This window comes from Delphinus delphis, chromosome 4, assembly GCF_949987515.2.
Source record: "Delphinus delphis chromosome 4, mDelDel1.2, whole genome shotgun sequence".
In the NCBI taxonomy this organism is placed as follows: domain Eukaryota; kingdom Metazoa; phylum Chordata; class Mammalia; order Artiodactyla; family Delphinidae; genus Delphinus; species Delphinus delphis.
In genome coordinates, this window is record NC_082686.1 from 74,740,632 (window position 1) to 74,884,810 (window position 144,179).

The following is a 144,179-nucleotide window of genomic DNA, read 5'->3' on the forward strand; positions in this document are numbered from 1 at the left end:
GCGAAGAAGTTGAACTCCCAGCTCTGGCATGCTTTCTGTAAGCCATTTCCTCTCCCTGCCACCCTATCCCACCACTACCACTCCACACGCACACACAGAAAAAGGCTTCAGGAATGCAAAAAGGAGTGGGATATCTATCACTCAGCAGAGTGTAGTAAGAGGGAATTTTCCAGCATCCATCGCCTGGGACAGTTTTCAGATAGGAGAACGGACCAGATTCAGGACAGGAACGAATCAGGTGTATTCCAGTGGTGTGGAAAGAATCCTGAACTGACCTGTCTTCTGATGTTTCTGGATGGCGGCATGGAAGGTACAGTGAGGCATGATGGGCAGGGCAGCGCCTCCTTCTTAGAACATACTCCCAAGCCTGTGCATGGACATGGGCTTATAGTCCTCCTATGCACAGCCCATCTGGCCCCATAATGGAGCCCGGGACCACACACTGGCACTGGAAGGGCCCCACGAGACTCAGACCAACTCTGTCCTTTGGCAAGGCCAACCTGATACCAGAGCACTGAGGGGCTTGCCCAAGCAAGGGTGGAGGTGAGATCAGCGTGAGCGCTGCACTGTAACCAAGCCTTGCTGGACAAACACACAGTACCTTGGCTTCAAATGCCAAGGGAAAGTTTCAAATGCAAAAGGTTTAAAACAGGGGAAAGTAATTTACGTTAGAAGTCCGAATAGGAGAGTGGTCACTGTTGCAGGAGGTGATCCTGGGAGGGAGCACAGGTGGGCTGTGGGATGCCGGAAACGTTCAGGTTCTTGACCTGAGGGATACAAGGGTGTGGCAGTTTCCATCAAGCTGGACAGGTGACACATGTACGTTATATTTCAATAAGAAAGTATTTTTAACAAATGAATGAAAAGAGAGAGGAAAGGAAGCATGTGGCCCGGACACTGTGCTGGGCAGCCCCCAGTAGGTGAAGAGGGCAGTGTGTCCGGCACCCCAGCTGTGCCCCTGGGAGGGGCTGAGGGCCGGTCGCCTGCGCGTGTTGTCAGAGCTAACAGCCGGGCCTCCGAGTGCACTGTCTCCTCTGTGTACACAGGGTGTTAGGCCAGGCTCCACCGAGCTGCACTTCATGGTGACAAAGACAACAATGCCACCATCTCGTAACTGTCAACAGCATCGCTGTGCTCAGGGCTTTGTTCCAATATTTGCGGAGCCAGAAGGGCCGGGTCGCCTTTACGATATTGACTTAGATTCATCACTTACCAGAGAAAGCAGAGCGCCCAGGCCTGCTGGCTCGCTGCTGAGGCCTTTGGGACGTGCGTGACCTTGGGCAGAATGTGCGGGGTCTTAGAAAACCGACCCGCTTGGCTGTTGTCACTCTTATCTTCCCTGTGGACCTGGGGGTCAGGAGTCACAAATTTCCAGACTGCCGATCAAGATTCTCTCAAGTCCTCTATAATCCACCCTGCCAGATTTGCAGAGGGAGCTGGGGAAGCTGAAGCAGAAAGTTTACATCTTGAACTGAAGATTTCGGGAAATGGCATTAGAAAGCTTTTCATGAGAAAGTTTTCTTATTTTATAGGAAAAGGAACTTTTTTTTTTTTTCTTAACTGGATTAAACTCTATAAATGCCAAATATCTTAGCCTCTAGCTCGGGGTTTTATTGCTCCCAATTATTTCTGAGTGAGACGCTTCACCACTGACAAATACGAGAGACCACTTTCCAGAAACTCGTGTTGCCAGGGGAAGCTCCCCGCTCCCCTTTGTGAGTCGGGGCCTCAGCGTCCCGCCCTGACCTGTGACCTCCGGGCTCCCGGCCTCGCTGTCAGCGGGAGAAAGCGAGGGGCCAGCCTGCGTCAGCTGGACAAACGAGGGCCTGGCAACACGGCCTTGGGCTCTGCTCTCCACGAGGAGCTGACCCCTCGCAGCAGGTGCCCTGTCCCCAGGGCAGCCTTGCTGTCCGGTCAGGTGGCAAGAAGCTCAGGCATCTCTGCTGTCTGAGAGGGTTTCTCTTCTTCCCGTTTTATGAGAAGAGCTCTGCCGAGACTCCGTGCCCTGCCCTCTGTCTGTCTCCAGGGCCCACACATTCAGCGAGCCCCCCGGTAGCCATTCATTTAGCCAGTTTCCTGGGCCACAGCGTCCCCTGGGGACCCCACTTTGGTGGGCAGCAGCGGAACAAGACGCCCTGCTGTTTCCCTTCCCTTTTAATTACACGGGGACAAGCTTCCTTGGGCTGACTTTGGGAGGCAAGCCCCGGGCCAGCCTGGCTGCCCTCCACGAAACAATGCACACATGTTCCAGAGAATTCCCTTCTCGCCTAATCCGGGCTAGGAAGAAAAGGGCTTTTCTTCTTGTTGTCAAAGGGGGTCTTCGATGCTAAGATTCCATTTTGTGTCTCAAGTCATGTCACGGGACTTCTGCCTCGGCCTTACTGCCTGCTCTTTAGAAATGAAAGACACAGTCCGTGCTTCACCTCAGGACAAGTCCCCCTCCCCTTCCCTGAAAATACAGGGGCTGGGGGCCAAGAGAAGCAGGAAAATCTTCCAGCTCCCACTGTTCCTTTCTTACCCAGGCAACCTCAGCTTTTTGGACTATTTGCCCAAAGGATGAGTGGGGGAGGGCTGGGCCTCACCTGCTGATCTCAAGGGTCATGAATATTCTTATAATCCCCTGGAAAGAAGGGCCCTTTCATTAGAGAAGCAGATTCCTCTGCCTCTCCGCTCCACAGCCTCTGGGGCCCAGCTGGCTTCTCCAGATTTTCCTAAGGCCTGGCTATGCTGCTTTCCATCGCGAATCCACGCCCCTATTTTATAGATGAAATAAAGGAAATAACAGCAAAGAAGTTACAGACACGCAACCTGTGCTTAGAAGGGAGCTGGGTTCAGTACCCAGAGGAGAACAAACTTCCTGCATCACTGGTAGTTGCAGGCACTTATATGTTTACACTTTACCTTGTTTGGCAAAAGGATTGGAGGTAGCTTTTGGAAATACCCATGAAAATTCAGAGGAAGAAATCAAAGATAAGTGCAGGGGGAGTGGCAGAATGAAATCAAGGCAGAGTAAAATAGGTTTAGACGTGTAAATGTAAGTTTCCATTTGTGAGCCAGGCTCAGGCTAAGCTGAGAATGTAGCTTCCGGCTTCCTAGAAGCCAAAGAAAAGGGAGAAAAGTGGTGGATAGAAGGTCAGAGCATACCAGTCTCTCAAGGGAAGCACAGTTCTCCTTGAATCTGAGGCCTGAGACTCCCCGCCCAAGGCCCCCAGGAATGGTGAAATGGTGAGTCCTCAAATAAACAAAAACACTAGGTACTTCATTAAAAATATCATCTCTGATGTAACAGTTTCCTTAAGTTGTGCTTTAAAATGGTTGAACTTAAAACTCACACAGCAATGATAATTGACATTCACTAGACTCCCATCTAACCCTTGTATTTAAAATATATCCTGAATTCAGGCTAAGAAACTAAGAAATAATTCTCATGGGGATTGCATTGCGGCAGATATTTTAAACAAAGGCTCTGATCCTATCGCTAAGCCTCATAGTACAAAGCAATGATTTTCAAAGTTTTAATCTCTTAGAAAGTATCGTACACCCCAAAGTTTTTGTTGACATGGGTTTATGTCGATTGATATTTACTATTGGATATAATAGTTGATACTGATATATTCAAAACTGAAACTGAGAAATATTTAAAATACTCATTAATAATTTTTTTAAAATAAAATGATTCCATGTTAATATAAAATACATTTCTTATGAAAAACAAAAGAGTGTGGTAACACGAGTAGCTATTTTTTTTTAATTTATTTATTTTTGGCTGTGTTGGTTCTTCATTGCTGCATGTGGGCTTCTCATTGCGGTGGCTTCTCTTGTTGCGGAGCACGGGCTCTAGGCACGCGGGCTTCAGTAGTTTTGGCACGTGGGCTCAGCAGCTGTGGCACACGGGCTTAGTTGCTCCGTGGCATGTGAGATCCTCCCGGACCAGGGATCGAACCCGTGTCTGCTGCACTGGCAGGTGGACTCTCAACCACTGTGCCACCAGGGAAGTCCACGAGTGGCTTTAAAAAAAATTTTTTTTCTGCAATTCTCTTTAGTGTCTGGCTTGATAGAAGATAGATGGATTCTTCTATCTGCTTCTGCATCCAATCTGTTGCAATATGTTGTTTTGGTTAAGGAGGTGAAGAAAACCTGGTCTCACGCAGTAATGGGATGAGAAAAAACAAGAAGAATGGAATAGCCTTTCCAGGTAATTGTGCAGCTTCTTTGATGCTACACAAACACTTGACACGTCAGTAAACTTATCCTCTATGACATAAAATCCCTTGGTCTATCTCCTGCTTGGAGAGGGCCTTTCCTCATGCCTGATCTGGACCCATTATGCACTAGCCGTTCAGAAAATATTGGTTTCCTTGCTTATGCAGATCTTCCAACCGACACATTTCTTTTTACAATATGAACAAAATCACATTCATGAATACCATCTTCCATCTCATCAGAAAAATATTGAGAAGTTGTCAAGCTCATTTTGTTTTTCCAAATTCTCATTTTTGCTTAAATGTGTCAGTTTTACCATTGGCAACCAGTACAACAGAGGTGTTTTCCTTAAAGTGGCAGGTTCACTCTTAGTTTTGAGAAAATGTCTGCTTTATGAGTCAGTTTGAATTACCATAGTTGATTAGTCATTCTTTTAAGCAAAGTGGTGTTCCTTGAAAGAAATGACAGTTTAGGTCATATATCAAATAATTGCACGAGTACTTTTTATCAAGATGACTGTGATATTTTGGGTTACAAAGGGTTTTATGTGACACTCCTACTTTGTCAGACTATTAAAAAAGCATGTACTTAAGGGCTGAGGTTTAATAAAACTAAAAATCGATAAAATACATTAATATCATAGCAATACGAATTAATAAAATAAATGAATAATTTTTACTGTTTCATCAAGCCATTCTTTAAGTAAAACTAGTTTGTTTGTTTATTTTAAACTGTGAGCGCATGGTGGTAAAGATGACACAACGCTCATCAGCACAGGTTGTGCCACTGTCGTGATTCATGCTACGCAGTATTACCCATGGCTGTTTTTGCAGAGCCAGTGAATGTCAACATAGTGAAAATAAAATATCAGTGTTATTATAAAATCATTTTGACCTTGTTGAGTACCGACAGGGTCTTGAGTACCCCCGGGGTCCCACCCTTACCAACTAACTGCTGGTGTAGAGGAAGACTTGGCATCTAAGATGGCAGGTACTCTAGGAGAGACTCCAGATGCCAAAAAAGGAAAAGGCAAGGATTTCTTTCTGAAAATGTTCTATATTTTGAGTACAGCTCTGAGAGCTAAAGGAATCAGAAATGCATCCTGTGTTTATAATGTGATAAATATTTCAGAAGTTTAGTGCTATAATCAAGTTATTTCATTAAGGTTAGATAAATGCTTAATATAAGCCAATAACTGAATTCTGCTCATTTCATCACAGTATCTTATCTACCATACTGATATATTTTAAACATTAAATGAGATAATAGCTCTGAAAGCTGTATGCCAATTCAGGGCAGTTTTATTTAGAAAAGGCAGTTTTATATAAAAATAGAATCACTTACGGTTACCAAGGAGGGGGCAGGAGGGATAAATTGGGAGATTGGGATTGACATATACACAGTACTATATATAAAATAGGTAACTAATAAGGACCTACTGTATAGCACAGGGAACTCAATACTCTGTAATGATCTATATGGGAAAAGAATCTAAAAAAGAGTGGATATATGTATATGTATAACTGATTCACTTTGCTGTACAGCAGAAACTAACACAACATTGTAAATCAACTATACTCCAATAAAAATTAATTATAAAAAAATAGAATCAAAGTTTTTACAAATGTCAGCATTAGAAGGACCTTTAGTGAACAGCCAATCAAACCCTTTTATTTTATCAACAAGGAAATTAAGACTAAAGTTGCAAAGGACCTTCCAAATCACAGCAAATCCTGGGCCAATTTTTTGCCAGTTGAAGTGAAAAGTTAATTATTTATCCCAGATAGCAAATGAAAAAAGAGATGACACTCACACGCTCACAAACACATAAACCTGAATAAACATATAGCAGTGAGCATTACCTTATATGTAACTCAACGTCTATATACTGTATGTTTTACAGACGTGAACAGTTCACTCATTTGAACAGTTTTTCAATATTTGTTATGTGCCAGATGCTGTGCTAGATGTTAGGGATAAGATCTATGATACCCAGTGTCTGCCCTTAAAGACCTTTCACTCTTGTGAAGAAATGTATGTAAAGCGGCAGTCCCAGGACACGATGCTGTGTTAGGACAGGCAGATGCGTGGGGCGCTAATGGAAAAGCAGCCAGTCCAGGTGGGAGTCGGGAAGGAAGGGAGGGGTCACAAAAGTTACCCAGAGGAGGTGGTGCTGGATCAGGGTCCCCATGGATGGACGAAGGTTATCAGAGCAAGTGTGTGTGCAGGAAGGTCTGTGGCTCTTGATGTGGATGTGGGCTGAGGGGATGGTTGGAATTGCTATCAGAGAAATGGGCTATGTGCTAAAGAGTTTGAACTTCATTTGCAAGTTATCTGGAGACAGTTTTAATCAAAAACGGTCACATGCATTTTAGAGTCTTCTTTCTGGCAAGAGTGTAAGGGATGCTTAAGATAGAAATGAAAATGAAGGCATGTGGCAGGAAGAGAGGTGAGCCATGGGGCCATCTGAGGTGTGCAGAGACAGGAGGATGAGCACCGAAGATACTAAGATCAAAACTGTAGACATTGGTGACTGGGTTTGGTGCTTGTATCAGGGACAGGGAGACTCCTAGGTGTCTTTCTTGGTAGCTATTACAGTGCCTGTCACCAAAATAGTGAGATCTGGAGAAGGGAGAGGTTTAAAATGGAGAAAGGGGCGGCTGCACTTCGGACAGGTTGGGTGTAAGACACCTAGGGCACATGCAAGTAGGGAGCTGGAGCTGGGGTTTGGAGTGTGGGGACAGGAACAGGATGGAGCTGGAGAGTTGAGAGTCACAAGCAAATGTGGCTGGGGGTCAACCAGCCAGGAGGAAGAGGAGACAGAAAAGGAGAGTGCTGAGGGAGCGCTCCGGGAAAGGCCCGCACTAGGGAAGCTCTGTGGACAGTCCTGACGATCAGCAACCATTGTGTGATAAGAACGAAGACCAGGAGAAAGTGGGGTCACAAAATTACAGAAGTCAAAGAAGTACGAGTTGAGAGAGAGAGAGAACGCATGTCACAAAGTATTAAATGGCCTTCATGGACCAAGCAAAGTAAGTAGAGCAGCGTTTGGGGACATTAGCAGCACAGAAGTCACTGGGGGCCTCCGAGAGGGGCGGTTGGCCGAGGGGCAGTGGTGGGAGCAGCAAGGACGTGGGGAGGGAGGCCCAGCTGACAGAGGAAATGCCAGCTTGGAGCTTGGAGTGAGCTGTAGATCGAGTACAGGGTGATCTCTCTTCCAAGGCACTTGGCTGAGAATGAGAGTGCATGCTTTACAGATATACAGGGTTTACTGAAGATACCAATTTACTTCTAGATCCTGGGATTCAAGGACATTTTAAAAGTTCATTGGCTTTATTTCCAGATGACTCTCTCCAGAAGTACCCAGAAGACAGTAAAGTGGCGGTATAAAATGAAGACAAAGGAAAACCCATTCAAACTGAAAAATGTCAAAGTAGCTCACGTGAGCAACCATACGGAATAAGATGCCAACGATCCAACTTTACTCATACTCACGTGGTAAAGCATGGCCTGGCGGCAGGGCTAGCAGGACACAGCGAGCCAGTCCCTTTGCTGCCCACCATGAACATAAGGATTCACACAACTCTCCCTGTGCCCTCTCAGGCAGCCTATCCATAGCTATTTAAAAAAAATTTTTTTTCATTTATTTATTTATTTTTTGGCTGCATTGGGTCTTCGTTGCTGCGTGCAGGCTTTCTCTAGTTGTCACAAGCGGGGGCTACTCTTCATTGCCGTGCATGGGCTTCTCACTGTGGTGGCTTCTCTTGTTGGGAACACGGGCTCTAGGCGCACGGGCTCAGCAGTTGTAGCACGCGGGCTCAGCAGTTGTGGCACGTGGGCTCAGTTGCTCCGTGGCATGTGGGATCTTCCCGGATCAGGGCTCAAACCTGTGTCCCCTGCATCGGCAGGTGGATTCTTAACGCGGCGCCACCAGGAAAGTTCCTCCATAGTCTTTTTAAAAACCTACTTTGTGTCAGGTCTTTGTCCTCCCCTGTTCCAGCGCATATTAAGCCCCTGCCCTTCCCTCTGGCAGGGAGGGGCTGCTGGGTGTGAGGTGTTTCCTTGGAAGTCAGGAGCAACCCAAGACTGGGCTGCCTGGTTCCCAGGGATTTGCGTGTGGTGAGGTGTGGCACTGAGCCCGAGAAACAGAAAAATATTCTATCTGCAAACATCCCCGAGGGGGCTGGAACTCTCTTATCTACAGCTCCCAGATGCCAGCCTTCTGAAGTCACAACCTCTCAAACTTCTCTGACGTCCTTTGCCGACAGCAAATTCTTCCTCAGGCTTCCTACTAATAAGCAATGCAGGCTATTTCCAGTAGAGAAACAGTTTACAGCACCGTGCAGTGGTTAAGTGCACCGACGAGGGGACAGATTGCCAGGGTGGAAATCCCAGCTTTGCCACTTGCAAGCTAAGTAGACTGACAGCTTGAACAACTCAGAGATGTCATTTTTTCCCCCCATCTGTAAAAGGGGAAAATACCGGTACCTACCTCTCAGGGTTGTGGAAACCAACACACAGGTTAAGTGCTTACAACAGTGCCTGACACATAATAAGCACTCAATAAATGTTGGTATCATTATTTAGAAGGATTTAGGAGAGAAACACCTTGTACCCGGTTTGGAGGCAAATATGATGCCTTTCACTTAAAAGAGAATGTAATCTGGAAAGTGTCCTGCTTGACTTACTTGGACCAGGAGACACTTTTCCTCGGTGTTGGGAGAACATCTTTAGATGCCAAGTTTAATCAGTGGTAGGAACTTTGGGACCATCCTGGAAGAGGAAGGGGCTCTGATAAGGTCACTCATCACATGAACGCAGAGCATGATTAGAAGCATGGCCCTTTGGCTTCATGGCCTGTGCTCTGCCTTTGCTCTCCTGTAGATAAACACATAGGTTTCAAACCCTGTATGTGTGTGCTTGTCAGGGCCTTGCCCTTCTCAGCAGTGGCCTTCCTCCTGGTAGAGTTTCTCCAACTAGATTTCTTTTTCTGGAAACAGCGATGAATTCTTGGTTACAAATCCAGGATAAACACACACACACACTACACAATAGACTCTCCTTTTTGAAAAAAGCACCCTTTAGTTAGTGAGCTTATTTTATTCAAGCTGCACCACAAATACAAAATAATTACCAAAATTCTGGGCTACCTCCTCCTCAATAAACCTTAAAAATAAATGTGCTCTGGGGGCTTCCCTGGTGGCGCAGTGGTTGAGGGTCCGCCTGCCGATGCAGGGGACGTGGGTTCGTGCCCCGGTCCGGGAGGATCCCACATGCCGCGGAGCGGCTGGGCCCGTGAGTCATGGCCGCTGAGCCTGCGCGTCTGGAGCCTGTGCTCCGCGGCGGGAGAGGCCACGGCAGTGAGAGGCCTGCGTACCGCAAAAAAAATAAATTTTAAAAAAATAAATAAATGTGCTCTGAATACTCAGAATTCACTTAAACTATGAAAAACTAGCATGACAAGTGCCATCTTCCCCGGCTGAGGTTCACCAGGGTGACCTTCAGAACTTGAAAAACTTTGATGTTTAGAGCAAAAGACTTATGTAAGTACGTGCATCTCATTCAATTGGGGTTTTCCCTTAGCGAGGACTTGCCCGATGTGCCGGAAGTAGGACATCCAGTTCTCCCTTTATGAACATACCCCCAGTTTTGCCAAGCAGCTCACAACATGCAAAGGAACCACCAAGGCAGGAGAGTTGAGGAGGTGAGGGAAAAGGCTGTTAGCACACGGCCAGCCCATCCAATACCTGCCCTTTGTTCCAGGCTCTGCACTCAAACCTTCCTGGAATCCCAGAAAGACTTGGCCAACAAGCCAGCCTCGGAACTTCAGGCAGCCTCTCTGAGCCAGAGTTTACGTACGGTAAAATTTTCCCTTCAGTCCAGCCTCATCATTAGTGAAGCTAGAGCTCTAGGTATATAAATGAAGCTAAAAAGCTATGCATCTCTAAGAATGAGCAGAAATCATATTATTTGCAGAAGCCCTAGTAATACTGTCACTCAAATCCATGGAGGCCAGAGGTGAGCAGAAAGTTACCGTTTAAATCAGGTTTCAAACGGTGACCCATGGGTGGGCAGCGTGTTACAGATGTTTCTGTCCGACTCACACACTGTTTAAAAGATTCTTAAAATCAGCTGCTAATATTTAAAAGGCAGGAGGTTTCATATGATTATCCGGATCCCCAACTTCTTTTACAAATGACTGAGGCATGGGCTTCCCTGGTGGCGCAGTGGTTGAGAATCCGCCTGCCGATGCAGGGGACACGGGTTCGTGCCCCAGTCTGGGAAGATCCCACATGCCGCGGAGGGGCTGGGCCCGTGAGCCATGGCCGCTGAGCCTGCGCGTCCGGAGCCTGTGCTCCGCAACGGGAGAGGCCACAACAGTGAGAGGCCCGCGTACCGCAAAAAAAAACAAAACAAAACAGAAAAAACACAAATGACTGAGGCATTACATTTGTGGCCCCTGATTTAAATCTTCATGGAACAGAAGCAATACTTCCCTTGGGAGTCAGGAGGCAAGGGTTCTAGCTCGACCACTAATTGAACAAATTGCTTCTTCTCTCTGGGTCTCTTTTCTTCTTCTTTCTTTCTTTCTTTCTTTTTTTTTTATAACAAAACAAGAGCTATCATTGTTCTAAAACTATAATTCACTTTCTAGATAAGCAAACAAGTCCAAGGGTAAAAAAATGATATAACTCCTCTAGAAATCACACCATACTCTTTACAGTTAGCTAGGTGGTAGAAGGTTTTAAAAAGGTTTCAGTGTGTGTGTATATATATACATATATATATATATATATATATATATAAAACTGGTAACACAAAAGATTATCCAAACTATAGGCATCTGTATAAAAGCCATGGTAACTCAGAAAGAGGAAGCTATTTTTAAAGGAAGAAGTGCTCTGTCTCATACGGGAAGATGGAAGCTGCCCACCACCAGATGCTGAACATGCAGACGTGCCGTGTATCCATCTGCCATGGAAATTTCCTTATTTCCACATTCTCATCTTGTAGCTTTGAGGGTGAGCATGCCACGCCTCGGCCGTGGAGGCTTTCTGCTCCAGTGGCTTCAGACAAAGTTACCATTAACTCCGCAACCTGCAAAAAAATTATTTGACACAAAGGATTCCAAAATGTCCTCCTCTCCCCCTACAAGCCCACAAACAAATGGTACAGGAATGAGGTCAGAAAGGAATCCCCCGCCTACCAGGCCCCTGAATTCATTTACCTACCTCAGAGCCCATTCAGGGGAAGGGGTGGGACCGGGAACAAGAGACCCTCGGAGGCCAAGTGGAGTTTGGGGGTCGAGCGCTACATTACAAGATCTGACAGGCCTTTGCCAGCCTTCAGCTTCTTTGTGTCTCTCACATAATAGAGAAACACAAACTGAGCAGCACACGATCTGTGGTTACACCCTTGGACAGAGCGCACTCTTTGCAAATGCTAATAGTATTGTAGCATCCTGTCACCCGGGAACACAAAAAAAGGATGTTGATTTTCACATGAACCAGAACAGGCCCATTGTACACAAGTTGGTGACCAACTTGTAGTATCTGCACATCAAAAGCCCAGCCAATCATAGGGTACACAGCTGGCGAACCACACCAACCCGGGCGCCTGTCCCAGAGAACGAGATCCTAATGCCCTGTCCACCGCTACGGTGACAAAACATAGTGCTTTTGACGTGAATGGGCCCACAGTCTCAGGATCCTGATTTAGCAATTAGTATAATTAGTAAGAATGTAAGTGTCTCAGATATTTAAAAAGAGAAATCTGAATGTATGAAAATGGGCGTGGCTTCGTGCTCTTGCTGAGAGCCTTCGGTATGGCAGAAGCAGCAGAGGGCAGGGATATTCAACTAGGCACTCATACTAGGGGGGATCTGATACTGGACTAGAAGAACTCACGAGAATGTTGGCAGGGAAGTATTTATTACCTATTCCTATCTTAAGGGTCCTGGGAAACTAGAAACTCTCAGGGCAAGAAAATTAAATAAAAGAATATAAATGATATTCCTGAAAATAAACTTAGAGATTGTAAAGGCTTCTGTTAATAGCTTTCCTTTCAAGTGCTAAATTTATTAGAAATCAAAAGGCAGTCAAAATTGGGGAAAATAAAATATTCAATCAAGGTTTTGAAAACTGGGGTAAAAATAATTCTGCATCTTAACAGTTGGGCTAACTCAAAAAGGATCAGAGAATCTGTAGAGGTAAAATGGGAAAATTAACATGATTAACATGTTAAGGGAAAATTGCAGAGTATTCATTTTCACTCCTAAGGTCTGGGGTAGACCTGAGATTAGAAACTCCTTAATCTCAGTATCACCTTGTCCCCCAGGGCCCGGTAGGAAACCATCTCTGCAGGGGTTTCTATTCTTGTGGTGCAACAGAAGTCTCATATAATTAGGGAAAACCATCCTAGGGCATTTCTGTAAAGTTAGCTCAACTTGCACTTTCTAGGTATATCAGTGTCCTAATATACTCATAATTTTATAAATAAATTCATTTTCCTAAAAGTATATTTGAGAAAGAGCACGTTTTAGAAAGTGCGTAGGCTTGTAACCAGATTTGTTTTCCAATTTAGACTCTGCTAGTCACTGGAATGACCTTGGTTATTTAACTTTTCTGAGCTTATTTTCTCATCTATAAAAATGGAAATAATACTGCCCATGATAATGGATGCATAACATAAGACGTACTGGCTCCTTTGCTCTAGATTTCAGTTCTTTTCTTCAAAATTTAAAAGGAAAGTCAAAAACGTTTCACAGGATTAATCCCTGGCAAGATAGGATACTGACCATTAAAAAGGTTTCAGGGGGGTCTCTAGATAGATCCCCAAAGGCTCATGGCCAGCGAGAGTACACTGTGTGCTGAGTCCCACTAAGACCTTTATACAGGCTCTTACTCAGGGTGTGCTGCCACCCCTGCAATGGCTGTGCACCTTTTCTCCCAAAACACATCAAACACCGCCCCCTCGCATTAGCGCTGCTCATGGCAGTGGGGAGGCGGGTTCACCATCATCACTGGGAGTGTGCTGTGCTGTGCTGTGTTAAGGTATAGGTGACTCCTGGTTTTCACTACATATACGTTGATGGTAGACAAAAATGATATACATTCGGCACCCAGAGGGATTGGCTGTGAGCCAGGTGTGGTGGCACGTGCCGGTAGTCCCAGCTACTTGGGAGGCTGAGGGCAGGAGGATCGCTTGATCCCATGAGCTCCGCGCTGTAGTGTGCTGTGCCAATCGGGTGTCTGCACTAAGTTCGGCATCTGTATGGTGACCTCCCGGGAGTGGGGGACCACCAGGTTGCCTAAGGAGGGGTGAAGCGGCTCAGGTCGGAAACGGAGCAGGTCAAAACTCCTGTGATCAGAGGAATTGGTTGTGTACCACTTGGAGCATCATTGGCTGCAAGTGTGAGGACTTTTGACTTAAGCCCTCTAGACAAATACGACTTCTGTGTTAAGATGTATGGAAAAGAGAGATAAAAACAAAAATGGAACACAAACTAAGGGAGCAGAGAAATGGATAGGTTCATCCCTTAAGAGGTATATTAATTTCAGTATTTCCTGGTAGCTGAAGCAAAGAAACAGGTGAAGTCTTGAGTTCTCTTTGACAGAAGGGAAGCACCATATGCGTTTGTCTGTAGTGGGAAACTTTGCTGGCATTGACTTATCTAGTACCCCTTACTTTAAAGAACTTAAGTGATAACAGAGACATGTCATTAGATTTTACTACTGCAAAAGCTACTGTGTATTTGTCAAATAGGTGCATCATACAGTATTTGTCTGCGAAAGCCAAGGGCATAATACTAGATAAATTAAGAAGTCGGTAAAGGTAAGTAGTCCATGTAGTACTGCTTTCTGATGATTTGGCCTAATTCTCAGATAAACTTTATCAAAGCAAGAAGATGGAGTTAACCTATTCCCTACATACTTTCTCACAAATGTTAGAGGTCTCACAAGCTTCTGGCAAGTGTTAGATCACGTACACCATGAACATATTTTTTGACAAGTGGATAAAATTCTAATTTCCATGTTGTTGCTATGATTTAGTTACTTCAAGAGTAAGTAGCAGAATGGACATTCTGCTTTGAACTCTAAGCAGTGAAACTTGTATTCTTAACACAACCATAAGATATGCCTCTGTGGAGGCTGCTGACAGTTTCACTGGATCTTCAGTGAGGTCTATGGCCTATATATATATATATATATATATATATATATATATATATATATATATATATATATTTAAAGACTTTTTGCATTTTCTCAAATACTTGGATAGGAACCAGGCTACACCTGGGTTAATCAGTTAAAAACAAAACAAATAATAAGAATCCTTTACCACAAAGAATAAGGAACTGATTAAAAACATTTAAAAGCTATAGTTACCCCCTATCAGTGACCTGACCCCAAATGAACCTTAACACTGATCCTATAGAATGCGAACAAAACACACAAGAAGGTTTTCAGAGGGCGATCATATACACTCTCTCATTGTCAAGCTGGTAACAACTCTCATTTCAAGATACATATTTAACCCAATGCCTTATGATGTATGTTTTTCTTACCCTTATTTTATAAAACTGTCTTCTTCGGGCTAAAGATCACTCACATTTAAACAGTCCTGGCACTGTTCTGCTTTGCAACCTTTGACAACTTTTGGAGTACCTGTCTTAACTCTTTGAAGTTTTCTACATCTATCAGCTTAGTCTAATATGTGCAGAAATTATGACTTAGTTATCACAAATTGGGTATTTTATTGTTTAAATTTTATTGAAACAATAATTATTATTTTAAAACACATTTTATAATATAATTAAATAATGCATCTGTATTATTTACAAGCACATGGTAGCTACTTCACTTGGACAAAGATATTAATTCTTCAGCTCAAAGTATTAGAAGAAAACACATAAATTACCCTATTAAATCTTCAGGAAGTAAATTCTTCAAACTTTCTTGACCCATGAAGATTTTGAACTTGAAGTGCACAAAGGATGAAAACAATTTAAAATGCAACCAGTTTGGGGGCCTCAAACTAGGATTGGTCTGTTAACGCTGACAAGTGAAATAACTGCTCATATAACTGAAATATGTTCTTCTGTATAAACCTTCTAAAGGAAGTCAAAGATTGTCTTGACACCTATTCACCAGAGATATACCACACTCCAGCTATTGTCTACCACTTATGGAAGCAATCATGAGTTTACAATCTTTTCCTGGTTTTGATTTTAGCCAACCACATGAATCCTGGAGAAGACACACCCATGCTCTGCCTTATTTTACACATCTAATGATCACCAAATCTTTAATAAGCATCATTTATGAGCAAAGTTCTGGGAAGAATTATAAAATAAAAAATGGGAGCTCATAATCAGGTGGTAGATGGAATTAAGTGATCTTTAAGGTTCCTTCCAGTTCTAAGACTTAACGATGACTTGTTAGTAATCCTCATATATGACTGAACATGTTAGCATCATTAATGAAAATGGTGGCCATGGACTTCCCTGGGGGTGCAGTGGTTAAGAATCTGCAGAAGACGGGTTCGATCCCTGGTCTGGGAAGATCCCACATGCTGCGGAGCAACGAAGCCTGTGCGCCACAACTACTGAGCCTGCGCTCTAGAGCCCACGAGCCACAACTACTGAAGCCCTTGCGCCTAGAGCCTGTGCTCCACAACAACAGAAGCCACCACAATGGGAAGACCGCGCACCGCGATGAAAAGCAGCCCCTGCTCGCCACAACTAGAGAAAGCCCACGCGCAGCAACGAAGACACAATGTAGCCAAAAATAAATAAATGTAAAAAAAGAAAGAAAGAATATGGTGGCCATGGCAGCAAAATGCAATTAAAAACATTTAAAAAATATATTTTACCAAAGAAAATACCAAAACGTATTGCAAAGTATCAAGACATGAAAAAGAGCATTGTTGGACCGTAAATTACAACTGTGCAATGGGAGGCATGTGAAATTCAAGCATTCAAAAAAGAGCTACATTTAAGAGGCTTGTGAGACCATGCATTTGGTTATACTGTGACGTCAAGTTATTTCCCTAGGTGCACAGGTTTCTCTCTCTCTCCCTCGTTAAAACAGAGACAACTTAAAAACTGTTCTCCAGTAAGAGAATTATAACATGATTTCAGTATCTTTAATTACTCATCTACACAAATGACCTTAGATCAAGCACAGGCAAAATATAAATTGCAGTAATATCTACACATAGTGTGAAGGTTTTTAAAAATAATACGAGTTCATTCATAGTGCGCAAGTAAAAACAAGGTTAAGTTTTAAATATTCAAACACAAAGCCATGATTATTCAAAAGGTAAGCATATTTATGAGCACATTTCTATACTGCTAAAGTTCCTGAAACTATAGCATATACCAGCTTAGAGAACTGAAATTTAAAAAACAATTACTTTGATCCCCTTTATTGGTAAACTAAAACACCATTATAATTTTTTAGCAGATAAATACCTCCAAAATAAATAAAAAATAAAATTATTAACTAGTTAAGGGATTTACCTTTTAAACCTACACTCTGAATCTTATCCATGTGTAAAATTCCCAAATTATAAGGTCAGGAAACACCACTCTCTGCAATGTTCCCTACTTATTTTTACACTATTCATTTGCATCTGGAGGCTAAATAATTTGTGGGAAGGAGTCTGCTGGAGTAAAGCCTGGAAAGAGGGGATAATACAAAGAAAAGAGAATATAATTAAGCCGCTAAGAAAGGCTGATTGCTCCGCCTATAACTAAAGTTCAGCTGAACTATAATTCAACCGTGAAGCTGCAAGAACTGCTTGTTTCCTGTCATGATTTGCCTACACAGTTTGATTTTTTAAATTGATACCCGGATGAGTAAATTTTAGATATAATCTATTTACAGTTGTTCAGTCTTCCATGCAGAGCTTTGTTCATTCTATTCTTTGCAAATTCTGACATGAAAAACAAATGATTCCTGGTCTGGTTAGAATTTAACTTCTGTATATTGAACTTGTTTTTATTTGTTAAATTTGTATACTTCTGTATAGTGATTTGTTGGTATCTGAATCATTTGTAAGTTCTGAACTACAGACACAATACACAGGGTTTACTGTTGAGAATCTGAATTTTATTTTTTTCTATTAATAACATCTGCATTTAATAAATACCTGGCTTTTGGGTGGGGAGGGAAGCATGCTTAGTGTGAGACTAGCCATAAAGGAAAAAAATGTATAATCCATGAAAGAAGTTGTATTACTGAGGAGGACGGGGAATATCTGGACTCTAATGTGGGATTTTAAATAATATTTTTATTATCTATTTATATATTTAAATTACAAATACTGATCTCAAAGAAATGGAGACATCCATCCTCCCTCCCCCACACCTTTCTTAAATTTATACAAAGAGATGCAATAGTAGTACTGACTTAACATCAGCCTTTTTGCTTGGGGGCAATCTGTAGAAATACAGCTGAGGGCATTCTTCCCTATCCATAGCTCACAGAAATAAACATGGTCCTATTTCTTTTTTTCTTTAGAAATAGATTTGTAGTTATAAAGTGGTTCTGTTTTACAACTGCAAAAATATTAATTAATCATTGCATGATGTTTGCTTCCATAGGGTGTTTACCCACTGGCCAACACTGGTTAGAGGTAGTTAACCGGTAAGGTCATTTCCTAACCTTTGCACAGAACACGGGGGAGCTCTACTCCCTTTCCATTCACCCACTATCCCTAGGTCTGAAGGATACAGAAATGTCCTTGACTACTCAGCTCCCAAATAAAGTATACTGCTACTAGCTGCTTAAAACTGGATCTACTTTTCTTACCAACCAGTTTAAAACAAATATTTCCTGAATTCTCAATTTTGGAAATATTTTGTGGTATACTTTAACCTTCCATATTAAGTGTCAGATCTTGATAGAGATCACAATAAAGAATGTAGATGTTAAATTTAAAAAAAAAATGTGGGGTGGCAAGGGAACTGTTACCAAAACATAATTTCAAGAAAACTGTAAAATTAAGTAAATTGTAAAATAAAAACTGTCACACAATGGGCATTTTTATTAGAATAAAGGCTTAATGAAATGGCAGTAAAGAGCAGAGTTAAATGAGATAGACATTTAAAGTAAAAAATGGCCTATTTCTTTGCTTTAAAGTCCTTTAGCCAATAAAAAAAATTATATAAAAAATGAAAAGGATGTGAGGATATTATTGTAATTGAACTGCAATGAATTAAACTTTATATTTTTCTTTAAACATTCCGTGAAGAGGTGGATGGTCAACACTATTCTAATTGTTGAAATAATTTCTATTTAAAATACAGTCTTATGAAAGAAGGCTTTTTTCCTGAGGCCTAGCTAAAATGTTTGACAATAGTTGAAATTAGTCTAAATGAAATTAGTCAATTGATTATTCTTAATCTTTCCTATCCTATGTCACAAACCAACAGCTCTGTCAAATAGTAAAAAAAAAAAACACTGTTAACAAGATAGCCTAGCTCAAGTATACAACATCCAAAATGAGTGAATTTCAAATGGGTAGAGAGAGTACAAAAACATCAACTGAAGCAAATAGGTAAGCCGCTACTCACTTAGCTTCTACGGCAACTTCTAAGCTGTCAATGAAGGGTTGAAATCTTTCACTGAATGTACACGGAATTGTAATACAAATTAACCTATTTGAGGGGTTTTTCTGTTAACTCGCTTTCTTTCATGAGATGAATATAAACTGAATTATCATGGTCAAATAGTTTCTGGATATAGAACATTACAGATACAGACAACAACTCAGCAGGTTACCATCAATTTATATACAATTGATAGCCTTTAGAAAATTGCCATCAGTTTTATTTCAAAACACCTAGCATTCTTTTCCTGGAAAAGAAACTGACATGGAGTAACATCAGCTAATGAGTTAGTTGAACTAGTGCCACTACAAATCAGACAACAAGCAGGAGAGCGAGCTTCTTATCTTCAAGGACTGAGCCTACTGGCCACACCAAGTTAAATTATCCCAGTTTGTCACTTTAATACAAAAAAATACAATGTTAATGCCATTTCCACTGCTTTCCCATTGAAAAGGCAGCTGATGGTTAAAGTGCCTCTAACACACATAAATTATTTTTATTCCATGACTTTATTTTATGTTTAGAAAGGTGGAATAGCAGAAGGAAAAAAAGGCAGGACAAAAGGCTCTGGAGTTTTCTTTCTTCAGATGTGTGCAGAGGTGATTATATTATGAGTAGGAGGTCTGTAAAAATAAACAGAATTTTCATTGATAAATTTAGGTCTAGGGAGACAAATGTAAAATTTCTAAGTAAATTTTACTACTGCATGATCATAAAAATGTTGAAGCTTAACTGCCTAAGTTTGCTAGTTTTATTAAATTTAAAATATCCACCACCAGAATATAAAATATTTTTTATCAAACATGATGTATGAATCAAATATTGGACTTCATCTTCAGCAAGTATCAGAATTGGTTACTGAAAATGATCAGGCTGAGTAACTCCATGCATCTTAAAACTGTCATTGCGGAATTATTCTTTAAGATGCTTGGTAACTTTTATTAAATGGTCAGAATGAAGCAAGGCTACAATTTTACCAGATTTATTCTTTTAAATGCATTTACAGGATACAAAATAGATCATCTGTCCAATTCACAGATATATGTAACAGTTCGTGGCATAGAGAGTAGAGACAAGTAGGGAACAAAGAAAGTTGGGACAATTTTCCTGTACACAGCTGGCCTCATAGGACTGCCCTGGCCTGCAACTGAGGCAGACACTCTGGCAGGAAAAGGCATGTTCCCAGCAGCAAGAGTAACTCCAGATGTCACACTGATCAGCTTAGGGAAGTGACAATGACTGTTCCGTAAAACACTGGTTGGCTGTGGGCTACCTTATTTCATTGAAAAGACAGAAACATACCTTATATTTTTAATGGGGTTTCTGTGAATTTTTCCCCAAAAAAACCATATATGTAAACAAAGACATCAAGTAAACTGGTGTTTATGAAGAGAATCTCCAAATCCAGAAGACTCTCAAAATGTTCCTAACGTTAACTACTGATAGTAATTATGATGATGAGGAAGACATCGTAACACTTTATGGTTTTAAAAGAAAATTTTCATACATTGAAGTTGTATAAAACATTTACAAACACAGACACTTAAAAACACTGAATTATGTTTGGTCTGAGTTAAAGATGATTGATATTTAGTTTCTAGATATATTTTTGTATACACCCATACACCAGTCTTAACTTATGCAAGAGACAAACAAAGTAACAAAGCATTATTCTAAAGCTTTTAACTCCTTCCTCTCTCATTCATTGCTGGTATACTGTTCTGAATGATGTTGGTCTGAGCTGTGCTTCCCTTTCTAGCTTGCTTTCTCAAATATATCGCCCCTACACTACAAGAAAGTAGGTAGTCTGATTTAAGGGCCTTTTCTGAACAGAATGCATCTAGGGAGAGAATGAATTTTTCACATTTCTACTTTCACTTCTGACTGTGTTGCAGGCTGCCTATAGTGTAAGGCTCACAGATAATGTGCGTAATTAAATATTTCAAATTAATGATAAGGTCTTAATTATAGCATTTTCCCTTTCTCAACTTCTTCTATAAAAGACTTACTAATTATAATTCTTCAGCAATAATTAACAATTAACTCTGCTATTAAGAGAAGTCTTCCAATATACAATACTTTATTGGGAACTGCTTATAATGCCAGACTACAGAATTAAACAAGAGCCCATATATTCAGAAGAGTCCTAAATTCTACAGCTATCTAAGTTACTTTAAATTGAAAAATGGTTTATTTAAACGTTGAGAATAAGATTAAGAACAATTGTTAAAATTTTTAGTCAAGACAAATAAAAAGCTTTGCAAGTGAACATATACACAATTATCCATTGAATATGAACAATGAGAAATAAAACAATGAGAGCTAAAGCTCAATTCTTCACATACAGAAACTCTATGAGCCACCTGCACACTATGAAATATCTTAGCTTTATTGACCTTTCTTCTGTTCAAAGAGTTCTAGAGGATATTTTTAGTCTAGTCACAAGGCAATCAAGTTATTCAAAGGAACATCATACATACAAAATTTAGAATCTAGTTTCAGAAATTCCTCCTTTTTAAATTATTTAATTATATTAAGATTATTATTAAGGAACAAGTTGGATATAGTTAAATAGAATGATTATTAAAATAAGTCTAAAATATAAATTTTGTGTTTAGTCATTACCAATGCAGTAAGAGGTTTTTTACTCACTTATTACAATTTATTTCTCCTGATGAAGAGCTTCAATAAAAGCATCAAGTTTTTCTTGAATTTCTCTAACTTTCTCTGTGGAGATAAAAAGAGATAATAAATTAGTTAAAAACAAATTTATTTTTCAAAGGCATCACAAATCATAGAAGATAAATGGTTTGGGATACTTTAACGACTTGGGAAAAGGGGGGAAAATTACCTTAGCACCACACTCCATCTTATAGCCAAATAAAGTTCGAACAGATTATGTAATAGCAAGAGCTTCTAAATTTTTGGAAGGGGAGGAGCATGGGTGGGGGTTTGTGACAGATACCTTTGAGGATTTAATACAAGCTGTGGATCCTTACACAGAAAAATGCAAGTATAGATAAATATACCATTATGTATAGAATTTTAAGGAGTTGTCAGATTCTCTGGAGTCTAACCAAGGACTCACAGTTAGCATTATCTGGAACAGAGGAAAATATACAATAATGAAACCATTTTTTAAAATTAGAAGAGAATACAGGTGAGTATATAACTGGCCTTCAACTGGGAAATGACTTTCTAAGTATGAAGTAATGGGAAGAGTTACAAAGATCAACCAATATGACATTAAAATGTACCCTTTATATGTCAAAATGTCCTAAAATTGAACGGCAAAAGAAATTGTACAAAATATTTTCAACAAACGTGAAAAAGGAAATAACACTTTAAAAAATAAAAACGTACTTTGCTTGCTGTGAATGAGGAAAGGAAAGTTTAAAAACACCAGAACCACTGATGACAGATTTATTTTATTTGATTTTAGGTTTTCATGTTTATAGATGTTCAAATAAAATCTACAATTTCTCTCTGAAATATAAAAATTTCCTTCAAAATGTAAACTACTCACAGGACACACGCCTATCTCTTAATATTAAAAACAGAAGTCATGATTTATTCTACTTCACTAACCTAATCATGCAGCTCCCATTTTAAAATACAGGTTATAGTAAGCATGGTAACAAATATTTTTGTCCTGTTAACACAATTTAACATGTTGGTGAGAATTATCAATTAAAGTGAAATGACTGGTTCAAAGCTGGTGATCTAGAGGCAAAACTTCAAAGCATTCTACTTAGAGAAAAAAACATGTAAGAGGTATTAATAGTCAACATTTATATTTCCCCCCGCCCAGAACTTCACGCATACTTTATTTGTTGGCAGTCACTGAATGGCTGCATAGTGCAAAGCCTGAATAAGACAATATTCTCACTCTCATAATGTTTATATTCTTTTTCAGATTTTTTTAAAAATTGAAGTATAGTTGATTTACAACATTTCTATCTTTTAAAAGATACAAATTGTATCATTTAAAAATAAATAATCTGCAATTGAAGATATAAGTATCCCTTTTTAACAGTGAGACAGCATTTGTGATGAGTAGCCAATAAAAAGAACTATCCTTTTTGTAAATTCTTATTAGCATTGCAGGAACTCAACACAGCCTACCAGGGTTGCATATAAAGAATGTAATGTCTTCATCTTCTTTTTCCAGTAATTCAGCACTTCTAATTCTTGATATTAGACTGAGACTAACACACACCAAAAAAAGCCAGGGGAGGGGGATCCCCTATTGTTTTAATCAAATTATTTACTGAGAAAATATGATTTTAGTTATCACAAAGGCAGGAGTAACTCCTTATATATAAAAAATTAAACTCTTGGAAGTTTAGTTTGTACTTTTTGGTAGTATGTTTTGTGTTTTTTTGTTTTTAAACTAGCAGTCAAACCAGTAAACATACTTCCTTTCTCAAAATAAGGCCACATTTCTTATTTTAAAAATTATTTCATGTAGTTGCTTAGAAAGAGTTCACCTATTTTCTTCATTGAACATTTAGAGAATTCCAGATACTATAGGTCATCAGTTGAAGAATTTTTAAAGGGGGATGGGAAACAGGCGGAAAAAAGTTTTCTAAACTGTCTCAAAATTTTGGAAATGGATGGGGTCTTTAAAAAAACATCTAGCTTAAATAGCACAAAACATGGAAATCTAAACCAAGTGTTCAGAGCCTTAGCAGCTCTCTAACATTAGACTGAGAACTATTTCTACTTGGGAAAACTGTACTGTATGAAGAAAGGAAATCATTCTATCTGCTCCATGATCAGAGTACAATCAGGCAGCTGAACGGCCAGCTCTACCCATCCTTTTGCCCTGTCAATGACCTCTATGTTCAGCTGGACAGACTATCTGTGAGTGAGTGATACAGTAGCATCCCTCACAAGACACTGTTCAGAGCAAGATCTATTTGTATTGAAAGAAGCCAAGAGCCACTCTGATGCATGTGCCTAATTGTGGAATCTGAATCAAATTCAAATTCTTCTAAAATTAGAGATAAGTGATGTTTTATGTAAATGAAAGTTTAAAAAAAACTAATTAATTTAAATATGAAAACCACAGAATAAAAAATTACCAAATTTCCCTTTAAGAAGCTTTTATACAAAATATTTTATAATCGGAATATCAGGACACTGTACTGAAACCTCAAGAATGACACAAAACATTAGTAAGTTACTAGGAAGTAATGCGGGGAGAGGAGAGAAGAGGATGGAAGTAAATGTTAAAAGAAAAAAGAATAGTTGTGATAAATGTATCCTTTTAATACTAAATTGAAAAACACATTTCTTCATTCATTCCTTCACTTACACAATGTACTTAATGGAGTGACATGGGGACACACATTATACCCTGCCTTTGAGAAAAATTCCTTGCTTACTTTCTACCTCTCTCTAAGTCTGTAAGTGTCTACTATGTTTTGCGTGATGTCAGATCCCACATTTCATTTGGTCCTCATACAACCCAGCAGGTTTCACTGCCAAAGATGAGGACATTAAGCCTGGAGAGTTAGCCTTGTCCACACTCCTCCAGTTAAGAAACACATACTAGATCTGCTACCATATGCAGACTCTAAATGGTAACAAAACAAATGCTATTATTTCAAATGTATTTGGTGAAAGTTTTACCTTTTATGTAAGATAAGACATTTTGATAAAAATTAGGGAGTGAGATAGTTACTGAGCACCTCCTAAGTAGTTCTGTGCCTAGAAATGTCTAAAAAATGTATACTATGCTACCATACTCGGATGAATATTATTACCTCTTGAGGGGACTAGATCTATACACACTTGGAGAGACCCTTGGAGAACAATATAAGAGTAGGAAACTGGCCCAAAAACGTTTAGCATCTTCAGTGTCTACAACAATGTCTGACTCGCTATATATGCTCAATATTTGATAAATGAAGTTCCCAAAAGTATGGCATGGAAAATGAGGGCTATCGGTTATCAAGAAGGGAAAAAAAGCACTTAACGTGCTTCCTGGATGTTATGCCAGGATCACAAGAGCTAGAGCAAGTCTGAGAACAGGAGGCAGGGTATACACTGACAATGAAGCTCAAGGAAAGCTGGTGGGTCACCTGAACCACATAAAGCACCAAGGAACAGAGAATACTCAGGTCTTAGAACACAATAGCATTTTGTGGGGGCGGGGGGGGAATAGGGGGTGGGGTGAGGGACAACTTAATTATTGCACCTTAAGAAGGCTAAAATATGCTGACTACACAAGCACACACAAGCATGATTTCATGCTTTGCAAGGAAGCTATATTACAAATAATATAGCAGCATTATTTTCCATATTTGAATTCATTCATTTTAAATTCTGATGTAAGGTTCCAGCACTGTCTTGTATACCAACTATGCCTCCTGGCTGCACAGAAAACTGAGTTATGTGTAAAAATCAAATTGGAATGTTAGCAACTAACACTTAACACTTTCTGATCCTTCCAAATTAATGTTTCACTATTACAGTGTTTTCAAATCCCCAAATATTACAGTATTTAATTTTTTCACCATTAGAACTTACTTTCCCACAGAAAAATGTGTATATATTAGCATGGCTAATTATAGAGCAAACTCCTTTTTCTATTAAATATTTGCAATAAATATTTATATAGTTAAAGAATTCTTATAAATTTGTGATTTACTTGATAAACTAAACCAACTCAGGAAGGGATTAACAAACTGCTATTTTTGTTACACTGAAATAGCCAATTCCACATGTAGTGAATACTGAGTCTACTTTCCATTTGTCCAATGTTTACTTAAAAGATGAACAATTTCAAACATCAATTCATTGTGCTTCTTGATTGAGTCATGAATATTCCCATAATCCCCAACTCATAAACCGTCAGTCTCAGTGAATGAAGTTCCTTCTCTTTTTTCTTTTCTTCGGATGACTTGACACTCATTCATGTTTTGGGTCTCTTTATCTCCACATGAAATGATACTGCTACTCTCATTTTTTTTTTTGAGACTTCTGATACTTGCTCTAAAAGTCTCAAATATAGACTAATCTGTAATTAGGATTTGAATACACTGTGAATACCAAAAGGCCAAACCCGGGAGAAGGTTCACTTCAGTGGTTAATAACAGTTTAGAACAGGAACAAAGAATCACACACAAAACACTACCACATGAACTGAAATAAACCTTTTACAGCTTTTGATCTTTTTAGAGAAAGCATAAAGAAACGAGCTGCAAACTTACTAATGCAGTGTATTTTAAACAAACCACACATCCAAAGATCCAAATGTACCTTAACAGAACTGCTTCATAACATACTGCATACACATTTTGTACCAAGCTTGAGGACACCTTGTAGGTGAGATTTTGCTATAAAAAGCTGTTCACTAAAAGAAGGAACACTTCTTATTATGTTATATATGTTGCTCCTAAACAGGCTTGCTTTTCATTAGACAATTACACTGTAAGTGCTCTTTAGAAATTCAGTATCTAAAGGAATCATCTAGGGAAACAAGCAAAGAAAAACAACAACAAAAAAAAGTGAATAATAGACCAGATTCAAGAGTCTCAAAACTACAGTCGAAATCTTAGACTTGGCACAAGAAAAGATGTACACCTCTTACAGTTGAAAGGAAGAGCCAAAGAGATACAGAGTCAAAGATGTATAGCTAAATCTAACACTTATCTTCTGAATCTTGGCCCTGTAGTGTTTTTTCCCTACAAATAGGTATGATTATTTTTAAACAGACTCATTAATGAAGACAAACAGTATACTTTTGCTTGTTAGAGAAGAAGGAGGCATCGTTTCCTATGTCCTGGAAAGCTGTTTGAGACTTGGACAGTAATTGTAAAGCTGGGTGGGGTCCCAGACTTCCAGGAGTCTGTGAGGTGGAAATAGAGTTCTCTGGGTTATTTCCATTGTTTCAAAAGTTCAAATGGATATCTTTGTTTGGGCCAGAATTACATCAACTCTTGTAACAATTAGTTATTTAGGCTGATTAAAGATATAATTGCAATTTTATGTTTCAAACTAAAACTATGTGCATTGTAGACAAATCCTATAAAACATGGACTTCACAAGAGTATACAATAATGAAAGGAGTGTTTGATGAAAAAAAAAATGTTAGGAATCCCTGGTCTAATGCCCCTAACAATCAATGGAGTAGTTATTTCATATGACTTTTTATCAAGATGAGAACATAATGTATTAACAGGTATACGATAACGTGATCAGGGGAACTAAGTTTCTAGTCCTGGTTTTGCCTTTAATCTTACAACTGCAGACAAATCACGGTGCTAGTTTCTTTATCTCTAAAATGAGGGAATCAGTCTAAAAAAAGACCATATTACTTTAAAATTTAGGACTGAAATGTACTATTCTAACTGATCATGTTTTAATTGTACCTTTTAAAACTTGTAAATGGTCTTTTCTTTGTTCTTTAGTATCTTTTTATTTGATGTTAAGCTCCTAGTAAAAAATGCAACCACAAGTGATAATATTATTCTCATAGGGTTACAGAATTCATTTTAGAAAGATCAGTTTTATACTGTTTTTCTTCCCCCAGGAATCAACGTGTGACTGTTTGTATGAATTACCTACTTACAAAAAAGCCTGTCATTTAAAATCACTCAGCAAGTGCTCCAGCACTTGCTATGTAATAGATGCCCATGAATATTCATTCATTGCTCATTCATTTATTTATTGGTGAGTGATCTGACTTAACCAATACTTAATCCAAACATTAAAGATGATTATTTTAAAAATTTGCTATTTCAGACCCCAAAACAATATGATTTAGAAAGAAAGCTGCCATAATAAAGTCTGTGAAGTAAATTATAATTTATGTCTGCTGAATGTATAAACAACTCAAAGTGACTTGTGAATAAATTCAGCCTAAATTTTAAAAACAACTTTAACTGAGCATTTCTACCAGGCTCCTTTCTGGCTAATCAAAACCTCTTAAAAAATACTTTCTTGAATTTTGAAGCCTATTCTCCAAAAGACTTTAGTATGGATGAACAAAGAGTAGCTTTATACCCAGGCCTTTATATTGGTTAGGCCCTTAAACTTTCATAAATAGATGGCAACCCTAATTTCATCTCAGCTATTAATTCTTATGGACCTGCCCTTAACCAACAGTCACACCATTCCAGGCGCTTGTCAGTGTCAATCAGTGTAAAATCTTCAACTTTCTCTACCTGATACTTATTAAAAGGCTCAGTTGCAAGAAGAAATCACATTTATGGAAAATTGTATGGGGGATATATAATTCATCTATTTCTCTAGATGCTATATATTTCATCTTTAGATAAGCCAAACCAAATAGCTATTTATTTAGATGGCATCATTCTGATTTTGTCCAGAATTGCTTGTTACTGGCCTACACTGAGGAATGTTACAATAAAGAGCCCCATGAAATTCATGATTATGTGCAGTCATTTGATTCAGTATATCATATAACTCAGTGTTCCTCTTATGAGGACTAGTGACTTTTCTCTCAGGTGTGTGTACCAGGTATATCTATGCTTCAACTAAGCAACTGCTGTGCTGTTGTCTGAGAGCTACCATAAATCATGTAATCAACTCTGTTTTCCATTTTGCATCAGCTACTGAAAGCAACTCCCCCTAAAACGAAGTTCCCCTGCAGGGCTTATGATTAACCTCTCTACCCGAAACTTTATCCCTTTTCTTGTCCCGTCCCTGTCCCCCTGAAGATTGAGAAGTAGCAAAGAAAAGAGGGGACTGAAACCGAGCAGGACCCCACGGAGCATTCCCCAGGTACAAGGCCCTCCATGTCCCCTGTTTCGTGTTTGACCTTCCCTGAGTTCCAAAGAGCAGACTCACGCAGTTAACGATTAGAACAGAGTCACAGGACTCCTAGTTCCTCTTGAAGGGATGTAGATGACAATCTGACGCATATCTTGTTGTTCTGTGGAAACTAAGACGCCATACCCAGTGGAGGAAGGTGACTACATGCTGTCGGCAAGCAAGTAGACCCCAGACTTCTTGGAACTGGAAAGTTGATGACTGAGATTCCCTAAACATCATCCTGTTACCTCACCACCAGCCAATCAGAAGAATGTCCACGAGCTGATCAGGCACGCTGTGAACTTCACACTTAATGGTTGCCTTTAAAAACCGTTCCTGAAAGCCAGCACGGAGTTCAGGTCTTTTGAGCACGAGCTGCCTGCTCTTGCTTGGGGCCCTACAATAAATGCTGTACTTTCCTTCACCACAGCCCAGTGTCAGTTGATTGGCTTTGTTGTGCATAGGGCGAGTGGACCAGAGTTCAGTTCAGTAACACTACTAGGAAGCTCAGGGCCAGATATGCAGCTTGCTTATAGCAAAGTACGCAGAACCCTTGAGCACCAATCTTATCCCAAATTTCACATTATTTCACTTGCCTGGATTTTCTCTTCCCTTCCACCCAATTTTTCCACGCAAGTATTTTTACTTTTTGCACAGGGTAGATCTTTACAAGCTGCCTCAAAATGTTTGGGGAATAAGGCAGGGAATTAAACTAACAAGCTAGTTTGCAGAAGATATACCACTAGGTAGCTGATTCATATAATATACTATAGTATTCTAAAAATAATCTTTTTATACTGGTAATACTTTTAAAATCAGTAATTTAAGAACATTTTGGGAGGACAATATTTGTCACATTTAACCTTCTATGAATAATCCCTACATGAGAGAAAAAAATAAATTATTTTTATTTCTGCTCAATTCTCGGAAAACTCAATGATATAAAAATCTATATTTAAAGCCATTATTTTCAGCAAAAGGAAAAAACCATACAGTTTTATGGGATTCATGATCGTCTTTTTAAATGTGAATGTTAGATAGATTCTACCGTAAGATTATAATTGTCTCCTGTGAATTATTTTATTCTGTATCCAGAACATAAAATATTCCATATTCATTACACCTATCAACTCATATTATGATGAAAAAATATAAGTTATTTTATGTGGTAACTCATTAATGATACATTTTTTTCTCAAAAAAGTTTAAGTAAATACACTATTTCAAAATGAATACATTTCTTTTTCTCTCCATAAAAAAACCTAAATATCACTACAATTTAAAAACTATGATATAGGTAAGTAATCGGGAAAGCTAAAAAACGTTAGCATAATGACCAGTAAAATATTCAGTCCCAAACAATTAAGGTTTTAAAATAATTCATCATTTTTTTTCTTTTCTATTTTCCTCTTCTTAAAAGCATATTTTACTCTGAATTTTGTTAGGAGGGAAATTGAAACATTTTAAGAGAAGGAAAACCACCCAGGCAGCCCTTAAAGAGACAGGACATCATTTATCACCTGAAAAGACAGATTTATAAGAAGAGGGCCCTTTCTGTTCCTTTAAGACTGCAAAACAGATGGGAAGTGAATGGACAGTCAATGGGACAAGAAAACACATGGGAGGTGCCGCTGTATGTATGTTCCCAGCATAAGAAAGAGGTCAAGATTGTAACTGCATGACTGGGTCCTGGAAAGGGTCTTTCTTCAAGCTGTTACAAAGACAAAACGCTGTTCCTCATCCTGCTGTCAAACTGTTATAAATATTGGTTTGTCAAAAGACCTTCAGTGCTGAAATTTTAAAAAGGAGGTGTAACAGATGAATGAATCATGAGAATGATTCTTAAACAGTCAGCTCATTAATGTAATTTTAAAAGTAAAAGAAAATAATACAAGAAGGGAGAATGTAATTCTGATTTATGAGCCAAACTGAAAGTTTATAAGAAAAAAGTATGGAATTAAAAATTGCAGACTTTAATAAAGTTATGAATTAAGTGAGATGAAAAACAAAAATGGAATACAATTATATCTCTCTCTTTTTTTTTTTTTTTCCGGTACGCAGGCCTCTCACTGTTGTGGCCTCTCCCGTTGCGGAGCACAGGCCCCGGACGCGCAGGTTCAGCGGCCACGGCTCCGCAGCATGTGGGATCTTCCCAGACTGGGGCACGAACCCGTGTCCCCTGCATCGGCAGGCGGACTCAACCACTGCGCCACCAGGGAAGCCCCAATTATATCTCTTAAATAAGATGCTACATAAGGACAAAGTATTATTAATCTTATCACAAGGAGAACTAATAGGCATTTGTGTTTTTTTAGGCTGATTTCATGTTTTCAGTTATTTCTCACTATAACCCTATAAATTGATATCATTACTGATATTGGTTCCATAAGGCAGAATAAGGCTCAAAGACATAAATGCAGCTTCAGAATTAATTTCATGCATTCAGTAATTTAGAAAATCACCTTTAAATTATAAATCACAATTTCTTTTTTTCTACAGAAAAGAAATAAAATTGAAATAGCAATAAGAATGCATAGATGGATAAGCCTGGGTTATCTTTTTTGAAGAATGAAACCATTACACATTTCTTTAGGAGACAAACTCATTGTTCTCGAGTTAATGATTAGTTGAACTAGGAGAGTAGACTCTAAAAATAACACATTGAAAATAATATAAAAAAGGAAGCCAAACTATATGAACTTGGTTATCTACAGTCACCACTAGCACGAACCCAGACTAAAAATGAACAGAATCCCAAAACAAATCTAAAAAGATACTATCTCTGACACATGTTGTTAGCCCCAGCTTTGCCATAAATATTTATGTAACTGGCTAAATCATTTCCCTTAGTGAACATCAACTTCCCCATCTGAACAATGGGGATAATAACTTACAAGCCTTATACGCCTTTAGAAGAAAAACACAGCACATGGTGTAAAGTGCAAAGCTCTATACAAATTTAAAGCACATATATAGAGTTCCAAACAGGATTTAACTTGGATTCCAAAGTACCAAATGATGCAGTTACATGAGAATACTTTCTATTCCTAATGCTTGCCTGGCTCATTGCTTTCCTGATTGTCAGCAATCTCAGTAGAAGCGAGAATAAAAGATTACAAAGTTAAGAAGAGAGTGGACGGTTTAAAGTAGAGGCAGCAGCCAAACATTCAAAAGTTTTCCTGTAGACTTCCCAGGTGGTGCAGTGGTTAAGAATCCACCTGCCAACGCAGGTGACATGGGTTCGATCCCTGGTCCAGGAAGATCCCACATGCCGTGGAGCAACTACGCCCATGCGCCACAACTACTGAGCCTGCACTCTAGAGCCTGCGAGCCATAACTACTGAGCCCGTGTGCCACAACTACTGAAGCCTGCACGCCTAGAGTCCCTGCTGCGCAACAAGAGAAGCCACCACAATGAGAAGCCCACGCACTGCAACGAAGAGTAGCATCCACTCGCTGCAACTAGAGAAAAGCCTGTGCGCAGCAACAAAGATCCAACGCAGCCAAAAATAAATAAATAAATTTATTAAGGGAAAATAAGTTTTCCTGTGTAAAAGAGAATCACGATCAAAAGCAGCTGGAGTACACAGAAGAATCAATCTAGTAATTTTAAGATAGGAATGATTTCAGCATCTTTGAAGAAAGAGAGACATAATGAAGGTACAAGTACATATAGGAAGTGCCAGGGTCCTGAATACAGGTGGAGATTAACTTTAAAAGCAGAGTGATTTTTAGTACATGTTTTGTTACTATATAGCCTCTGGAATCCCTGACCTATTTAAAGCAATGGGTACCATAGGTTTTATTTTTACTAATGCTGCTTATTCCTCTCAGGGAATCTTTTTGAAATGTTTGTATGAAGAAAAGAAAGAGAAATTGAGCCTACTTGATAGATGAGAAACCAGAAATAGGAGCAATGACAACAAATTGAAGATTTGGGGTATAAGAGGAAGCCAACCTAAGATTTCTTCATGAAAAATGTGTTCCAGAAGTGTAACAGAAATTATGTCCCTAAGATCCCATTAAAAATTTTGTTAGAATACAATGTTACAGTGGTTATATCTCAGCAGTGGTAATAGTTTAAAAAATTCTGCCATCTATATCTTCTAACTTTATACAATGCATATGCACCAGTTTTGTGATAAAAAAGATTAAAACAAAAACACCTAAAATTCTGGTAGTTGTACTAGGTGAAGACAGGTACACATGACACAGAATATGAAGTGGTACCAATAAAAGGAGAGACTAAAAAAAGACCTGAATTCCTTGGCCCAGAAAAAAGATCTAACTCAAAAGATTAAAACTAAGGAACAGACTGAAAAAGTTCTTCTAAGAGAAATTAAAATGGACTAATTCCATACACAGTAGGTAACGACGAAGCAGAGAAAATCTATCATCTTTAATGGGCTGCACAAGTGTGAAAACTTCACCAGTTCAAGAAAGATTTCAATTCATTCACAGGTGACAGATCCAGGAGGGGCAGTTACTAGAAATAGGAAGAATTCAAAGTGAATCCCCAACCACAAAGGATGATACGATGATAACCAATTACTATGTGGCCCCATGAAATGTCTCTTGGTGTCACAATTACCAAGAGGTTATTTGGGAAGATATCAGTCACTTTTAAAATTGATCATATCATGAATCAGCTTAATCATTTCTATGAATGTGATAATTAAGAATATGAAATTTCTAAGGTAATTTTGAATTATGCTCATTTGGAAAAAGAAACAGTTTAGAAATGTATAAAATGGTAAAGAAATTAAAATTTCTTTTGTCCTCAACCCCTCCTGCAACCATCCTGAGAACCCTCTTTCACAGAGGTTACCAGTTCAGTGTGCATCAATTTGTCCTTCAAGACAGTTCTCTTTTTTAAAAAATGTATTCATATCTTGTTTAATTTTATTTTTTAATATACTGTTCCACAGATCAATGGATTGTTCTGCAATTCGATTTAGTTTTCAATAACTAGATTCCATCTTTTTCCATCTTAGAATGGAGAGAATACATAATTAAAAAAATAAAACAAATCAAAGTTTAATCCAAAACGTAAAGATACTATTTCATCCTAAAGTCTCACTGAGGGAGTGGTAAGCATTAATAACAAGGGAAAAACAGCCTCATTTCTAGCTTTAAAAATGTGCACTGTCTTTTTTATACATAATCATATACACACAAGCACATAATACATAACACATAAATAGAAACCACTTTAAAATGATCAACAAAAAATTCAATCCATAAATTACTGAACAGCCCTTTCCTATCTTTATTCTCACTTTTAATCAGTTAAAATGTGAGTTTAAAGCAAAAAGAATATACTTGCTAGTAAAGCATTGAATAACAGTAGCCTGTAAAAGATTACAGGGAAGTAAATATCCTTTTAATCTTGTACCAGTTTATCAATATCCGTCAATGTTGTCTTTAAAAGACAGACTTAGGGCATGAAAAATGTGCTTGATTGTAAAAGCCCCATTTTGAGTCTGAATTTCCTCATCAATGACCTGGAAAGCACACAACTCGGACTCATCGTGTGGAATTGCGCGTGTAAATAACTACTCCTCTAACACACAGGACTCTCCCTGAGGATTACTTTATTCTTTGTGTCAACTCACTCTCTCTCTTTTTTGGACTACAACACAAAGGCAGAGTCTACTTCGTCTCTGCAGACTCAAGGTAAAAATAATCCTTCACTCTCTTCCTTAGCTGCTTTGTCAATTTCACCTTACTAGGAAAAACATGCCACAAAGGCAGAAGTTAAAAATTCAATCACTTTAACCCTGAGAAGATACCTTAAAGAGCTCAAACACTGATAACATAAAACAGAAAGCTATTTATTCTGTAGTGAAGAAAAGAAACATTCTAATCTTCCCATTTTTCAAATATACTCACTTCTACTAACCATTCCAGAAAGTGCATAAATGTCAAATAGAATAAAAATATTCCAATCGACTTAAAAATTCCTAATAGACACACACACAAAAATGAGTGTTTCGGTGAACTGGGTGGACCGGGGATTAGGACATCCCTGGTGACCTAGAAAGAAGTAAGAAGTGGTTCTGCTAGGGATGAAAGCTAGTCGCAAGATGCCAGCAAAGGAATGTGTGGGTACAGGGGTGAATGTAGCAAATGCGAGCTGCTCTACAAGAGAAATGAGGTGGCAGTTTTCTGGTGAGACAGAGTGGAAGAAAGCTTTCTTCTCCCTCTTTTTTAAGTTAAGAGAAGGGGGTAATGAAGAGCCTGTATTAAAACGTCATGATCCAACATTCAGCAAACACATTCAATATGACATACAAAATATGGTGAATTTATGAAAGAAGCAAATGGCTTTGGCAGAATAGATCAATCATAATAGACATGAAAAAATTTTTTTCTTAAATTGGTTATTTTGGTTGATCTACAGTTGTCTATAGTGGGAAGCCTGCCTTCTGCTCAATTAAACAACACTGGCAGTACCTCAGTAAGGTTTTTAACCACTGAAGGAAGTTAAATAAGCAGGGAGGAGGAAAAACACTAGCTCAGGACCAAGAGATAATAATGATGTATAAGAAGGCACAGTGAGAGACATAAGAAAAAAAGAGAAAGAGGGAAAGGCTGCTTAGAAGTGTGCTAGAAGCCAGGAGAGATGAGAAAGCAGTACTGAGTGCCTGTAATTACTGGCCAAAAAACCACAATCACAGTATGTAGGTATAAATGATGCCACAGAGATTATGGTTTTTACAGTTGCCTAGGTACCTAGAATTCTACAACTCAATGCTACCCTCTCCTCCTTTAAATCCCTTTAAAATTCATTTTCTTTGGTTATGTCTACAGAAACAAATGAACATGCTACTATAGATAATAGTTCAAATAACAAATTTTCAATAGTCACATGATTTATCAGACTCTACTAAAAGAAGATATATGTCGATTTCATGCCCATTAATAAAAATAACAGACTGTGCCGCTGTAAGCATGAAGAACTCTCCAGAGAACTGGTGCGGGGGCAGAGTGGGTGGTGGCGGTGTGTGGCAACAATCGCCTGTGGAGGCTTGGCAAAATACGCATGCCGTAGCCCTACCTCGGGAGAAACAGTTTAAACACATGACTTCCCTTTTCTACAGTTTTAAGTTCCAGATTCTGAGTACAATAATCTTTCTAGGATGATTTTCAGTCTCACACCACTTCGTGGCCACGGGTTTCATCCATCAAGGCCCTCAAGGATTCCGCAAGTACGGCAGAAGTTTAGGAATGCGGAGGAGCCAATGAAAATTAAACTCAAGAGTATCTTGCTATTTTTCTTTCCTAAATAAAGAACAACAAAATTATTCTTGTTGAAGCTTCTCCCATCTAGATATTTCCTGACTACTTTTTATCCCAGTTTTAACATGGCATGAAGACATTTCTTAACTCTCTTATAAACTAGAATTATATCTCAGAGATAACGAAGGTACTTCTTCTTCTTCTTTTTTTTTTGCAGTACACGGGCCTCTCACTGTTGTCACCTCTCCCGTTGCGGAGCACAGGCTCCGGACGCGCAGGCTCAGCGGCCATGGCTCACGGGCCCAGCCGCTCCACTGCATGCGGGATCCTCCCAGACCGGGGCACGAACCCGTGTCCCCTGCATTGGCAGGCGGACTCTCAACCACTGCGCCACCAGGGAAGCCCAAAGGTACTTCTTAAACTTAAGCAGCTAAGGTGCATTTCTCTTCTGATCTTAGCTTATAAAATGGTAGTACTGGATCATTCTGCCTCTACTCCCTTTTTATAACCATAATTTAAAAAATGCACTAGTACGTTAATTATGAAGAACAAACAAAATTTTCATTATAAAAATAATTTGTTACTACCTGGTAGCTCAGAGAAAAAAGAAATTTCCATCTGTCATCTACATTTCTAAGTTTTTAGCATCAAAACTGAATCTCCTGCACACTAAGATAGAAAGCCTGTATCTTTCCTCCATTCTAATTATCAAGAGAAAGCATAGGATGGAGGATAAGAGGAGACTGGGAAAGTAAGGAGACACAAAGACAAGCCCCACCAGCATTGTATATTGCCAAGAGAAACAAACTTTAGTTTCAAGAAACAATTGCCGGCTGTCTGGGAGATGCTCAGGCATCAAACAATAAAGAACAGTCAACAGAGGCAAGAGGCCGAGCATGCTGCTGCGACTGCTTCTCTAATCCCCGGACCTCCAGTAAAAAGGCCAGCTGTTGCCACCTCGTGTAGAGAGTCAGCAGAGCAAATTAACCACGGGAGAAAAAAAGCTGCGGATATTGGAAAATTCTAATTTACCAGCCCTTTAAGCTACACTGTTTTTAACATTGAGGACATCAAACTATTATCATTAAAATAAGCCTGTGTAATGGTAGCCCAAGTAAAAAGGTTTAAGACTGTTTTCACATTTCATTAGTAAATGAGATAGATGTAAATATGAAATATTCGGTTTTGACTGAAGCATATCTTCTCTTCATGTAAAGTACAAGAAATATGAAGAAATACACTGAAGTTTATTATAAAACATTTCAACACTCCCAGACAAGCTCGACAAAAAGCCTCAACTTAGAATAACAGCCATATGCTCAAGTAAAGATTCTGTATCTGTTACAGCTGGATTTTAAGTCTCTAAGTACAAACACACCACACTGAAAAGCTGTGTCTGAATTTTGGGCAACTTTGGTACTACTTACCTATGGCGGAATTCAACTGAGTGTACTTCAAGACAATTTAACAAGTCACGTAAAGAAAATTAACTTCCTTCCATCTGTTTACTGGCTTCATTTACACTTCTGTGTTCTCTTACCCAGATGTTCTAATGCTATCAAAGTTTTCATATTGTTTGAAAGTTTAAGCTGCAAAGGTTTTTTAGTGTACGGAGTACAGAGGATGATAATTATCATGATGATTATCACGGTCATAACTAACATGTATGTCTTTTTTGACCCTCTCCATAAAGGACACTGTTAACTATGGGAGCCTCCAAATATAAAAGACCATTTTATATAATTATATTGTCTAACACCTTGGGGTTTGCTTCCCAAATTAGTTCAGCAGAGTAGTTAAAAGACCTGGGCTCAAATCTTGGCTTTACCGGTTACTATCTGTGTTTCTTAGGCTGCCGTTTCTTTTTCTATAACATGAGAAAAATGACTATACCTATGAGACTGCATGTTAAACACATAACCTAATATCTGGCACAGGAAATTTATTCAAATATTAATTTATATTCATAAATAGATTCAAGTTTCGATACAAAAATGAAAAGGAATTTATTGTAAAATAAGAAGAGAACAATCTAAATGATTGGTAATACCCCTTTAATTCCTGGGTATCAGCGATTCTTTGATTATGTACACAGGAAATAGTGAACAAGAGTTAAAAAAGAAACCTAAGCTCTAAACCCCATGCAACTGATATCAAGGTCCAAAAACTCACAGTAAGCTAGGTTGATATGATATTTACAGAGCAAACAATAAAAAGAATCCCATGCTGTTCTGATGAAATTCAGTTTAGCAACATTACTAGCAGTTGTTACCAGTGTCCAGACACTCAGTTTCCAGGCTGGGATGGAGAATAAATTCCAAAAATAGTCTGTGAGATGTTAGCACTATTACTTATTTTATATAATGACAATCATAAAATACATCTTATAAATCATAAGCAGATCATTATAGAAAGAAACATTTTAAATTGAGCTGTAACATGCCAAATTTTTCCTCTTCAAAGAAAGCGTTTTAAAATTGCGGTCTGTTTCAGTAAATACATTGGACACATTATTAAAAACTATGCTGGGAATCCAAATAGATTTTATCTAAATTAGTGCTGTATTTAAGTATCTATAAAAAATCCTTTGAGATAAAATTCACTATAAAATCAAAAGAATTTCATCAAGGTCATAGTGAACATATTTAAACACCAGACAATTCTGAGTATGACTAGACAATGCAAAAAAGGAATAAGGTGGAAAGATTAGCTATGTATTTTACTAAACTGTCCATGAGGCAACCCAGTCTTTCAACATCTTCAGAGGTCATGTTTTCAAAAGTCTCATTATCTCTAAATTATTTTCATATGATCCCTGATCCATTATCAGCTATAAAAACAAAATTAAATTTTTTTTACCCTTTTCTCAGACTTAGGCAACAGTTGTAAAAATACTACAAAGAACATTTTTCCTGAATCATTTACTGTCATTATGCCCCACAAGCCCCAAATATTCTGTGTAGTAGCTACAAATATTTTCCTAAATAATCCTAATCTAACAAGGTTTAAAAATTAACAGTGAAGTATTACTACCTTGTAACCCTTAGATTCCCACCAACTGTCCCATGAATGTCCTTTAGAGCAAAAAGACCTAGCTCAGGATCACGCATTGTATTTCGTTTTCTTGTTCTTTAGTCTCCCTCAACCTGGAACAGTTCCTCAGTCTTTCCTTGTCTCTCATGATCTTGATACATTTTAAAGATTACAAGCCAGTTATTTTGTAGACTGTGCTTTAATTGGGGTTTTTCTGATGTATCCTTATGATTGAATTTAAGTTATACATTGAAGGTAAGAAAATCATAGAAGTGACGCTGGGTTCTTCTCACTGCATTCTATAAGGTGGCACACAGTTCTGATTTGACTACTACTGATAATATTACTGTGACCACTTGATTAAGGTGGTTATTACCAGCCTTCCCCACTTTAAAGTTACTCTTTTTTCCTTTTCAATTATTTTGCATGGAGACAATTTGTGTGATTGTACAAACATCCCATTCCTCATCATTGATTTTATTCATTTACTTATATAATTATCAATTTATGGACTCCTGTTTTATTCAATGGATTATAATTTATAACTGTCCTTATTTATATTGATGCCCAAACTGTCCTAGTTTTAGCCAACAGGAACCTCTGCACATTGGCTTCTGTATCTTGTTGACCTGTCCCTATCATCCTTCAACTACTTCCTTACTTTCTATATCCTAAGATGTCCCAGGTTCCTCCTGACCTTCCCCTGCTCCGCCTATGGAATCCACTGCATCTCCAGAGTCCTGGTTCCTTGTATGCCTCCTTATCTCATAAGCCTCCCAGAACTAGAAGAGGCAAGCTCTTCTTTCATTTCTTTCATCTTCCTAACTCTAGCTTTGTGGCTTCACTTCAATATTGAACACAGTATATTTTCTCCAGAATATGAGAGAATACCGTACTACTTATGTACTCATCTTAAAGGACAACCAGTCGAAGAATCCCCAAAGTAAAGTGGTGAAATGATTTGAAATTGGGCACGTTTAAAACTGGCAAAATATATGATGCATCAAACTTCTACCAATCTCTACAATAATCTACCCTGTACCATTTTGAAACTGTAGTAAAAACAAACAAAAACTCTGACTCCCTTTCTCTAAATTTCATTAACCGACTTACCATATTCTAATTGAATATGCTATATTAGGAACTTTGATCTGTGTAAGACAGTAGTAACCATTAAACTGTGACAGTTTACTGGCTGAAAGTATCCATGACCATATTCGCAAGTGTTAGGCTGAACATAAACAGTAAGGAAAAGGTACTCTCAAGATTTTTTTTCAACTAATGGACAAAGTCATGGCTCATCTCCTTTAGTGTGACTGATGAGGCTGAGTCACTGGTCAAACACTTGCTTCCAAGGACATTATTTGGTACATTAACACGACAATAATTATATATATACAAAAGTAGTAAATCATTTCAAGGGAGTCATATGAGTACTTTCTCAGGAAAACATAAGACTTGGCTTGACAGTGCACAAATTTGTGTTAGCAATACACTTTCCTTAAACAATCAAATTGGGAGTAGAAAATGATGGGGTTACACAACACTCTATTATAAAACATGAGAAAAGACATATTTTCTAATCACTTAAAAATGTATATGCTGGTAGAACACATGGAAGTATTTCACTGTCTGATAACTATGTCTCGAGGGATACAAAAGAAATAGATCTGTATACACTGTGATACTGACACATCTCTTCCTGTAACAGTACTAATTTAGCATGAAATTATGAACCAGAAACTTCCAAATGTTTTTTTGAACCAATTCCCCTACCAACCCTGTAAGAAGAAAACAATTATAGTATCATTCTTACAAAGAAGCTAAGGCTGTGGAAGATACCCTGCCTAAGATAACACAGCTAGTACATGGTAGTTCAGATTTAAGCACAGGCCTTCTATGAGTTAGCACAGACTTAACTACACCACCAAGGCAGCATGAAAAAACTGGAAGAACAGCAACAGACGATGGAAATAAAAGTTAAAGTGAGATATATTTCAAAAAAAGATTACCTAAAGAAAGAAGGAAAAGGAAAAGAGAAAGAAATAGGAAGCTGAGATAGTAGGGAGGAGAGAGAAAGAGAGGACAAGCAGTGGAGGAGAACACGCTGCTCTGGCACACAGCAGAAGACAGGAAAGCGCTGCTTGGTTTCACTTGGATGTTCTAGGGGTTGTATTGTAGTGCTAAATATTCAGCTTAGAAACTGTTTTCAAATGTGAAGAACTGCTTTTGGTTGAGCATGTGCTACCTTCTGGATATCAGAAAATTCATAGATAGTAAATTTAAGTTTACATTGAAGAAAAAAATACTGATTCATGAAGTTGAAATAAGGGAAACTTGTAACAAGGTAAACTCAAACAGAAGCACTAACCACCAGTATTTTCATTTTTATTTAATAATATTAACTTCTCACTGATTTCTTTGGGTTCTCAAGTATCTAAGTAAATCTTAATAGGCAATCCAAACATCTTAAAGCTAGGAATTCACTAGCATTCAAAGAAGAACCAAATGTCCCTCCGCGCCCCCCCAAAGCCCCCCAAAACAAAGTGACAAAGTGACTAACAGGGCCCAGCTAGGTTGGGGGCTGAAGGTGGGGAGCTATATCACCCTGGTATAGGTGTTAAAGCCAGACCAGGTGTAAGAGGGTGTTCGCGACCTGCCCAGCAGTGAGGAGAGGATCCGTGTGGGAGGAGAGTCAGTGCAGGCGGCCAAAGCACAGCAGGATGAAAACAGTATCTCTACAAAAGCACGGTTGGGCTTCAGGTGAGGAAGAGTCCTCGTGTAGCCGGGCAGCGGGTAGGAAGAATGAGAGAGAGAGATGCCTGGCAGTGTCAGAGCATGAGCTCAGTAAAAAGGACTCCATTAGGAAGGGCAACCTGGCACAGAATGTCAGAGCCTAGATGAGGTGGAAAGGGTGTCAACACAGGGTAAGGTATTGTGGTAGTGGCCTGGAGTTGGGCGATAAGAACCGAGCTGGGTGAGAAGGACATTTGTGCAATGAAGGGGACAGTAGCAAGTTTGGTTACATATAAGAGGACTGATCAAAATAAGGAAATATATTAAAGATACGTAGAGCCAGATTTATCACTGTCAGAAAAAGGAATTACAAATAAGGAAAAGGAAAAAATTAGAATGAACTCGGTATTATTAAATTAAAATGGAAAGCACTGGTGTCAACTTATGGTTTTCAATAGATATATACATATGATTAGAAATACAGATGTAATTACGTGTATATATGCCCACGCACACACACGGTATTTGTTCCTTCGCTCCACCGAGTGGGTCTGGGAACAGTGATATTTCAATAATGATGAACATATCTGGTTCCTAGTTCTTGATTTCTAAATATCATTCTCCAAAAAGGGAAGCTTGGTCAGGGAAAGCACAAGATGAATATGGAACATCTTGTGTGGAAGGACAATATTAGGACAACAGATGAAACTTGCATGGAGTCTGAAAATTAGATGTAGTAATTTATCAGGGTTATTAACATCCCGATTTTGATGGTTGCTAGGAGAAAATTCTTGTTTCTAAAAAACACACGTTAAAGTACTTGGAACTAATGGAACTTCAGGTCAGCAACTTTCAAACAGTTCAGGGGGAAAAAGCTCTTTGTACATACTTTTCTGTAAGTTTAAAATGAGATGGAGAAATAAATGGACATGCAGAAGGTGAAAAGGCAGTGAGATGGAGGGCAGGAAGGATTACTTACTGAGGTCTTCAGCCAGTTGAACTCGTTTACCAGTGAGCAATTTTACCTTCTTCTCACTATCTTCAGCAAAATCTTCCAGTACCTCTTTAACATTTTTCTCTAATCGCCTGACTGTTTAAAGCAAATAAAGAAATATGAGAAGCATGATTTTTATGAATGCACAAGGATGATAAAATTAACAATATATGGAGAGCAAGTTCTTATCTTTCTCATCATGATAAATCTATTGTTAAGTTCAGACTTCTCAGTTATAGGGAGAATATCTACCTGTTATGCCGTACTTTTATCAACATGAAACACATATCCTCAGAGAAAGTCCTATTCTTAAGCCCTAATAGTTTAATGGAAGTACAGATTCCCCAAAAAACCTAAGTGATGCTTAGGAGTCCTTTCCTAACAGAGTTTTTGTGTAATGAAGAAAGACTCCTGGTATGTTTATCTCCCATCTTTTTCAATTATGGTTTATTTTCATTACTATTTTAAAGGCAAATTATAATTTTTGGTCTTCTAATAAATCTAACGTTCAGGAAATATTTTGGCATCCATCTATTTAAAGTGAAATGTTATTACTGTTATTTTTCATGTCAAATTAGAAAGTGGTCCTTCTGTGGCTTACCTTCAGTGTTTGTAAGTTGCTGTCTTAAAGTATTTGCAGTGATGGCAAGCATTCGCTGTATTCGCCAAAACAGGACAACATCATTGCATTCCAACTGAAATATTAGGTAATAAAGATTACCAGATGCAAACTTAAAAATGAAAACCACAATCATGAACACATAAAATTCCTGAAGTCAGTACCTACAGCCTCTGCTTTAATAAAAAATAATCAGATTTACCTAATACATATATTCCTCTTGTAGATAGGACCTACTGCATTTTTTCTGCACAGGAACCACAAAGTTCTACATGATTTGGGTTTTATTTGCACCACAGCTACATAGCTTTGTTTTGATTCCAATGACAAAGCAAGTAAACTTGGGAAGTAGAGAATTTCATTATGTTATATACAAGCAGAAGTTCACAGAATATAGCCTTACTTAGCATTTAGTTCAACTAACAATCATGTTATCTTAAATATGTCCTTAGGCTAACCCCTGTTCTTTGAGTGTACACTCAAGCCATTTTTGAAATTCAGCTGCATATGAAAATACGTTAATGATGTTTTTAAAAAGCTTATCCTCTGGGTGAGGAGTAAAACAGGGGTAGGAGATTAAGTAGTACAAACAACTATGTATAAAATAAATAAGCTACAAGGATATATTGTACAGTACAGGGAAATATAGCCAATATTTTATAATCACTTTAAATGGAGTATAATCTATAAAAATATTGAATCACTATTCTGTATACCTGAAACAAATATAAAATAGTAAATCAACTATATTCAATTAAAAAAATAGCATATTCCTTTTTGAAAGCAAGAAAGGGAAAAAGCAAGAAAGCAAGAAAGAAAGAGAAAGAAAGAAAAGAAAGAAAGCTTATTCAATAGAGAGGTCTTACTAACAATGAAAATTATGCAAACAACTTGCCAATTTTTACACAGGCACATTTAAACACAAATTTCTTTTAAGCTGCTGAAAACGCAAAAGAAAAACACTTTAGGGGTCTCAAATAAGATTGCTGATTAACAGAGCTCTTTCAGAAGGACACTTTAAAAAGCATTTATCCTTGTATGAAAAAGCTCAAAATACATTAGTTTACCGCCACCTAGGGGTTACTTTGTAAAATGTGACATTAAAGTGCAGTTGTCCATTCTAAGAACTTTCTACAGTTCTTTTAAAGAATTATTTAAAGCAAGATTTTCATGGAGGAAGCTTGCACAAGCCTCTTAGATAGCCTCATCCACCAAAGGGCAGACACCAGAAACAAGAACTATAATCCTGCAGCCTGTGGAACATAAACCGCATTCACAGAAAGACAGACAAAATGAAAAGGCAGAGGACTATGTACCAGATGAAGGAACAAAATAAAACCCCAGAAAAACAATTAAATGAAGTGAGATAGGCAACCTTCCAGAAAAAGAATTCAGAATAATGAGAGTGAAGATGATCCAGGACCTCGGAAAAAGAATGGAGGCAAAGATCAAGAAGATGCAAGAAATGTTTAACAAAGACCTCGAAGAATTAAAGAACAAACAGAGATGAACAATACAATAAGTGAAATGAATAATACCCTAGAAGGACTCAATAGCAGAATAACTGAGGCAGAAAAACAGATAAGTGACCTGGAAGACAAAATAGTGGAATTCACTGCTGTGGAACACAATAAAGAAAAAAGAATGAAAAGAAAGAAAGACAGCCTAAGAGACCTCTGGGACAACATTAAACACACCAACATTCTCATCATAGGGTGCCAGAAGGAGAAGAGAGAAAGAAAGGACCTGAGAAAATATCTGAAGAGATAACTGCTGAAAACTTCCCTACATGGGAAAGGAAATAGTCACCTAAGTTCAGGAAGCTCAGAGAGTCCCAGGCAGGATAAGCCAAAGGAGGAACATGCAAGACACTTAGTAATCAAGTTGACAAAAGATAATGAAAAAATATTAAATGCAACAAGGGAAAAGCAACAAATAACATACAAGGTAATTCCCATAAGTTTCCCAGCTGATTTCTCAGCAGAAACTCTGTAGGCCACAAGGCAGTGGCACGATATACTTAAAGTGATGCAAGGGAAGAACCTACAACCAAGATCACTCTACCCGGCAGGGATCTCATTCAGATTTGACAGAGAAATCAAAAGCTTTAGACAAGCAAAAGCTAAGAGAATTCAGCACCACAAAACCAGCTCTACAACACATGCTAAAGGAACTTCTCTAAGTGGGAAACACAAGAGAAGGACCTGCAAAAACAAACCCAAAACAATTAACATCATGGTAATAGGAACATACATATTGATAATTACCTTAAATGTGAATGGATTAAATGCTCCAACCAAAAGACACAGGCTCACTGAATGGATACAAAAATAAAACCCATATATATGCTGTTGACAAGAGACCCACTTCAAACTAGGGACACATACAGACTGAAAGTGAGGGGATGGAAAAAGATATTCCATGTAAATGGATATCAAAAGAAAGCTGGAGTAGCAATACTCTTATCAGATAAAATAGACTTTAAAATAAAGAAAGTTACAAGAGACAAGGAAGGACACTACATATGATCAAGGGATCAATCCAAGAAGATATAACAATTATAAATATATATGCACCCAACATAGGAGCACCTCAATACATAAGGCAAATGCTAACAGCTATAAAAGAGGAAATCAACAGTAACACAATAGTGGGGTACTTCAACACCTTACTTACACCAATGGACACATCATCCAAACAGAAAATTAATAAGGAAACACAAGCTTTAAATGACACAACAGACAAGATAGATTTAATGGCTATTTATAGGACATTCCATCTAAAACCAGCAGATTACACTTTCTTCTCAAGTGCACATGGAACATTCTCCAGGATAGATCACATCTTGGGTCACAAATCAAGCCTTGGTAAATTCAAGAAAACTGAAATCATATCAAGCATTTTTTCCGACCACAATGCTATGAGATTAGAAATAAATTACAGGGAAAAAAACGTAAAAGACACAAACACATGGAGGCTAAAAAATATGTTACTAAATAACCAAGAGATCACAGAAGAAATCAAAGAGGAGATCAAAAAACACCTAGAGACAAATGACAACGAAAACACGACAAACCAAAACCTATGTGATGCAGCAAAAGCAGTTCTAAGAGGGAAGTTTATAGCAATACAATCCTACCTCAAGAAACAAGAAAAATCTCAAACAAACAACCTAAAGTTACACCTAAAGGAACTGGAGAGAGAACAAACAAAACCCAAAGTTAGTAGAAGGAAAGAAATAACAAACATGAGAGTAGAAATAAATGAAATAAAAACAAGAAAACAATAGCAAAGATCAATAAAACTAAAGCTGGTTCTTTGAAAAGATAAACGAAATTGATAAACCTTTAGCCAGATGCATCCAGAAAAAGAGGGAGAGGACTCAAATCAGTAAAATTAAAAATGAAAAAGGAGAAGTTACAACAGACACTGCAGATATACAAAGCATCCTAAGAGACTACTACAAGCAACTGTATGCCAATAAAATGGACAACCTGGAAGAAATGGACAAATTCTTAGAAAGGTATAACCTTCCAAGACTGAACCAGGAAGAAATAGAAAATATGAACAGACCAATCACAAGTAATGAAACTGTGATTAAAAATCTCCCAACAAATAAAAGCCCAGGACCATATGGCTTCACAGGCGATTTCTATCAAACATTTAGAGAAGAGCTAACACCCATCCTTCTCAAACTCTTCCAAAAAATTGCAACAGAGGAAGAAGAACACTCCCAAACTCATTCTACAAGGCCACAATCACCCTGATGCCAAAACCAGACAAAGATACTACAAAAAAAGAAAATTACAGACCAATATCACTGATGAATTTAGATTAAAAAATCCTAGCAAACAGAATCTAGCAACACATTGAAAGGATCATACAGCATGATGAAGTGCGATTTATCCCAGGGATGCAAGGATTCTTCAAAATACGTAAATCAATCAATGTGATACACCATATTAACAAATTGAAGAATAAAAACCATATGATCATCTCACTAGATGCAGAAAAAGCTTTTGACAAAATTCAACACCCATTCATGATGAAAACTCTCCAGAAAGTGGGCATAGAGGGAACCTATCTCAACATAATAAACGCCATATATGACAAACCCACAGCAAACATCATTCTCAATGGTGAAAAACTGAAAGCATTTCCTCTAAGATCGGGAACAAGACAAGGATGTCCACTCTCACCACTATTATTCCACATAGTTTTGGAAGTCCTAGCCACAGCAATCAGAGAAGAAAAAGAAATAAAAGGAATCCAAATTGGAAAAGAAGAAGTAAAACTGCCACTGTTTGCAGATGACATGATACTATACATAGAGAATCCTAAAGATGCCACCAGAAAACTACTAGAGCTAATCAATGAATTTGGTAAAGTTGCAGGCTACAAAATTAAGGTACAGAAATCTCTTGCTTTCCTATACAATAAAGATGAAAAATCCAAAACAGAAATTAAGGAAACACTCCCATTAACCACTGCAGCAAAAAAAATTAAATATCTAGGAATAAACCTACCTAAGGAGACAAAAGACCTGTATGCAGAAATCTATAAGACAGTGATGAAAGAAATTAAAGAAGATACAAACAGATGGAGAGATATACCATGTTCTTGGATTGGAAGAATCAACATTGTGAAAATGACTATACTACCCAATGCAATCTACAGATTCAGTGCAATCGCTATCCAACTACCAATGGCATTCTTCACAGAACTAGAACATAAAATTTCACAATTTGTATGGAAACACAAAAGACCCTGAATAGCCAAAGCAATCTTGAGAAAGAAAAATGGAGCTGGAGGAATCAGGCTCCCTGACTTCAGACTATACTACAAAGCTACAGTAATCAAGACAATATGGTACTGGCACAAAAACAGAAATATAGATCAATAGAACAGGATAGAAAGCCCAGAGATAAATCCACGCACCTATAATCAATTAATCTATGACAAAGGAGGCAAGGATATACAATGGAGAAAAGACAGTCTCTTCAATAAGTGGTGCTGGGAAAACTGGACAGCTTACATGTAAAAGAATGAAATTAGAACATTCCCTAACACCATACACAAAAATAAACTCAAAATGGATTAAAGACCTAAATGTAAGACCAGATACTATAAAACTCTTACAGGAAAACCTAGGAAGAACACTCTTTGATATAAATCACAGCGAGATCTTTTTTGACCCACCTCCTAGAGTAGTGGAAATAAAAACAAAAATAAACAAATGGGACCTAATGAAACTTAAAAGCTTTTGCACAGCAAGGAAACTGTAAACAAGACGAAAAGATAACCCTCAGAATGGGAGAAAACATTTGCAAATGAATCAATGGAGAAAGCATTAATCTCCAAAATACATAAACAGCTCATGCAGCTCAATATTAAAAAAACAAACAACCCAATCCAAAAATGGGCAGAAGACCTAAATAGACATTTCTCCAAAGAAGACATACAGATGTCCAAGAGGCACATGAAAAGCTGCTCAACATCACTAATTATTAGAGAAATGCAAATCAGAATTACAATGAGTTATCACCTCACACTGGTTAGAATGGGCATCATCAGAAAATCTACAAACAACAAATGCTAGAGAGGGTGTGGAGAAAAGGGAACCCTCTTGCACTGTAGGTGGGAATGTAAATTGATACAGCCACTATGGAGAATAGTATGGAGGTTCCTTAAAAAACTAAAAACAGAATTACCATATGACCCAGCAATCCCACTACTGGGCATATACACAGAGAAAACCATAATTCAAAAAGACACATGCACCCCAATGTTCACTGCAGCACTCTTTACAATAGCCAGCTATGGAAGCAACCTAAATGCCCATCGAAAGATGAATGGATAAAGAAAATGTACATATATATAATGGAATATTACTCAGCCATAAAAAGGAACAAAACTGGGTCATTTGTAGAGACGTGGATAGACCTAGAGACTGTCATACAAAGTGAAGTAAGTCAGAAAGAGAAAAACAAATGTTGTATATTAATGCATATATGTGGAATCTAGAAAAATGGTACAGATGAACTGGTTTGCAAGGCAGAAACAGAGACACAGATGTAGTGAACAAACATATGGACACCAAGGGGGGAACGCAGGGAGAAGGGTGGTGGTGGTGGGATGAATTGGGAGATTAGGATTGACATATATACACTAATATGAATAAAATTGGTAACTAATAAGAACATGCTGTATAAAAAAAATAAATAGAAAAGAATTCAAAAACAAAAAAATAGATTTTCATGATATAAAGAATTATAATATGGGGGAAAGCATGATAAAAAATGTAGTGCATTATTATTTCCATTATGCAAATAAATGGTTATGTTATATATCTACACACATATACATACAACATGTATAGAAAGAGGTGAACGGATATACATAAAAATGTTAACTAAAAGTACTTCTAGGTCAGGGGATTATAAAATATTGTTTCCTTTTGCATGGTTGTTTTTTTTAACATTTATTTATTCCATTTACTTTCTATAATGGTAAAGTATTATTTTCTAACACAGTTAATTCTTAAAAAAATCTTTAAAAAGTATTGTAGTGCCTATTATATGCACACGATCTAATATGCACTGGGATGATATGTATGTAAAATGTAATCACTACAAAAGTGGTAAATATCTTTGAAAAAATAAGAGTTAGGTCACTCTATAAATTACGCATACTTTTTCTCAGAAGATCAAAAGACTTAAAAGTTAATGCTAAACCTCAAGCTTACTTTTAAGCAATTAAACAACTATCACTAAAAAACATTTCTCTTTGTTTTTGGAAACCTTACCTCAGAATCTACAAAATGCCTCTGGTAGTAATAGAAGCCTCTTCGACAAAGGTTACAATGGTTTAGGGCTGTTTTTAAGAAATGTCTTCTATAAACTTGGTGCCAAGTATCCTTGATCTAAAATAATAAAAAGAAAAGAGACCAAAGAGTTACTGTATGCTCTCCAGGTTGATCAAACACATTCTGAAAAGTCATATACAAAGTTTACTTATAAAAAAGTTAATTAAAACCAATGGCAATGTTGTTATTCTGTCAACCTTTTATATCCATTAAAAAATTTTTTTTCAAGGTAAAGATTAGACCACTAGTACTCTGACTCCTTACCAGTCTATATACTTCAATATTTGCAGTGTTTCTAACAAGCATTATTATTAATCATCTTGTAGAGTAGAGAGGGTGGAGATTATCTTCCTCTAGTTAGAGGTAAGGTGTCCAAGGCAAAAAGAGGTTGTGAGCCTTGTCAGAGGTCAGAGTCAGACTAGGAAGCTGGTCTCAGACCATGTCCATCAACCCAACAACATTTCCTTTCCCGTTATGAAATTTCATTGTTCCTTCAGCAATATGACCCCCACCACTTTATTATTATATAGTCTGTTAGGGTGTTCAGAGGTCTTCCACACCACTGTCTTTTTTCAAGCACAACAAAAATAATGTTGAGAAAGTAGAACAAGCATCATCAACACCATTTGACAGTTGAGAAAAGGGGGCTGAGATTATACCAATAACTAAAGGCAATATTACTAGCTAATAGAATGGAAGTGTACTGGAATTCACATCTCCTGACATCTAGTCTATCCACTATTCTTATCACAGTACTTTGCTACCTATTTTATAGCTTCACAAAATGCAGTGAACATAGTTTCTCTTGGAAAAAATCTGATACTTTCTCGCTCACAGAAAGTAAGATATACAGCCAATTCATATCCTAAGATATGGATAAAATCCCTCCTATTGTATTAACCACTTATAAAGTTCAAAAGTATCCAACCGAACAGAATTTACTGTTAGTAAGAGCTAGGACCAATGTGGATAAATGAAATCTATATTCAACTAATAATTTCATGTAATCATTAGTTTTAATTTCATTTTCAATTTATAAACAATGAGATGTATAGCAGCTTTAACTGTTTCTTTTCATCAGTTTTCTTTTCTTGTTCTGACCTCTGGTGGATTTTAAATTAAGTATACTCATTTCTCAAGTGCAGAAACATAAATAGCAAATAAATCTTTAAGAGAATCTATGCATGGCCCTGAAACTTCTTAAATGATTGTTTTCCTCACTAGAATTACTTTTCTAGATGGGGTTCACTTAAGCTAATTTAAGCTAATGTTAAAATGAAGCTTTGATCCCTCACACCCTAACTAACTAGGGAACACAGGCCCAGAAACACAATTGTTTTTTTAAATTTTTCTCCAAATAAGCATCATGAAGGTAAGCAAAAGTAGCCTAAACTATAATTATATATCCTCATATTTATTATGAAGAAAGAAAATGAGATAGAACCCAAAGGTATTATCCAATTTACTCACACCTGATTAAGATACATTTGACTGAAAAAACATACATATTAAGTGAGCCATATTTAAGCAAAAATTTCATTCTGCAATCTGAAACAGCGTAACGTAGTGCAGAGATCTCGGTGGGGTCTCTCCCCTTTTCCCAGAACTTACTGCTGAATTTGCCCAGAGAACTTCCCTTTTCTAAGTCTCAAGTTCCCCATTTACAAATTAAAGCATTATACTTAAAGCAATACTAAGAATAAAATTTCAACTGTTTCCACACTCAAAATGACCAAGTTCTTTTTGTCAGCAAAAGTACACAGGATCAAAGTACAATTAAGCACTTAAATATCTAAGTAATACATTAGAAGTAGTAACATTTTACTACAAGAAACAAAGACTAAGGAAGCAAGTTCATGCTTTTCAGCAGTTTATTACCAAGCTTGGGTCTACTTCTACTCCTCGGGATTCAAGGTTCTTTCGGACTGTAGTTATCTCATCACTTGCGAGATAAGCTGGGTGCTCCTCATTACATTTCAACATCTTCTCCAGTTCATTCTTGGTTTCATTGTGAACACACTTTGAAATGTTTAAAAGAGGACTGTGTTTAGATGGTTCATGACTTGGCATAATTATAAAAACAGAGTCCCAATTTTAATAAATATATTACTTTTGCACGATTGGTGACACAAGCTCAACCACAACAAACAAGGAAAACCAGAGTACCCCGGCTTATGAATGCAAAACAACCTGGACATGTGAGGGGGCAAGGGGGGAAGGGGATTAGCCCTATTTGCTATACTTTATCGATACTTTGGCTGAGATGTTTTACTGTCCAAGTCACAGGATCAGGCACCTTACTATGTACATCCTTTCTTGACCTTAGGGTATGATTTCAATCTAGGAAAAAGTGCCCTATATACACGGGAAGAGATAATGTTCTATAAATGCCTCGTATCTAAGAACTGGATGACTGTAAGGCCCTGTGCCTGTTGACATGCTCCTTTTCTGATAAATACAAAATTCAGTCTGATTTTTTAAAAAAGTCTTTTCATTGAAATCCTTCTTAGATTGCTTCTGTGAGGTGCCCAACATTCTTAAATTCACTTCCAGTCTCTTCTCTATAATTGTTTACAATCTCTTCACCAAATGAGGAAAGCATACACACTAGTGGTAAGTCTGAAAGCAAGACTCAGTACGGTGTCAAATTAACTTTATCTTTTCATTTTTTCCATCCTTCTTTCAAAACTGCATGGTACAGGAAACTAGCTTCAAATTCACTACTCTAAACAAGTTACTACCATAGCACTTTGCCCCAAACTGTACCAAGCTACGGAATCTGAGTATTTATATAAAAATAACACTGAAACACAAATAAACGGCTTGTAAATTGAACTACTAAATAATATTCTCTGAAAACATGAGAAGAAATTTAATAAAGAGAAATTTCACTGTTTCCTTAAACTTCTGCTATTTGGTCTGAGACAGGAAGGAAAATTCCAACTATATTCTCCCACTCTTCCTGCCCTGTTTTACTTCCACCTGTCCACCTGTTCCCACCACGCTGGTTGTTCAGGAGAACACCACTCTCCCATCTATCCTGACCAAGATTTCCATTAGTTTAGCTCAAAGTGAAAATGTTTCAAAGGAATGGTTTTTCCCCAGAAGATTAGGAAAAAGTAACAATATAAAAGCAAAATATAGTTTTCAGAACATGGATTTCTCATCTTTAGCAAAGGACAATCTTAAGTTTCTTTTCCTGCTAAATCCTGCCAACTCAAAAAGAGAAGGAACTGTTACACAGCTATCTAAACTTGCAGTGTGGGACCTAGGGATATTCTCAACTTCTAGAATCTGTTTCTCACTGAAAACTCCGGGTATGAAGTCTAGACCAGTGGTTTTCAACTGGGACTGGGAGGGTTAGAGAGGTTAGAGGAGAGCTTGAGTCGGTGAGTCTGACATGACGCTTTGCTTTGACAGAGAAAACAAAACCTGCGTATACAAACACCTCCCCAGCGGTTCTCCTGTCCCTCCCCTCTACACTCCAAACTATGGCCTCTGTTTGTTTTACAGTCAGACTGAGTCTTACACATGCTGCCCTGATAACCCTAGGAGAAGCTCTTCTCTGAAGGGTTTCCAAATTCCTCTTCTAGGCGACAGATCCTTGCACTGACAGTAAAACTAATTCCTCTGCTTCTCTTGAAGGGATTTCCTATGGGTTCAAGTTCCTGAGAAAGTAACTTACAACCAGGAATCATTCCTCTCTGAGAGTGTTTGGCCAAAGCATATTTACTACTAGTTGCTGAGGCAAGTTCTGCCATCACTGATTGTTCTAGACCTAATTAGGCCTAATTTCACTAAGCCTTAAAGGTCAGACGCCATTTTTCTTTGGAGCTTATCTGCCTTATACCAGTTCTTTCTAATCAATGCCTCTACCTGTCTCAAAGTCAGAAATCTCTGCTGAATCCCCTAGGAATTCTATTCTGAAAGACTGCCTCCTCACAGCCCATGTGTATAGCAGAGATAACTGATGTACTCTGAATACACGCATGACCCAACCACTAACTGTCCATTTCTTCAGCTTCTTTTCAGTCTCTGAGTGACTCATTTTCCCACAAAAATCATATCAGAAAAAAAAAGAGAAGAGGAAGACTGTCCCCTCACTATTTTAAGACAAACTGGGACTTATATCTGATAGATATCTTACAAAACAAGAAATGCATAAAACCAGAAAAACATAGGGTGTTGATTATATAATTAACTCTGTATTTAAAATAAAAACAAAAAAAATAAAAAAAGAATAGGAATTATATGTCATTTGGTAATTTTTCATTCTCTTTATCTGCTCTCTCAATACACACACATCTGATGGTCTCATTCTCTAATTACATGGATTCAAGGAAGGAAGAAAGGAAAGTAAATTAGATGCCACCTCTTTTTCTTATTCATTACTTCCTTCATCTATGTATTTTGATTTTATATTCTATTTACCATCTTTTATTTAAGGAATTAACATAAGAAAGAGATGGTGGTGTAAGACTCAATGCTAATAAGAAAAGAAGCCATAACAACAAGGAAAAGAATAAAAACAGGTGGGGGGAAGGGGGGGAGGATTTTAATGATTACACATTTTCCCTCTATTTATTCATTTGTAAAGTTATTTATACTTGCCTTTACCATTTTGTTCTTTTAAAGTGATCATTAAATGTTTATAATATGAATTCTATAATTCTACTTCCTGTCTGAATTTTTATGCTTATTTTGTGAACATAGGAGCAAAAAATGCAAAAGGATAAAATAGTTTAAATAGACAGCTAACAGAAAACTCCAGTGATAATAATAGAATAAGGTTTTAAAAAGACATTATATCTTTTATTCTAATCACGTTCATTCTACATCCTCTGAAGTCCCTGTCATTTTTTTCTTCTGTTTATAAATTTAATCTTCATTTTACCTCAAATAGGCACTTGAACAAAGTAATCAACCACTCTTTTTAATAAAAAAAGCTACCTCATATTTTTTCAGACTTTCTTTTGTAGTTTACTGTTTTTTCTAAAGATTTATTGTCTTTTCGAAAGGCTGATATAAAATACTTGAAATTATTAAGTTTGGCTTCGAGGCATTCAGAGGTTATATTTTAATGCCTGAATTAAAATGCCAAAGATTTGTTTGTTTTTACCTGTTCTTGGGTTCGATTCTTCCAGTATAACCACCTCTTTTTCCAATCTGGACCTACCATATTTTCAATTGCATTTTCAGCTAGAAAAATTAAAAAAAAAATTTTTTTTATTTATCAGGAATTTTATCACTTACCAGGTACATAAATTATAACTAATACTATCTTGCTTTCTTAACCACTTCAAAACCTGTGTCAATATGAAGTCAGTTGAAATAAAGAATAAAACTATATAATTGATATGGTACATATATAAGAAAGCATTTAATTATATATGTTTAGAATCTATGAAAAGTATAATTGCTTATAAAGTTCCCATAAGTATAGTAGCAAACACTAAAATAGTCTGAATTTCAGCTTTTTAGAATATAAGTACATGTAAATATCATGGGTCCAATTTAACACTTTTTTTTTCAATTTAACATTTTTAATAGTTACAAGCAGTTGACCAAAAAATTGCACAAATAATATTCAACTAGAATAGTACTGACAAAGAACTTGAGATGTTAGATTTTTTCTTTTAAACCAATGTTCACTAAAGTTAGATGACTCTTTATCCACCGAGAATACTCAAAACTCAATAACCCATGTCCCTACTTACTATCCTTGAGACGAGCCTGAAGAGCCTCTTCCATAAAGTAAATAGCTGCATCCCATTGCTGTTTATCAGATATGGACCGATCTTCTAAAGCATTGTGCTGAATAACCCTCTGAAACAACAAGGAAAGAAAAACAGCTATTTTGATGGATATCTTGTCATTTTAGTCATTTTAATTCTAATTGACAGCTCAGAAAATATCCAAACTAGCAGATGTATCTACAACAACATAAAAGTATGTCCCTCCCACACAAATGCAACATAAAAGTATGTCCCTCCCACACAAATGTCCTATTATCTGCCTGCTTATTTGTCAGCTTTCTGTCTAAAAAATAAAAGTGGAGATTTTCTCCTAGCCCAAATTAAATGAGCTCACCATCGAGAAGACAGCTGGGGGTTGGGGGGTGGGTAGAGAATTACATATTTAACTACATAAAATTACACCCTAGAACCCTGGTATTCAGGAGCTAATGATTCAGATCATCTCTACTGCTTCTTTTTGCCATATGACCTATGTGTTAGCATTTTCAAAAAAGAGAGGAGAAAAAAAAAGCAATAACCATTATCTCACTGTTAACACCAATGGAAAATGTAATGGAAGGAAGCTTAAGAGGTCTAGACAATCATAAGTAAATGTTAGTTATTTATTGTAAGAAAATTGGTTTCCAAATCTTATAGCTTTTGAATTAATGAATGAATGAAAACGGCACCACTCTCTCTCAGTAAGCCAATCTTATTAAGGCATTTAACAAGAATGGATATGGTTTTCAAATATGAAGACAAACATTTCTTTAAAAAAAAACCCTATAATTACGATCAGCCCACAGTGAAATATGCATTTTTAGAAAACTGCTCAGTCTTATCTTTAACAGTTCCTCCCATAACTGTCTGGACAGAGAGGGTGGTTAAAAAAGGTTTGATTAGGTGATGAGAACACTCTACATAACAAAAGATTTATCAGGTGATGAAGGTCAGGAGCCAGGCTTTACAATAAAGACACAATGGGGCTCATATCCCAGCTTTGCCAATGACAACAGAACTGCTTAAGAACAAAATAAAACAATGCTTACAAAATACACAGAGTTTCTGGTACCTTGTAAGCATCCAACACACGGTAGTTAGCATTATGATTTTAGGAATCTAACATTTTGACTCAACTCCACTGAAAACCAATGCATCTAATTCTTTTTACCACTGAGGGTAAAATGAGAAGCAGCTATCCGTAGTTCAGGCCCATGTAAATTCTGTGGAAGTTTATAGAAACCTGTTTATTGCAAGGTCTGATTTTCTTCTGAAATGATAGCCAAGAAAGAAATAGCAGAGGGCGATTTTAGAAGGGCAGAAAAACGTCAAAAGGCCGATTATATTTTGTAAATCTATTTCTTTCCTTATTTTCAATTCAGAACCTAATTTAAACAGTCATATAAAAATATTCTATAAAAGAATATCAATTTGAGAAATTATATAAAAAAATGAGGCTGGCACCCTAATATACAAACGACATACCAAGCTGTCCTCTGCAAAATCATTCCACTTGTGGCGTTTAATAGTTTCTTCCTTAACAGCCTCTTTAAGTTTATCAAATATGTCATCATGCTCTTTTCCTTTCGGTTCTGTCATGAAGCGGGAAAATTCTTCTTGTAGGGTCTCCCAAGCAACCTAGAATGATTTAAAAGAAAAAAGCTGCACCTATATTGCACACTTTCATTTAATGTGTAACAAGAAAAATAAACACATGAATTTAAGCCAAGTAGATGTGATAAATCAGTTAATCAGAAAATACATATGAAATCACATTTTTAAAAAAAGGTATAGCAAATATAAACTCTGCCCTCAAGAGCTCATACTGGTAGCTGGTGGAATAGACTTGGCCTCCTGTTTCGCTACACATACACAGCATCTCAAATTAAAAAAAAAAAATAGTAACCAACATTTAAAAACTGAGAGACTTCCTATAAAATCCATGTTTCCAGCCTCACTTGAACCACCTGGCAACACTGGGCCCATGTTCCTGCACACCTTCGCCTGCTGGAGCTAAACAGGAGCTGCCTGTCCCTTCAGAGAAGGCATGCAGGCCACATCAGCCACCAGACTCGGTTCACTTACTTATTTACTTCACTCTCTACAACATCTGAGTTTGCCTGCCTCTTCCATACTGTAAAAAGTTTAAAATTTCTTAATGATTTAGTTTTTTCACATCTTTGCCCTTATGCAAATATATGAGGTAATGTGTCAATACTTTCGAACACACGTGAGCATTATTCAGCCTTGTACTATTGCTAATTCCCAATTATCTGAACAGTGAAAGGAGAGCACAGTGTCAAAATCAATTAAGAACTAAACCTACTTAGGACTAAGTGGGCTAGTTAATATTGTATTTTATATCTAGCCCTCTTCGTTTTAAACATTAAGAAATTATGGCATAAAGAAAGGTGACTGTCCAAGAATATAGAGGGAGGTATTAAAATCTGTTTCCTGGCCTTCAGCAGGTTCACATCTTTCTACCACACCTATGTGTGAAGCGAGAAAGCAGCAAAAGACAGAATCACTTGCCATTTTTATGATTACTTCTGCTGCTTGAACCTTAGGATATGAAAATATGCTACCATGGGACAGGGTCCAGAAAAATGTTAGAGCCAGTAGTGAGGAGAAGTGGCAGCAGCTCTTTCATTACTTTAGGGGGAAATGTGTCAAGACCAGGGGTCAGCAACATGGAGCTTAGCTAGAGTGGCTGTAAGAGTTCTTAGAAAAAGAGACTTGAGGAAATTGAGAAAAGAGATAAAGAAGCAAGGACTGGAAGGATAGGAAAGGGGTAAAATACACCTGAATAATTTAGACACTGACATTTTGTTTCTAAGGTAGGTATGAAAAACAAAAAAAATTTTTTTTTTTGCAGTACACGGGCCTCTCACTGTTGTGGCCTCTCCCGTTGAGGAGCACAGGCTCCGGACGCACAGGCTCAGCGGCCATGGCCCACGGGCCCAGCCACTCCGTGGCATGTGGGATCCTCCCAGACCAGGACACGAACCCGTGTCCCCTGCATCGGCAGGCAGACTCTCAACCACTGCGCCACCAGGGAAGCCCCCCAAATTATTTTTAACACGGATTCTAATTTTGTGAGCAACTTCACACCGAAGCAAAGGACACACTGGCTCTTATCTACAACAATCGTTCTTCAGAGTAATGTGCCTGGCAAGATCAACTTGGATGATGATCATAATCATCATAATAGCAGCTGGCATTTACCAAATGGTTACTATGGAGCAGATACTGTCTAAGTATTCTACATATGTTAACTCCTTGACTCCTCACAACAATTTATGATGTAGGCAACACTTTCATCCTTATTTTATAAATGAGAAAACAGGAAGGTTATTAAGCAAACAGCCCAAGGATCGCATAGCTACAAAGTGGTAGAGCCAAGATACATGGGTATCAGAAATGCTTTCTCTAAGATACTTGCTTACAATTCCTAGTCTAACCCTCTGGCAGGGTCCTAACTAAGGAAATAATTATTTAAGTAAAATTGAGCCCTGCATAAAATCAACAAATAAAATGTTTCATCCATTAAACATTTTCCTTATGGAATCTCTAACTACAGAGGAAGTTAAAAATATTTCACATTCAAACAAATTTTGCCAGTTTTGTTAAATGCTACCTTTGGAAGGAGAACCAGTACCCTCAGACCAACACCATACCAATTAGTAAATTTTTTTGACAGTAGTAACTGGTAGGAGCATTAAGGTTAATCCCAATAGAGATTAGGAATAAAGAATAAAAGGAGCATAAGGACCAAAGAGAAAGATAGTGGCTGTGATAGGAATAAAACCTAAAATTCACAGCTCCTAATCCCTTCACATAATGCTTCTTACCCATTTAATTAAATTATATCCTAACCTCGACTGCTTTATTAGGAAGCTGCTTATCAGTCCACTGTTTAAGCTTGATATCCACTGTCGTATTAAAAGTTCCAGAATTCATGGTCTGTGCAGCTGGAAGATAGATGTTTTCAATCACATGAGTTGATACTCTTTCCCACAAAGACTGCTGAAGGATTTCCTCCCTGAAATTAAAAAAAAAAAGTTCCAAGAACACCAAATTCAAATATTAAGCTTTTATAAACAGCTTTATTGAAGTATCAACTTACAATAAATTGTACATATTTAAAGTTCTGATATATGTACATGCCTATGTACCACCGCAATCAAGATAATGAACCTTTTCATCATCCTCGAAAGTTGTAACCACTGGATTTACTTTCTGTCACTACAGCTTAGTTTATTTTCTACAACTTAACATAAATGCAGTCATGTAGCATGTACTCTTATTTTCTCTGTCCTCTTTCATCAGCATAATTACTTTGAGATTCATCCATGTTGTTGTGTATATTAATATTTCATTTCCTTTTTTGCTGAGTAATATTCCATTGCATAAATTTGTTTACTTATTCACCTGCTGACGGACATTTGGGCTGTTTCCAGTTGCAGGCTACCACAAATAAAGCTGCTATGAGCATTCATGTACAAGTCTTTGTATGACATATGCTCTTGTGCCTCTTGGGCAAATATCTAGGAGTGGAATGGCTGGATCATATAGTAATTTTATATTTAACTTTATAAGATACTGCCAAAATGTTTTCCAAATCGGTTGAACCATTTGACATTCCCACCAGAGGAGTATGAGAGTTCTAGATCCTCTACATCTTGCCAACATTTGGTATGATTAGTCATTTTCATTTTTGTCACTGTAATAGGTTTACAGTGGTATCTCATTATGGTTTTAATTTGCATTTCCCTAATGACTAGTAATTCCAAGTATCTTTTTATGTGTTCATTTACCTAATATTAATACATACTTTATATGTGTTGACTGTGAAGTAGAGTCCAAGACTGTAAACTTCTTGGTATGATTTTAACAATTTATCAGACCACAGCACAAAGCACAGAGACATTATGGGATATTGCTAGGTAAAATTGTTCAACATTTCATGATAACATAAAGGATGAATAATCAAGCTGAAAATTCTACCTTTTATAAGACATCTTACAAGAATACGGTTCTCTAAATAGAATAAAGAAAACTACTTCAATCAAGAAAAAATCTGAAATCTCTAGAAAATATTTATTTGGCTTCTCCCAAACTAATCTTTACTGTTATACAGTGCTAAAACATACAAAAACACCATGTTTATCAAATGATCAGTCTTAGGAGTAACCTCACCTTTTAGGATGCAGTTACAAAGCTCAGGGCAACAGAAACACTCCTTTCTGTCCAAAAGCCAAACTGCACTTTTCTTGGGTGAGGAGAGCCAACACTTCCTGCCATGCAAGTTGACTCATACTCACTCAATATTTTGTGTAAAATTAAGTCTATTGAGTCAATGAGCTTAGCTGCAGGTCTTCCCTTGCTAATTTTCAGGTCTTTTTTCCCTTACAACCAGAAAACAAGAGTATGGGAGGGAGGACAAAACACGTGAAGAAGATAGTGGTATAAACATACAGTTGTAAAATAAATAAGTCATGGGATGTAATATACAGCATGAAGAACATGACCAATAATATTGTAATAACTTTGTATGGGGACAGATGGTTACTAGACTTATCGTGATGACACTTCCATAATGTATGCAATTGTCAAATCACTATGTAGAGGAGGAGCTTCAAGATGGCGGAAGAGTAAGATGCGGAGATCACCTTCCTCCCCACCAATACATCAGAAATACATCTACATGTGGAACAACTCCTACAGAACACCTACTGAACGCTGGCAGAAGACCTCAGACCTCCCAAAAGGCAAGAAACTCCCTATGTACCTGGGTAGGGCAATGAAAAAAGAAAAATCAGAGACAAAAGAATAGGGACGGGACCTGCACCAATGGGAGGGAGCTGTGAAGGAGGAAAGGTTTCCACACACTAGGAAGCCCCTTCGCGGGTGGAGACTCAGGGTGGCGGAGGGGGGAAGCTTCGGAGCCACGGAGGAGAGCGCAGCAGCACGGGTGCGGAGAGCAAAGGGGAGAGATTCCCCCACAGAGGATCAGAGCCGACCAGCACTCACCAGCCCGAGAGGCTTGTCTGCTCACCCGCCGGGACGGGCGGGGGCTGGGAGCTGAGGCTCGGGCTTCGGTCGGAGCGCCGGGAGAGGACTGGGGTTGGCGGCGTGAACACAGTCTGCAGGGGGTTAGTGCGCCACGGCTGGCCGGGAGGGAGTCCGGGGAAAAGTCTGGACCTGCCGTAGAGGCAAGAGACTTTTTCTTGCCTCTTTGTTTCCTGGTGCGCGAGGAGAGGGGATTCAGAGCGCTACTTAAAGCTCCAGAGACTGGCATGAGCCGCGGCTAACAGCGCGGACCCCAGAGACGGGCATGAGACGCTAAGGCTGCTGCTGCCGCCACCACGAAGCCTGTGTGCGAGCACAGGTCACTAGCCACACCTGCCCTGCCAGTAGCCTGTGCAGCCCGCCGCTGCCAGGGTCCTGGGATCCAGGGACAACTTCCCCAGGAGAACACACGGCGAGCCTCTGGCTGGTGCAACATCACGCCGGCCTCTGCCACCGCAGGCTCACCCCGCCTCCGTGCCCCTTCCCCGCCCGCCCCCACCCCCGGCCTGAGTGAGCCAGAGCCCCTGAAGCAGCTGCTCCGTTAACCCTGTCCTGTCTGAGCGAAGAACTGACGCCCTCAGGCGACCTACACGCAGAAGCGGGGCCAAATCCAAAGTTGAACCCCGGGAGCTGTGGGAACAAAAAAGAGAAAGGGAAATCTCTCCCAGCAGCCTCAGGAGCAGCAGATTAAATCTCCACGATCAACTTGAGGTACCCTGCAACTGTGGAATACCTGAATAGGCAACAAATCATCCCAAAGTGAGGAGGTGGACTTTGGGGGCAACGATATATATATATTTTTTCCCGTTTTCCCTTTTTGTTTGTGTGTATGTGTATGCTTCTGTGTGTGATTTTGTCTGTATAGCTTTGCTTTTACCATTTGTCCTACGGTTCTGTCTGTCCGTTGTTTTTTTTAATTACTTAAGAAAACGTTTTTTCTTAATAATTATTTTTCTTTTAATAACTTTATTTTATCTTCTTCTTTTTTTCTATTTTTTCTCCCTTTTATTCTGAGCTGTATGGAGGACAGGCTCTTTGGTGCTCCAGCTAGGCATCAGGGCTGTGCCACTGAGGTGGGAGAGCCAAGTTCAGGACACTGGTCCACAAGAGACCTCCCAGCTCCACATAATATTAAACAGTGAAAATCTCCCAGCGATCTCCATCTCAAAGCCAAGACCCAGCTCCACTCAACGACCAGCAAGCTACAGTGCTGGACATCCTATGCCAAACAACTAGCAAGACAGGAACACAACCCTATCCATTAGCAGAGAGGCTGCCTAAAATCATAATAAGGCTACAGACACCCCAAAACACAACACCAGACGTGGTGCTGCCCACCAGAAACACAGGATCCAGCCTCATCCACCAGAACACAGGCACTAGTCCCCTCCACCAGGAAGACTACACAACCCACTGAACCAACCTTAGCCACTGGGGACAGACATCAAAAACAACGGGAACTATGAACCTGCAGCCTGCAAAAAGGAGACCCCAAACACAGTAAGATAAGCAAAATGAGAAGACAGAAAAACACACAGCAGATGAAGGAGCAAGATAAAAACCCACCAGACCTAACAAATGAAGAGGAAATAGGCAGTCTACCTGAAAAAGAATTCAGAATAATGATAGTAAAGATGATCCAAAATCTTGGAAATAGCATACACAAAATGCAAGAAACATTTAACAAGGGCCTAGAAGAACTAAAGATGAAACAAACAACGATGAACAACACAATAAATGAAATTAAAAATACTCTAGGTGGGATCAATAGCAGAATAACTGAGGCAGAAGAACGGATAAGTGACCTGGAAGACAAAATAGTGGAAATAACTACTGCAGAGCAGAATAAAGAAAAAAGAATGAAAAGAACTGAGGACAGACTCAGAGACCTCTGGGACACCATTAAACACACCAACATTCGAACTATAGGGGTCCCGGAAGAAGAAGAGATAAAGAAAGGGACTCAGAAAATATCTGAAGAGATTATAGTTGAAAACTTCCCTAATATGGGAAAGGAAATAGTTAATCAAGCCCAGGAAGCACAGAGAGTCCAATACAGGATAATTCCAAGGAGAAACACGCCAAGACACATATTAATCAAACTATCAAAAATTAAATACAAGGAACAAATATTAAAAGCAGCAAGGGAAAAACAACAAGTAACCCATAGGGGAATCCCCATAAGGTCAACAGCTGATCTTTCAGCAGAAACTCTGCAAGCCAGAAGAGAGTGTCAGGACATATTTAAAGTGATGAAAGAGAAAAACCTACAACCAAGATTACTCTACTCAGCAAGAATCTCATTCAGATTTGACAGAGAAATTAAAAGCTCTACAGACAGCTGAGAGAATTCAGCACCACCAAACCAGCTTTACAACAAATGCTGAAGGAACTTCTCTAGGCAGGAAACACAAGAGAAGGAAAAGACCTACAATAACAAACACAAAACAATTAAGAAAATGGTAATAGGAACAAGCATATCGATAATTACCTTAAATGTAAATGGATTAAATGCTCCAACCAAAAGACAAACACTGGCTGAATGGATACAAAAACAAGACCCGTATATATGCTGTCTACAAGAGACCCACTTCAGACCTAGGGACACATACAGACTGAAAGTGAGGGGATGAAAAAAGATATTCAATGCAAATGGAAATCAAAAGCAAGCTGGCGTAGCAATTCTCATATCAGACAAAAGAGATGTTAAAGAGCATTACAAGGGACAAAGAAGGACAATACATAATGGTCAAGGGATCAGTCCAAGAAGATGTAACAATTGTAAATATTTATGCACTCAACATAGGAGCACCTCAATACATAAGGCAAATACTAACAGCCATAAAAGGGGAAATCGACAGTAACACAATTATAGTAGGGGACTTTAACACCCCACTTTCACCAATGCACAGATCATCTAAAATGAAAATAAATAAGGAAACACAAGCTTGAAATGATACATTAAACAAGATGGACTTAATTGATATTTATAGGACATTCCATCCAAAAACAATACACATTCTTCTCAAGTGCTCATGGAACATTCTCCAGGATAGATCACATCTTGGGTCACAAATCAAGCCTTGGTAAATTTAAGAAAATGGAAATCGTATCAAGTATCTTTTTCAACCACAACGCTATGAGACTACATATCAATTACAGGAAAAGACCTGTAAGAAATACAAACACATGGAGGCTAAACAACACACTACTTAATAACCAAGAGGTCACTGAAGAAATGAAAGAGGAAATCAAAACATACCTAGAAACAAATGACAATGAAAACACAACAACCCAAAACCTATGGGATGCAGCAAAAGCAGTTCTAAGAGGGAAGTTTATAGCTATACAAGCCTATCTTAAGAAACAAGAAACATCTCAAATAAACAACCTAACCTTACACCTAAAGCAATTAGAGAAAGAAGAACAAAAAAACCCCAAAATTAGCAGAAGGAAAGAAATCATAAAGATAAGATCAGAAATAAATGAAAAAGAAATGAAGGAAAAGATAGCAAAGATCAATAAGACTAAAAGTTGGTTCTTTGAGAAGATTAACAAAATTGATAAACCATTAGCCAGGGGAGAAGACTCAAATCAATAGCATTAGAAATGCAAAAGGAGAAGTAACAACTGACACTGCAGAAATACAAAGGATCATGAGAGATTACTATAAGCAACTCTATGCCAATAAACTGGACAACCTGGAAGAAATGGACAAATTCTTAAAAATGCACAATCTGCTGAGACTGAAGCAGGAAGAAATAGAAAGTATGAACAGACCAATCACAAGCACTGAAATTGAAACTGTGATTAAAAATCTTCCAACAAACAAAAGCCCAGGACCAGATGGCTTCACAGGCGAATTCTATCAAACATTTAGAGAAGAGCTAACACCTATCCTTCTCAAACTCTTCCAAATATAGCAGAGGTAGGAACACTCCCAAACTCATTCTATGAGGCCACCATCACTCTGATACCAAAACCAGATAAAGATGTCACAAAGAAAGAAAACTACAGGCCAATATCACTGATGAACATAGATGCAAAAATCCTCAACAAAATACTAGCAAACACTATCCAACAGCACATTAATAGGATCATACACCATGATCAAGTGGGGTTTATCCCAGGAATGCAAGGATTCTTCAATATATGCAAATCAATCAACATGATACACCATATTAACAAACTGAAGGAGAAAAACCATATGATCATCTCAACAGATGCAGAGAAAGCTTTTGACAATATTCAACATCCATTTATGATAAAAACCCTGCAGAAAGTACGCATAGAGGGAACTTCCTTCAACATAATAGAGGCCATACATGACAAACCCACAGGCAACATCATCCTCAATGGTGAAAAACTGAAACCATTTCCACTAAGATCAGGAACAAGACAGGTTGCCCACTCTCACCACTATTATTCAACATAGTTTTGAAAGTTTTAGCCACAGAAATCAGAGAAGAAAAAGAAATAAAAGGAATCCAAATTGGAAAAGAAGTAGTAAAGCTGTCACTCTTTGCAGATGACATGATACTATACATAAAGAATCCTAAAGATGCTACCAGAAAACTACTAGAGCTAATCAATGAATTTGGTAAAGTAGCAGGATACAAAGTTAATGCACAGAAACCTCTTGCATTCCTACACACTAATGATGAAAAATGTGAAAGTGAAATTAAGGAAACATTCCCATTTACCACTGCAACAAAAAGAATAAAATATCTAGGAATAAACCTACCTAAGGAGACAAAAGACCTGTATGCAGAAAATTATAAGACACTGATTAAAGAAATTAAAGATGATACAAATAGATGGAGAGATATACCATGTTCTTGGATTGGAACAACCAACAACACTGTGAAAATGACTCTACTACCCAAAGCAATCTACAGATTCAATGCAATCCCTATCAAACTACCACTGGCATTTTTCACAGAACTAGAACAAAAAATTTCACAATTTGTATGGAAACACAAAAGACTCCAAATAACCAAAGCAATCTTGAGAAAGAAAAACGGAGGTGGAGGAATCAGGCTCCCTGACTTCAGACTATACTACAAAGCTACAGTAATCAAGACAGTATGGTACTGGCACAAAAACAGAAATATAGATCAATGGAACAGGATAGAAAGCCCAGAGATAAACCCATGCACATATGGTCACCTTATCTTTGAGAAAGGAGGCAGAATGTACAGTGGAGAAAGGACAGCCTCTTCAATAAGTGGTGTTGGGAAAACTGGACAGCTACATGTAAAAGTATGAGATTAGATCACTCCCTAACACAATACACAAAAATAAGCTCAAAATGGATTAAAGACCTAAATGTAAGGCCAGACACTATCAAACTCTTTGAGGAAAACATAGGCAGAACACTCTATGACATAAATCACAGCAAGATCCTTTTTGACCCACCTCCTAGAGAAATGGAAATAAAAACAAAAATAAACAAAAGGGACCTAATGAAACTTAAAAGCCTTTGCACAGTAAAGGAAACCATAAACAAGATCAAAAGACAACCCTCAGAATGGGAGAAAATATTTTCAAATGAAGCAACTGACAAAGGATTAATCTCCAAAATATATAAGCAGCTCATGCAGCTCAATAACAAAAAAACAAACAACCCAATCCAAAAATGGGCAGAAGACCTAAACAGACATTTCTCCAAAGAAGATATACAGATTGCTGCCAACAAACACATGAAAGAATGCTCAACATCATTAATCATTAGAGAAATGCAAATCAAAACTACAATGAGGTATCATCTCACACTGGTCAGAATGGCCACCATCAAAAAATCTACAAACAATAAATGCTGGATAGGGTGTGGAGAAAAGGTAACCCTCTTGCACTGTTGGCGGGAATGTAAATTGATACAGCCACTATGGAGAACAGTATGGAATTTCCTCAAAAATCTCAAAAGAGGACTACCATATGACCCAGCAATCCCACTACTGGGCATATACCCTGAGAAAACCATAATTCAAAAAGAGTCATGTGCCAAAATGTTCATTGCAGCTCTATTTACAATAGGCAAGAGATGGAAACAACCTAAGTGTCCATCACCAGATGAATCGATAAAGAAGTTGTGGCACATATATACAATGGAATATTACTCAGCCATAAAAAGAAATGAAATTGAGTTATTTGTAGTGAGGTGGATGGACCTAGAGACTGTCATACAGAGTGAAGTAAGTCAGAAAGAGAAAAACAAATACCGTATGCTAACATATATATATGGAATCTAAAAAAAAGAAAAGAAAATGGTCAGGAGAACCTAGGAGCAAGACGGGAATAAAGATGCAGACCTACTAGAGAATGTCCTTGAGGATATGGGGAGAGGGAAGGGTAAGCTGGGACAAAGTGAGAGAGTGGCATGGACATATATACACTACCAAACGTAAAACAGATAGCTAGTGGGAAGCAGCCACATAGCACAGGGAGATCAGCTCAGTGCTTTGTGACTACCTAGAGGGGTGGGATAGGGAGGGTGGGAGGGAGGGAGATGCAAGAGGGAAGAGATATGGGGACATATGTATATGTATAACTGATTCACTTTGTTATAAAGCAGAAACTAACACACCATTGTAAAGCAATTATACTCTAATAAAGATGTTAAAACAAAACACTATGTAGTGCACTGAAACTAACATAATATTGCATGTCAACTATATTTCAATAAAAAACAAAAGGAAGGAAAGAAGGGAGGAAGGAAGGAAAGAGAGAGAGAATGAATATGCAGAGAGAATACACCAGAGGATCAAAAGGACAAAGTCCATTTAGTCATGGCATTAATGACAGATAATGGGAGAATTTCAAAAGCAAGATGGAAGAAAAGAAGTCTGTCAGGGCCATCTATTCAGACAATTTTAAACACAAACTCAAGATATCTGAAAGATGAACAAAAAATCAGGATACAGCCTCTGACCACAAAGGCCTTTTGCTGCTCCTGCCTCAGAACAGACATGGTGTGTTAATCTCTTCCTAGGAGTCTATGGGACAGGACTCTACAACCCAGACACCCTTTCAAGGAGATCATAACAAAATTCCACACCACCAAATTCTGACAAGCCTTAGGTAACTTTCTCAAAGGAGGCTGCAGCTTCCCAATCCACCAAAGGTGGCTGCTGTCACTTATCCTTACCCAGCTCACTTGCCCTTTCATCACTAAGCTGCTGTCCTCCGTCCAGACTCCCCCTGCTCCCCTCCATCAGAATAACTTTTATTGTGCCTCCAATACCTTGTTCCATAACAAACAAACCATTTTATATTCTCATTCTTTCCCTTTTCCTTACATCTTCAAACCTTTCCTGACCCTCCCTTACAGGCAGTAACCGTCCTCAAATTCTGCTGCCTGGAAGCTGCTCATTAGCTGAATGTGCTTCAGAGTCAGGAAGTGGATGTTCTCCTTACCCCACAATCTCTCTTCCAGACCATTAGTCCTCTACTCACATCGACCAGTTCCCCCAGTATATATTCTAGGTGATTGTAGACTTCTTCTCTAAGTTTTGCCATCGTCCAGGGATAAATACCACTAATACACAAAATACAACTACCATTATAGTTCTATTTATCACCCCCTTTATCTCCTGAACCCTACCTATATGCCCTTTTAATTAAATTTTTTTTTCAAAATGAAAATTTCTTCTTTTAAAGCAGAGGACTTACTCCATATAATTTAAAACCAATACAGAAAAAGTAAGAAGTCCTCCATAATGTCTCTTTCACTAAATGACCACTATTCACAGCTTAATTTATCATTAAAAATATCAATGACGGGCTTCCCTGGTGGCGCAGTGGTTAAGAGTCCGCCTGCCGATGCAGGGGACACGGGTTTGTGCCCCGGTCCGGGAAGATCCCACATGCCGCGGAGCGGCTGGGCCCGTGAGCCATGGCCGCTGAGCCTGCGCGTCCGGAGCCTGTGCTCCGCAACGGGAGAGGCCACAACAGTGAGAGGCCCACGTACAGAAAAAAAAAAAAAAAAAAAAAATCAATGCCTACATTACTATTTGTGTGTGTTTACACAGGTGATATTACACATACTGTTTAATAAATATAATATTAAAGTATATTGTACGTAGTTTTCCATGTGGACATCCTACATTTTTCAATGGCTGCATAGTAATCCACTCTATGGATAAATCAAATATTATGTAATTACAAATAAAAACACAAGTTTTCAATTTTTTACACTTATAAACAAAACCATGGTGAAGATTCTTATGTGTTCATCTTCGTCAAAAATATCTTCATTTCAATAGAGCCCTAGCAATATAATTACTGGATATAGATGTACTCAGTCTTTAACTGACTCCTCTTCTCCATTACCTACACATCCAATCACTAAATCCTGTCAATTCTATCCTCTAGGTAACCTCTCAAATATCTCAAAAATGTCTCCTCTTCTCCACCTGTACAACCACTATTCAAGTTCAAGCCACTATCTCTTCTGGTCTAGATTGTTTCAACAGTCAACTGTCTCCTTGCTCAGTTTTCTCCACCTGTATTCCACTTTCCCTACTACAAAAATCTTTTTAAAATGCAAATTTGCCTAAACCTCTTCATTGGCCCTCACTGGTTGTCGGATAAATTTCAAGCTTCTAAACATGGTTTCTAAGGCCCTTAATCATCTATATCTTGCTTATACCCACCGTTTCATCTTCTTCCTCTTGCCTCCTTCTATGCTAAAGCCATAGGTACCTGTCTTCAGTTACTTCTGTCACTTTTCTTGCTCTCACCTCTTGGCCTCTGCAATATTCTGGTCACTGCCTTTACCTAGCATCTATTCACTCTTTAAATCTCAAATTATAAGAAATCGTTTTTGATTCCTTACATCTGAGTTAGGGTACTTAACTGTGCATTCCCATATTCCTTTCATTCTTTTAACTTCAACAAAATAAACTTAATACTTTTCACCAAAAATTGTATGCATACTGCGATACCATTTTTAAGTGTATTTCTATAAATCCTGCCAGCTATCCTTCTAAATAAGGATAAAATAACTATCTCCTGCTTAGTGTCCGTAATCGACTCCTAAAGATCAAGTATATTGTGTGAAAGCACTGAGAGCCTATTTCTTACTCTAATGAATCATATGTCAAATCTAAACCTCCAATAACTTTCTTAAAACATGACTGAAGTATAGAATGACAAAATGCTTGTAACAGTGCTTCCAAATTACCAAATACAGATCAAACAGTCCTGTGACTTAAATAATTATAAACATCTTAGAGTTGTATCCTAAAGTGTCACATAAGGTATTAAGCAGCAAAAAGATACTACCTGATACAACATCAACTATGTCACAAAAATAAAACATTTTGGGTGCAATGCAGTTGAAATCAATGTGGCACAAACAGCTAAGATTAGGACCTGCTATTTTGATCTATGTTTGTGTTAAGCTACAGCGTCTGGGGAAAAAGGGTGCGGCAGAGGTGGAGGGGTGGTGAGGAAAAGATCCAGCAGCTCAAAGAATAAATCTCTAGCAGCCAGATGTCCTAGTTCTCTCCCTTGCCTTCTCAATAGGCAATCTGGCAATATAGGTTTCTTGTCCCTTCACAAATTCCCTTCACCACCCGTGTGTTAAGTAAATTAGATTTATCTTCAAGGCTCGCTTAAGTGTAGGTACACTTTGATTTCAGACTTGCTCTGTCCAAACAAAACTAACCATTCCATTTGATGATGCCAGAAATTCACAGAGGCACCACATTTTTCTCCCATAAATAGCATTATGAGTTATCATAGTTTACAAATCACTTTTCTGTACATTATCTTCATACAACCTAGTAAGGTAAGTAGTACTATTCATTCTGTGTGTATGTGTGTATATGTATATACTATACACATACATACATATATACACACACACACATCTCTATCTCTTGCAAACTTCAAAAACTGGATGACTTATAGAAAGCCATAGAACTGGCTTAAAATACAAATAATAATGATAACAAGTTTTTTTTTTGTGTGTGTATATATATATATATATATATATGATTAATCAATCAACAGATAAGATCACAATTCTTTTTTGGATAAGGAGAGAGATTAAAAATAGGCAAATTTTGACTACTTGAAGAGAGAAAAGGGTTCACTACTGAGGAAGAAAGGGCACCAACATAAGGAAACTAGTAGTACTGAATACAAACTTAAGGACTGGACACTACTGTCTAAGTTCCATTTTGATAATCTTCAACTGAGCAAATATAAGAGTTACAGAAAATATTCATAATAAATGGCAGTTCTGCTCCAAGAATAATAAATTCTTAAACTACAGACTTCATTATAAAGGTAATTTTTATATAAGGGATTTGTTAATTAAAATACGATTATAAAAATTTAAAATTTAAGCTATTTATACATAGCTTGCTTGAGGTACATGGAACCTATTTTGGTTACTGCCATTCCAACATATTTAAGAGCGCCAATATTTACATAAAACATAAATTGAAGGTGACACTTGGCCCTAAAAGCGATTTGCATGAGTATTTTTCAAAAGAATGCATTTACTTGCTATTTAAAAAAAAATCTCAAACAGGATTCAATTTCAAATGTGATCTGTACAAAACATATCAGACACATATTACAAAAGCACCAGTGTTCTTATGCAGATGTGAGAATTTGAAAGCAATATACTCTTCTCCTACAGCAATTTTCTCTGTAGTTTTGTTCTCTAAGTGTAATCCAACAAGAGCAACCAGTCTTGTTAGACTGTTTGATACTTAGCTAAAGCACAATTTGATAAAACTTTTACCTAAATGATTTTATAGAAATCAAAATTATGTATTTATTAAGATAAGGAAAAACCTAAGATGAATGAAGATTTCAAAAGAGCATGGAGAGGGCTTCCCTGGTGGCGCAGTGGTTGAGAGTCCGCCTGCCGATGCAGGGGACACGGGTTCGTGCCCCGGTCTGGGAAGATCCCACATGCCGCGGAGCGGCTGGGCCCGTGAGCCATGGCCGTGGAGTCTGTGCTCCGCAACGGGAGAGGTCACAACAGTGAGAGGCCCGCATACCGCAAAAAAAAAAAAAAAAAAAAAAAAAAGAGCATGGAGAAAGCTATCTTTCAGAATATCTCTTCTCAGAGATATATAATAAATACATAATTCATTATACTTAAAATATTTAATTGGTTAGACTAGAATAGTGGTTAGATTCTGCAAAAAAACATACTTTTATGTTCTTGCCTATTTACTAAGTGTTTGGGGGGACAGGCCAAGGCTACAATAAATCACTGCTTTATCAATCTAAGTTTTAGTATTCCATTATAATTCACATAGTAAAGTCTTTGAGAAAAGGTCAAATACTCACCAATGTTTTGGTGTAACCTGGCTCAGACTGATAACTTCATCGAGGATTTCATTTTTAGCTTTTTCAAACAGTTCGTTCTAGGCAATATAGATACACGTAAGTAAGATTTTCATAAGATAGTCAATTTGCCCTGCCATGATTTTCAGAGATAACTAAAAGGAAGGCCTCTGACAAGCTACTGGCTGGACTTAGTTTTGAAGCATGCCTGACCAACAAGTAACGCTCTTCTCTTCTAGTCTCTTTCTTTAGGAATGCCAATATCCAGATAAGGACAAAGACACTGACACACATCTACCTTATTCAACTCTGAATGCAGTTTTTCACGGAACATTGGTTCAGGTAAGTTTTTTACATAACAAACGTTATGTGAAAGTTATCAACGCACATTAATTTAGTGTATTACTAACAGTAATCTGATGCTGTGTTTTACAACTGATGGCATTTTAAAATCAAGGAAAACCAATACTTAAGACCTATTAACTTAGAGTATGAACAGTGAAAAGGTTAAAAAGCTGACGTATAATTTTTAAGTTTACATTACATAAATATGTTAATTTATAAGACATTGAAAGACTATTCTTCACCTTTTCAGAAAAAGATTTTCAATACTTGTTTGGATATCCTATGATCCCTAATTACTTTTTTTATTATGTAATAAATAATTTATTTGTAAAAGTGACAACTGTTCGTGGAAATGTATTCTTGCAACTCTAAATTAGTAATCATGGTTAAAACCAAAACAATTTAGCTTACCAGATTCTGCTTGTCAACATAAACTTTGTTAGAGCACAATACTAAATTAGATATATACAAAATACATGAGGTACATAAATATTACCCGGTCAAGTTCTCGCAGGCGAGGATAGTTATTCTTCCACTCAGTTTCAAGGTTAAAACGTGTTGCTGAGGAAGAAGGAAAAATGCTCAAGTTTGAGGATTCTCTTCAGTTCCAGATGCAGTGGTTAAAGGCTATCTGTCACATATCTGCTATATTAACTGAATTTCTGAGTGTGCACAGATAGCTCCTGAGTACTCTGGGCTCTCAATATCTCAGAATAGCATTATTACAACAGTTTCCCAAACTAATCCCTTTGACTTTAGTTTCTCCATTTTCAGTCCACAAAGCACACAGCTGACACAATTTAGTACAGCTGCTAAGAGCATGGGACTCTGAAGTCATACCACCAACTCAATCCTGATTTTGAACCCCATTCAAACCCTGGGTCTATTATCTATTACTGTTTGATGCTGGGTGTGTTACTTAGGTATATTATTCTCTGCCTCAGTTTGCTCTTCTGTAAGATGAGAATAACACTTACAAGGTTGCTGAGGGACTAATGGGATAAACAAGTAGGCTTTCCTAATGAGAAAATGGGCGGAGGATATACTCTCACCAAATGAAACTACGGAAGCAAGCAAAGCCATGGAACAGGAAAGCGTGGTATTCAGGAACCAGTACAATGTAGCTGAAAGTACACTGTCTGCTCTGCTTCCCAACACATTTCCTCTCTTTCCTCTAAAAAGGCAGAATCTGAGTTCTCTATAGTTATACTAGGTTCTTTCTCCCAAACACTACTGCAAACTTTCTGCTTAAATTTTGTAATGTTCTCCTAGTAATGTTTCCCCTGAAAAGAAAAATCCTGCTCTCATACAACTGAAGATTTGTAGTTTTCCTTTTCCTACATACTATCTTATAGTAAATGAATGAAAAGCAACTGTTAAAACAAAGGAAGTAAAGAATCTGATGGATGCCCAAGACTGCCAGCTAATAAAATATCTAAATTTGAGAGTTTATTTTAAAAACCCAACTTACCTTTGAAACTGTCGGCCTGTTGTTCAACTGACTCTCGTACCATTTTCCAAAAGCAGTCCGAAACAGCAAGGCTGAGATTTCTTGTAGTTACTTGGTGTGCCTTTAGCATGCTTGTCCTACAAAACAATAACCAGAGCTAAAGTATATTAAAGTGGCAGAAAGGACAATACTATCACCAAGTTTGAGAATGTGCTTGTTACAACATAATGAGAATAGCCACTTAATCATTTTATACTAGGGCGGTCCAATGAACTTTCTGTGATGAGGAAAGTAATCTATACCCGTGCTGTCCAATATGGTAGCTACTAGTCACATGGGGTTATTGACCCCTTGAAATGTGTGGCTAGTGTGACTGAGGAACTCACATTTTCCTTCTGTTTAATGTTAACTAATTTAAATTTAGAGACTTCCCTGGTGGCACAGTGGTTAAGAGTCTGCCTGCCAGTGTAAGGGACATGGGTCCGAGCCCCGGTGTGAGAGGATCCCACACGCCGCAGAGCAACTAAGCCCATGCGCCACAACTACTGAGCCTGTGCTCTAGAGCCCGAGAGCCACAACTACTGAAGCCCACGCCACCTAGAGCCCGTGCTCCGCAACAAGAGAAACCACCGCAATGAGAAGCCCGCGCACTGCAACAAAGAGTAGCCCCTGCTTGCTGAAACTAGAGAAAACATGCGTGCAGCAACAAAGACCCAACACAGCCAAAAATAAATAAATAAATTTAAACAAGCACACAAGGCTAGTGACCACTATATTGGATAGCATAGTTCTACCCACTTGCCAGCTCCCAACCCAACAGACAATTCTCAAGCCTACGTGTGAAAAGACTACCTTGACTCACTATACTAATATAGAGGCAAACGCACTCTTCCAGTTCAAGAGACTCTCTACATGTTGTAATGTTTTAAAATTCAGTTGCCCTTTAGCTTTTCCTCTTTGCTTTTCTGTCAGTATCTTATTTTCTGTTAATTTCTGTCAATATCTATTTAAGGACACCCCTTTCACACTCCCACCCCTCACTCCAACTTTCCCCAATACTGTAAGAGAAATGTGTACACGCATTTAAACATGTAAGTGTTGATTTTAAAAAATCACCTTATAAGTAAAACAACTTAAGTGGTGTCAGTGTGGTCTCCGATGCCCATATGCCAAGGGGCAGTTTATTACAACAGCATGTACTGTACTGTGTGATAAACTGCTCCCAATTCTGTCAGAGTAGCTTGAGGACTTGCTTATTAAATACAGATCGCTATTTGGGAATTCAATTCTGGAAATTCAATGTTAAACTGATAGCTATAAAACAAACTTTTAAATGAAAACAGCTGAAGCTACTCCCTCACTATAAATTCTTTAAATATTTAAACAAGATACCTACTTTAGGAGTTTTGAATTCTGAAAAAATTCTTCTTCATAGTCTCTTATAGCTTCAATGCTTTCAGAGCTGTTTCCTAGGGAGAGATGATGGTAAAGTTCTCACTAAGAAAATTCATTTTTATTATTTGAAAACAACAAAAAACTATAATAATTTGTCTTTGCATACCTTTTCCTGTTACAACAGCAAAATAACCTAGAGCTTTCATTGGGAAGAGTTTTCCTTCAATTATCTGCTGAATCTATTTTCAAAAGTGGGAAAAATAAACAGATGTAAGTTTACATAATTTTTAAAGCATACATGCTATTTAGAAAGCAAATTTAATAATGCTATATATGTATATGTTTGGGTAAATATATGTCTGTACAAAAGTACTGAAATGTATTTCAACTGCTATATATGTCTGTACAAAAGTACTAAAATGCATTTCAATTGCTCTTTGAGGAAAAAATGAAATACATTTAGTTTTGTTATATTAAAAATGTATTGTTAAAACTTAAGTACCAAAATTAGAACTTGGAATGACATATAGAGCTTTGGAGTCAGGCCTTAGTTTGAATTTCTTCTCTGGCACTTACTAGGTGTGTGGCCTTAAGTAAGCTACTTAACTTTTTCAAACTGGTAGTTGAAAAGGTTATATGATACTTAACACAGTGCCAGGCATGCAGAAGCACACAATAATAGTAGCTGCTATTATTATTTCCCCAATATCTAAATTCTAACAAAGTTGGACAGTCTTTTTTTTTTTCTTTTTTTAACTCTATAAAAAAAAAATTTGGATCCAGTGGTTCTCAACTCTTTTAGGGTCAAAACTCCTTTTCTAAATGAAATAAAAACTACAGACTCTGTCTCCAGAAAAATGCACATTTGCACAGAGATCTATCATTCACACATAACATAAAAGAGTTCCTACTCCCAGAAGCTCATTAAGATTAATACTGAGATAAGAATCCCTCCTCTAAGACAAGTTACATTTCTAGGCTAATGCTAAATCTTTGGTATAAAAAAAGACTGATATAAGCTTCAACTGTATTCAAAGGAAATGCAAACTCATTTTCCTAAAGAAGAGGAGAAAAATGAAAGGAATGATGGGAAATGGGAAGGAAGCGCAGAAATTTGCTTCTACCTCACTTCTCCCCTCCTCCCTATCAGGACCAATACGGCCAAGGGCAGGCCTTACCCTTAAAAATAAGGCAAAGCTAAGGTCACTGAGGCTGTACAGAAAAGAGTTAACACAGCAGGCCTGAGACTGCTGTCCTCAGAAAGGCCTGCCTGTCCTTGGCTGGCATCTGGGAACTTAACTGGTAAACAATTCCCTACACTGATATAGAACTTTCCCTAAATAACAGTGGCTCATTGTGCAATCCATGTGGTTTATGCTGAGCATCTGCTTTCCCTTGGGCGTCTGGAATCTTGGTACTTGAGGGTGGCTACATGAACAGCCCCCGATAAAAACCTTAGGTGCTGTGTCTCTAATGAGTAACTTGTTGCTGGCAGGATTAGGCATTTCCTGTATGACTCTACTAGGAAAGAACTCTTGGAAACTTGAGCTTGGTTTCCTTCAGATATCACCTTCTGCACCTTCTCATTTTGTAATTTTGCTTTGCATCCTATCATTGTAATAAAATCTTAGGTGGAAGTATGACTATGTACTGAGTCCTGTGAGTCCTACGGAATCAGGGAGTCTAGGGGTGGTCTGCCTTGGGAACCCCATCACAGAGGCATAGTCCTACAGAGTTTCGGGTGGGAAAAACAGAAATTCTAAGCAGTAGCCAGAGGGATGGGTACTTATATCTGAAGTTGTTCCATGGGGGATGAAGATATAATAACAACAGATGATAGCCACTATTTACATAACACTTTTGTGCCAAGCACTATTTCAACCACTTTACGATGGATATTTAACTCAATAAGTTTTCATTACCTATGGGACAGTACCATTAATATCTTCATTTCCAACAGATGAGAAAGCCTAAAGCACTGAAAAAGTAAAACAACTTACCTAAGGTTACACAACTAGCTAACAGTAGCGCAGGTGTGAAACCAAGCAATCTGGCTACAGATTGTGCACTTTTACCCACTTTTACCCACTTTTTTATGCCTTCATAATTAAGTAGAGAGCATGTCCTAATAAACCTTGCACACAATCGTACCTTGAAATAAAATACTTTCCTTGTTAAGGGAGGAGGAGAGAAGGGACACTGAATACCATGAATAGAAGTCACAGAATCTCAGAAATGAAAATGACCTAGAGATCAACTAGACTAATAGGTTGGACGGTGCACTGACTGGATGCAGAAAAGTAACAAGATTTGCCCAAGGACATGCAGCTGGTTGGTGGTAGAGCATGGATAAGAATGCTGAGCCCTGACACCCCATCCAATGCCTTCTCTATTATGAAAACCTGCCTCACAGTCTTTCATCAGTTAAGAAACGCAATGTTTATCTGAAAAAAATAAATAATACAAAAATTTTAAAAAAACAGGACAAAATAAAATAAGGCCCAAAAGGAATTTAAACTGTCACTAGTTTTACATTAATTAATGAACATCAACTAAAAAAAAAGTTTAAACTATAACAAAAAATACTACAAATGAGGTTAATGACTGTATGTCAACATACAAAATTTAAATTAAATTAGAGTAAGCAACATTAGCAGTTTTAAGTATTTGAAGCAAACTGATTACAATTGTGGAATTTCACTTATACCTGGATATTGCACTTAAGTAATTTACTATAACTATACAATACTTTGTTTTTAATGAGAACCAAGAAAAATCCCATTACTACTTGTATTTCACAAGGAAATTTTTTATTCCGCCAACCAGTCCCTGTCATAACTGAAGCTTGTATAAAGAACTTGCCCTCACCCTGCTTGGACTAGCCACATTTTTCTCTGCCAGGTCTACTTTGGTCAAAACAAATATTGTCCTTCTTCCATGAGGATCCATTTGACTGACCAAGTCGGTAACAATGCTGCGTTCAGCATCCACAGATCCATCTGAAAAAAAAGATTGAAAAATGACATTGTAGGGCTTCCCTGGAGGCACAGTGGTTAAGAATCCACCTGCCAGTGCAGGGAACACGGGTTCAAGCCCTGGTCCGGGAAGATCCCACATGCCAAGGAGCCAAGGAGCAAGTAAGCCCGTGCGCCACAAATACTGAGCCTGTGCTCTAGAGCCCGCGAGCCACAACTACTGGGCCCATGTGTCATAGCTACTGAAGCCCGCAGGCCTAGAGCCCATGCTCTGCAACAAGAGAAGCCACCACAATGAGAAGCCCGCGCACCGCAAGGAAGAGTAGCCCGCACTTTCCAAAAGAGAAAGCCCATGCGCAGCAACAAAGACCCAACGCAGCCATAAATAAATAAATAAATAAGACACTGTAATGGTTACAAAGTAGGTTCTAAAAACTTCAACAGGCTACATCCTTGTGTCTACATTATAGTAAGAAAATTTTTCTTAATATTTTATCTTAGTTATGAAAAGACATTCTAGCCAATAAAAATGTCTAGGATGCCTACACAGTGAAATTTATCAAAATATCACCAACTTCAATTCTATTTACTAATAAAACGAACAAGTAAGAAGAGATAACAAAACATATTTATTTTGTATGTTTATGTAACATGCATCTGTAGAACAAAGCTCTGATTGCTAAGTAAGGAAGAATATTAGTGCAATTAAAATCTTTCAATAAAACTTACCTTGAATACATAGTATGATAGCATTAGGATTCTGCATATAAGCTTTGCTGATACTGAAAATAGTTTCTTTTGTGTCAGGAGCCATGCCTGATGTCACAGTCTTGAAGAAAAAGGTTTTAAATGTCATTATAAATGTCTTTCACAATAGGAAGATAAAACACACATTTTGTAGATACTTACATTAATCACACCTGGTAGGTCAACAAGCACCATCCTCTGTAGTCCAGGGCCCTTTACATTTAAGGATATGGTCTGTGCAGGGAAAAAAAATCCAAAAACCAAAAAACTAATTTTGGGAAGCAGCTTGTTAGGAATTTTTTGGTGACACATATTTTGAAAATTCTGTATCTCATCCATTCAGATATGCAGCTCAGAAAAAAATTATGCTTTTTCTGACCATAACAGTAATTATCATAGAAAATTATCCACAAAACTATATTCTTTGGAATATTAAAAGAAAAAAAAAGACTAAGCATCTTGGAACAGCTGCAATCTAAACATCAATGCTAACACCATGATTTCAAACCATAAACATTGGATTTCCATAAAACATTGTTGAAATGAATTGCAACACTTACCTCAGGGCTAACAGTACAGCCTTCTTTCACGTTTTTTCTCATTCGGAGTTCTATTTCATGTCTTAATGCTGCAAGCTATCAATGGAAAGCAACAAAATCCTAAGGAAATCTTCAGTTAAATATTCCATTTAGTTGTCTTTTGTAAGTTTACACATGTTATAAAAAGTTACATACATAAACCTCATACAAATTCTACTTACATCTTCCTCCTTGGTAAGATCAAACTCCCGAGAACTATCTTTAAACAAGGCCACGTGGTGAGGGCCTTCACTGAGAGTCACCTGAAATTAACAGAACATTGAGAAGACTGTATTTACAATTCCTATTAATTCCCACAGCACTTATATGGTTCTCATTTTCCAGTCAACATTATACAGAGTACCAAGCAGAAAGCCATCAATCTCAAAACTTGAAAAACTAAAAGGAAATCTTGCATTTCACTTCAAAGGTAAATTTAGGTAAAGGACAATTCATTTATTCAACACCTATTTATTGAGAGCCAACTGTGTCAGGCACTGCAGATGGGGGAACTCGAAGAATTGACTGTAACTGGTTTAGGCCTCATTATATACTGGGAGAAATATACAGAGAGAATAGGTCTGTGTAGCAAAACCTAGGATGCCACAGAGGAGAGCAGTACTAAGGGGAACTAAGGCAGCCTTCACCCAAGGAGTGACATTTGAGCAAGAAATTCTCTAACAACTTATATGTCAACAGTCAGTGGTTTCATGAGAACTTCTAAACTTCACATTCCTTAACTTTTCAGTTGTAACTTTTCAAGCTTCTCTATAATGATTCGATTTCACTTTTAAAAAACAATTCTGTCTACTAAGATTAGCTAAGCATACAGAGGATAACAAATAAAACCTAGCTGTTTGGAGACATCTGAGCAGCCTGGACTGAGTCCAGGACCCCAAAGGATCTGGATGGGTATATTCCTGCAGCTATTCTCCCTCAGGGCATTTGCTGATTTGTGGCACATGGTGGCCTGAAAGAGAAGTTTAAAACTTGTAGCAGTCTCACTGTGTTGAAGAGACAAAATCGGATTCCAGGGCTATCAAGCAGCCACCATCTAAGATGCCAAACTCTCAGAGAAAAATGGACAGCAGAAATAAATCTCCAAAAACTGAGCCCTACATTCTATGCACAATTTCCCTTTAAGGCATTTGCGCATTAAGGAACAAAGAAGCTGTTAAAGAAGTTAAAATATTAAGTCAAGATTTTGGCAATTTCACTCTTCAAGGGGAGACAAAAATCTGGAGTTTAGAGTCCATGAAGGAGGAGAAGTCCTGGTAAATACTAGTGAAGTAATGACAAACTGAAAAGAGAACAGCCTTGTCTGTTTCAAGGAAATCTGTCCATGATATCTGCCTGCTGGAAGAAAGTGAACTCCTTCCTAAAATATAGTATCAGCCATAGCCACTACAATTAGGGTGCTGGTTACGATGTAAAAGGTAGGTTCACAATATTTTTACAGTTAATTACAGAGCATGATATAGTCAGTTCATTATTTTCCCCCTAAATTTGTAATATTCCAAATGCCCATCAACAATAAAACGGATCTATAAAGTGTGGTATATTCACACAATAACACAAAGCAATGAAAAAGAAACTAGTTTTACACAACATGGTTGAAATCACAGCCAGACCCCAAACGATGCACTGTCTGAATCACACTAGACTGCCTGTTGTAATTATAAACAGACCTCAATTCTGCAAGACTTCAGCATCAGCCTCATTGTCTCACTTTCTACCACTATTCTAGCCTTCATTCTTGGTGACTTCAATTTTCCATTTCTCCAATCACTCTATACCTACTCCATCCATTCAGCTGAGTTAAAACATACACACACATCCTTGTGTCTACATTACAGCAAGAAAAACTCCTGATCTTTGTTCATGCCTGAAGGATGCTGCCTACTGATTTCTACACTAGCAATAATTCCAAATGCTACATATCAATTATTTCTTTTGTCAGAATTCTTCATTTTAACACAATGGACAAACTTCATTAAAGTGACTACTTTCCTGAGGAACTTCATTTGGCCTCTTTTCCTTTTTAACTGAAGTAGAGTTGACAAACAATATCATGTTAGTTTCAGTGTATAACATAGTGCTTCAACATTTAAATACATCACAAAATGACCACCACAGTAAGTCTATTAATCCAGAGGGCCTATTTTCTTACCTTAACCGGAGAACGTGTCATCATCTCCCCAGACCCTCTAGGGAATATTCGTGCTTGAGCAATCATTTCCAACACACTAGTTTTTCCAGCACTTTGATCTCCAACCACAACAACCTTATGACAAAATAAATACCACATATTCATATCTTTTGATACCAACTTAAATTTAATAGATTTGGAATGCTGCTGAGAAGTTTTAGTCTTAAAAATTATCCACAATTAAATGATTTTAAAATATCATCCAGAAAAAAATGATGGTTCATACATTGATGTGTATTGAAAACATAAACAGCAAAACATTAACTGGATCCATTATTTACAGCCAAATTTTTATTAAAAACTCATGCTAATTTAAACCACTAGTTTTAAAAACACATTAACATTAATATTCCACAAATCTTTTCCATAGCTAGTTTACTCTTTACAAAGACATTTTCAATTCTATAAGGTTAAATTTCACTCATGTACCTAATCTTATCCACCATTCAGGTATTTTAATATCATGGATATCATGAATACATAATGCCAAATATCTGAAAGCCTTACTTTATTATGCATAAATATAAGTAAACCAATGGACCAAAATAAAGAGTCAAACAATATTCAATGCTTAGGGCATCACCTAGAACACATGAATATTACACAGAAAATTTTATGTCTTTGTCTATGTCTATACATATGTGTATGTATTATGTATGTAACTTTTTAAAAAACTACAGTGCTTTTTTGCTAATGGGCAAGTTCACTGTGTACTAATTTTTTACTTACCCTTGGCAGATGATCTTGTGTATTATAACTGGCATCATAATCGGACAGAACATCAAGAACTTCAGAGTACATGTCAATCAAAGATTTCTATAAAATTCAAGAAATGAGTAATATAAAATAGTGAAAACATTTTTAAAAAACCACAGATGTGTCGATAAAAGAGCTGATACATTCAAAATGTTTCCATAATAATTGTATTGCTTTTCCTAGTTACGCAAATAAATATTCCTAGTAAATGTAAAACAGTACAGAATAAAATTCCATATGTTCTTATCAAATTTATTTTAAAGAGACAATGATTTAACACAGTATATTAATTCATGATTTCCGAACCTTCTAATTAAATGGTAAAAGAAGGAGGTTATTGTTTAATATTGAAGAGCTAACATTAAGTGCCCAACAAAGGAAGACCATTAACACCAAAAAACGCGCAATAAGGGGTCAGGTGACCAGCTGAAAGGAATGTTTGGTGTATGCGTCAGAGTGGGAGAGAAAGAGAGACTGAAGAACTGGTAGAGAAAGAATCACCAAGATTATTGTTAAATCAGTATGAATGATTAGTGTACACTGATAACTGGGCAGACTAAAATGTGAGAGCACCAGGGGCAGACATCTCAGTAAAAACAGTATCAAACACGGTGCCTGGAAAACTATAAGCTTCAAGTATTTGAGGAATGATTGAACATATACACACGCCTGGGAAAAAGGTTACTATCAAGCATTTAATAATTAAAGGTAAGTTTCAGTGCCAAAGTAGGAACAAAATGAGGGTCTACACTGACTTTCATCTCTCAACACCTAGAAATAAAAGGAAAGCAACTGTTATCCCCTCCACCTAAAAATAAACCAAAAACTTTTCGAATTTTCATTACCATTTCATTTTATGAGAGAAAATACAATTTCTCAGTGTTAATATATATAATTCTCAATATATATTAACACTTGGATGTGGTTTTTCCCATCTGCCATGTGCTGACTTATAAATAAAGTCATGCTATTTATTTGTTTTATGCAGTCGTAATTTGGAGTCACAACTATTAATACACGTTGGTTAAACTAGGGCTATATATCTTTGGACCTTGGCTACAAAATGAATGTGCCATGATTTATTGCAGTTTTGCTACGTACATATTCTGTTTACTTATATGACATTTAAGTTAAAAGAATTACTTCAATTTCATTTAGCACATAAAGGTTGGTTTAGTGGGGAATAATAAGATTTAATTAACTGATAATGGTAATTACCAATGTGCTGATGATAACAATACCAGCATGCTTTTTCAAAAATACTTTAAAATGTCTAAGGAACCTTCCAGAAGAAAACATAAACTATTGTAAAACTGGAGGAAGTGGCCTCTTCATTGAGTGGCAATACAAGTAAGGCAATGAAAATAAGACATATGTAACTTTCTATCAACTTACACTGCTGGTTTTATAGCTGTATAAATTAAGTAAACCTAGAGATAAACTAAATATTTCAGAAAAAATAAACTGATTCACAAGAAATGACTCTTGAAAGTATGAAAATTTATGGATATAGTATAAAATAAATGTTTGAAGATTATAATTTGTGGAAAGTCTTAGGAAGAGACCTCCCTATCCCCTAAGCATATCAGGTTAGAAATAAAAGGATAGAACCCTTTGCAGTTCCTTAATATCCGGTATTGATCAACACACAATGTGAAGTGGTAAAGTTCTCAGAGCGAACAAATTAAGACAAACTTAAAGTACCTTAAGCTTTCTGTGATGGATGCCTTTGTCATCTTTCTGTAATACTAATTTTCTCAATTCTTTGTTCTCCTTTTCTAGCCGTTCCAAGATTCTCTGGTACTTTAACTGCAACAAAATAATACATATAACTTTATAAGAAAGAGATGGGTTAAAAAATAACATTAAGTGTAAATTAAAATCTTCCAAGATCCTGAAGCAATATCTCCTGCCTACTTAAAATGAATTATTTCATTTAAAAGTCATCTATGAAAATGTTGAACAAATAAATTATGAATATTATCTCAAACAATGAGCTTCATTATAGTTTTCTATTTCAATTGGAATTTTGTTTGGAAAAGTCTTTGCTGTTTATGTTGAAGAAATTATTAAAAATACTAAAAATGAAAGGAGTTGAAGAAGGAAGTTCTTAAGTATCCTCTATGAAGCAATATTTCCTATTACAACAAAATTTTAAGTCTTCATTAAAGGGACATTTGACAAAAATTCAAACTCTCCCCATCCCCCATATTATTTTATAAAAATGATATAAAATAAAAATAGCTAACAGTACCTGACTATTCAGTATGTGACAGGCCCTTTACTGACTGTTTGACCTGCATTAACTCCCGTAAGCCTTCAAGTGAGGCCAAGGTTATACAGATTAGGAATCAGAGGTCAGGGATGCTTGGTAGCCTATCTAAGGTCACAGAGTTTTGAATACAGGTCTGAGTTGAGGGGTCAAACTCTTCCAAGTTTTGGTAAGTTTCTGTGGCCAGAAATTACACATTAATTTTTTAAATATTGATATAAGAACAATTTAAAGAAAACTAATACATTTAGACAGGCTTTTTTGTCAAAGTAGATGCTTGGCTATACAACGTTCTTCTAGAATAAATGTGATCCTTTTCTAATTGGTCTTCTCTGTACACTATTATTTCTTCTCTAAACATTAACAATGTTCAGAAAACTATTAAGAATTACTCTTTCCTATAACCAACTGGATGTTTATGTCCAACTTACAATAACATGACTCTTATAATGGAAAATATTTCTTAGAAAATGTTAGGTTGTTATAATCTTCCAAGCATACAGTAAATAACAAGAGATCACGGCTCTATCCTCAGAGAATGTCCAGCTTAAGCCAAATTAAAGAAAATATCATGTAATAGTACGAGACAGGTAGAACTACAGGCTAGATTCTATTATAAATATATTTTTACAGAATTTGTTCATCTATCTGTAGTAATAGTATATATAACAAAATACTGGTAGTTACCTAAGAATTAGTCTGTGCTGTCTAATATGGATGGTAGCCACTAGCCACATGCAGGTACTGAGCACTTGAAATGTGGCTAGCCTGAATGGAGATGAGTTAAGTATAAAATACACACCAGATTTCTATAATTCAGTAAAAATACATAAACACCACATTAATATTTCTTATACTAATTAGATGTTTAAATGATATTATTTTAGATCTGCTGGGTTAAATTTATTATTAACATCAAAATTCTACCTATTTCTTTTCACCCTTAATGTAAAAATTTTAAAGTGCATGGCTTGCATTATATTTCTACTGGACACTACTGATATAGATAACGCTATTATTACATCATGAACTCTCCATCAAGTGTTTGTCAATGCCTAGCAGCTGACAACAACTGTACAAATTGAAGGGTTGATATCAATAGGTATATATAGGGGTGGCAGGATTTCCACTGGCTCACTTCCTGGTAAATATGGAATCAATTACGGGGTCTACATTTTCTGGGGCTGGAAACACTCTTTAGTACAGGTGCCAATCTGCAGTCTTCCTACAGAGATGTGCTGCTGGGTCATCCTGCAAAGACGTCTAGACCAGTAATTCTCAAACTTAAGAATTCATCAGAATCACTTGAGGGTTTTTAAGAACAAAGGTTGCTCAGTTCTACACCCAGAGCTTCCCACTCAGTGAAGATGGGATGGGACCAATAATCTGCATTTCAAACAAGTTCCCAAAGGACATTACTGATGCTAATGCTGCAGAGACCACATTCTGAGGCCAATGATTCTTAATCCCTGCCTGCAGATTGTAATCACCTGACTGGGAAGCCATAACAAATATATACAGTGCTGCTCAGAGCACACGCTATTCTAACATATAGTCAAGTGTAAGAATAATGCATAGATATTAAGAAAACCTGGGACTCAAAATATACTAGTTCCTAATTTCATCTAGATTGTCCTTGTATTTTTTTCCCCTAAAAAGAGAGACCCAATAAGTCTTTTTAACTTATTCTTAATTATTGCATGTCATTGTATCTACATAGAATAACTAAAGATAGAGTGGGTGATGGGGCAACTTTTCACTAGAATGTTACCTACTCAATTACATTGCACAGAAAAAGTCTTTAATGATAATTGTTATCATCAATTATAAGAGAATAACTTTTCATAGTAGTGTTAGAAATACCTTTGGAAAGGTTATTATCTGATTGGCTTTGGGCTTCAGAGAAGAACTGTGGTAGACTCAACTCCAATTTCTTTAACTGTTACTTAATTAGCCTATCAATGTAAAATTGCAAACATAGATTTATATAAGGACAGGTCACTTTCCCCAGTTTTTGCCGTAGTTTTTCTTTAAAATTAGAAGCATAAGATTCACTAAAAAATAGGTTTTTACACATAAATTAGTTAATTAAACTTATCAAGTTCCTTCATTATTCCTTATTTCTCAATTAGTTTTTGCATTTGGGGGAGCATCTACTTATAATAATAAGGTTCTATCATTAAGCCACTCTAAATTTTGCTTTGTTAAAAAGATAAATTTCCATACCACCAAACTCAGAGTTTAAGAAAAACTTTCTGGTTCTTTTTACTCATCAGAATTACCTGGGTATGCAGAAGCTCTTCTTGAAGTTGGTCTATTTTCTCTTTGTCTGACACCTAAATGTTTAAAATAAATAATTTTATTGGAGTAGAATTAGGTTTATATAGAATATACAGTAAGTTAATTTTTTAAAAAAGCATTTTTAAGAGTGAAAACTACTGGCTTTATATGGATATTTAGTCAAAGCAAATTTTAAATCAAATGCTTATTTAAGTAAAAATATCTTATTCATTAATAAAAATAGCTCATCAAAATTTTATATTAAGTGAAAACCTTAAAAAGCAACCATCTTCCTATTGCCATTCTAGTCATATATGGCTGGCTTGTTAGAAAAACAAGAAAGCAACACATATGGTTACTATATTCTTGATAGGTTATTTTGTACTCAAGCACAGGGACTTGGATGCTTGGACAAATAAGGCAATAATATCCTTACAGAAATGTTTTGGGAAGTCAGACACATGTTATCATTTACAGCTACTGAAAAGTTCATTGGTCATAGTGTATCTTTAAGCAAACACTATCCATTTCTATTCTGTAAGTAGGAAAGCGTTTAATAAATGCAAAGAACAACTTGCATTTTCAGAGCTTTAAGCGGAGCCAGATGCTTATTTTTAAATTCAGTTCCAATGCAAGATCTGCTAACCCATAATAAAGCGAATGCATCAGGAGCAATGAAGTTGAGTAAAGCAACTAAAATTGATTTCAACATAAAACAAAAGTAGGATAAAATCCACAGGTATTGGGGAAACTACTCCGAATTGTTATTAATGTTAATATTTCTAAGATAAAATATTCAAAACAACAAAAAACTTTATTCTATAACAGGCTTTCAAGTAGTCACAATTCCAAATATAAAACACAATAATCAACTGTAATTAAAATGATGTCATTTATGACAAATACATGTAACTGTACTTTGACTCCCTGGTGAGATGCCGAAGTTGCCATTCTCAGTCTTTCAAAATAATTATCTAATTTCTGACACTCAAAATGTTTAGAGATGATTTTATTCCACAGGAGACAAAAATCAAGTTAAAATTCATGTAAATCTTTATTCATCTTTATTCATTGGCTATTTAAGCAGTCAAGACATCATGGTAGCAAATATATATGAAAACATTCTAAATGATTTGCTTATTGAGGTAGACGTTAATAACTCTCATCCATGCAATAAAGTTATTTTGAGAGTTTAATTCCTATTTCCAAATAATTTATCAAAATTTCCCTCAAAATTCTTTTTTTTTTTTTTTTGCAGTACGCGGGCCTCTCACTGTTGTGGCCTCTCCCATTGCGGAGCACAGGCTCCAGGCGTGCAGGCCCAGCGGCCATGGCTCACGGGCCCAGCCGCTCCGCGGCATGTGGGATCTTCCCGGACAGGGGCACGAACCCACGTCCCCTGCATCGGCAGGCGGACTCTTAACCACTGCGCCACCAAGGAAGCCCCTTCAAAATTCTTTTAAATAAAAATGACAATACTTGTTAGAAATGATAGGTATGTATCATTTTTTCCTAAAAAGCCTATGTCTAAAAATTCTAAATTTGGTTTGGTAATTAGAAAAACGATAATATAAAACAAACTTTGCCAGAGACTTGTGGATATAAGTGTTTTTCATTTGACTATGTGTTTGTAAAATGGACAAGAATTATTAATCGTCTCCTAAAATGTGAGGAAACAAGCACGTTGGGGAGGAGCCCACAACCCAAAGAACAAAATCTTAAAGGCCACTGAAGAAATAAATAATTCCATATTTTGACCATATGGCATGCCATCATACTGTAATAGCATGGTCATAAAAATTTTGTTATGCAGATTATATTCCCAATTCATTTTGAAAGTTTCTCTGATTTACTCTGTTCCGTTAACTATTCAACCAATGCAGTTAAATTAGTATGAAATGTATAAACAATATTAGTATAAACTGTTTTAGTTTTAGATGTGAATATTTAATGATTTCATGTAATATAAATTACAGTAGAAAATCCGACATTTCTCTATATCTGGGGCAATAATTAAGAAACTAATACAATTACACAAAGTTAGAATGTTTACTATAAGCCAAGGAATATAAAAGGTTACCTTGATAATTTGGTAAAATAAAAAGGATATATAAAGAGTTAAAATGATATAAGGTTATTAGAACATTACAAATACAATCTTTATGCTAATATTAGTATTTAGTACAATGACTGTTAAGATTTTCATAAATTTGGATTCTTAGGAATATTTAAATTTATCATGTGTGCTTCTGGCACGACTGTTAGAAACAACTCATGCAGTTTTACCAATACACTTCCTATCTGCTTAGTTTAATGTTAAATTAAAAGATTAATGTTATTACATAAAAGACACGTGATGGTGGAATCAAGAATTAGACCTAATATTTTCTAGGAAATAAAATCAAAACATTTAGGTTCACAAAATAAATATTAAAGATTAATGATAAGATACTTTTACATATTTTCTTAAGAGACTAGTACATGCTATTGTTAGTCTATCATTTATTTGAGGTCTTAACTAGCAACCTGGGTATATTTTATTTTGATGCACTTTACTGGTAAAATTCAGCTACTTACAGTAAGTTCTTGTCCTAATATATTAATTTAGTTTTCATTATGAAATTAATTTAAAACTCACCCTGACAGAAATGGGTATCAATAGTCTTGAAACCAGAGCTTTTCTACAATTCCAGGGCTGTAAAATTGATGGAGAAAGAGCGGAACCCTCTGCAGAAACAAGCTAAAGCTGAAAGAGAAAAACCTTTACTAGCTCCTCACAAAACCAAGCCTGATTTTTAAATTTTAAGATCTCTTCCTACTAAGCAATTCTGGACATTCTGAAATACAGAAATGCATAAGACTCGTAAAAATTTTTATGTATGTGTACATATTCACAGGAGGCAAACCTATCAATGGCGGTCTTAATCTGCTGTCTCTGCATGAGCTCCTTTGCTCAGATGATACAGGGTAAATCTATTAGCTGCTACTAATAAGACATAAATAATGAAGGCCTACTTATATTTTCAAGGTGTAATAAGAAATAATGGTCAAAAAGCAACAAAAAGTAGCTGTGGCTTTGTACCTCAAGCAAACCTCAAATGCTTAGAATGATAAAAATCTAATCAAATTAGGATTTTGGTCATTATGACAATGTAGGGCTGAAAAGTCATCTGTGTACTAACTATAGGGGGAATAAAGGGGAAGATACAGTAAGGAAACCATCTTTAAGGACAGTAAAAGGAATGATATTATTATAGAGGAGCATAAATTGTTTTTAGTCTCATTTACTTTCACACAAGGCAACTGTAAAGTGGGCAGGAACAAGCCCTGTTTCGTGCTCTACTAAGTATGCCTTAATAAACAAAACAGATGGAGGTACAGTCCTGCCAGTAGCTCTTTTACAAATGTGTAAAGTGAGGAATAAAAGGGTTACATGGATAATCCAATAAATATTAGGAATAGGAAGGATAACCGTAAGCCTGAAAAAAGGCTAGTAAAGTTGGCCCCAAATGAACATTAACCCTTGGCAGTGTAGAAAATAAACAATATTCACTACTGATATTGCTTAAATCATCAGATTCAACAGCACATCAATAATCTTAAACTGTATCTTAGAATCTTAAAATAGCAGATCTATAGGACTCATTGCAAATTATTTTACCATTATAAAAAACACAAGAACTACTAGTAACTAGAGCTATATTCATATTCCTAACTAACGTACCAAAACACAGTAGCTCCCTCCCCTTCTTTCTGTAACAAAGCTAAGGAACAGAGGGCTTAGCCTAAGCATCCAACTTGTTACAATATTTAAATGGTACTCTCAACAGCATGAGGAACAGAGAATGCTAAAGCACCATTTAAAGTAGGCCCTCCCTTGGGACTTCCCTGGTAGCACAGTGGTTAAGAATCCGCCTGCCAATGCAGGGGACAGAGGTTCAATCCCTGGTCTGGGAGGATTCCACATGCTGCGGAGCAATTAGGCCCGTGTGCCACAACTACTGAGCCTGCTCTCTAGAGCCTGTGAGCCACAACTACTGAGCCCACGCACCACAACTACTGAAGCCTGCACACCCTAGGGCCCACGCACCGCAACTACTGGGCCCATGCACTGCAACTACTGGCCCATGCACTCTAGGGCCCGGGTGCTGCAACTACTGAGCCCGCACACATAGAGCCTGTGCTCTGCAACAAGAGAAGCCACCGCAATGAGAAGCCTGCACACCGCAGTGAAGAGTAGTCTCCGCTCACCACAACTAGAGAAAACCCGCACACAGCAACGAAGACCCAACGCAGCCAAAGTAAGTCCTCCCTTGGTTTAACACAAGTAGGAAAATAACTTGTTTTCTATTTCTACCTATGTTATTCATTCACTGAAAGCTAAACAACATACAGGAGTTGATTCCACAGCCATGGAATTGAGAAAAGCCAGGTAGTGATACTGAAAAAATAAATGAAAACTATGATGAGTATTCTCAAGTATTAACCACCACCAAATGCGACAGGGTTAGTCAGCAGAATTATTGCACTAATTATCTACAATATTGGTTGATTTCAATATCAGAACCTACAGGAAGCTAATTATATGACTGAATCTTTTTTCCTGAGTAAGATTTGCACCTAACTCCAAAATTTTTCTTATCTAATATATGTAACACAAATAGCTGATTTCAAGATCTTAAGAGTATAATTTTAAAATCATTACATACAGTTCATTTGACTCTAGTCTCTTTAGAACATTAACCTTGGGATCTATACTATAGGATCATCTAACAGCCAAAAGTATATCTTTAAGAATTCCTTGGTTGCTCCTATAACCAAACATTTGTATACTGTTATGCTGAGTTTTATCAGAATCTGTTCTTTATTGACCAGAATTATATCAAATTTCCAATGTTCAATCCTGCAGTAGACAAGGTGAAAATCTGTGCTGACTTTATTAATAAATGTGGAAAATCTTTATACAAATTTATCATAGTATCTAAGAATAACTTTGCCCCAAAGTTAAGTCAGAACAGTTTCCTTCTGTAAGAAATAAGAATTCTCTGCTGATTCATTTTAACTAAAACAAATACATTTCATTCTTTAATTTAACATGGTCATTCACAGTAACCCTTTTCATTTTACAAATGAAAACTTGGAGAATAGACAAGTTGGCTACAAATTTAAGGTGACTCAATAACTGGACCAAGTAAGCTGCAATTCATAACTCTTATCTAAGTACAAATCCATGAACTCTCACAGATAATCTAATTTTCAGAAAATAAATTCCTATGTTTAATATTTTGGATTTACCTACTCTAGGAAAGTTGCATATCTCTATTATCTTTCATATTTTTACTTTGTCAAAAATAATTTCTCATAATTGGAGTCCATGAATGGATTAAGGTGACACGATCCTGGTAGAAACGGCTGATTAGTGTGAACATATCAGTAGCCCCCTTAAACCATCCATCACCTTGCGCTTCTGTTGGGCATGGCTCGTGCTATATTGGCCTGCGGCTCTGCGCGCTTCCTCTTCATGCTCTTGAATTTGCTGTTGTAAGAGAATGAGCTCACCAAGCAGACCCTGCCATGAGTTTACAACGAGGAGAAGAGGAAAATTGGGGAGGAGAACAATGTTAAACCAAAGGGCACGAGAAAGGAACAGATGTAAGTCAGAGAAGAATGGATAGCTTATAACAAAAATGGAAACTCAGTTATGTACCTTTAGAGCCACTATATAACTAGGTTCTGTACTACATTTCCATTTTTCTCCTCAGTAAAATTATGTCTCAGAAACATAAAACAGCATAGTTTAATAAGTGAAAAGGAAAATGCAATAAGTGACTGCTGAATAAAACGAGCCAGATATATAATATCAACATACAGTAAAACCGAGACTAACTGGAATGCTCAAGGAAGGTAGCACTATAGTTAACTAAATGTCCTAGTAACAGAAAAACTGAGAAAACAAATACTTCAACCCTTATTTTTGAATTGCCAATACGAACTAGTGTACGTTCCTGACTTGATACATATGGGGGAAAAAACAAAACTGAGTTTTGAACAGTGTTGATTTTGAAGGTCTGAATCTTCTAATTCTCAACCATAAGTTTCATAAGACTAAACAGAGAATACATAATAGCTTAATCACTTATTAAATTATTATTCTTAAGTTTTCCTTGACATCTGATGTCTTCAATTAAAGACCCCTCAAGGGACTTCCCTGGAGGTCCAGTGGTTAAGACTCCAAGCTCCCACCGCAGGGGGCGTGGGTTTGACCCCTGGTCCAGGAACTAAGATCCCATATGCCACATGGCGTGGCCAAAAAGTAAATAAATAAAGATCCCTCAAAACGTAGTTTTGAGCATCAAGTTAATCAAGGTTTTACATTAATTCATAATTTTACATGTCTACGCACAGAATCTTATTTGATTAAAATCTAAGGGTTTTTTTTTTTGCGAATTAAAAAATAATGTTTGAGGTACTGTTTTAGCTTTATACAACATCAAATAAGTAGTTCGACTGAATTTTCACTTTTTATAAGCTGTTTTGACATTAAATAAAAATGGCCTCTGAGAATATAACCAAGGATATATCAATTACTAAAGCACAAGCTCAATAAAATAACATAATTAAGATATGGAGATAATATAGTTACTATGAAAATAAAAATGAAACAAAACCCAGTTTGGACCTATGCACAAAATAATCATCATTTCTATGTTTAAAATTCATTCCATTTAATAATCATGAAATGTTCATCTGATGCAATGTATTCACTTGTGACATGAAACGAAAATACATGTCATTTTCTGTACAGTGTTTTTAATTGCTGTCTATTAGATAATCAACCTCAAGAAATGTAGGAGAAAAAACAACTAGCAATTGACAATGTCAGGAACCTTATATTTTCTCAATTAGAAACCCTAAAAAGGCAAAGTTCCAATGAATGAGGTCACTCTTTAATTTTACAAGAATAGTTTACCTGGGAGAACAATTTTTACCAAGTTATAATAATAAAAAGAATTAGGAAAACTAACACTCATTAGGAGTTTCAAATAGCTTCACGGCTTTATAAAATAACTGCCAAAAATATTCTATTTTGTATAGTACAATTATAAAGTTTCTTAAAATGAAATATTGGTTAACGTTACATTCAAATTTTAATTAGTAGACTCACCTGGAGGCTTAATAACTTAGTTTATATAATCCAAAGATTTATATAAATAAAAAAGTTTACAAGAAATAAATACAAATAGAAAGGATGTATTACAGTAAAGCACTTTAAATTAAGGGAAATATTAGCAAACAATTAGGGGGATTTTTATTTTGTTTGATTCTTAGTTTTAATACATTAAGTTATACCAACATAATGAAACTGGTTGACTTACTATATAAATCAAAGGATGAAACTGGTTGATATTTCTTCATGAAAAGTAAGAGAACATCAAAGTGGCAAGTAACATAACTAAACTTTCAACATTTGTTTCCAAATTCAATAGTACAAAATATATTTATAAAAACCTGCGGTTATCTTTTAACATGTATCTTTTAAATAAACACTTTTATGGTCATTGATAAATCTATCAAAGAAATGCAATGCCAACTCACTACCCTCATCATTCCCATAATTTTTTATGTCCTTTTTTTTTCATTTTTTGTATCACTGTCTTTCATCAAGCAGAAAGAAAAGTAATCCAACTCATTTTTATTCATTTAGTCATTTATCATAATCACTTCTTCTACTCATCCAAGTGTTTAGATTTCTCAAAACAGTTCCCTTTTAAAGATGGCTTCCCATGTTGGCTTACACATTAGTGTACCTGTGCTTTAATTAACATAATACCCAGTAGTATAAGTTATAAAATGCTAAAGCAGTGAGAAAATATTCCACATTTCTTAACTGTGCTGGTCTATCAGGCACAGGATTCTTGTTTATTCATAGCTTAAACACCCCTCCCTAATCCACTGTTATACACTGTACATACAAAGTGTATGGTAAATATCTAATATCTATTACAAGAAAAACACCCTCTCTTTCTAGTGACACCTCACTTTCCTTCCAAGTCTGTTACTGAAGCACTTTTATGTGAAGGTAGTTGAAATTAACTGTTACCTCCTAAAAAAAGTAGGAAGAAAACAAGAATTAGACACAGAAAAAGCTATATACACTATACTAAAAAAGGTTACCATTATCCAACTTTAGGCATCAAATCTCACCCTAAGCACAGCTGGATTAGCTTTTAAAGCTAAGGTTTGTGGAATAAGGAAGGGAAAAATGTGTGTGCCTCCTGTGCAAGATGAGGCATTTGTTCATGCCTCCTTACATGAACAGAACACTTTTACTCAATAAATATTTTCCCAAGTTCAGACATTCTTCTCTCAAGAAACAGCACATAATTGTTTTTTAAATGATATATATTACATTAAAAATGTACTAACTGTGATCTTTAACAATAGTTATTGTAAACAACCACAGATGAATACTCTCTAAACATCTCCTGGTTACTGTCAATTTGACGCTGCAGTTCTCATAGTCCCATATTTCATGTACAGTGTTCTCGGGTTTTTAAAAAAGTGTAACGTCAGACCAAGAAAATCAGTGATAACTCCAGAAACCAAAATGTCAACTGAAAATGCTGCAAATACCTCTAGAAGTTGATAAGCTTGTTAGAAAATATTTTTAAAAATCTTGAAATTATGACTCATTCTTATGTGAATACATTTAAAATGCTATATTTTTGGGAATTCCCTGGCAGTCCAGTGGTTGGCACTTGGCGCTCTCACTGCTGGGGCCCTGGGTTCGATCCTTGGTTGGGGAACTAAGATCCCACAACCCGGGAGGCATGGCCAAAAAAATAAAATAAAATAAAATATTGGGTTGGCCAAAAAGTTTGTTTGGGTTTTTCTGTAAGCTATGGAAAAACCCGAACGAACTTTTTGGCCAACCCAATACTATATTTTTAACAGTATTCTAAAGGGCCCATACCTTGTTTGTTTTTATACCTAACACACAGAATAAGGCCTGACACTTCAGATGTGTTATGGCCAGCACCTAGGATAGGGCTTGGCCCATGTCTGTTGCTTGAATGAATTAAATGATAACCTACTTTTACCTAAAAACGCACACAGTTTACAGCACAAAATCCAAATTGGGTTTCCTAAAAATTGCCTATTATGTAAATAAGCTACACATCAACCCTACAGTCCATTTTCCCACTTATCACAATCCCCAGAACAGATTCAACAGGAATTAAGGGGAGGAAATTAATCAAATAATGTTAATATGCTAACTCATGGAATAATTCTAAGTCTTAGATGATAATAATCATTATTATTATCATTACATTAGTATTCATTTAGTTTTATCATGTGCCAAGATCTTGTGCTAAAGGGCTTTACGAAATGCTCACAATAACCCTTATCAGGTAGGGTTCCCCCTATTACTGAAGAGGAAACCAAAAACTCAGAGAAGCTAAGGAACTTATCCAAGGTCACACAGCTCAGAAAACAGGAAAGACAGAGTCTGAATACAGGCAGTGTGACTCCAAAGTCTACACCTGATACCTGTTAGCTCTACAGTCTCACTATTTTCAAAGTGCCTTTGACCCTTCACGTTCAATTTACATTTAAATAAGGAAAATGGTAAAAGTGCAATATTTCGGAGGGCAAATGTAAATTACTCTTTAGAGAAGGAGTTGACAAAGTACAGTGGTCTACCTGAGTAGTCCTAGAGACCACAGGTTTGCAAACCTAAAATATTTACCATCTGGCCTCTAAGGAAAAGCTTGCCAACCCGTTTTATTAGTTTTAAAAGTAACTTGGGTCCAGAAAAGAACTTCGTGAAAGTGAAGACTTCTTTCCCCTTCCATTTAAAAAATATTCCTAGGCACTAAACTACTTTTCAAAGTTTGAATAATTCTGCTATTTCATTAGCTAAAAAGATCTATTTTCCTATTTTCCTCCCTCCCAGTAATATATAATTCAGCTCAAGATATTCACAGCCAACTAAAATATGTTTATTATTGGATATCAGAAAGAAGTATGTCTTTCTACTTGAATTATTTAATTTGCTCCAACTGAGAAATATCGCATCCTATTTGGACAATTTCTACAAGTAATTAATTTCAAGAGATGAACAAATCAGTCTATTACCAATAGTTTTTATCGATAATACAATTTCTACCAAATCCCCTTTGTTCTAAATTATTACCTAAAAATAGTGTTATGTACACAGTATTTATTTAATGTTTTTTAAATGACATAAAAATGCAATATGCTTATTATTAAGGAATAAAACAAGTATCTAACCAAGTACAGTTGCCAATTGTTAGCTGCTTAGGAAACCTAAGTTTCCTGAATCTGCGGCTACTTGATGGTGCTGGTTGTGAGAATTTCATTTTGCCACAGTTTACATTATTTGTTGCATGAGGAATCCCAGAAATGTTAAGTCCTACTTAAGCAACACTGCTTTGTTACAACTCAGAATTCCGAGTATAAGTGCTACCTTCACATTCTTGCTCTCTTCAATAGTTGTCAAATATTGAAGGCCAGGAGAAATTCAAAGGTAATCAGAGCAAAAAGACACATTACATAAAATCTTTGGGCCCACTCTTGTTAGCATTAATCAAATTTGCTTACTTTTTTTTTTTTTTGCGGTACGCGGGCCTCTTACTGCTGTGGCCTCTCCCGTTGCGGAGCACAGGCTCCGGACGTGCAGGCTCAGCGGCCATGGCTCACGGGCCCAGCCGCTCTGCGGCATGTGGGATCTTCCCGGACCAGGGCACGAACCCGCATCCCCTGCATCGGCAGGCGGACTCTCAACCACTGCGCCACCAGGGAAGCCCCAAATTTGCTTACTTTAAATCAGACTTTTACTGAGTTAAATCAACTGATGAATTGTGTTAAGAGTTCAGCATTATCCTAGGCGCTCTGAGAACAGAGATTTTGTGATAGAAATAGCCTATTAAACAGTAAGAATGAAAGCCAAAGTAAATAGTGTTTCATCTGTAAAATGTTTTAGATTGTTAAGAGAATAATTATTGGGACTAAAATGGTTATGGAAGGCTTCACAGAGGTGACAACTGAACTGGGCTTTCAGGATGAGTGGAAATTAGGCAGAGAAAAGGGAAGAGAGATATTCAGAGGGTAGGTATAAAATAAGTAAAGCCACACAAATAAGAATTACAGTAACGTGGAAAGGAAGATAATTACTATTTAATGATTATTTTTAAAAGAGTAACAATACTTTTTATGATTTGGACTTCAAATATTTTCTATAAATTATAAATGGGCTTGTACCCTTCAGAATGACCATATTCCTTACTTCTATGAGATGTTTATGAGCCATCAGAAACATGACAGAACAAAAGCACAGATAATGTCTCATTTAGCAAATTAATTTTCACTAGAACACAACAATGTTACTGAATCTAAAAAAAGGAGATACACTAAGTGGTCCTGTCACCTATATATACTATGACTGATATACAGAAATCTACTGACTTACAAACCAGGTGAGTCCATTAATTCACTAAAAAAGGCTTGTCACTCCAATTCCGAATTTGTCTTCAGGTAGTTCTAAAGGTCTCCAGGTCTCACTAAGGGCTCTTTCTAATATTTTTCTATAGTGAACACAAGTTTAAAATTTTTTGACTAACTAAAAGCATTTACTAAAATGTGGTTTCAGTATTTTTCCATTTTTTATTTATCAAAAATACGTAGAAGAACTTTTGATAAACATTACTGTCCACAAACTGAACGGATATAAATACAGGCAAAATCAAAGAAACTTGAGGTTTAGTTAGCCTGTGTAGCATTATGTGGGAATAGATGCTTTTTGACTTTTTGAAGACCTCAATCACAACTTTCCAGAACACCTAAAAGTCCAGGGACCCCAGACTGGGAACCACCAGTAATCTGTCTATTGTGTGGTTCATTCTGCCTGACTCAAGTCAATCTGGCATCTGTGTTCCTGCAACTCCCTGTCACTTTCACTTCGGTTGACTTAGAAAGGTTCCTAATTGTCCCTCTACTTGCCAGCACTTTTCCAGATGTGTTCTCTTATTAGAAAGAACAAGTTTTCTTTTTACTTCTAGTCGAAATGTTTTTAATCTATTACTACATTAAAAAAATCTGATTCACATTTACTTTTACATTTCTAATAGAAGTCTAGCCAGAAACTTTGGTATAAACCCAACAATCATTAAGCTAAGGCATGAACACCATTTTAAATCTTGGGGCTCTCAGACACCAGACTGAACCAATCAAAAAGGTATCACCTGAACTCTGGATGCCATCCTACCACCTCTGATTATTGCCCAAATTTTCAAATTTGATGCTTTAGAATAATTTCAAAAAGGCTTCTGCTAAGGTCTCCCTTTCCATGCTTACATTCAACCATCAATTTACAGACAAGTCTCTTACAATCAGTTTATCTGCATCTTGTCTGAGTAGTTCATTATTTTCAAATAGCACAGGTAACAGTCAAGCCTTGAAAACATAATGCTGCATATTAATAAAATTTAAAACCACTAGTTGAGGTTGAAAATACTTTTTCTGTAAACATTTATACTAGCATTTAATACTATCTGATTTAACCTATAATGAAAACGGCTTACTTTATAACAAATAGTTGGAAATAATTGGTGCGTTTTTAATGGGCAAGATAAATTATGGAAAAGTTAAAAAGGAACAGTCTACAACAGCACTTATCTTCAAGCAAAGTAAATTATAAAATAAAGCAATAAATTTGCTCTCGTGTCTACTGTATAAAATAAAATCTGTAAATATAAATTCCCAGAGATCAGTTCTCTTGTTTCTTCTATACTGCAGAGCTCTTGATCATTTATCAGTTACTACTCATTTATCACCTTAGCAGGATTTTAAGGGAATTATCTGTCAGGACCTAAACAGGATTCTCATTTACCAAAACAATCCTAGGCCATATCAGAAAAGAACAGAGATGCAAGCCTCCCTTAACTGATCTAGGCAACAAGAAATCCTGTCGCTCAAAAACCATACTACCATACTTGTAACAGGGGTTCCTTCTCCCCAGTTAGATTAGCTTTTCTCTACACATTAAGTCTATCTGCATTAAGGGCCAAGGCCTTGGCTCAAAATAAGCTGTGCATCATAGGCTAATTTCTATTCAAATGTTTCTTTCCAGTAGCATGTATATTCAAGGGTATCCCTTGGTTAAAATAATGCCAGTGGAAAAGGTTATCAAAAATGATCAAGTTAAAAGGCAAACACACACACATATACACACACATTTTGAAAAATGTTTTCTCCAAAAGATCAAGTTAAAAGACAAAAGAAAAAAAATCTTTTGAAATATAATTAAAACTTGGAATATCATGTAAAAAGCTCAACGTTGAAGGACAGGAAACAAGATGGAAATCTATACATAGGAATTACTTTCTTTCTGCTTCCCCAAAAAACATAAAATTATTTACCTCAATGATTTAAAACCATAATAACCTTCATCATTTAATTTTTAAATGTTCATATTGAATTTTTAAATGTTCATGGAGTATTTTTTCCAGATATTTATTTATCTAGGTTATTATTTAAAAAGAAAAACTTCCAAGGAATCAGTTATCTTACCAATTTCAAAAGACGAAAAGAATTAAGAGTAAGACAATATCAGGTTAACATATTAATATAAATACACAACAATGCACGTTATTCTACATCAGCAATTCTCCTAAAAGTTTCATATGGGTTTTAATGCATGAATTGAAATTAACATATCCTAAATAACCCCATACATAATTTTGTTGACTAGCAATGTAACAGAAGTCTATTTATCCCTTAGTAACAAACTTGCCGTTCCCTTAATATTTCCCCTAACTGTATACCATGAAACATTAGTCCCTAGAAGGTATTTCATGGAAGAAGGGTTTTGTTGCTAAATAAATCTGGAAAACCCTGCACACTTTGACTTCTCTTAGAGATTCACAATGCACATGCATATATTAAGGTCTGAGAAATCCTAGGGAAAAGAAAAGAAGCCTGCTTGTTTTATTTATACCAGCTTTCCCCCACACATACTTAACAACAAAACCCTTTGTTGGGGACAACCCTGGAAACTAATATTTCACAGACATATTTGAGGGAAACTGGCTTCTCCAATTATATTTCCAGAACTGTTGAATAATACCTTGCATTTTGTACCAAGAATAATAACAATACCTCCACTGGATGCTTTTATGTTTGCTTCTCGGATGCTACCATTTTCAGATCTTCCAGGGTAGGTAAAAACTTTAAAAAATCTTTCAAGACTATCTACGTGAAGAATGCTCCTTTATACGTACCTTTCTATAAGGCTTGTCACTTTCAGACCCGGCATCTGTCGCTCTAAATGCCGTTTCTCCAGGTGAACCTTAAAGATAAATATGCAGTCCTTTAAATTCTCCAGTGAAGTCAATAGCCTAAACTAAATTCCAAATTATGTTTAGTCGGTTGAAAGATAAAAGGATTTTTAGAGCAAAAATCACTTTTTGGAAAGCTATTCTTATTTTAAGGAACACAGTGGTTAAGCTAAGAAAAAAATTTTCAAAACCATTATAGGACATGTTTAACTGATTTTTTAAAATATTACTGAAAATTACAATAAAAAATAAGGCAATCTTTGATAAGGATTATTTTACATGAGAGTACTTACAGTTCAGCCATACACTACTGCCATTACAGACCATATATAGTAAAAAAATTAAATTAAAAATGTCAACTGTGACAGGACAGATGAGACAAATTAAAATGACTTTCATTTCAATTAACAGAAACAAACACATCAGGTTCAAGAAAATATTTTGGTTAACCAAACTTTCTTTTTAATAACTTTAATCTTATAATATAGACACATATTTAGGAATTTTAGTTTTACCACAAAAAAATTATTTTATTATTTCCACCTAAAGGATAATGAATTTGCCCAATATAATTCTGACATTTTAAAATTTAGCATAAGCAATATTATAAATTTGGTCTGCAATTTTATTTGCAGCTAGTTTATTAGATGCATTTAAAAGGCATGTTAAGATCAGCAAAAATATCTGTTTACACACCTAACAAGAGAAGTAGGTCAGAAGCTTCTATGACTTCACTAACCAATTTGTGACCTGTGAAAAATCAGCAAAGGGGGAAATAGAAATGTAAAATTTAACAATGAGCAAACAAAGATGCCTGAGACCTCAGATTTATATCATGATAGGGCAGAATTGGGCAAATACACCAGGACTAGTCTTAGTAAATTCTACTCATTATGGTCCGTTATAATTAAATTTGTTTTAAAATCACCAAATCGGCTCTAACCAGTTATGAACAGTAAACACATAGGAAGTGTCATCTACTTGTCAAGAGCAAGTGATTTATTTTTCCCTCACTGACTAAAGCCAAGCATGTTTAAGTTCTTGCAAATTTTCATTTTCTTGGGCCAAACAAAAATTAAAACCACGGGGACTTCCCTGGTGGTCCAGTGGTTAAGACTCTGTGCTTCCACTGCAGGGGGCACAGGTTTGAACCCTGGTCAGGGAACTATGATCCCGTGTGCCGCGTGGCACTGCCAAAAAATAAAAATAAATTTAAAAAATAGTAAAACCACAGAGCAAAAAAACGTTGTGTTTATCCTTTTATCAAAAACCTGGCTTTTATTTGTACTAAATATTTTCATTTAAAAGATGGAAATAGGGACTTCCCTGGTGGTGCAGTGGCTGAGAATCCGCCTACCAACGCGGGGGACATAGGTTCGAGCCCTGATCCGGGAAGATCTCACATGCTGCGGAGCAACTAAGCCCGTGAGCCACAACTACTGAGCCTACACTCTAGAGCCCGCGAGCCACAACTACTGAGCCCACGTGCCACAACTACTGAAGCCCGCATGCCTAGAGCCCATGCTCCGCAACAAAAGAAGCCACCGCAATGAAAAGCCCTCCTGCCGCAAGGAAGAGTAGCCCCCGCTCGCCGCAACTAGAGAAAGCCCACGCGCAGCAATGAAGACCCAATGCAGCTAAAAATAAATAAACAAAATAAATAAATTTATTTTTAAAAATGTTAATTTAAAATAATAAATAAATAAATAAAAGATGGAAATAAACAAATGAATACATTTTAAGTATTTTTCCTCTGTGTTTCCCGACATTTTAAATGAGATCAAACACACGTCCTTCCTTACCTGTGGTGAAAAAGTCCTTCAATAAGCTGAGGCTTTCAACAATCTTGTCAAAGTCAGGTGCCAATTTTGCAAGGTCCTCTGAATCAGGAAGGGCTTTTCTAATTTTCTCTGGAGAAGAGAAAAGAAACAGTCTCAAAATAAGAATTTGACTATTGAAACATGCATACAATTTAAATAATTATATATAAACTTAAATGTTTTTTTCCATTTTTCTCCCTATTCCAACTATAACTGCTACGTATATCTGAAACAATGTGTTATTCTGATGATCTTCTACAAGCCATGAAAAATTTTTTAAAAAGACTCACCAAACATACGGTTTAGAGGGTTATCTTTGATTTATAAGTTAAATGCCTTGAGACAGAAACACTGTATAAATGTTAACACTGGATTGGAAACAGAAGTATTTTTGGGGAGGAAGTCACAGCAGAAAGGCAATGAATCAAAGAAAAGAGAAAAATCCTTTGTAGCACCTGACCTGAATTCAAAAAAAAGTGATGAAATCCCAGTTCAAGTTTAAGAACAGAATTCCATTACTCTTCTCTCTCCTTTTGTATTCCCTAGGAAAACTTACACTTGTTACCACTTCAAAAAACTGTCTCTGAACTCAAGACAAGCCATTACTTTATTATTGCTAGCTTTATTTATAACAGTGATCAAGTATTTATTTTTGTTTACAAATACTCAACAATTTTGTCAAAGTTTGGTACAACTTTACAGTGTCTTCTGAATTAGGAAGGGCTTTTCTAATTTTCTCTGGAGAAGATAAAACACGAAGTTTCTCAAAATAAGAATATGTATTAGGTCTTATTCTAAGTGCTATAAAAGCACTAACTTGTTTAATCTTCATGTCAATGCTACAAAACAGTTCTCATCAACCACATTTTACAGACGAGGAATGGGGCACAGAGGTTAAGTAACAGGACCTGCACATACAGCAAAGTGGGGGAGTCACGTTTAAGCCTAGACAGTCTAGCTTCAGAACCCAGGCTTGCAGTCACTACAGCGTGGGATTAGTGAATGCATACCGTTAAAAGCTCTTCTCATAAACGTTAGAAAAGTAATTTGAAGGAGTGCTTTTCCTGTAAATATCTTTGTCAATGCAACAATTTTACCTTTAAGACAGTGCTGTGAATAGTGCATGCAGAGATCAAATCCACCCCCATATACACCTAAGCTAAAGTCTAAAAAATGTCTACACAAAGTCTTAAAAAAGAGACCTGAGGAAAATAATTTCATCAGAAAAAAAATCTTTTTCTAAAGATCACCATGAGTTACTGGCAATCATAACTACCAAATATACTTTTTTTCTCATCTATCTATTATTTGAAAAAGGGAACAATGAAAGACTAACAGGAGAAATTACTCTGGACACTAGCAGGCTTTTAAGGAATCTGGTTACAAAAAGTAGAGGTAACCAAGGTACTCAATCAAAGGGAGCTAGTTAGGTGAAGCACAGTGAATCTGTTCTGGGTAACATCATACAACATTGAAAATGATATTCAAGAAGGCTGCTCGGCAGAGTAGAAAATGCTGACAAATGTGTTAGGTAGCAAAAGACAAGATAGCAAAGTGTATGTTCACTATGACTATATAATTCTTAAAAAGCAAAGTAAAATATTAACCACATACACAAAATAGGTACAATTAAAAGAAACTGATCCCTAAGGATAGTGGCAGCTGTGTTAAACTGATGAACTAGTGGATGATTTTTTTTCTTACCATTTTTTTCTCCTATTCTATTACTTTTATCATTCAAATAAAACTACTACAACCAGCCATCATCAAAAAATCTACAAACATCGTGGTGTGATGAACTGGGAGACTGGGATTGACATATATAAACTAATGCGTATAAAGTGGATAACTAATAAGAACCTGCTGTATAAAAAAAAAAAATCTACAAACAATAAATGCTGGAGAGGGTGTGGAGAAAAGGGAACCCTCCTGCACTGTTGGTGGGAATATAAATTGATATAGCCACTATGGAGAACAGTATGGAGGTTCCTTAAAAAACTAAAAATAGAATTACCATATGACCCAGCAATCCCACTACTGGGCATATACCCAGAGAAAACCATAATTCAAAAAGACACATGCACCCCAACGTTCATTGCAGCACTATTTACAATAGCCAGGACATGGAAGCAACCTAAGTGTCCATCAACAGATGAATGGATAAAGATGTGGCACATATATACAATGGAATATTGCTCAGCCATAAAAAGAAACAAAACTAGTTATTTGTAGTGAGATGGATGGACCTAGAGTCTGTCATACACAGTGAATTAAGTCAGAAAGAGAAAAACATATACCATATGCTAACACATATATATGGAATCAAAAAAAAAAAGGTTCTAATGAACCTAGGGGCAGGACAGGAATAAAGACGCAGACGTAGAGAATGGACTTGAGGACACGGGGAGGGGGAAGGGTAAGCTGGGACGAAGTGAGAGAGTAGTACTGACATATATACACAACCAAATGTAAAATAGATAGCTAGTGGGAAGCAGCTGCATAGCACAGGGAGATCAGCTCGGTGGTTTGCGACCACCTAGAGCGGTGGGATAGGGAGGGTGGGAGGGAGGCGCAAGAGGGAGGGGATATGGGGATATATGTATATGTATAGCGGATTCACTTTGTTATACAGCAGAAACTAACAGACCATTGTAAAGCAATTATACTCCAATAAAGATGTCAAAAAAAAAAAAAACTGCTACAACCTTAAACTTCGAGTTAAGGAGCTATCTCAATACAACTATTTCTCTTTCCTAAAGATACAACCAAGAAAAGTATTTTAATGTTGATACAAACCCAAATCGATATACTCATCAATCTCCCATACAATGTCAGGCACAATCCATTTATAGTCACTAAGGTCAGGTATCATGTCTTTCCACTGATCAAAAGTCTGAAAGATAAGAAAGTATGCCAATCAAATGATCTGAATGCCATATCAAATATTAAAAAAAACTATTTAAATTTATTTTGTTAAAACATGCTAAGCTACTAAGAGCAATGTATTATGTTCAGAATTTTTAGAAACAAAGTGGCCTCTGCTCTTCTAAAAGTAAATTAGCAGACAAGCATATAAAACATGTAAATGCTCCTTTACTAAATACAGAAAATGGAAAAATTCAAAATGTACTCCTATTGCAAATGGGTTTCATGATTTGGCTTTAAACAACACTGAGGAATACAAGGAAGACAGACCACGGATCAGGATACCCTGCCTTTGGTCCCAGAGCTGCCACAAAGTAGTTGCATGAGCATGCCACTTACTTCCCTGCCTGTGCTACTAAATGGCAAAGCTGAAAATCAAACCTAAGTGTTCTTACTCCCAGACCAGTGCTCCTTCCATTAGGCCATTTTCATCTCTTATAATAACTAAGATTCAGAGAGCATTTTCCTATTAGCACCATTAAAACAGTTTAGCACATAATAGAGACACACAATAAATGTTTAAACATCTAATTACATTCTACTGCACTAAAGAAAAACGACATATGCTAAGAAACTTTAAAACAATCATGCTGGAATAACTGGAAAAGCAGTAGGAAAGTTAACCTCACCTTTTTGGCTGTATAGCCACCCCCAACAGCAGATCCGAGTATGAGATACCGAAGTTTTAAGAGTCTCGCAGCTAATCTCGCTGGCCAAAAATTTCTGTGGGGCTGGTAGCCATATTTAATTGGAGAAAGTTTCAGTTTACGTAAAGGAAGGTTAGTTAGAGAGGAGAACTGCTGAAATGAGGTCCTGAAGTGGGGTCTTTGAAGCTTTAAGATAGGATGATGCGAATGATAAATACTTCGTGATACCAGATGCAGTTTTTGTAGTGGTAAGCTTCCTTTTGTTCCAGAGCTGTGTTTCACTAAGGACTGGCAGACCTCACTGAAAGAAAAATAGGTGTGGAGGAAAGATCAGATGGGGAAACAATGCAAAGGAAACGATATAAAAGAGCAATATGCAAAAGGGAAAACACACAGGCACACACGACCAATCACACTGTGTCTTACGATAGCCCACAGTTACTAACCATTTACTGTGTGCCAGGCACTGCTGCAGCAGGAGCTAACTCATCTGATCCTGCTGATAATCCTATGATAAAAGTACTAGTATCGTCCCCATTTTACCAACGAGGAAAAGGCGGACAGACATAAGTAAGTTGCTGAAGTCCCCACTGACATAAGGAGTAAAGGAAGGATTCAAACCTAGGCAGTGGGACTCCAGAGCCTGTCCCCTAATTTACTATATGTGGGCTATGATCCTGGTCCAAGAAATCAAAACTGAAATCAAAAAAGGTAGAGACTTATTTTATTAACTACTGACAGCTATTTGCTGTCAGTAAAGTTGAAAACAAAATATCTTTGTATAGTGACATATCCGAACTAAACTCATCATGGTAATCATTTTGAAATGGTACAGAAATACCAAATCACCATGTTGTGTAATAGGAACTAACACAGTGTTGTAGGTCAATTATACTTCAAAAACAAACACACATAGAAAAGAGATCAGATTTGTGGTCACCAGAGGAAGGGGGTGGCAGAAGGGGGAATTGAATGAAGGCAGTCAAAAGGTACAAATTTAGAGTTCTAAGATAAATAAATACTAAGACTGCAATGTACAACATGATAAATACAATTAACAGGCTGTATGTTATATATGAAAGTTAAGACAGTAAATCCTGAGAATTCTCATCACAAAAAATATTTTTTTCTATTTCTTTAATTTTGTGTCTGTATGAGACGACGGCTGTTCACTAAACTTACTATGGTCATCATTTCATGATGTATATAAGTCAAATCACTATGCTATACACCTTAAACCTATACAGTGCTGTATGTCAATTATACCTCAGTAAAACTGGAAGAAAAGATGTGCTGTAATAGCAAAAAATGTTACCACTTAAATATCTAATATTAAGAACAGAAATTTATAAACTATGGTACATAAACAAAAGAGAATACTGTGTATAGCCATTAAAGTGATAAATATGAAGACCATGTAGATATACGAAAAGATTTCATGTAATGTTAGGCTAAAATGGTGCTATGAAAATAAATGTGAATTATGGATGCACCTATACAAAAAAAGGCGTGTAAACTTTTACTTTTAAGCACAGAAGCTCCAGTAGCTTATAACATCTATTCTTTGCCCTCTCATCTATGTTTCACAATCCTGAGATGGTCCAGGAATGGAAATTAAGGAAAAATTAACACCTCATGTACCTGGCTCCCCAGAAAAAGAAAGAAAGAAGGGGGAATACCCCAAAGAGAAAAGAATCTAAATGCACATGTTACTATCTGAACTCTTCCCTCCTGTCCTTCCTGGCAGAGAATGAAAGTCTCCTACGAACAAACATACGCCTGATTATCTTATTCAACACACCATCATAGTGCTTACTATGGGCCAGGCCCCATACTAAAGAATAAATTTTTAATTCATTTAGTTACACGGGAGTAGAAATATCTTAAGGAAAAGGAATCAAGGAACATTGAAATAATGTTGTGAAGACGGACAGTGAGGGGAAAGGGGTACCTAACTGCCAGGCATTATGACAGATGTTTACACAAATGCTCCTGTTAACTCTCAGAAAAACCCAGTAAGGTAAGTATCCTTATTTGACCAACTTGCTTTTTTTAAACTGTGTCTTGCCTAAGGTAGAATGACTAGTGAATGGTGGAAAAGGAATTTGAATATATACTTCTATATATTAGGCCAAACTAAAAATCAAATGTGATGCAAAACAAGGCTCCCCGACCCCAACTCCAGAAATCATCTATTCACACTCATCCATCATCTCCTTTTAATCTATGTACTGTTTCCTAGCATGTTATTATTTTTTCAACAAGTTTATGCAAATATTTATTGCACCTAAATAAATGTTGTCCATTGGTCTTCTGACATGTCTATGAGCACATATTTAGATATATATGTCAAAGAATGTTTATTTATTAAAGAGTAAGAATTAAATGTACTCCTTCATAACATGCATAGGAACTACATCAAAAGACAAACTCCAGAACTTGGGGCATCTGACCTTACGCATCTCTACTTCAGCAGGCAGCTAAACTGTGCTATCAACATAAGACATTTTAAGTCATGACTACAGAGTCAAAAGTAACTTTAGAAACAATTTAGCCGACAGCATCCAATTGAATAAACAATTATCAGTTGATAATTAGTTGGTTGGAAACTCAATTTTTAAAGTTTTTCCTACATATCTTAATTGCTCCAACAAAGTACGCTATTTTCTGCAAAGTCTTTTCTTATGTAAAGAAAATTAGATATATTTCCCCAGTAAATACTGAGGAGTAGAAATAAAAAGGTTGTAAATAACTTAGTTCAGTACCAAGGGCTGTGGATTTACTCAGAAATTAAAATTCCATGACATTAGAAGTAACTTATTCAATCAATTATTCTAATTGACTGAAACTTCAACTATTGTATGCCATTCAGTTCTAAATTTAGATTCAAATTAACCTTCACAAAACAAATGGATCCCCTCTCTTATAAACACTATAAATTACACCACTTAAAAACGTTCCAAAAAAAAATTCAAGACAGGTGTTTAGAGACTGAGTTAATTCAGGAAAACCAAGTTTTTCCAACCTTGCTTGATGTATGTTACTTCTCATCAAATGCCTGCAACAATGAGTTAAACCTGAAGATATCTAAGGATACTAGAACACAGCTACGTGTAAAGATTAAAGTCAAATTTAATTTCATTAAAATGCACATAGTAACCCATAGAAATATAAATACTTCTATGATTTTCGGTTTAGGATTAACACAGACCACGGCAACAATAACACAGTGATTAGAAAGGTGGTGCTACATTCACCACCTCACATCCAAAAAGCAAGTCTCCCTTCCTAAACACTGAAAAAAGCTGCTATTTAGAGAATATCTCTAATCACCATCTCTGACACTACATGTATGCGTCACCGCTCCAGATCTGACTCCAAATCATGTTCACTCAGCGTACTAAGGAAAGAGGCAAAGTCCCCTTCACCCCGAGAGAGGAGCTCGGGTACCTGCAAAAGCAATGTAAGCTGGCATGGAGGCAGAAGCCAAAGACAGTGAGAATTAAGAGACGCGGCAAGGGTGACACATGGTTAGAGTCATAGAGCCCGGACAGAAACAAGAAGCCACCAGAGACAGAGATAACAGCGAGGACAGAAGGGTGAAAGGGGCAGGCACAAAAGGACAATAGAAAAGGCCAAGACTGAAAAGCGCCCAGAATCTTCCGAGGGGCATAGGAACACGGACAGGGGCCAGTACGGGGGACAGCACCTAGGTAAGCCTAGTCAGGGCACCTGTCACTCCGGGTCCTCAAAAATATCCCGGAATCCTCCAACTGCTCTCTGCTTGGCCTGAGAGTTACCTGCACATTCTGTATGTCGTGATGGGACAACCTCGTTTTCTGGAGGCCCCGGAAATAACGGGGCCAGGTCGGAGCCCGCACTTACCAGGCCACGGCAGCCCGGCGTAGTCGCCACATCCCGCCAGCGAGGAGGTCACACAGGCGCCGAGGCGGCCGGGGGGAGCCCCTGTGTCAGCCCCAGTCCGGCTCCTACTCCAGGAATGACCGAAGAAGAGGCCCTCGGCAACAAGGGCACAGAGCAGCCACTGCGGACCTCCCAATAGCGAATGGACTTCCGTGAGAGCCTGCTCGGCACCCGTACTCGGTCCGTCGGGCAAACCTCCACCCCACCCCTCTTCCTAGGAGGGCAGCACAAACGGTCCGGGGGAGGACTCACGCATGCGCTCAAAGCCTCTGTAGGAACCACAGTATTTTCCCCTCCCCTCCCCTCTTCCCTCCCTTCTCCCCACCCCGCCCCAACCCGCCCTTTTTGTTTCCAGAGTGGAGTGGTGAATTCGTGCCTCTCTGGTTAAAGACTTGGGGAGGGGAGGGGTCGAGGTGTGGGGGCAGGGGCTGAAGGGCGAGAAATACGGAGTGATAAATTCTTACTGGGTGGCTACCATTTGGAAAATTTGGTGTTGCAGGAGCATAGAGGAAATTAGGGAATACAAAATGAATACAGTACGGGGATAGAGTAATAGAACAGAGTAATGAAAACCCACGGCTGCCCCTTTGCCCTGCTCCTTTGTTTGGCCTCTTTGTTTACGAAGTACTTTCATATTCTTAGAGCAGTCTCCGGAGGCTGGAGAAGTACTGGACAAGTTAAATGCTTTAGAATCTCTGAAGGTCAGATCTAAGAGGGGTCATGAATTAGGAGACCTAAGGGCTTGGGACAAGCTTGTGCAGTTTATAAAGGCGTCAAAAATGATTTTGTTCATTTATTCCTTAACCGGCTTTCATCTGGCTTTTAATCACACTAATTTGTTGAAATTGCTGTTGTCAAAGCCTCCAACAATTCCATATTGCCAGTGGTCACGGGACCGCTCCGCGTTCAGCTCAGAATATTGGATCTCAGCACACTCCTTAATCGTCTTCCCTCTCCTGGCTTTCAGGACATCACATTCACCTTTTCTCAAGGACCTGCTACTCCCCAGTCTCCTTTGCCATTTCCTCCTCCCAGCCTCTAAACGTAGGATCTCTTGAGATACTGGACCCCTTCTCTTCTTTGTCTTCATTATCTAAGTAGTCTAAGTCAGTTCTATGACTTTAAATACGCTTTTCCCATTCCAACTCTTATCATTTTATGTTTTATGTGGAAACGGAGCCATACAAGGTATGTGGCTTGGGGAAGGTAGTGAAGTCAATTAGTGGCCCAATATCAGAGGGCTGGGTATGCCCGCTTCATTTTAAGAACTCCACCCCCGGCACATGCTACCCACAAAATTCCTTTCCCGTAATCATCAGACTCATAAGACAGTGTGCATCCATTCACAGTAACACCAAATATAGACCCAGCCTATGGTAGTAAACTTCCCAAATGAAGGACTCTGGGATTTTCTTTATTATATTTAGTGTGGTGACTGTTTTAATGGCAAGTACAAATGGGAACTTGCTATACTGATCTGTACAAAATGTAGGTTTTCCCAGGATTGTAGACTTATGCAAAAATTCCTTTGTTACTGTTAATTCCAGTTGTTTTATGGGAAAAAAAGTGGAAACCAAATAATGGCAACTCCTTCCATATATGGGTTATCTTTACACCTTACAAAGTCCTTGTTTTGTGATTCTATGTCTAGGCATTTAACCTACTGAATCTGTTCTCCGAAAAGCTGGGTTCTCTTCTTGGTGGGTGTCAAGCCAAAAGACACAACTAAGCCAAAGTTCAGGAGAAGGAAGTATTTATTCCTTGCAGTAAGTGAGGAGAAAACTGGGAATCTCCCAAAGCAGTGATTCCTCCAACAGCAAAATTTGGGAAGTTGTAAGCTAAGGGAAGGTGCATGTTTATGAAGGGGTTGGGCAGTCAACAGAGTACAAGCTTGAGTTGATTGGAGTCACACAGGTCAGAAAAGGTCAACATCATCATCCCTTAGGTGCCAGTTGATCTGGTGGTTGAGGCTTCAGGCTAATCTTTACCAGTGAAGCAGAACTGGGAGTCTTTACAACTGATACATTCTCTTTGCTATTGTTACTTCTCTTGCCTGATAACAGTTGTTTGTTTCTGCATTCTTTTGTTCCCTTAAGATCATTAATTACTGAGACCTGAGGACAAGCATTGTGGCCAGGCTGAGATCACACAATGGCTTTGGCCCAAAATGCCTTCTCTAATGCCATGAAAGCCATACGTAGTTTTCTTTCTCCAGACCCTCTACCTCATCTGCTTACAAGTCATGGAAAGATGTATACATGCTGTTTCTTCCTGCATTGCATGAAGTAGCAAAAGATCAGAATCAACATCATTAAAAGATAAACTGACTCAATAAAAATTTTAAAGGTTTACTTGATCAAAAATTATTCAAATCAAGCAGTACCAAGCTGTAACAGGGAAGAGCCAATTTTGACTCCATGCTGGATCTGTTTCTTTGACTTTAACCTTTACTTTTCATTGCTTTTGTTATTATAATCATACATAATGGCCTGCCTCAGGGAACCCTGCCCCTCTGCCTGAATGTTAAACTGAAGTGCCTTCCTTTGTTCAGCTCACAGGGAGACAATCTGACCCTGCCCACCTGTGAATGGCTGCAGGAAAGAAGAAATTAACATACCCTGCCTCAGTGCAGGACATGGGAGGAGATGTTTTGCAACACTCATGGCCCTTTTTACTTTACTTCCTCACCGCCTCTCCCTCTCTGATTCTATAAAACAGACTGGCATCCAGACCCCGATAAGATGGTTTTTGGGGACCCTAGTCCGCCATCTTCTCAGCCTGCCAGCTTTCCAAATAAAGTCGTTATTCCTTGCCTCAACACCTCATCTCCCAATTTATTGGCCTGTCGTGTGGCGAGCAGAGTGAGATTGGATTCGGTAACAAAGCTAGAATTGGTTAGAAGTGATCCATCCATTGACACTTTTATGCAGAAGACACAGAAGTGAAGAAAGGAAATTATTTGGTTGGCTGCAGTTTAAGTGGTTACCTTATTTGGGAAAGCCTAGTTGGCTGTTTCTGATTGGTTGTTTTAGGTTTTGATTTCTTAACCTTGTTCTGATTGATTGTTTTAGGTTTTGATTTCTTAACCTTGAGGCTTAGGTTTTGTTTTGCTTAGTAGGCTCCTATAGGGGAACAAAATTTGCCACCACAAAATGTGTCCCTTCGGCATGAGGTTAATTTAAGTTGATTATTTTTAAGAAACAGAGGACTCAGGAAGTCTTTCTTTTTACCTCCCCCTTAGCTGCCTGAGGAATTTAGACAGAGGGCCTGTTGTAGGAATAGAGCCATCACCAGAGATATCTGTAAAAGATATGGACTAAGTGCAGTGGGGGAAACTCTTAGTGATCAGAATCCACTCTCCAACCAATTGTCTCTGAATGGCCCAGCATTTATTTAGGAAATATTTCCTTTTCCAATTCCATGTGAATGTCCTTTCTCCCCTTTGAAGTCCCAAGCCCCTATCCCCAACATCTTCTTTTGTCTTTAGCTGAGGATGGTACTGATATTTAAGGTAAGGCTTCAGTCATTTTGGCGATTCACAGTTCTTCCGGGTCTCTCCCATGTATACATGTTATTAAACTTTTGTTTGATTGTCTCCTATTTATCTGTCTCGTGTCAACTTAATTATTAGACTATTGCTGAGCACAAGTTCACGTGCCCAACACACAGTGATGCCAAACAAACCTAGAGGTTTGGAATAGAGAAAGGTTTCTTGAAAGGGCCATGAAAGGAGAATGGGCAGCCTGTGCTCAGAAAACCCAAACTCCCAGATGGTTTTGGGGGAAGCAGTTTTATAAACAAGATTAGGATGAAGGCTGCAGGATATATGACTTTTTTCTGATTGGTTGGTGGTGAGGTAACAGGACCCTGTTCCAGGAATCTTGTACTCAGCCGGTAGTTACCATTCTCCACCTGAGTGGGGGCCTTAGTTTCTACAGAAGAACTCGAAGTTATATATATTCCTTGAAGAGGAACCAGGACCTTGCTTTATGGCCGCACTCTTGTCTCTTGATTGCTCCTTCTTTGTTTCTGCATTCCCTTCCTTCCCTAATTAGAAACTGTTTGAACCTGCCCTTTGGAACTCAGGGAAGGTCTAGGAGGCTGAAGCTTTTTTCCTACAAACAAGAAATGGGGGATATAGAAAGGCTTTTGTACCAGGAGGGCCCCCGCAGCATCCTGCTCCATTTCAAGGCCAGACAGAAGAACCTAGAAGGGTAGAGGAAAATTTCTTCCTCCTCGACACTGCCAAGACATTAGAACCATCTTGTCTAATGACCTTTTTGTTTAATTAATTGAACAAGAAAAATAGCCAGAAATAGAAATAGTTAAATAAATTATATTCATACTAGCCATGAAAGTCTATGAGTTAGATCTCTTTGTCCTGATAAGGAACAATTTCCAATATATAGTATCAAATGAGAATAAAGGGGCAGAATATTGTGTAATCAAAATGCCACCATTGGTCCAGATTCATCCCCCTGACCTGTTTTGTTTGGCTTGTGTTAGCCTATTTGGTGTTTTAAAAATAATATTGAACCTGTTGCTGTTAAAGAGAAAAACCACAGGCCCCAAACAGTGTCACTTATGCTAAAGCCCATGATACCAAACCTAGATTTAACACCTAACCCAATGAAGCCCTCCTGGGTACAAAAGCCTCTCTGTGCCCCTGTTTCTTGTTTATAGAAAAAGGCTTTAGTCTCCCGGCCTTCTCTGAGTTCCACTTTGCAGACTCAAGCAATTACTAATTAGGGAAGTGAGGGAATACAGAAACAAAGGAAAAGCAAATAGTTCAGTGATAAAACAGAGTCATATTTCATCCTCAAGGGATACACATAACCATCTGATGCAAACCTTTGAGTTGTTCTGCAGAAACTAAGACCCTCACCCAGGTGGAGAATGGTGACTACATGCTGACCACAAGCAGTGAACCCCAGACTGGTTGCAACCAGAAGGTTGATGAATAAGATTCCTGAAACTTCATCCTGTTACCTCACCACCAATCAGATTAAAGTTCACGAGCTGCAACCCTCAACCCAGATGTTGCTTTTAAAAACCTTCCTGGAAGCCATCAGGGAGTTTGGGTCTTTTAAGCATGAGCTGCCTGTTCTCCTTGCTTGGCACCCTGCAAATAAATGCTATACTTTCCTTCACCACAACCTGGTGTCAGTAGATTGGCTTTGTTGCACTGCGGGCAAGTGGACCCAAATTTTGTTTGGTAACAGTAACAACCTGGACTTGTGATTGGATCTGAAGTGAGGGGGTAGGGAACCAGTCTCGTGGGGCTGAGCCCCTAACCTGTAGGATCTGATGCTATCTCCAAGTAGATAGTGTCACAATTGAATTAAATTATAGAACACCCAGCTGGTGTCTGGAGAATCTGAAAATTGCTTGATGTGAGGGAACCATCCCAATCCCCACCACCCTCACTGACTTTTGGTGACTAGAAGTGTCAGAAATAAAGCAGAGGATTCAGAGAGTATCAGGAGTAGACACAGGAGGACTCTTTTTCCTTTTCAGTAAGGGTCTGAGGAAGGACTTGAGGATGGTGAGTCATGAGTGGAAAGGAGAGTTGCTTTCACTGTAAATCCTTTTATACTCTGAATTTGTTAACATGTGTATTATTTACTTAAGGAAATAGATGTTAAAAATGTTTTTCTGGTCCAGTAGTCATGAAATAATTTTACTATTTTAAACTCTCAGGTTCAGATGGAAATTGAGCAGTGCACCAGTTAAAATTCCCAAAACATTTATTAATATATTTACCTGCAAAAAGACGTTTTTCAGAGAATCAGGGATCTTCAGAAAGGGAGATATTAATGGAAACTGAAATATTTGCCTTTGTTTTCTTAAGTTTTGTATTAAAATTTTTACAATAGAAGTTTTTGCCAAGTTCTTCCTGGGAGATGCCCAAGTTCCCTGACACTGCACTTTTCCTCTGTGGTTTCCTGGAGAGGGAAACTAGCTAAGTCACACATAGCTGCACCATCAGGGTTATCAGACTCTTCCCACCCTTCAGAAAAGCATGTCATAAGCCTCGTCAACAAACATTATAAACGATTTCCTAAAAATCCTCATTTGGATTTTATATATATATATATATATACACACACACACACACACACACACACGTACATGGATATATTTTTTAAAAAGAGTAAAACCCAGCCCTGCTCTCAAGTAACCATGGTCTGGCCAGGGAGACACATACCTAAAAAGGTAAATAATGTTTACAGAGGTAAACAATGATTGAGTACATACTGAGGACCTAGTAAGGGGTGGAAGTTCTGCTACAGGGCAGAACTATAGCTTAATCAAGTGGGCTTAAGGAAGATAATTCTGGGGAAAAAAAAAAAACAGGAAAGGATGAATTTGTAAAGAGAGAGATTGAAGGTTGGGAAGGCTAGATGAGAAAGTCAAGTGTGAGGGGTCTGAGCTAAGTACAGCAATGGGGGTAGAGGTGAGAGATCATTTAAAAGGATATTTTAAAATATTTAAAGTAATGGAAAACTAAATGCAGAAACTAGGGACAGGAATCAAAGATGACTAGTATTTCAAGCTGTAGTGAATCAGCAGTGCTAGTGACAGTCGCAGATAGAGGGAAGCTAATTTGGAGTGGAGATATGATAATGCTGGTTTTGGATTGATGATTAATGCTGAGGCATTAATGAATTACCTAGGTTGAAAAATCTATGAGGCTCTTAGAAATCAAGTCCTGGAATTCCAGAAGGAGGTAAGGCTTGCAATACAGATTTGAGAATTGTCTTTATAAAGGTGAAACTGAATCACTTTTTAAAAAACCTTTTTATTTCTTGGCTGCTGCATGCGGGATCTTAATTCCCCTGCCCTGGAAGCGTGGAGTCTTAACCATTGGACCTCCAGGGAAGTCCCAAATTGAATCAATTAACCTTTGGAAAACTGTGCAAGAACTTGAAATTGTTTACAAATGATTAAATCCACATGATTTTATAATGTTTATATTTTAAGACTAAAGGTATTACATGCAGTGAAATAATGCAAGAAAAAGAAATATAAGGCATAACATTTTCAAATGATTGTTCACATTGAAAACCTTAAGAAATCAGTAAGAAAAAATAAGCCACTAGATATAATTAATGAGGTAAGAAGGGTCTCAGAATACAAGGTGAATATAAAAAAATAATTGTGTTGCTATATATTTGCAAAAACTCTTGTGCAGATATCAGGTCCTAATCCTTGGAACTTGTAATTGTTACCTTATTTGGAAAAAGGGTCTTTGCAGATGTTATATTAAGGATCTTGAGATGTGAATAGTACAATATTTTAGATTATCCAGGTGGGCCCTAAATGCCAGTACATGTATCCTTACAAGAGGAAGATGTCACAGGTACACACAGAGGAGAAGGCAATGTGAAGACGGAGGCAGAGGTTGGAGGATCTCACCGACTAGAAAGAGGCCATGCTGGCACCTTGATCTTGGACTGTCCAGCCTCCAGAACTACGAAAAATGAATTTCTGTTCTTATAAGCTACCCAGTTTATGGCATTTTGTTTTAGCAGCCCTAATTGACTAAGTCACAACCCAATTAAAAATGGGCAAAAAAAATTCAAACAAACACTGAACAAAGGAAGATATATATAAATAACCAAGGAACACATAAGTGAAGTGCACAATGTTATTAGTCATCAGGGAAATGCAAATTAAAACCACAAGATACCAATATATCTCCACTAAGCTGCTAAAATGAAAAAGAATGACAACACCAAGTTTGATGAAGAACTCTCAGGCACTGCTGATGGGTATGTAAAATGGTACAACCACTTTGGAAAAATATTTGACAGTTTCTTACAAAGCTAAACATACACCTCCCCTTTGGTCCAACAATTCCACTCTTAGGGATTTATCTAAGAGAAATAAAAACACATGTATGCAAAAAAGGCTTGTATAAAAATGTCCCAGCAGCTTTATTTACAATAGCTAAGAACTGGAACCAAACCGAATGTTCATCAACAAGAAAATGGATAAGCAAATTTATACAAGGAAATACTACTCAACAACAAACAGGAATGAATTATCGATACAAGTAACAACATGAATGAGTCTAACAGACATGCTGAACTCAAAAGAGGATGTTTCATTCATGTGATGTTCTAGAACATGGAAAATGGGTGTTGAGAGTGGGAAAGGAACATTGGGGTACTTTCTAGGGAAATGGAAATGTTCATGGGATAGGAGTCTGGATGACCTGGATGTATCCATTTATCAAAATGTACAGCTAAGATTTGTGCATTTCAAATTTCAGATACATACATTTACATTTTGCATAAATCTGTAAAAATTAATTGAGTGAGGAAGGTTGAAGCAGGGAGATTAGATGCAACAAGAATAACAAAATGTTGATAATTGTGGAAGCTGGGTGGTGGGTATGAGTCCTTATATATACACACAATTCATTTATATACGTTTCTGTTCACTTTGTATGTGTTTAAAATTTTTCATTATAAAAGTTTTAAACTGTGTCATATGATTCTTGTAAAAATAATACAAGAAGGGAAATGAAATGCATTTGACAGGCAGTCTCATCAGTGTAAAAATGAGGAACAGAGAATGACTATGAAAGGCAAATAGCCTATGTGCTGTGTAGAAGTTATTCCAGCTGTATCAGTTTCCTATGGCTGCTGTAATAAATTACTCCAAACAATTCTGGAGGTCAGAAGTAAGAAACGGGTCTCACTGGGTTAAAAACAAAATGTCTATAGTGCTGGATTCTTTCTGGGGGATCTAGGGAAGAATCCGTTTTGCCTGTTGGTTTTGCCTTTTCCAGCTTTTAGCGGCTGCCCACATTCCTTGGCCCTGGCTCATTTCTGCCTTTAAAGCCAGCAGTAGCTGCCTGAATCTTCCTAACAGAGCATCACTCTGACACTAACTCTTCTCCCTCTTCCACATTTAGGGACCCTTGTGATTACACTGGTCCCACCCATGTAATCTAGAATTATCTTCTTATTTTAAAGTCAAATGATTAACAACCTTAATTTCAACTGCATCCTCAATTCCCCTTTGCCATATTCACAAGTTCCAGGTATTAGGATGTAGACTTCTTTGTGGGAGGCATTATCCTGCCTACTAGACAGCTCCATTTAAATTCTTTTGACTGATCTCTCTGATACTAAGGGGTGTGTGTGTGTGTGTGTGTGTGTGTGTGTGTGTGTCTGAAGTATCAAGTTTATCCCACCCAGCCACACCTGGGAATAGCTGTAGTTTTAAAATTGTACTTCTAATCTTTGTTTTCATATTTATCATTTTCTTATTTTTAATGATTTTTATACATTTGTCATTTTTTCCTGCTGTCTAAAAAGAAATCTCAAATTTGCATTCCATGTCCACAAATGTCATTTTCTGCAGTGGTACTGTTGCCTTTCCTGCCTTCTAAGTACTTTTTAATATTCTTCTGCCTTGTAAATCTTGTTATATTTCCCTCACTTATCTTTATTGCTTTCTCTGCCTGTACCTTAGAGGCGAAGTTTTTTCATTATCTTAAAGATGCAAAATTATTGTCTAAATTTTTTTCTTGTCCCTATAGTAAATAAACTCATAGACAGTAAAATCATGGATATGATCTTCCTCTGGATTATCTATTACGATTGTTGTGATTACTATCACCAGTGGACACTCATCAAATGTGATAGGCACCATGCTCCCTCCTTACATATATCTCCGTACATTCTCTTCTATAATATTTTTTTCACAGGCTTCATTCTGTGTTTTCTTCCTTGCTCTTCTAGGCCAGCGGGTTTACTTTGTTTTCTATCACAAATTATGTATTAACCAATAACTAAAATCTCTAATTCTGCTGCATATACCTTGTACTTAGTGGTTATTCCTCCAGAATTCTGGCTAAAGGTTTGTGGGTTTTTTGTCACTGTTATAAATTTTCATATTTTTGTTGCGTTTTCACAGGTATTTTAGTAATTAATTAGAAATAAACTGCACCAAGGACGGATAGTCAAATATAGACCTTACTGGCTGAGAAAATGTGGCTCCCTTGTAGATATTCAAACTGAAGCCTTGCTTTAGTGGGACAAACTGTGAGGTGGAATACATTTTTGAAAATTGAATTTATACTGTTTTTCCCAAAATTGAATTTATACTGTTTTCCCCAGACTTCTATTTCCCTTCTGCCATTGAAAAGGCAGGCAGCTTTTGTAATTTCCTTGCCTCACATATATTAGGAGGAAGGAAGTATGGGGAATTCAAAGGCTCTCCTGGTGAAAGCTTTCTATGAAAGCTTAAGTCCAGTGTTAGGATTTTGCGAGGAGGCCTGGAGTAGAGAAAGGGTCTTGGAAAAGCAAAAGTTGGATGGTAGAGATTCCTAGAGTTGAAGCAAAAGTTGGAGGGTAGAGATCCTAGAGGCCAGACAGAGGAGAATGTTCTCCCCTAACTACCTGTCCTGTACTTGGGAGAGATTAAGACCTCTGAGGGGTCTCAGCTGCTGTAAAATTCCACCTAAGCATGATCAGAAATGGCAGATCCATCAGATTCAAACGGATCATGAAGACTAGGGATTTGAAATTACCTATGACCATTAATTATACAGAACTATTTTCTACACGTATAGTTATTTATTATGTCTATTACATCCATCTGGTGGAAATACTATATAATAGTGTGCTACTGTGTATCTCTCCCCAACTCTGCATTCAGTGACATCGTGTTGGTAGTTTGTAATTAGTTGACCCCTAATAAAAAATACTACTACTACCACCACAGAAATCAGCAAACTCTACCAATCAAGGCTCGATTTATTATTTCGTTGACTGTTTAGTCTTAAGACAGTGATGGAGAAATGGTAATACTGTAGGTTCAATTTAAAAGTGTGTTGTATCTGTGCCTGTTCCATTGTGAATAGCACAGAACATTGAGGAAATATTCTTCCAGTATTTAAAAATCTGTTATCTGATTCATGAAAGGTGTCTTGAACATCATCATGGATGATTCAAGTTCTGACATACGTCTTTGTTGCTTCACATTTCTCTTACTTGTTAATGTATAGAGAATATCAACTTATATTCATGTCAGACGTAAACTCATAGGCCAGTGATGTGAGCAACTTCTTTAGTAATTGATAGTAAGTTCTTCAGTATTGATAGTAATCAAAATAATCAAGCACTTATTCCTAGTAAAGTTTATAATGATACCATGCATATGGATGCATACTTTTTTGGTAGAGCTAGTTGCTAAACATTTCCCAGGACAACACTGGTGTGCACATGTATGCTTGAGTAACACACTACTTCTCTTCTACCTCTCCATAATTGAAAACTTGTGCCATTTAGTTTTTTTCTTTGTTTTGAAGTTTCCTATATCTCTGACCACTTATATGGCCATGTCCTCTTTTTTTAAATCAATTTATTTATTTATTTTTGGCTGTGTTGGGTCTTTGTTGCTGGTCACGGGCTTTCTCTAGTTGCGGCGAGTGGGGGCTATTCTTTGTTGTGGTGTGCGGGCTTCTCATTGCTGTGGCTTCTCTTTGTTGTGGAGCATGGGCTCTAGGCGCATCGGCTTCAGTAGTTGTGCCATGCAGCCTCAGTAGTTGTGGCTCACAGGCTCTAGAGCACAGGCTCAGTAGTTGTGGTGCACGGGCTTAGTTTCTCCACGGCATGTTGGATCTTCCTGGACCAGGGATCGAACTCCACATCCCCTGCATTGGCAGGTGGATTCTTAACCACTGCGCCACCAGGGAAGTCCCTGACCATGTCCTCTTTTGGCCCAATGTCATGTCCAAAGCCTGCAGAATATCCCTTTCTCCACTCCTCAGGTTCTGAGATTTCTTACCCCTGCTTAGATGTATTTTTCTCTACAGTTTGGTACATTTCCTCCTTGCTTCCCTTTTAGATCAATAACATGTCCTCTACCACCACCCTATACCCAAGTGTGGCCTGTTCAAGAAATAAAACATTTACTTGCCTTTAAGTAACACTGCATGGTAATCCATTCTTGTAGTATCTGCACCAGATGCCTTTCCAGCTTGCTGGCAACCTCCTCAGCAGGAGAAGATTGAACTGTGTGCCTTGAAGAGGAGCTAGCTCTCACATCCTTCTTGCTGTTGACAGCCTCCTCACACCTTGGGTGGTCTTAGTTTCCTTTGTAGTGGGAAGGGCCAAGATGAGCAGTTGACACAGCAGCCCGCTACAACTGCTATTATCCTGGTCTGGTTTACAAACACCACCAGAAGAGTGAGATCCACCATCTCCCAGTCTGGAGACCCACTTTAGCAGCAATGGTGCTTGCATTTAGAGAAGGCAAAAATAATCTGCATACAGTGATTCACTTACAGGGGTACAACAGGAGAAGAGATGATAGGAATGCACAACCCTCAAGAAGTTCTTAACAAGCAGGATTAGATTTACCTATTTGTATTAAAGAAACACAAATTAGAACCTCTTCTTCCTTTGTTTCCTTTACTCTACCCAGCTTGCCATTTTTTCCCTCCTTGGGGATGGGTGAGATTTGGATGAGCAGAAAGGATGGGGGAAGACATACTGTAAGGATGTGTGTGATGAATACGGAGGTCAATGGCCATTTTAGATTTGTACTTCTGCATCATTCTACTACCATGACGTTACAATACCTGTTAATATGTCTAACTCATCACAAAATGAGTTAATACATATGAAGCATTTAAAACAGTGCCTGGTACATAGTAAGCACTTAATAATTCTATTAGTTGAGATAGGATGGGATAGGCTGCTCTAGAAGATAAACTCCCACATTTCAAGGACTTAATCACAATAGAGTTATTCCCTTCTCACATGGCAGTCTGATGTGCACTGGTTGGGGTGGGTGTCTCTCCTGAAGTCAGCTGACTTGGACACCCAGGGTGCTTCCCACCTGAGCCTATACCATCTGAAACATGTGACCTTGAAGGTCACTTTGGTGAGCATGGAGGATTGTCTGGTATGACTTTTAAGGGCTAGAAATGACTTGAGAGTGTGACCACTAGTGGTCAATAGGGTCAAAGTTCACTTCTGCCCACATTCTATTGGCCAGAACCTTAGTCCTACAGCCAATATGACCACCAGTAAAGCTGAGAACTACAGAGGAGAAGGTGGACAGTTATTCTGACTGCCTGTCTCTCCCATTATAAGCATTAGCTATAACAATAACAATGTTATTATTCTCTAAGAATGAGATATTTTCTTCTATTTAAGTATTACTATCTATATTTCCATTGAACTTACAGTTTTAGATTACTTCTTATGTCCATCTCTTTCTAAAACACCATGAAACCTACTTTTATTTTATTTATTTATTTAAAAAAATATTTATTTATTTTATTATTTATTTTGGCTGCACTGGGTCTTAGTTGTGGCACGTGGGATCTTCACTGCAGCACGTGGGATATTTTAGTTGTGGCATGCAGGATATTTTAGTTGCGGCATGTGGACTCTTAGTTGCAGTGTGCGTGTGGGATCTAGTTCCCTGACCAGGGATTGAATCCTGGCCCCCTGCATTGGGAGTGTGGAGACTTACCCACTGGACCACCAGGGAAGTCCCCCTACTTTTATTTTATTCTCCATAATGGGAGAGTAACCTAATTTTATTCTCCATAACAGGAGAACCACCGTATTGGCAGAGATTGAATTTCCCAGACACCAGCTAAATGAGGGCTCAGAGTTAAAATTCAGTTGATTTGAAGAAATGCAATATTTATCACACAGCTAAGTTTACAGTCTGAGATTCATACCCGCTCCATTAAAATATACACTCTATGTAGAGAGACTGAAATAGATGGAAGTATTTTTTACTTTTAGGATTGTTCTATGGGACTGTTAATAAGGCCTGGCTCTTTTAAGAGCCCTGGAAGAAAGGTTATTGTGAAGTCAGCCTTCTACATGCTGGGTTGCACCTTCGAGATCTGTTTGATAAGGGGTTGGACTTGGAAATTAATCCCACTGCATCAGCCAAAAAGACGTGAGAAAGACTACGCTTTAGTGCTTACCTTCCAGTTATCTCAGGACACTGGGTTTACAGCTATCAGTGCTACCAATGAGCAGTGAAGACCATATGACTTCCATGTTCTATTCTACCAATGAGCAGTGTAGACTATATGATTTCCATGTTCTATTCTTATGAGTTCAGAGAAATGTGTTAATTTTCTCCAGGTCACACAGTAATTTGATTATGTATGGTATATTAAGGGCTCAATTTGCAAACCATTTGCTTGGAAGAGTAATGGAAGAGAAAACTGAAAAGTAGGTTTAGAGGAGATCACAGAGTGTTTTGAAGGTGTCAAATTATATTTGGATATTTTTATTTTGGCAAAAGGACTTACGTGTAATTTCTTTGCGGGAAAGCACCATGATCCAAATGGTGCTCTATGGAGGTTAACCTTCCAGTGGAGAGTAAGATTCGTTAAAGGTGGGAGACTGAAAACAGAGAGCCGGTTAGGAGGAAGTGTAATTATCCAGATGTGTTCTGACTTGGATTTGATTATGGGGTCAAAGATGGCAATGAAGCTTTAAACCCAAATGCCTGACTTTTCTTTTTTTAAATGTTAAGGCTGAAAGACATTTATATATTTTTAAAATAAACTTCTTTGTTGTTTCTTTTTCCCTTCCTCTTTTGAAAATTCCATCCTATCATAATTTCTAGTACATCCATACTTCCTACATTCCAGCAGTGTCTGTGCCAGTGATGGGAGGCCCACTGTTTCCATGGACCGGCTCTGCAGTATGCTTTTCAGAAAAGAACAAGCCTTGTTCCCAGGCTCTTCCAGAGATTCTATGAGCTGCTCACTATTGCTCGACACATTCCTTTCCTGCTCAATTTCCCCAGAGTTAGTTTCTGTTACTTGCAAATAAGAACCATAACTAATTCAGTTTTCTCATTTGATGCCATAACCCAGATGTTGAATAGAACAATCGTGCCCTGATAATTTAGATAAGACTGATTCAAATTATATTCCATGGATTGTAGAAAGTCTAACATCTTCTCCAAGATTTCTATAAATTCTGTGGGAGACTCGGGTTCTCACGGACACATCTGACTCAGAACTTTTGTGTCCCCTAAATCAGGATTTCTCCACCCTGGGACTATTGACATTTTAGGCGGGACAGTTCTTTATTGTGGGTGGCTGTCTAGTACATTGTAGGAATTTTTGGCAGCATCCCCAGAATCTGCCCACCCAATGTCAGTCTGAATGTCATGACTGCCTTGTCCCCAGCCATGACAATTCAAAGTGTCTCCAGACAATACTAAATGTTCTCTGGGGGGCAAAATCAGTCCCTGTTGGGAACCACTATCCTAAAGTAATTCAGTGTAGGAACTGGTCCCTGTTGTCTCTGTTCTCACCAAGTCTGCCTGAGTGTGGCACTCAGACATTTTTCTCAATTTCCACCATTTAAAAAAAAAATGTAACAAAAGGTATCTACTACTGGTAGCACATTTGATGGAAGTTCTGCAGAAATGGAGAGATTTTCATCACAAATATGGAACCAAATCAAATTTCTTAGATGCTCATGTATTTAAAGTCTTTCAGTCATTTCTGCAACTTGGGTTCTAACTTCCAGCCACATTACTTGCCCCTCTTCTGTTTCTCTTCCCTTAAGACTGTGTACTTCTCTATTGCTCTTCCCTGCCTCCAAATTCCTGGCCATTTTCAATTCAAAGTGGTTTAGTTATATCTTTTTATCTCTCTGTACCAACTCATCCCCTTAGGTTCTCACCTTCTAGTCCTAACTGGCTTATCAAAGTATTTTCCTAAACAAAAAAGCCCCCTCCCTCACGGAAATTCTGGAACATGTTATGAAGATAATTCCTACTATAGCTTCTCCTAGTGAGCTACAGTAGTATTAGATCCCTTTTATTGGGGGGAATCTGTTCTAATTATCCATTACAGCATAAAAACTACCTAAAAGTTAGTGGCTTAAAATAACCACCATTTTATACTATCTCTCTCCAAATGGCATACTCTGTGGTTAGTTTGGGCTCCTTGCAGCAGAGTATCTATTCTCAGACTAGTTCACCTTCCTCGTTGTGGCTCAGGGCTCCTAAAGAAAGGGCTCCTCCTGACAGAAGTGGAAGCTGCCAGTGTTTTAAAGCCTCACCCCTCAGTGTCACTTCTGCCATATCTGTCAAAGTAGTCACAGAGCCTGTCAGATTCAAGTAAGTGTGTCATCATCTTTATTACCATTGTAAATCCTCTGACCACAAATTTTGACATTACTCCTTCATGCAAATTACCCTGTTTCCCTCCCAGGACCCCCAAATGTCTCATCTTATTACAGCATCAGACTCAGACTTGAGGTCTAGGTTTTAGATAGATGAGAGAACTAGGAAAAGAGCTAAGAGAGCTTGGTGCTCTGAAAGCCGAGGAAAGGAGAGGGTTTCAAGAAGAGAGTGGTCAATAGGGTCAAAGATCATGTAACACAGAGATTGAGGAGAGGAGATTCTTGAGTGAGGCCAGCAGAAGGCTTGGGTCCCTTCCTCTATCTCCTTCACTGTGGGTGGTGATGATGGGCTTCAGAGACCTTGCTCGCTGATTTATTTTTATATATCATTTTCTTTTTCTGATGATATGAAACATGTTCCTTCTAGGCATTTAGGAAATATGGGGGAAAATGTATAGACAACCACTAAAACCTTCTGTTGAATTGATTTTTCTATTCTTTATATAAATATGTATGCTTATGTGCACGCATATATGTTTGTCTACGTGTACTTTTTACTCCCATCCTTTCTTCAATTGTTCAGTCACCAGCAAAACTTCTCTATGGGCACTCAGCGTAAGGTTACAATAGGAAAGCAAAGAGAAAGAAATGAGACAATTATCAGTACTTAAGTTTTCAAAATAGACTTGAAATTCCCAGAAAATACTTTACTTAGACAAAAAGGATTTCTGACTCTTAAAGTCTGACTTTTGTGTACAAAAGCTAAATTTCATTTTATAAATAATAGACTTTGGAAGAATGAATGATGTAAGATCCAGTTTTCAAATCCACTTTATCATGGATTTGCTAAACATTGCACAGCTGAGGAAGGAGAGATTTGGGAAGTATGATCGTGTTCGGTGTGGTGTAGGTCCCGGAGACACTCCCATACCTTGTGAATTGATAGATGTTTCAGAGCAGTGCTGCTGGGGACCCCAAGCAGAGACCTGGATCCTGACTCCTGGGGAAATCTGAAGGGACAGTGACATTGACAGAGAAGTCCTGCGTACTGACAGGTCACAGAAGTCGCGGAGAAGTGGATGAAGCAGGAAAAGCCTAATCAGGGACCCCACGTTGCCTGTGCCCAGGAGGCTTGGGAAAATACCCTAGAGTTTCATGTGCCCCAAAGTGTGGAGAAGGGCTGAGAGGAGGCTGGGGTACAAAACGTGGTGGAGCCACAGGTATCTCAACGGAGGCAAGCCTAGTAAATGCAGACGACCAAGTAAACAAATGATGACTCAGCGGATGCCAGTGAGGGACAGAGGACAGCGAAAGGCTAGTCTTTCTGCACTCTGTGACACCAACATCCGGGGAATGGAATCTAACGGAAGTAAGAGGGAAGGGGGAAACGCTTAACTGATTGTTTAAATACAAAGTACTTGGGAATATCCCAGGGTGACTTAGCTACCTCTCAGTTGACTAGACTCATTTCCTGTCATCAGGCAAAATGAGGGAATAAAAGAAAAATCAAGTTGAGATATAAAAAAAATAAAGTTACATTTTCTGCACGCTGTGACCTAAGAAATATGTATTGTCGTTTACGTGTGTATGTGTATATATGGTCATCTACGTTATTCCCTAAAGCTTTGATCACACTTTTATAGAGTTTTACTAAACATTCTATCATGAGCAGTTTAACCATGTCATTAAATATTCCTGAACATGTATTTACTGACTGCATAACAAATCAATTGTATGGGTATAGTTTTCCTTCCCCTTCCTTCTTTCCTATATTTCTTCATTTCTTCTATCCTTCTTCCCTTCCTTCCTTCCTTCCATAATTCCCTGATTGTTAGATACTTACTTTGTTTCTAATTTTTTACTGTTTTATGAAACATTTTTTTTTACATCTTTATTGGAGTATAATTGCTTTACAATGGTGTGTTACTTTCTGCTTTATAACAAAGTGAAACAGTTATACATATACATATGTTCCCATATCTCTTCCCTCTTGAGTCTCCCTCCCTCCCACCCTCCCTAACCCACCCCTCCAGGTGGACACAAAGCACCGAGCTGATCTCCCTGTGCTATGCGGCTGCTTCCCACTAGCTATCTACCTTACGTTTGGTAGTGTATATATGTCCATGCCTCTCTCTCGCCCTGTCACAGCTTACCCTTCTCCCTCCCCATATCCTCAAGTCCATTCTCAAGAAGGTCTGTGTCTTTATTCCTGTTTTATCCCTAGGTTCTTCATGACATTTTTTTCCTTAAATTCCATATATATGTGTTAGCATACGGTATTTGTCTTTCTCTTTCTGACTTACTTCACTCTGTACGACAGACTCTAACCACCTCATTACAAATAGCTCAATTTCGTTTCTTTTTATGGCTGAGTAATATTCCATTGTATATATGTGCCATATCTTCTTTATTGATTCATCTGGTGATGGACACTTAGGTTGTTTCTATCTCCGGGCTATTGTAAATAGAGCTGCAATGAACATTGTGGTACATGACTCTTTTTGAATTATGGTTTTCTCAGGGTATATGCCCAGTAGTGGGATTGCTGGGTCATATGGTAGTTCTATTTGTAGGTTTTTAAGGAACCTCCATACTGTTCTCCACAGTGGCTGTATCAATTTACATTCCCACCAACAGTGCAAGAGGGTTCCCTTTTCTCCACACCCTCTCCAGCATTTATTGTTTCTAGATTTTTTGATGATGGCCATTCTGACTGGTGTGAGATGATATCTCATCGTAGTTTTGATTTGCATTTCTCTAATGATTAATGATGTTGAGCATTCTTTCATGTGTCTGTTGGCAGTCTGTGTATCTTCTTTGGAGAAATGTCTATTTAGGTCTTCTGCCCATTTTTGGATTGGGTTATTTGTTGTTTTGTTATTGAGCTGCATGAGCTGCTTATAAATTTTGGAGATTAATCCTTTGTCAGTTGCTTCATTTGCAAATATTTTCTCCCATTCTGAGGGTTGTCTTTTGATCTTGTTTATGGTTTCCTTTACTGTGCAAAAGCTTTGAAGTTTCATTAGGTCCCATTTGTTTATTTTTGTTTTTATTTCCATTTCTCTAGGAGGTGGGTCAAAAAGGATCTTGCTGTGATTTATGTCATAGAGTGTTCTGCCTATGTTTTCCTCTAACAGTTTGTTAGTTTCTGGCCTTACATTTAGGTCTTTAATCCATTTTGAGCTTATTTTTGTGTATGGTGTTAGGGAGTGATCTAATCTCATACTTTTACATGTACCTGTCCAGTTTTCCCAGCACCACTTATTGAAGAGGCTGTCCTTTCTCCACTGTACATTCCTGCCTCCTTTATCAAAGATAAGGTGACCATATGTGCATGGGTTTATCTCTGGGCTTTCTATCCTGTTCCATCGATCTTTCTGTTTTTGTGCCAGTACCATACTGTCTAGATTACTGTAGCTTTGTAGTATAGTCTGAAGTCAGGGAGCCTGATTCCTCCAGCTCCGTTTTTCATTCTCAAGATTGCTTTGGCTATTTGGGGTCTTTTGCGTTTCCATACAAATTGTGAAATTTTTGGTTCTAGTTCTGTGAAAAATACCAGTGGTAGTTTGATAGGGATTGGATTGAATCTGTAGATTGCTTTGGGTAGTAGAGTCATTTTCATAATGTTGATTCTTCCAATCCAAGAACATGGTATATCTCTCAATCTCTTTGTATCATCTTTAATTTCTTTAATCAGTGTCTTATAATTTTCTGCATACAGGTCTTTTGTCTCCTTAGGTAGGTTTATTCCTAGATATTTTATTCTTTTTGTTGCAATGGTAAATGGGAGTGTTTTCTTGATTTCACTTTCAGATTTTTCATCATTAGTGTATAGGAATGCCAGAGATTTCTTTGCATTAATTTTGTATCCTGCTACTTTACCAAATTCATTGATTAGCTCTAGAAGTTTTCTGGTAGCATCTTTAGGATTCTCTATGTATAGTATCATGTCTTCTGCAAACAGTGACAGCTTTACTTCTTCTTTTCTGATTTGGATTCCTTTTACTTCTTTTTCTTCTCTGACTGCTGTGGCTAATACTTCCAAAACTATGTTGAATAAGAGTGGTGAGAGTGGGCAACCTTGTCTTGTTCCTGATCTCTGTGGAAATGGTTTCAGTTTTTCACCATTGAGGACAATGTTGGCTGGGGATTTGTCATATATGGCCTTTATTATGTTGAGGAAAGTTCCCCCTATGCCTACTTTCTGCAGGGCTTTTTATCATAAATGGGTGTTGAATTTTGTCGAAAGCTTTCTCTGCCTCTATTGAGATGATCATATGGTTTTTCTCCTTCAGTTTGTTAATATGGTGTATCATGTTGATTGATTTGCATATATTGAAGAATCCTTGCATTCCTGGAATAAACCCCACTTGATCATGGTGTATGATCCTTTTAATATGCTGTTAGATAGTGTCTGCTAGTATTTTGTTGAGGATTTTTGCATCTATATTCATCAGTGATATTGGCCTGTAGTTTTCTTTCTTTGTGACATCCTTGTCTGGTTTTGGTATCAGGGTGATGGTGGCCTTGTAGAATGAGTTTGGGAGTGTTCCTCCCTCTGCTATATTTTGGAAGAGTTTGAGAAGGATAGGTGTTAGCTCTTCTCTAAATGTTTGATAGAATTCGCCTGTGAAGCCATCTGGTCCTCGGCTTTTGTTTGTTGGACGATTTTTAATCACAGTTTCAATTTCAGTGCTTGTGATTGGTCTGTTCATATTTTCTATTTCTTCCTGATTTAGTCTTGGCAGGTTGTGCATTTTTAAGAATTTGTCCATTTCTTCCAGGTTGTCCAGTTTATTGGCATAGAGTTGCTTGTAGTAATCTCTCATGATCTTTTGTATTTCTGCAGTGTCAGTTGTTACTTCTCCTTTTGCAATTCTAATTCTATTGATTTGAGTCTTCTCCCTTTTTTCCTTGATGAGTCTGGCTAATGGTTTATCAGTTTTGTTTATCTTCTCAAAGAACAAGCTTTTAGTTTTATTGATCTCTGCTATCGTTTCCTTCATTTCTTTTTCATTTATTTCTGATCTGATTTTTATGATTTCTTTCCTTCTGCTAACTTTGGGGTTTTCTTGTTCTTTTTTCTCTAATTGCTTTAGGTGCAAGGTTAGGTTGTTTATTCGAGATGTGTCCTGTTTATTAAGGTAGGATTGTATTGCTATAAATTTCCCTCTTAGAACTGCTTTTACTGCATCCCGTAGATTTTGGGTCGTCGTGTCTCCATTGTCATTTGTTTCTAGGTATTTTTTTATTTCCTCTTTGATTTCTTAGTAATCACTTCGTTATTAAGTAGTGTGTTGTTTAGCCTCCCTGTGTTTGTATTTTTTACAGATCTCTTCCTGTAATTGATATCTAGTCTCATAGCGTTGTGGTCGGAAAAGATACTTGTAACAATTTCAATTTTCCTAAATTTACCAAGGCTTGATTTGTGACCCAAGATATGATCTATCCTGGAGAATGTTCTATAAGCACTTGAGAAAAATGTGTATTCTGTTGTTTTTGGATGGAATGTCCTATAAATATCAATTAAGTCCATCTTGTTTAATGTATCATTTCAAGCTTGTGTTTCCTTATTTATTTTCATTTTGGATGATCTGTCCATTGCTGAAAGTGGGGTGTTAAAGTTCCCTACTATGAATGTGTTACTGTTGATTTCCCCTTTTATGGCTGTTAGTATTTGCCTTATGTATTGAGGTGCTCCTATGTTGGGTGCATCAATATTTACAATTGTTATATCTTCTTCTTGGATCGATCCCTTGATCATTGTGTAGTGTCCTTCTTTGTCTCTTCTAATAGTCTTTAGGTTGAAGTCTATTTTGTCTGATATGAGAATTGCTACTCCAGCTTTCTCTTGGTTTCCATTTGCATGAAATATCTTTTTCCATTCCCTTACTTTCAGTCTGTATGTGTCTCTAGGTCTGAAGTGGGTCTCTTGTAGACAGCAAATATATGGGTTTTGTTTTTGTATCCATTCAGCCAATCTGTGTCTTTTGGTGGGAGCATTTAGTCCATTTACATTTCAGGTAATTATCGATATGTATGTTCCTATTCCCATTTTCTTAATTGTTTTGGGTTCGTTATTGTAGGCCTTTTCCTTCTCTTGTGTTTCTTGCTTAGAGAAGTTCCTTTAGCAGTTGTTGTAAAGCTGGTTTGGTGCTCCTGAACTCTCTCAGCTTTTGCTTGTCTGTAAAGGTTTTAATTTCTCCATCAAATCTGAATGAGATCCTTGCTGGGTAGAGTAATCTTGGTTGCAGGTTTTCTCCTTCATCTCTTTAAATATGTCCTGCCAGTCCCTTCTGGCTTGCAGAGTTTCTGCTGAAAGATCAGCTGTTAACCTTATGGGGATTCCCCTGTGTGTTATTTGTTGTTTTTCCCTTGCTGCTTTTAATACGTTTTCTTTGTATTTAATTTTTGACAGTTTGATTAATATGTGTCTTGGTGTATTTCTCCTTGGATTTATCCTGTATGGGACCCTCTGTGCTTCCTGTACTTGATTAACTATTTCCTTTCCCATATTAGGGAAGTTTGCAACTATAATCTCTTCAAATATTTTCTCAGTCCCTTTCTTTATCTCTTCTTCTTCTGGAACCCTTATAATTCGAATGTTAGTGCATTTAATGTTGTCCCAGAGGTCTCTGAAACTGTACTCAGTTCTTTTCATTCTTTTTTCTTTATTCTGCTCTGCAGTAGTTGTTTCCACTCTTGTATCTTCCAGGTCCCTTATCCGTTCTTCTGCCTCAGTTATTCTGCTATTGATCCCATCTAGAGTATTTTTAATTTCATTTATTGTGTTGTTCATCATTGTTTGTTTCATCTTTAGTTCTTCTAGGCCCTTGTTAAATGTTTCTTGCATTTTGTCCATTCTATTTCCAAGATTTTGGATCATCTTTACTATCATTATTCTGAATTATTTTTCAGGTAGACTGCCTATTTCCTCTTTATTTGTTAGGTCTGGTGGGTTTTTATGTTGCTCCTTCGTCTGCTGTGTGTTTTTCTGTCTTCTCATTTTGCTTATCTTACTGTGTTTGGGGTCTCCTTTTTGCAGGCTGCAGGTTCGTAGTTCCCATTGTTTTTGGTGTCTGTCCCCAGTGGCTAAGGTTGGTTCAGTGGGTTGTGTAGGCTTCCTGGTGGAGGGGACTAGTGCCTGTGTTCTGGTGGATGAGGCTGGATCTTGTCTTTTTGGTGGGCAGGTCCACGTCTGGAGGTGTGTTTGGGGGTGTCTGTGGACTTATTATGATTTTAGGCAGCCTCTCTGCTAATGGGTGGAGTTGTGTTCATGTCTTGCTAGTTGTTTGGCATAGGATGTCCAACACCGTAGCTTGCTGGTCGTTGAGTGAAGCTGGGTGCTTGTGTTAAGATGGAGATCTCTGGGAGATTTTCGCCGTTTGATATTATGTGGAGCTGGGAGGTCTCTTGTGGACCAGTGTCCTGAAGTTGGCTCTCCCATCTCAGAGGCACAGCACTGACTCCTGGCTTCTTAATTTGGGATGATTCGTTGTCTATTCAGGTATTCCACAGATGCAGGGTACATCAAGTTCATTGTGGAGCTTTATTCCGCGCTTCTGAGGCTGCTGGGAGAGATTTCCCTTTCTCTTCTTTGTTCTCACAGCTCCCAGGGGCTCAGCTTTGGATTTGGCCCCGCCTCTGCGTGTAAGTCGCCGGAGGGCATCTGTTCTACGCTCAGACAGGACGGGGTTAAAGGAGCCGCTGATTCGGTGGCTCTGGCTCACTCAGGCCGAGGGGAGGGAGGGGCACGGAGTGCGGGGCGAGCCTGCGGCGGCAGAGGCCCGCGTGACGTTGCACCAGCCTGAGGCGCGCCGTGCGTTCTCCCGGGTGAGTTGTCCGTGGATCACGGGACCCCGGCAGTGGCGGGCTGCACAGGCTCCCCGGAAGGGGGGTGTGGATAGTGACCTGTGCTCGCACACAGGCTTCTTTGTGGCGGCAGAAGCAGCCCCAGCTTCTCATGCCCGGCTCTGGGGTCCGCGCTTTTAGCCGCGGCTCGCGCCCGTCTCTGGAGCTCCTTTAAGCAGCGCTCTTAATCCCCTCTCCTCGCGCACCAGGAAACAAAGAGGCAAGAAAAAGTCTCTTGCCTCTTCGGCAGGTCCAGACTTTTCCCCGGACTCCCTCCCGGCTAGCCGTGGCGCACTAACCCCCTGCAGGCTGTGTTCACGCCGGCAACCCCAGCCCTCTCCCGGCGCTCTGACCGAAGCCCGAGCCTCAGCTCGCAGCCCCGCCCGCCCCGGCGGGTGAGCAGACAAGGCTCTCGGCCTGGTGAGTGCCAGTCGGCCCTGAACCTCTGTGCGGGAATCTCTCCGCTGTGCCCTCCGCAGCCCTGTTGCTGTGCTCTCCTCGCGGCCCCGAAGCTTTCCCCCTCCGCCACCCGCAGTCTCCGCCGGCGAAGGGTCTTTCTAGTGTGTGGAAACTTTCCTCCTTCACAGCTCCCTCCCGCTGGTGCAGGTCCCGTCCCTTTCCTTTTGTCTCTGTTTATTCGTTTTTCTTTTGCCCTACCCAGGTACGTGGCGGGGGGTTTCTTGCCTTTTGGGAGGTCTGAGGTCTTCTGCCAGCGTTTAGTAGGTGTTCTGTAGGAGTTGTTCCTCGTGTAGATGTATTTCTGGTGTATCTGTGGGGAGGAAGGTGATCTCCGCGTCTTACTCTTCTGCCATCTTCCCGGAAGCCCCTGAAACATTTTTTTTTTTAAACAGTTTAAATCTTTTCCTATAACTTTAATTACTTTTTGGGGAACAATTTCCAAAAATGAAATTACTGGGTAAAGGTATATAAATATTTTTAATCTTCCTATTCACATCGTCCAACAGCCCTCCCGCCTAGCCATACCATTTACATTCCCATCAGCTGATTCGTTCATGTGGATGTCCCTTTTTTCAGAGACCACTCAGGAGGGTAAAGTTCTATGTATATGAACAAAGTGGGGTACGGTCCAACAGGTTAAGGGCTCTGAGTATAGTGTGACTCTTATCTAGGCTTTGAAACGTCAAACTTGGAGCATGAAGGCTTTCCTTTGACACAAAATATAGATTAAATATTAATCCACTAGAGGGCAGAGCTATCCCACTAAACCAGGGTTTTTCGGGAAAATCCAAGCCAGTTTATACCATCAATTTAGATCTAAATCCTGACATTGTCATCAAGGTGGCTTCAATTATTTTAACGAGGTGATAAAGGCTGGGCTGATATATATTTAAAATAAGCAGCCTCCAGTTAGTCTAACAAACACATTGTATTCACACTGCTTTTTTAAGAATGAACTTTTAATTTTAGAATAGTTTTAGATTTGCAGGAAAATTGTGAAAATCCTATAGAGTTCCCATATGTCCCAAACCTAGCTTCCCCTATTGTTAACATCTGGCATTAGTATGGTACATTTGTCACAACTAATGAACCAGTATTGACACATTATTAGTAACTAAAGTCTGTAATTTATTCAAGTTTTCTTAGTTTTAACCAAATGTTCTTTATTTGCTCCAGGAATACCACATTACACATAGTTGTCATGTCTCCTTAGGCTCCTCTTGGCTGTGACAGTTTCTCAAACTTTCTTTGTTTTGATGACCTGGGTAGTTTTGAGGAGTACCGGTCAGGTATTTCGTACATTATCTGTCTATGGGGATCTGGCTAACTTTTTTTTCCTCATTATTAGACTGGTATTATGAGTTTGAGAGAAGAATATCACAGAGGTAACGTGCCATTCTTATCTCATCATTAAGGGTACGTACTAGCACCATGATTTAGGACTGTTGATGTTGACCTTGATCCCCCGGCTGGGCTTCTCCAGTGTTGGTCAGGCTTCTCCAGTGCGAAGTTCCTCTTTCGACCCCTTCCCATGCGGTGCTTTGTGGAAGGCAGTCCCTGTGAGCAGCCCACCCTTAAGGAGTAGGGAGTTATGTAACCCTCCTGGAGGGGGCAGTATCTACATACATTATTTGGATTCTTCTGCTTAGGACGTTTGTCTCTTCTCCCCCAGTTATTTATTGACTCGATCCTTTGTTTATATCACTGTGGACTCATGGATAGTTATTTTATACTTTGGGTTATAATCCAAATCCCATTTTAAAATTTTGTTGCTCAGACTTTTTTGGCCCTTGAGAACTCTTTCATTTTCTCCAGTGCCCTTTTGATATACCCCCATGACTGTTCTTTTTGTCTTTGTTTTTGTGAACACTTCCTACCTTTCTGGCCCTAAAAGAGGCTCCAAGCTCATCTTTCATATTTGCTGCCCTAGTCCTGGAATCAGCCTTTTTTTTTTTTTTTTAATTTCCCAAGGAGCCCTGGTCCCTTTTGTCGGAGAATGGTATTAGAAACCAAGATCAGGGTGCTAGCTCTGTGTTCACTTAGCTGTACATTTTGTATAATTTTATTCTTCCAACTGCCCTGTAAAGTTGTTAGTCCTATTTTGTGGATGAGCTTTCTTCAGAGCCATGAAAAATCTCCCCCAGCTGGTAGTAGACCCTGGCCTCACGTCCAGATTTGCTGTCACTACAGGTTCACGTTCCTTTCAATATGCCCAGAGATCATGGCTAAAGTGGAAGAGGAGTATACATTATTCCCTGCAATTGGATGAAAGAGTTTGCCTTTACTTTCGCTTCCCCCCAGAGAAAGAATTTGTCTTGGAGTCAATTGTTTGCCGAAGCTCTCTGGCAGTCAAAGGAAAGTGGTGATCCTTCTGGCGCCCCTAATTTACTGAGGGAGCCACCATGGACCCAGAACCCCAGATGGGCTGTCCTGACCTGGCTCACAAGATTAGAGGGAGGGGAGCCTTCCTGGAGGACCCTGGGAAGGCTTTGAACAGGACCGGAGCCAATCCGATTTGGAGAGGCAGGGGCTGGTGGGGAGGAAAGAAACAAAGAACATCACTGAGATGAAAAATACTGGAAGAAGGAAATATTCTGGCGGGAAAGAGAAGGCCTAAGGCATGGTAGCTAAATTTCCATTTCTCTGGGCAGTTCAGGAGCTTCGGTAGCTCCTTAATGAGGATAAATTTCCTGCCACCACGTGAGGCGCACAGGTTTTTTATTTGGATATCTTCTGTGTAAATGGAATAAACTTGCATTACATTTCCAGTTCCTTATCTTTGGTAATATGAACTGCTAGCAGATGGGCCCCATCAAAGAGGTTGACACTGTAAAGTTCTCATTGGGGGCAAGCAAGAGACTAGGACTCTAGTAGCAGTTAACTAGAACTTGAAGAAATTATGCTATAGCCAGAAATATTTTTAATAACGTTGACTTTTTCTGATTATGACATTAAAGCATGTTTACTGTGGAAAATTAGACGATACAGACAAGCAAATAAAGGAACGAATTCTCCAACTTAGAGATATTTACTCTTAGATTTTTGTTGTATTTCTCCTTTATTTTTTCTTGTCTACGCATCCATGGATAACATCAGGCTCATGTTGCGTGTAAAAATTTACATCTTGTTTTTCACTTAATATTTGATTACCTGTTTCATCTTATTAAGTATTCCTGAAAAATCTGATATCTCATGGATATATAATATTACATCGTATTAGATATATTCAGTTTGAAATATACTGTGATAAATTTTTGTATATGTACATTTTGAATATAGGCAAGATTATTCTCTTAGAAAAAATTTCTGGAATTGGAATAAAGTGGTGATAATAAAAGTATGTGTTCCTTAGAGCTGATGTCAGGAAAATGAGATCAGATGAATGAAACCACTCACAACAGTGTTTGGTACATGGCAAGCATTCAATGAATGTTAGGTATGATTGTTGAAAATATATTCTACTTGATAAATACGAACAAATAATCTTCCAGAAGACTGCTTTTCATTCTTAACATAAGCAGGTCATTAAATATTTTAATAGTAATTGAAAATATTGTGAACCACAACTCTAAGCTTTGTGATGACATCTGGGGTAAGAGATGGGGTTTTGGCATAAGGGACTTGAAAAAATTAGCAATAGGCCTTCCAAAGAGTGGGTTAAAGGCGTGAGAAATACCATGGAAAGAAATGGTGAGGCAAATGTCACCATTGCATCTGATGGAAGTGTGACCAGGGCTCACGCTGTGATAGTGTGTGTGTGTGCGTGCATGTGTGTGTATATGCGTGTGTGACATTGTAGGGCTAGAGAGAAAGAGATGCAAGGCTCTTGTGATGCCTAATGTCTTCCTGGGGCTGGGGTCCCCAGCAGATCAAGTGTGGGGCTGTGGACCCAGGAGCAGTCACAGATTATTGAGGGCAGAATACAGGCTGAGTGGGGTCACCAGTGCCTTGAGGAAGGAGGCAGGCCAGCTGCTGTCCAGATTGGGATGGAATATTCTGTTGTGGAGAAGGTATAAACTGGAGACCATCTATTCTATCATAGGGGTTAAAAAGATCAAAGCAAAGAAAATCCTGGCAAGATCATCTGACTCTGAATTCCGCTCATTTAAAAAGCTGGGGTTGGGACTTCCCTGGTGGTCCAGGGGTTAAGACTCTGCACTCCCAAATTTGGCAGGAGGTGCAGGTTTGATCCCTGGCCAGGAAACGAGATCCCACATGCCATATGGCCAAAAAAAAAAAAAAAAAAAAGCTGGGGTTACCCACTTTATACAGTGAGGCTGACAAAAGTCGGTTGGGCTTCCCCCTCTCTGCAGTGCTCTCTGATGGCCTTTCCAAAGTCCCTGAAAACCCACCACCCTGAATCTGCCCTCCTAGGCCTGGCAGAAGGCCTTCTGTGAAGTCACTAGGGGGCTCCTACGCAAATTTTTGCCACGTTGACTCTGTGTTAAGCACTTTATATGCATTATCTCACCTGACTTCTTATCAACTACAAGAGATTTATTAGAGGTTAAGGATTTTTTTTTAACATCTTTATTGGAGTATAATTGCTTTACATGGTGTGTTAGTTTCTGCTGTATAGCAAAGTGAATCAGCTATATGTATACATATATCCCCATATCCCCTCCTTCTTGCATCTCCATCCACCCTCTCTATCCCAACCCTCTAAGGTGGATACAAAGCACCGAGCTGATCTCCCTGTGCTATGTGGCTGCTTCCCACTAGCTATCTATTTTACATTTGGTAGAGTATATATGTCCATGCCACTCTCTCACTTCGTCCCAGCTTACCCTTCCCGCTCCTCTTGTCCTCAAGTCCATGCACTACGTCTGTGTCTTTATTCCTGTCCTGCCCCTAGGTTCTTCAGAACAATTTTTTTTTGTTTTTTTAGATTCCATATATATGTGTTAGCATATAGTATTTGTTTTTCTCTTTCTGACTTACTTCACCCTATATGACAGACCCTAGGTCCATCCACCTCACTACAAATAACTCAATTTCATTTCCTTTAATGGCTGAGTAATATTCCATTATATGTATGTGCCACATCTTCTTAAACCATTCATCTGTCGATGGACATTTAGGTTGCTTCCATGTCCTGGCTATTGTAAATAGAGCTGCAATGAACATTGTGGTACATGACTCTTTTTGAATTATGGTTTTCTCAGGGTATATGCCCAGTAGTGGGATTGCTGGGTCGTATGGTAGTTCTATTTTTAGTTTTTTAAGGAACCTCCGTACTGTTCTCCATAGTGGCTGTATCAATTTACATTCTCACCAACAGTGCAAGAGGGTTCCCTTTTCTCCACACCCTCTCCAGCATTTATTGTTTGTAGATTTTTTTTTTTAACAATTTATTGGGGTATAATTGCTTTACAATGGTGTGTTAGTTTCTGCTTTATAACAAAGTGAATCAGTCATACATAAACATATGTTCCCATATGTCTTCCCTCTTGCGTCTCCCTCCCTCCCACCCTCCCTAACCCACCCCTCCAGGCTGTCACAAAGCACCGAGCCAATATCCCTGTGCCATGCGGCTGCTTCCCACTAGCTATCTACCTTACTACGTTTGTTAGTGTGTATATGCCCATGACTCTCTCTCGCCCTGTCACAGCTCACCCTTCCCCCTCCCCATAACCTCAAGTCCGTTCTCTAGGAGGTCTGCGTCTTTATTCCTGCTTTACCCCTAGGTTCTTCATGACATTTTTTTCCTTAAATTCCATATATATGTGTTAGCATATGGTATTTGTCTTTTTCTTTCTGACTTACTTCACTCTGTATGACAGACTCTAGGTCTATCCACCTCATTACAAATAGCTCAATTTCGTTTCTTTTTATGGCTGAGTAATATTCCATTGTATATATGTGCCACATCTTCTTAAACCATTCATCTGTCGATGGACATTTAGGTTGCTTCCATGTCCTGGCTATTGTAAATAGAGCTGCAATGAACATTGTGGTACATGACTCTTTTTGAATTTTGGTTTTCTCAGGGTATATGCCCAGTAGTGGGATTGCTGGGTCATATGGTAGTTCTATTTGTAGTTTTTTAAGGAACCTCCATACTGTTCTCCACAGTGGCTGTATCAATTTACATTTCCACCAACAGTGCAAGAGTGTTCCCTTTTCTCCACACCCTATCCAGCATTTATTGTTTCTAGATTTTTTGATGATGGCCATTCTGACTGGTGTGAGGTGATACCTCATTGTAGTTTTGATTTGCATTTCTCAAATGATTAGTGATGTTGAGCATCCTTTCATGTGTTTGTTGGCAATCTGTACATCTTCTTTTGAGAAATGTCTATTTAGGTCTTCTGGCCATTTTTGGATTGGTTTGTTTTTTTTTTTTTGATATTGAGCTGCATGAGCTGCTTGTATATTTTGGAGATTAACCCTTTGTCAGTTGCTTTGTTTGCAAATATTTTCTCCCATTCTGAAGGTTGTCTTTTCGTCTTGTTTATGGTTTCCTTTGTTCTGCAAAAACTTTTAAGTTTCATTAGGTCCCATTTGTTTATTTTTGTTTTTATTTCCATTTCTCTAGGAAGTGGGTCAAAAAGGATCTTGCTGTGATTTATGTCATAGAGTGTTCTGCCTATGTTTTCCTCTAAGAGTTTGATAGCGTCTGGCCTTATGTTTAGGTCTTTAATCCATTTTGAGTTTATTTTTGTGTACGGTGTTAGGGAGTGTTCTAGTTTCATTCTTTTACATGTAGCTGTCCAGCTTTTCCAGCACTACTTACTGAAGAGGCTGTCTTTTCTCCATTGTATATTCTTGCCTCCTTTATCAAAGATAAGGTAACCATATATGCGTCGGTTTATCTCTGGGCTTTCTATCCTGTTCCATTGATCTATATTTCTGTTTCTGTGCCAGTACCATACTGTCTTGCTTACTGTAGCTTTGTAGTATAGTCTGAAGCCAGGGAGCTTGATTCCTCCAGCTCCCTTTTTCTTTCTCACGATTGCTTTGGCTATTTGGGGTCTTTTGTATTTCCATACAATTTGTGAAATTTTTTGTTCTAGTTCTGTGAAAAATGCCATTGATAGTTTGATAGGGATTACATTGAATCTGTAGATTGCTTTGGGTAGTAGAGTCATTTTCACAATGTTGATTCTTCCAATCCAAGAACATGGTATTTCTCTCCATCTGTTTGTATAACCTTTAATTTCTTTCATGAGTGTCTCTCAGTTTTCTGAGTACAGGTCTTTTGTCTCCTTAGGTAGGTTTATTCCTAGCTATTTTATTCTTTTTGTTGCAATGGTAAATGGGTAAATGGGAGTGTTTCCTTAATTTCTCTTTCTGATCTTTCGTTTTTAGTTTATAGGAATATATAAACTATATATAGTTTATAGGAATGCAGTTATGTGCAGTAATTTTGTATCCTGATACATTACCAAATTCATTGATTAGCTCTAGTAGTTTTCTGGTAGCATTTTTAGGTTTCTCTATGTATAGTATAATGTCATCTGCAAACAGTGACAGTTTTACTTCTTCTTTTCCGATTTAGATCCCTTTTATTTCTTTTTCTTCTCTGATTGCAGTGGCTAAGATTTCCAAAACTATGTGGAATAATAGTGATGAGAGTGGACAACCTTGTCTTGTTCCTGATTTTTAAGGAAATGACTTCAGTTTTTCACCATTGAGAATGATGTTGGCTGTGGGTTTTCCTTTATTATGTTGAGGTAAGTTCCCTCTATGGCTACTTTCTGGAGGGTTTTTTTTATCATAAATGGCTGTTGAATTTTGTTGAAAGCTTTTTCTGCATCTATTGAGATTATCATATGGTTTTTCTCCTTCAATTTGTTAATATGGCATAACACATTGATTGA

General features: G+C 37.8%; 1 protein-coding gene across 4 annotated transcripts; it reads right to left on the reverse strand.

Moving 5' to 3' along the window:
- Positions 1 to 14,701: 14,701 nt before the first annotated feature.
- On the reverse strand, positions 14,702 to 112,056 carry OPA1 (OPA1 mitochondrial dynamin like GTPase). 4 transcript variants are annotated; one of them, XM_060010929.1, is made up of 31 exons: positions 111,863 to 112,056; positions 107,960 to 108,278; positions 107,202 to 107,298; positions 104,388 to 104,495; positions 103,282 to 103,335; positions 102,529 to 102,596; positions 93,684 to 93,794; positions 88,228 to 88,281; positions 85,378 to 85,482; positions 83,647 to 83,733; positions 82,879 to 82,992; positions 80,891 to 80,971; positions 80,691 to 80,765; positions 80,293 to 80,364; positions 80,113 to 80,212; positions 79,277 to 79,407; positions 76,575 to 76,647; positions 76,410 to 76,482; positions 75,035 to 75,150; positions 74,060 to 74,124; positions 73,222 to 73,298; positions 59,710 to 59,875; positions 57,319 to 57,471; positions 55,816 to 55,924; positions 55,218 to 55,297; positions 51,977 to 52,117; positions 50,039 to 50,155; positions 43,216 to 43,309; positions 42,600 to 42,710; positions 21,476 to 21,550; positions 14,702 to 19,446 (listed from the first exon to the last, which is right to left on the reverse strand). In XM_060010929.1, the coding sequence occupies exons 1-30, from the start codon at positions 111,892 to 111,894 to the stop codon at positions 21,486 to 21,488; spliced, it is 3,048 nt and encodes a 1,015-aa protein (XP_059866912.1). In that variant the 5' UTR covers positions 111,895 to 112,056; the 3' UTR covers positions 14,702 to 19,446; positions 21,476 to 21,485. The 4 variants fall into 4 exon arrangements, with proteins under 4 accessions (XP_059866912.1, XP_059866914.1, XP_059866913.1 ...); XM_060010931.1 differs by lacking the exon at positions 93,684 to 93,794; XM_060010930.1 differs by lacking the exon at positions 103,282 to 103,335 and having other exon boundaries at positions 14,703 to 19,446.
- Positions 112,057 to 144,179: the final 32,123 nt, after the last annotated feature.

Coding starts and splice junctions, on each gene's coding strand:
- OPA1 (XM_060010929.1), bottom strand. CDS start 111,894: ATGTGGCGACTACGCCGGGCTGCCGTGGCCTG. Junction 85,483..88,227: donor AAGAGCTTCTGCATACCCAG/GTAATTCTGATG, acceptor ATTTTGTTGCAG/TTAAAGTACCAGAGAATCTT. Junction 55,925..57,318: donor ATTTTGCAGAGGACAGCTTG/GTATGTCGTTTG, acceptor TTGTTGTTTCAG/AGGGTTATTCAGCACAATGC.